This window comes from Rhinolophus sinicus, chromosome 3 (assembly GCF_057876585.1).
Source record: "Rhinolophus sinicus isolate RSI-liver-muscle chromosome 3, RSI-T2T, whole genome shotgun sequence".
Taxonomy (NCBI): domain Eukaryota; kingdom Metazoa; phylum Chordata; class Mammalia; order Chiroptera; family Rhinolophidae; genus Rhinolophus; species Rhinolophus sinicus.
In genome coordinates, this window is record NC_142503.1 from 127,936,997 (window position 1) to 128,043,463 (window position 106,467).

Sequence of the window (106,467 nt, forward strand, 5' to 3'; positions counted from 1 at the left end):
TCCCACCACGGTTATGCAGCACCCCTACACCCCATCTCCCCCTCCCTGTCTGCCTCCTCCTCTCCAACATGATTTGGCTGCTGTAGCTTAAGCTTTGAATTTAGGAACAAATGCAGAAAGCTCTGGTAGCCCAGTGGGCCCTGGAAAGGAGCTATCAGCCCTTCGTATTCTTATTGCTTCTTGTCACTTTTTGCCAGAGCTGCCCTAGGCCCCAACTCCATGTGCTGCTTGAAGAGTGATCCAGAAACTGGTGAAAAGGCAGGGGGGAGGGGGAAAACGGTTCAAAGGTAAACTCACAAAGACAAGAGCCCATAAATCAAATCTGAACCAAGGGCAAAGACCAGAGGGCCTGGTGCGTCACCAGTCAAGGTAAAAACTGTCAGTCTTTCCAAAGCCGTTCAGGGGTATCCTGAGTAGGGTTTGGGGCCCATCCCACTGCCACCAACCCTTACACCATCCTTCCTGTCCACAGCCTGTGGTCACCACTGTCACTGGTGTCTGAAGACCAGAAAGAGAAATGAGTCATTTGGCCTTCTCATGTGCTTCATCTAATGCTTGATTTATTAAAAACAAAGCAGTAGCCTTTTTGGTGGGGGCCTTACATGGCACTGGAGCTGCCGGATATGGTGTCTGGGTCCCAGCATTCATGTTGTCCCTGCACAGTGCTTTCTGCTATACAACAGCATCGCGCTACCCCTCACTCCTGCCCCAAGACTTTGCTCCAGTGGGGAGGGGGTGCTGGAATCACCAGCAAATATCTGTGCAGTACAAGTCCACTTCTCCTTTTCCTGTAGCTTATCAGCACAGGAACCTAGTGGCGGTTGAGGAGAAGGGAAGACCATCTCCAAGGATGGGATTCTGACCTTAGACGTCTACCCCAGGGGATGAATGTCAGTCACTCTGAACATATTCAGGGAAGCTCCTGCCCTAGCATAACATGGTGCTGGCCCAAGCAGTCGGGGACCTGCCAAGATTCCTGTTAGCAGGAAGTCAGCACAAGAGAGGTCTTGCCCAAGGGACCCCGGGGCAGGATCCTCAATCACTGTTTCATCTGGAGCATGAAGCCAAGGTCAGACATGGAAGCATGATGGAACCCTCCCTCCCCGAGAGCAACAGGATCACAACAAGGCCAGCAGCCACATGCCTTGAAGCCAAGCTAGCAAATGATTGCTCTTCCCATCCTCTGGGTACGACCAGGCAGCTCCCAGAATCGAGGGCAGAGGAGAGGGTGGAATGGAGTTGTTAAGGTGACAGAGCCCCGATGGAAAAGAGCTGGTAAGTTGGGAAAAGTCTTTCCAGGTGGTGGGGAAGCTAGGAATGTGGTTAAGGTGAATAGAGAGAGGCGGGCTGTCTACCTCACCTAGTTCATCACTTCCAAGGGCAGCGTTCAGAGGAATCTCCACGGAAACGTCTGAAATGAGGCAATAGGTGCAATGGTTAAAGAACACAGACTTAAGATTTAGAGACCAAAGGAACTACTCTAAAGACACAACTGTAGGCTTAGTAGCTGTATGGCCTCAGGCAATGGTTCTCAAAGTGTGGTCCTTGGTCTGGCAGGCTCAGCCTTACCTGGGAACTTATCAGAAATGCAAATTCTTGGGCCCCACCCCAGACTTCTGAATCACACTCTGATGGTGAGGTCCTGTGCACTATGTTGGCTCAAACTTTCCAGGTGATTCTGCTACAAGCTAAAGCGTGAGAACCATTAACTTAGGGCATAATTACCAACCATTCTAATGCAGTGTTCCCATCTATAAGATGCAAATAATAGCACCTACCTCATAGGGTTATTGTGAGGCTTAAACGAGATACTGCAAGTGCAGAACTTAGCACAGGGCTTGGTACATATAGTAAGCTTTCAGTGAATGTCAATTATTGTCACTATTCTCTCCCACCTAATCTGCAAAACAAAAGAATCCAGGGCCTAGTATTTCTTCTTCCTAGGCCATCTAGTGAGTGTCATTTGTGAAGCACCCCAATGCTGACAGGAAGATACCTGATGTACATCCCACCCCCTGGCGGGGGGGTTCACTGTGTAGCCAGGGAGGGAGAAGTGCTAGGAGGTGCCCTGGTTCAGGCCCCAACTGGGAGCTACCAGCTGTGTGAAGCTGTCAGGAGTGAAGCTTCCCTTTTTATCTCCCACACCACGATGAGCAGGGACATGCTGGCTGCTCAGTGCTCACTGAATGGGGTATCGACCTCAACTTCTCCAGGTCTCACCACCTTCCCCTAGTGCAGGGTTGCTGGAAAGCTATGAATCCAATCACAGACTGGACAGGTAAATGTGCTTGTGCAAACAGAGTCCATGAGGGGCTAACCTCGTGTGTGAAGACCCTAGTTCTCTCACCTAACACTGTGCAAGGGTACATTCTGGTCTCTATGGTTACCAAGAGCAGCCTTGCCCCGGAGGACCTGGCGTGTAAACAGCCAGAAGTGAGTCCGTGGTTGCCATGTCTGGAAGGCGGCATCGCACAAGAGCAAGGGAGGAGAAGATGGAGCAGCTGCCGGCTCCCTGGGGCCGAAGGAGCCTTTTTACCCGAAAATGAATCTCATAGGTATAGAAATCTCCCTGCGTTTATTCTTGGCACACAGAATGTTGAACAGTCGTTCTCATTTTTCTTCAAAGATATCACTTTTTAAATATTTTTTCAATTTTTCAATTTTTATTAGGCAAAAAGAGCCAACTTGATGTTAATCTGTCTTGAGCATGTGCTCATTTCCGATTTAATAAGGAAGTTCTGTGAAAATTAGCAGTTGTAGCTGCAAGAGGTGAAATACCTCCCTGGAAAATAAGATGGGTGAACGACTAAGTCCAGAATGAACATCAGAAATGAAGAGTTGAAAGCCAAATGTCCTGTATTCACATAAGTATGATAATTATAGCTTAACTACTAGGTCTCCACCGGGCCTCCCTCTCCCCATGCTGCCAAACGGGGACATGGGTAATGATCACAATTTGCTGTATCCTCAGGTTATCTTTCTGTACAAAGATAAACTATAACAGTGAGATAAAACAGAGCACTAGTGTGGGATTTAGAAATGATCAGGTTTGTTTCTTCATATCTAATGTTCTGGATCACTCTGGCTTCACGGCCCCAGCCCATAATACTCTGAGAATCTCCGGGGTCCTAACCCCACCTCCCACCCACACATGCACAGGGGCCGTGACTTAGAGCAAGTTGTAGTGAAATAGACCTAGAGCAGTGCTCTAGTAGAAAGTAACCTGGCTGGGGTCTCTACCTTTTGAGCATCTTACCCGTGCCACCACCCGTGGCTCAGAGGTACAGACTCCAAGACCCCTGGCCTGGGATCAGCTTTCCTTCCCCTGATCTCCTGACCTTCTGCTTCCCAAGCCAGTTATTTAAAGCAAACAAACATGCGCCCCTCAGTATGAGGCACGTTACCTCAGTGTGTACCCAAATCTAGTACAGCACCGATGACTGCCCAGGTGGTTAGAGTACTGCCCACCTCCCCTTCCCCATCCCAGGGAAAACTCAGGCTTTCCCTCAGCTCCAGTGGATGATGCAGAGGCCCCACCCCTTAGCCTTACCTCCAAGACCACCCCTGGTTCCAATACCAAACTGCTCCCTTCACAGTCACCATAAGAAGCAAATGGACTCCCTCCCTTAAGGAGGGAGGGAGGGGTATCAGAAGATACTGGACTTTGGGGGGCATGGCTCCCCCTTTCAGAATCTCACAAAAGCTATTGTCCTCTCCCCAGCAGAAATAATGGACATCCATGCCCCATTTTCAGAGGGTTCACAGTCCCTAAGGCCCATCCTTGGGCCCTCAGTCCATGGACCCTGAGTTAAAAATCCATGCTGCACAGTGAAATCAGTCCCAGAGTACAGAGAAAGAAGCAGAACCAAGTTCTCAAACACCCTTTCCCTTTTCAGCAAGCCAAACCTGGGAGCAGCAAGGGGCGGGGTGGTCAGGCAGGGGAGGACAGCCATCCAGAACATTCTGGAATCATGATCTGAAGAGCAGAGAGAGGCTGTGTGACCAGCCGACAGTGGCCAGACAGAGGAAATTCAGTGTCTGGCTGCTGGCCATTCTTACCCTGTCTGTCACCATCTAGATCACTGGCCCCATCCTGACCCCTGGTGGCTACCCATAGGATGAGGCCAGACAACTTCCCAAGCTCCTCCCTGCCCTGGGGGCAAAGGGAAGCTAGCTGGTCCTAGCACAACCGGAAGATGAACTCACATCTTCCCCAGCTGGAGTCCCCAGGAGGTATCAGCAAGTTTCCTTCAGGAGGGTTCACTCCACTGCAGCCACTATGCCTTCTCAATATAAGTCCAGCAATCAATCAAACACATGTACATAAAGAAAGCATTTATTTACCTGTCAAGTTGACAAAAGAGTGTGCGAGTGTGTGTGTGTGTGTTACAACTAAAAGTCAATGCAGATCAGTGTGATAAGTCACAGGGATGTAAAGTACAGCATAGGGAATATAGTCAATAATATTGCAATAACTATGTGTGGTGTCAAATGGGTACTAGATTTATTGGGGTGATCACTTAGTAAGTTATATAAATGTCTAACCACTACGTTATACATCTGAAACTAACACAATAATGTATGTCAACTGTAATTAAAAGGTTAGTTTTTGTAATAAAAATAAAAAATGCAGGTCAGGGAGCAATAACACCAGCATTCTCCTGCACAATTGGTGAGAGTATAAATTTGTACAACCTTTCTGCAAGTGATTCTAGCAAAATACATCCAAAACCTTACAAAGTATTTCTATCCTCTGACCCAGTAATTCTGTTAAGAATGCAACTTCAAGAAATCAATAGACTGAAAGAACACACTACCGAAATTTGAAATAAACGGCAGAAGAGAAAACAAGATTAGTCAAAAGTGATCATTGCTGAAGATGGGGGATAGGTACATGGAAGTCTTTATTCTGTTTTTTTTGTCTACTTGGGTATATGTTTGAAATTTCCATGACAAAACATTTTTAAAGGAAATCATCAGAGATGCAAAGGTTTGTATAAAAGATACAAATTTTTAATAGCAGAAGCTGTGCAAACAGCATAAAAGTGCTATGCTAGAATGGTTAAACAAATTATGCTGTATCCAAACAGTGGAATATTATGCAGTCATTAAAAATTCAAGGGTATTTTAATGACATGGAAAAATGCTCGCAGTGTAATGCAAAGTGAGTAAGTAGGACACAAAATTGCATATGCAATATTTAACTAATTATGTTAAATAAAAAGTACATAGAAGAGAAGACTATCTGAAAATAGTGTCTGCTACACAGTGAGACTATGGATGATTTTTATTCTTGATACTGTGCTTTATTTTCCTAATTCTACAATGAGCACATTTTACTTTTATAAATAGGCCCAATATATGGTACTTGTTAAACTGATACTAACTTGGGAGTCTGATATATATTCAAAGCCAAGGGCTGCCATATATTAGCTGTACAACACTAAGCAAATTAACTAACTTCTCAGTCCCAGATTTCTCATTTATAAAACTGGCATAACGCCACTGTATTTTTCAAGCCATATTTACTGGGCATGTAACATGCACTAAACAGACACTGTACTGAGTGCTTTTCCCCCATATATTATCACATGTATTTTCATACATTATCATTTCAATCCAATAAGCTCTAGAGTAGGTTATGGTATCCTCATCTTAGCAATACACAAACTGACGCTCAGAAAAGTTAGGGAATACGCTCAGGCTGACCCAGCCAGTCAGCGGTAGAATCAGGATTCAGACATAGATCTGTCCATCTTTGAAAGCCCAGCTCTTAGGCTCCAGCCTGGGCTGCTCAAAGTTTTGTTGCCAGGATGGAATGAAGGGATGCAGGTGGAGTGCCATACATGGTACCTCGCTCCAAGCACAGAGCTACTCCTTTTAATGTTGCTTCCCGTTTCTATGACCCCGGGACATTGGTAAATTGTGGCAAAACAAACCGGTGCACCGTCCGAAAAAAACAACAAGTGTTTCTTCCCTAAGAGGAGAGATTATAGGACCTGTAGGAACAGACCAGAGGGACTGGAAGGCTGCCTCGCTCAGGGCCATATGGGGGACTAGGACTCTGTGTCCCACAAGTTCCAGGGTAGTTCTGCCAGTGACTTCTTCATGGCTTCATCAGACCCCACACCTTGGTTTGCAGCTGAGAATTCAGTATAGAGTCGCCCGACCAAAAAGGCATCTCTCCCCACCTTCCACTTACCCTGCACTCTTCCTCCCTAAAGAACAGGGCACAGGTCTCAACCAGGTCCAAACACTGGTTTTTCTTTTCTTGTTTTCTTTTTTCTTAGAGAAAAGGAGAATCTCAGGGGCTGAGTAGGACAAGGCACTGTGTGAAGAAGGCAGGCCTGAATATCGAGGGGTGAGTAATGTGATGCAGCTGGGCCTACCCCAGAATTCCCTTCTGGATTCATTTCAAATGCCTCTTGCCCCGGAAGACAGCCTAAGTGAGGTTCCATCCCTGTTCCCTCTTTCCACCCCTCAAACCTATCATAGCATTAATTGCACTAGAACTGCTTACTCGTTGTCTTCTCTACTAGATGGTAAGCTCCATGAAGGCAGGCACGACCGTGCTCACCACTGTATCTCTAGCCCCTGAAAGGTACCTAGTACATGTAAGCTATGTCAGTGTGGGAGGGAGGGAGGAAGGAAGGATAGATAGGTCTCCACCACCAGTTTGTTCCAAGTGGACCCCTAGCTGCTCTGTTCTGTGCTAAGCGCTTACAAGATGTGATCCCTGCACTAGAGGCTTAAAATGTACGTGTTTCTTCAACCTCCTATCCACCTTTAGGAAAACAAAGTGCAAGGAAATTTCCTGTTTATTCCAAACCTCATGCTCTTCACTTTTACTCAAGTATTCAAAATGGAGCTCCTGAATCAAAGGGAAGTTCCCAAGTACATGGAATCCTGGGAGGAATTATATCTCAAAAGGACTGCTGTCTAGTGTTCTAATCCTAGCACTGCCACCTCTGCTGTGTGACCTCCACTGTGTGACTTCCTCCTCTGGGCGTCAGTTCTCTTCTCTGTAAAATGATGGAGTGGACGAGACCTAGTATGAAAATAAAAGCAATTGAGTGCATTTGACTATTTTCATCGTTGTATGTCATTGGACAGTGTCCTCCTTACTAGACGCTTAAGGGCAGCATAGATGCACCATCTAAGTAAGTTGAGGAGGCAGGAAAGACAGTATGTGCCCATTTCCAGCTGTAAACAGTAAGCGGTCAGGAAGGGGTGGTAGGCTGCAGGGGGACTTGCCTCAATACGGGCGCTCTCAAACATGTCTGTGTCTTTGCCTTTAGGTTTGCAAAAGAGAAGCCTCTGAAGCCCCAGGACCTTCATGGTACCACCAAGGGTGACCCCGGCTCCCCATTCAAAAACAATACACCCTCATGTCAGCCCTCCCCCTTCAGAGGGGCAAACCAGGGGCACTAGTTGTGGGGGTTGAGGATGGCAAAGCCTGGAAAAGCATTGGTAGGGCCAGGCTTCCAGTCAGGGCCCCATTTCAAGCTTCCTCGGAGAGTGCAGGTGGGGAGCCTCCCGGAACCCCTGCAGTGGTTACTTGGCGGACACAGGCGTCAAAGACTTCCTGGCTTCAGTCCAAGCAGCGGGCAGGTTCATCCTTCTTCCCAGAACCCCCCAAACACCACTTCCAGCCCTCCAGCCTCTGCTTGGGCTCTTTCTGCATGGATTTCTATGCTCAAGCCGGCCCTTCCCTGTGCAGCGCTTTCTCCCTTCACAACCCTTATTTCAACTTTCTCGGTCTCCATATCTATTTCTCTCTCCTTCCTTCTCCTCCTCCCCAGCTGCTCTCCTCCTTGCCATCCCTCACCAGCCCCAGAATGGGTCTCCCTCCCTTCGTCTCTCTGCCAGAAGCTCCCTCCTCCGTAGCTCTCACTCCTGCACCTCTTTCTTTGTATTCCTCTCGCCCTCTCCCGGCCACGCCAGCGTCTCTCCTCCCCCGCCCGCCTTCGGCCTCCCCCAGCCTCCCGGTCCTCAGCTCCGTCTCCTCCCCCTCCATCGCCTCCCCTCCTCTCGGCCTCACCCCACTCCCTGCCCACCTCCCAGGGTTTCTTGCCATCCTGGGGGTCTCTGTGCCTCTCAGTCTCCTGTCTACCTGCCTCCTCCCTCTCGGCAGGTTTGTCCGGCATCCCACCTTTTCTGCCTGGGCATCCCCCCACCGCCGCTATCACCGCCACTGTCTCTTCTACTGTCTCCTCTTCCCACCCTCTCTTCTCCTCTCTTCTCCCTGCCCCTTTAAATCTGCCTGGCCCAGCCTCCCCCGTGATGCTGGGATGGAGCAAACATTGATTTGTGCTGGGATGGAATCGGAATTTTGATATTTTTTCCTCTCCCAACCATAAGAAGAAAAAAATAATAAAAACACCCTCTCTTGGTTGCCCCCTCTCCCTTCCCATCCAGTTCCCAGCTCCTCTTCCCCATCTCCATCCAAAGCAGATTTTTTTCTCTACACTATTCTCATCTCCCCCCCACACCCCTGCCACTAACTCGCCCCCACCCCCACCCCACCGCGGCTCCTCCAGCTGGGGAGAGAGGGGACTCTCTCCTTGGGCTCCCCCACCTTCGCTCTCTGGGTTGGAGCAGTCTCTCCGGAAGGGGAGGGGGCTTGGCTTGTGCGGGTGAAGTGGGAGTGGAGGTATCCTGCCATGGACGCCGAGCCTGGGAGGCAGCCTGAACCCCAGCCCACATGGTGAGTAACCTACCCACTCCCTCCCGCCTGTCTGCCCATCTCCACCTGCGCCTTTTCCTGCAGAGCCTCCCCCGTCCCTATCCTTTCCTCCACCAAACCCTCTGCCCACCTTGCACCGATCTCCCCCCTACATTTTCAAACCCCCCCCCCTTTGCCTAGGAAGCCAAAGAACCGCGACAGAGGGGTCCTGACAGCAACCAAGGAAGGGGATAGCCTAAGACCCTGCCCAGCCCCCTCTCAAAACTCCCCCAATTGCCATCCACACAAGACATTTTGGGGTTCTAGGTTGGAGAAGTGGGACTCCCTCTTGAAATTGGGACCCCAAGTCCTGAGAGGGGCTCTCTACGAGAATGGAGGGGTGGGGGAGGCCCCGTGCCTCCAAAGCTTAGGAGCTCCTGGAAGATGCTGCCGAAGGGTGGGGGGTTGGAGGGCGGTGCTGATGGCGGGGAACCACTGGGCCAGGGAGCGGCGGGCAAAGAGGAGGGACCTCGCTCGCCACTTCCCCCCTCTTTCTCTGCAGCCACTCAGGATGAGGGTCCGGCCCTGTCAGCCCGCGCTGGGGCCCCCCCGCCCGGCCCCGCTCTAACTGCCCCCGCCCCCAGGCCTCGCCCGGCTCGCAGGCCCCCAGCCGGCTCTCCAGCCCCAGGATGCGCTGAGCCGCCGGGGGGCTGAGGCCGCGCCAACTACATGCATGTCCCCCGGGGGCAAGTTCGACTTTGACGACGGGGGCTGCTACGTGGGGGGCTGGGAGGCGGGGCGGGCACATGGCTACGGCGTGTGCACCGGGCCCGGCGCCCAGGGCGAGTACAGCGGCTGCTGGGCGCACGGCTTCGAGTCTCTGGGCGTCTTCACGGGGCCCGGCGGACACAGCTACCAAGGCCACTGGCAACAGGGCAAGCGCGAAGGGCTGGGCGTGGAGCGCAAGAGCCGCTGGACGTACCGCGGCGAGTGGCTGGGCGGGCTAAAGGGGCGCAGCGGCGTGTGGGAGAGCGTGTCCGGCCTGCGCTACGCCGGGCTCTGGAAGGACGGCTTCCAGGACGGCTACGGCACCGAGACCTACTCCGACGGAGGTGCGGGGCCCGGCCCACTACTGTCTGTCTCCTCGTCCGCGTGCCCCTCCCGCTCCGCCTGGCCCGCGTATGCCTTCCCCCGCCACAGGCACCCCATGCCCCGCTGTTTTCCCATCCACATGCACCCCTGCGCCCGTCTTTCTGTACTCTCGTCCCACCATCGCACATACCTTCTTCATTTGTCTGCCCCCTGCCTGCTTTTCCCTTTCCCGAATCTGCCTGCCCTCCCCCCTCCCCCTTTTGCCTGTCCCTCACCGCCCCGTATCTACCTGACTCTCACACAGCCGTCTGCCTGTCCCTTACACCCCTCCTCTCTGCTGGTCCCACACACCTCCCCTCCACCTGCCTGCCCCTAACACCTCTGCCCTGCCCATCCCCTCACATTTCTCCTGTCGGCATGTCCCTCCTAGTCCTGTTCGCTAGTCACAGGCTCTCCTGTACACCCGTCAGCCTGTCCCTCACACCCTCTGGACTGTCTGTCCTCCACACCCCACCCCACCCCCCCACCCCCCGCCTGCCTGTCCCTCCCTCTTTCCCATGTCTGCCTGCACTGCCAAATCCACGGGTCTCTTGCTACTTGTCTGTCTTCACTCTTCCACACCTTCCCATCCAAGCTGGCCTGTCCCCAGCTCCAAGTGCCCTTCCCCAATTTCCACACCAAGGCTTCCAGGGGCGCTTGGGGCCTGTGGTGCAAGGAGAGGCAGGTCCTGACTCTTTTTCTCCCTCCTACCCCCCCCCCCCACAGGCACCTACCAGGGTCAGTGGCAGGCGGGTAAGCGCCACGGCTACGGGGTGCGCCAGAGCGTACCCTACCATCAGGCGGCACTGCTGCGCTCGCCCCGCCGGACCTCTCTGGACTCTGGCCACAGCGACCCCCCGACGCCGCCCCCGCCCTTGCCCCTGCCAGGCGACGAGGGAGGCAGCCCGGCCTCGGGCTCACGGGGCGGATTCGTGCTGGCCGGGCCCGGGGACACTGACGGCGCGTCCTCCCGCAAGCGCACCCCGGCGGCCAGTGGCTTCTTCCGCCGCTCGCTGCTGCTCAGCGGGCTCCGGGCTGGCGGGCGCCGCAGCTCCTTGGGCAGCAAGCGGGGCTCCCTGCGCAGCGAGGTGAGCAGCGAGGTGGGCAGCACAGGACCCCTGGGCTCGGAGGCCAGCGGGCCCCCGGCCCCAGCGCCGCCCGCCCTCATCGAGGGCTCGGCCACTGAGGTGTATGCGGGCGAATGGCGCGCCGACCGGCGCAGCGGCTACGGCGTGAGCCAGCGCTCAAACGGGCTGCGCTACGAGGGCGAGTGGCTGGGCAACCGGCGGCACGGCTACGGGCGCACCACCCGCCCCGACGGCTCCCGCGAGGAGGGCAAGTACAAGCGCAACCGGCTGGTGCACGGAGGGCGCGTGCGCAGCCTCCTGCCTCTGGCCCTTCGGCGGGGCAAAGTCAAGGAGAAAGTGGACAGGGCTGTCGAGGGCGCCCGTCGAGCAGTGAGTGCTGCCCGCCAGCGCCAGGAGATCGCTGCTGCCAGGTGGGCATCAGGTGCAGAGGCTAAAGCTGGGCTAATAGGAAAAGGTACCCTAGGAACAGGGAAGGGGGTTGGTGGCTAAAGGAGGACCAAGACCCAAGGCCTAGGGCCTGGTGGGGAAGAGCAGTCCTAGGGCCAGGCAGTTGTAGCCCTGAATATTTGGGGTGTTTATATCTGAGGCTACAGGTGGATGTAGGTGTAACTGTGGGTGGCTGGGTATTTGAGGGAAGCCGTGTTAGGCTGTAAGTGTGTCTCAGTGTCTTTTGTGGGGACATGTCTTCATCGCGTGTGGGAGTAGCAATGAGTGCTGCCTTATACAGGCCCAGAAGCCTCTTTGAACTCAGACATGTCTCTAGTTTTCGTCTTCTTGCAGCCGATCCAGCCTCAGGCCAGGAGCAACAGCACTGGGCAGGGAGACAGGGAGTATGCATTCCTAACCACATCCCCGCCTGCCCATAGTCTGATATCATTTCATCCTGGTGCCTTGAGGAGGTCTAGTTTGTGCAGCTGACCTATCCACCTAAAAAGATAGTCCCTCTCAGCTTTGCCTCCCTTTATCCACTGATAAAGAATTGAGGGGAGGAGGCTTGCCTGTAAATGAAATATTTTTTCTGTAAATCAGATTACATTTCTATGCATCAGGAATCTTGTTACCTAAAGCAGTGCGCGCCAGTAGGAATAAAATGTAAACCAAATACATAATTTTAAATTTTCTAGTAGCCATATGAAAAAAATAAAAACAGATGAAATGAATTTAAATATTTTATTTAAACCAATATATCCAAAATATTATCATTTCAATCTCTACTCAATAGAAAATTGTAAATGAGATATTTTATATTCCTTTCTTTTTAACCAAGTCTTTGAAATCTAGTATGCATTTTACACTTACAACACATCATTTCAATTCAGACTAGCCACATTTTAAGTGCTGAATAGTTACACATGGCTTGTGACTATTGGGATAGCCCATATCTAAAGAAAACCAAAAACCCATTTGTAATCAGTTTCACAGGCCCCCCTAATTTTTGCCACTCACACATATGAATTTTTACATGTTGGATTTTCTTTAAAAGGGAGGACACAGTTGAAGGATTTTGTTTAATTTGGGGACTGTTTCAGAAGATCAGAGGTCAAGATATGTTCAAATATGCTTCAGTGAGCGTGTGTGTGTGTGTGTGTGTGAACATGTCACATCCAGAATAGATGCCTGAGCCAAAAAAATGTCTATCTATAGTCATATCTGAGCATCTGAATGGTTAGAGTCCAGGGCCTTAGGCCAGGGAAGGGGGAGGGCAGAGCATCAAGGAGCACTTTAGGCTAGATGGGGAGTGGACATGTGTAGGAAAAACTTGATCTCAGTAGCTGGATGATCAGGCAGTGGGAAGAGGCTGGTTGGCTCCCCAGCAACAGGCCTGGCAAACCTGATTGGCTGCCAGCTGCCATGGAAACAAGCAGAGCCTCAGCAGCAGGTGTCTCTGCCAGGTGGCCTGAGCCTGGCCTGATGCCTTTGCACAGACTGGGTCTACTGCCTAGGATTTGATCATCCATACCCTCCCAACTCAAAACCACAGGCCCTTAGCAATATTGCAGTTCCTTGGCCACCAATAGAACTCTGTGTAACCCAAGACTGTGATCCCCATCCCCTGCCTTAAACCCTGAGACCAGCTCAGTTTCAGGACAGGGCTAGTCATATAGAGTCTGAAAGCCCTAAAATGGAAGAATAGCATTATCTGAGGTTCTCTCCAAGCAGGCTGTAAATATCCTTGACCCACCAGGTTTGAGGCGAGGAGGCTGACCATATCTCCCAAGGTGCATATAGAGAAGGTGGACCTAAGTCTGCAGTGGCCATCACCACTCCTCTCCCCACCCCCACACTCAGACTGCCTTCCTAGGCCAGATTAAATAAGTCTAGTAGGTCCAGAGGGTGTCATGGGTCTTGATCCATTCAAGCCCATGGCAAGTATATCAGTCACGACTACAGACCTAATTTAATGATTACAAAGCATCTACCATTAACAGCAGAGGGTGAAAGGGAAGGGAAAATTGAGAAAGTGTGACATCAGAGGGACAACTGGGAACCAACAGTAGGGAAAGGATTGATGATGCTTCAAAGTTACCTGTACCTAAGGAGCAGGGCAGGATGGGAGGTGGGTTGTGGAAGGGAGACTAAGAGCTTACCCAGAAGGTAAGCTCCTTCTCACAGTGGTGAGAAAGCATTCATGTTGCCGGGGAGATGGAATAGGTAGTAGCAGAAAGGGGGACCAACCTTTACTCCAGTTCCAGAGCTCAGAAAGGATGAGGTAGAGCGGGGAGCAGTGGCAGTCAGGAAAAGGGGAGAACAATGTGATAACAAAAGAGGCTACGGAAAAGCAAGATGTGAAATTCTCACGTCAGGAAATCTGCAGGGAAAGGCAGGATTCAATAATAAGGGCTAGCAGCAGTGAGGGGAAGGGAGAGGATGGCTCAGAGCAAGGAGGTGGGGGTGGAGTGAAGGAGGGCAGAATTGAGGTTACAGGCAACCACCGTGGATCCCACAGAGAGCTATGTGACCCCAGAAGTATGAGAGGAGATGGTAATAACATGAAGTACCGGCAGCAAAGAGGGTGGGAAGGCATAGCTGATAAGCACCAAGCAGGTGCAACTGCAGAGTGATGTGCTAAGAGGTCTCAGTTATCACTGGAAAGGGGGCAGGACAGGAATGAAATAACAGAGCTGAGGGCAGGGAGGAAAGGCTTGGTCCTGCAGCTTGAAGAAGAGACATGTTACTACAGGACCTAATGGTGGAAGGGTGTGAGAGGAGCAGGAGGGTGTGATGACAGCCGGCACAGCTCAGGTCTAGGAAGGGAAACCAAAGGCCAGCTGCCCTGCCTGACAGGGAAGGGGGAACTGGCAGAGTGTGAGCAAGGGTGAGGCTCAGCAAAGGCTGGGCTCAGATCCAGAGGCTGTGATGTAGTGGGGACATGGGCCAGGGGGCTGGAGCATCTGAGCGGGTCTGGTAAATCCTTGTCCCCGGTACCCAACAGGGCAGCAGACGCCCTTTTAAAGGCAGTGGCAGCCAGCAGCGTTGCTGAGAAGGCTGTGGAGGCTGCTCGAATGGCCAAACTGATAGCCCAGGACCTGCAACCCATGTTAGAGGCCCCAGGTGAGGCATGGGCAGCCAGGGGTGACTGGTGGGCCCCCCGGGGAGCTGGAGGGGAAAGGGGAAGGGAATTCCCACAGGGGACTGGGGATGGGAAAGCCAGGGTGCCAGGGTCCAAGGGATGGAGGGTGGGAGCATAGGGAGCAGAACTGGGAATTGATGAAATAGAACAAGGGGTTAAGGTCTTTCAATGAGAGGCTGTAAACCTGGAGATACCAGTCCCGGGAGCCACCCAGTCAGGAGGATAAAGCTGTAGCTTTTGCAGCACAAGGCCAATTAGGCCCCTCTGATTCTTAGCTATCCCTGTCCCAGGCCGCAGACCCAGGCAGGACTCCGAAGGTTCCGACACAGAGCCCTTGGATGAGGACAGCCCTGGGGTGTATGAGAATGGACTGACTCCCTCAGAGGGCTCCCCTGAACTGCCCAGCAGTCCTGCCTCTTCCCGCCGACCCTGGCGACCCCCTACCTGCCGGAGCCCACTGCCTCCTGGAGGGGACCAGGGCCCCTTCTCCAGCCCCAAAGCTTGGCCTGAGGAATGGGGGGGCCCCGGTGAGCAGGCAGAGGAACTAGCTGGCTATGAGGCGGAGGATGAGGCTGGGATGCAGGGCCCAGGGCCCAGAGACGGTTCCCCACTCCCTGGAGGCTGCAGTGACAGTTCTGGAAGTCTTCGAGAGGAGGAGGGGGAAGATGAAGAGCCCTTGCCCCGGCTGAGGACCCCAGCGGCCTTGGAGCCTGAGCCCATGGCCACACCAGTCCTGAGGGGCCTGTCCTCACGGGGTCCTGAAGCCGGGTGCCTGATGGAAGAGCTTGATGAGCCAGCTGCCACTGAGAGGCCTGCCCAGCCGGTGAGACAGACATACTCCATCTCGCTTTGTGCCCTCTAAGTATCAGCTCCTTTCTGGCCCCTCTTCTCCTCGAAGCCTTGCCTCTCATCCTTTCCAGACCTCTCTCTGATCCCCTGAAGGACTTGCTTTGGATTCAGCTTTCTCTCTGTCTGCCCAGTCTTAGACTATAACCCACCTCAAACATTTTTTAAAACTTGAGAGCTGGAAGAAACCTTAGAGACCTTCATGTCCAACTCCCTCATTTGACAGAAGGGGTAACTGAGGCCCAGAGCACTTAAAGTAACTTTCCCAAGGTTACACACAAATAATTAATGGTAGAGCCAGAACATCTTTGCCTGTTCTCCTTCCATCTCATTTCCAGCTCTGGTTTCCTTCTCCACCCCTGTCCCCACCTCCACACTTTCTCTCTTTGGTGCTCAGAAATAAAAAAGGAAAAGCTTGTTGCCTCCCTACCCTGACTCTCCCTCCCTCTCCTGGGAAGAAGGGAAATAGGAAAGAAAGCAGAAAACCAGGAAGGGTGGAGTTTCCCCAGAACTCTCTACTCTGATTGGACTCCAGGCCTTCCCCTGTTTCCTAGCAACCACATCCTCACCCCTTCATCCCTCTCTGCTGTACTGCAGTACCGGCTGCTGTTGCCAATGTATGCTAAGGCCAGGCATCTGCCTGGGCCATGTGACATGGTGGTAGGAAGGGAGTAGAGGGAGGAGGGGGAAGGGCTGTTTCTGACTTGAGGGAGCCAGAGGGAAGGTGGGGCCCTGACTGGGAGAAGAGGTGTTTTGCAATCCAAAACAAAGGTTGGAGATGCCTCTGCTCTGGCCTCTGAGGAGAGGTGCCTGGGACCCTTCAGCTTTGCCACCTCAGCCAGGGCAGAAAGGTGGTCCTCGGCCTGGTCGTCAGGGACTGAGACTGCATTTTCCCCTGTCTCTCTAGGGAGCTGCCAATCCCTTGGTGGTGGGAGCCGTGGCCCTCCTGGACCTCAGCCTGGCGTTCCTGTTCTCCCAGCTCCTCACCTGAGGCTCCTGCCTGACCTAGTTCTGGCTTCGGGTGCTGCCTCTTCACTCCTTTTACCTGCCTTTTTCTCTTTTTCTCCTCCTGATTGTTTTTTCTCCAATCTTTCTCTTCTCCCTTTCTTTTCTGTCTCCCTTTGTTTTTGTCTGTTGCTTTTTCTTTCCCGCTCTTCCTTTCAGATTCTCTCATTTATTCTGGATCTGTCTCTGTCTTCCTTTCCCCACCCCACCCCTTCTCCTTCTCTAGATTGTTTACATATGAAGGGCTTTTCTTGCTCAGAGTTGCTCTCTTCTCTGAGACACACAAATCTAAGTCAGACCATTGCCCCATGCCCTCCCCGCCTTTTCTTTACACCTAAACTTGGATGAGGGTGGAGGATTGGTATCCTGAGGAGTCTCCTGGAAGCTGAGTGGAAAGGAGGAAGAAAATGGAGAAGGAATGACTATGTACTAGGCAAGACACTGGCCGAGCTTCTGTGGCTCCCTAACCCAGGGACCTGGTGTCTCTGAGGCCAGGTGAAAAAGCTGGAGGAGGTACAACCACCATCTCTGACCCTGAAGGATCCTATGTCACCTCCAAGCACTGCGCTAGGTTCTTGCCTAATTCCAACCTTTGCTGAAGGAGATATGAAGGGAAATGAAACATAGGACTCCCTAGCATCTCCCACTTTCTTTCCTCAACAGCCAGCCCCTCGTCTAACCCAACCCCCTAGGGTGGCATGCCGTGTCTAGAGCAATGTATAAAGGAAAGAGCCCAATGCAGTCAAGCCTACCCACTAACCTCTCCCACCCTCTTTCTTCCTCTAAAAATTGGGTTGGTCTGGACTCACTTGTGGCCTTTGATTAAATTTCTAAGGGCCTGAAGAAGACATTCATTCCTACTGCAGAGGATTAGAGGCACTTGAGCAAGGACCCCACTCCCCAACTCTGGCAGTTGTATGGGTGGAGGCAATTCTGGGGAACAGAACCAGACCAGGTACCAGGAGCTCACAGGGCAGCACGAGTTGTGACAAGCTTAGTAGTCTCCACGTGGGTTATATCTCTTCCCACATCACTTCAGAATCTTGTGAAATGGGAAAGCAACAGAAGGAGGGGATCACAGGAAGCCAATCTATCACACACTTTCCAGGCAGGGCAGAGGTGGGAGTCAAACCGGGGTGAGAGGTGGGTGGAGATGCCCTGTTTGAGACTGTGGCTGATCTCTGGTACTAGCTTTTCCCCTGAGGGCAGGGAACCCTAAGGAGGGGACTGTAAGGTCCCCAGAGGATCTTTCCTCCCTCCCCTGCATGAGGCAGAGGCAAGCTGCCTGCCAAACCCCTCCCCCTCCTCAAGGAATGGCCTTGCCTGGGAATGCCCACCACACACACCCTCTTCTTTTTTTCTAGTCAAACTGTTTACTCCTTGGCCTGCCTCCCTCCTTCCTCCCCTCTCAACCTTTACTTCTGATTTCTGATTTCTATTTCTGGAATTTGGGATTGAAGTTAAACTACAACAGTGCCGCCAACACCCAGTCTTGCAGGAAAAAAAAAAATACAAAGAAATTTAACAAAAAAAATATATTAATAAAAAAGTTCAAAAAAGGGGGGGGATTGTCATCTCCTTTGGGGTGCGATGGCTTCAAACCCAAGCTCTCTCTGAGGCTCCCTGGGTGGTGAGAATGCACGAGGAGCTCTCTTGGGGACCCCCAGACCTGTTACACAGCCTCACGGCCCCTACGTAAGAGTCCTTCCTCTGAACTCCAAAGCCTGAGGCCTGAGGTCAGAGGACTCAAGACGGCTCAGCAGGGCGGCCCACGAGGGGCGGGGTCCCGTGATGGGGGCGGGGAGAGGGAAGGACCAGACCAAGCACCAACCCCGGCCGGGCCCTGTACCAGGAAACGCCGGGGGGACAGGAACGGAGCTGAAACAAGCCAGGTGAGGCTGGCGCCCTGGTGTGCGGAAGCTGGGGCCGCCTGAGAAGTCAATGTGGGGAGGAATCCCGCGAAAGAACTAGTGCCGGGCCTTAGAGGGAAAGGAATGGCTGAGCCAGGGATGGGGAACCAGGTAGGGGCGGAGGGGGGCAAATAGGCGGGGCTCCCGCGCGTGCTCAATAGGAAAGGGCGTGGGGTGGGGTGGGAACGCATGCGTAGTGGGACCTTCTGGGGCGGGGAGGAAGGGGCGGAATTTGGAGACCCACGTGGGGAAAGGTGAATGTGGTCTCAGTGTTAGGGTAACTGTGGCACCAGGGCCTTCAGGATCTTGGCACAGGGCAAGCCTGGGCAGAAAGGCCAGGCACTCTGAGCCAGAGAGGGTTAAAGCCCTCTCCATTCCCGGGCTCTGCCCCCTAGGATGGTGATCCCTTCGCTGAAGCTTCAAGATCTAATCGAGGAGATTCGTGGGGCCAAGACGCAGGCCCAGGAGAGGGAAGTGATCCAGAAGGAGTGTGCCCACATCCGTGCCTCCTTCCGCGATGGGGACCCTCTGCATAGGCACCGCCAGCTGGCCAAACTGCTCTATGTCCACATGCTGGGCTACCCTGCCCACTTTGGACAGGTACTGGGCAGGGACGCCTCCCATCTGGAGTTTGACGAGAAAGACTAGTGCAGCAGGGTCTTGGACCTGCTCACCTATTTGTGCCCCGATTTTTTAAATTCTCCAAAGTTCAGAGCCCTCACGATATGCACCACAGACATCCTTCCCATTCATTACCACTCTGTTGGTCATCAGCTGGACCGAACCCTTTGTTCTCTGGCCAGGCCCATTCAGGGCACCCCCTCTCCTCTCTCCCATCCTCCTCAACTCCTGTTTCCTTGAAACTACCCGCTAACTCAGAATCTTCTAAGTCTCTCCTGTGGTTGAAGGGAGGGTGATGGAACTTGAGGGGGCCCCCACAGGTTAATCTGGTGTTAAGGAGGAAGATAGAAAAGGGATGTCAAGTCCTCTAGTTTCACCACTGCCCCTTCCTGGTCTGCCCCCTTCCCTGTAGATGGAGTGCCTGAAACTCATCGCCTCCCCCCGGTTCACAGACAAGAGGGTGGGCTACCTGGGGGCCATGCTTCTGCTGGATGAGAGGCAGGATGCCCACCTGCTCATTACCAACAGCATCAAGAAGTGAGAGGGTTCTGGGAAGCACTTGGAATCAGGGAGATGGGAGAGTGGGGAACTGGGAAGTCCCAGGGGGGCTGCCTACTGTAGGTACTGGAAGGACTGGATTTCTCTGAGGCGTGACTGACCGTCCTCCCAAAACTCTGCAGTGACCTGAGCCAGGGGATGCAGGCAGTACAAGGCCTGGCCCTGTGCACACTAAGCACCATGGGCTCTGCTGAGATGTGCCGGGACCTGGCCACTGAGGTAGAGAAACTGCTCCTGCAGCCCAGCTCCTACATCCGCAAGAAGGTGAGATAGCAGGACTCGAGGCACTTGGCCCTACAGAAACTGACCCTAGGTGGCAGAGGTGGGGGCTGGTCCATCCTGGAAGACCCCTGCCCTCTCTGAGCCCCCTGACCCCTGCAGGCTGTTCTGACTGCAGTGCACATGATCCGGAAAGTCCCTGAGCTCTCCGACATCTTCCTTCCTCCCTGTGCCAAACTGCTTCATGAACGCCACCACGGTAAGGTTCCCCATCCCCTTCCTCAGCTCTGGCTATGGCCAGAGGTGGAACATGGGACAGGAACCCCAGCTCACTGGAGAAGGGTAGTATGTGCACATACACAGTAGACTCTCCTGTGCCCCGGGCCCAGCACTCACCTCCCCTGCCCTGACCCCAGGCATCCTGCTGGGTACCATCACGCTGATCATGGAACTCTGCGAACGAAGCCCGGCAGCCCTCAAGCACTTTCGAAAGGTGGGCTGGTGAAGTGGCAGGCCCTGGGCCAGGAAAAGAGGGGCAGTGGGGTTGGAATGGGGCTGCAGGTTGAGAAGATCAGGAAGAAAGCCCAGATAAGGCTGTGCCCTCCCTCCAGGTGGTACCCCAGCTGGTGAAGATCCTCCGGACCCTGGTGACGACGGGATACTCCACAGAACACAGCATATCTGGAGTCAGCGACCCCTTCCTACAGGTGGGCTGACCCTTCCCTGCCATATCCCTAGAACAAAGAGCTTGGCAGTAAGCCCATGGCCAGTGGTCACCTCCCAGAGAACACTTTGGCTCAGTCAGTGTCTTGGGCACGGTGGCAGGTACAGGACTACCCAGGTCATCCCAGGACCGGTGCGGGGAAGGGATGCCTGAAGGTCAGAAAATCCAGTTTGGTCACAGTAAAAAAGCACCTGTCCCCAAGTCCCCTAGCCTCACATACCTCTGATCCCCTCCCAGCGCCTAAGGGGCCTGTAGAGAGGAGACAGAGAGGTAAGGAGGCTCTAGAGCACCAGCCAGACCTCTTCCAATGCTCTCCTCAATGTCAGATTTTTCTCCTCAACCTGACTCCTTACCCTAAGAACCCCTCTATTTCTCAACCTTTAATCCAACCTCAGGTCCAGATACTTCGTCTGCTTCGGATTCTGGGCCGTAACCACGAGGAGAGCAGTGACAGCATGAATGACTTGCTGGCCCAGGTTTGGGGGCTGGGAGGAGTGCTGGTTAGGTGTGTTGCTCTGATCTCACAAGCGCTCGGCATCCCCTCATATGAGCCCTCACCATGGAGTGGCCATAAAATTGTCTCTTTCTTCATTTCCTTCCAGACTGGGATCTCCATGAGGACAGGGACACATAGAGATGTAGTAGTCCCTGTGTGGGGATGTGTGGTAGTCCCTGGCGTCTGGTGGGGGCTCAGGGAACATTGTTAGACGGTTGAGGATTAAATGGCATGGTGGAGACCTTCCAGAGACCTGAGGACAGAGCCCCTTATACATGCATCTTCTCTCCCATCCACTTAGGTAGCCACTAACACAGACACCAGCCGCAATGCGGGCAGTGCGGTCCTGTTTGAGACGGTGCTCACCATCATGGACATCCGCTCTGCAGCTGGCCTGCGGGTATCATCCCATATGCCTCTCCCACTGTGGCTCCACCCACCACCCCAGCCAGAAAACAGGTCCTGTGGCTGGCAGGCCCCACTCCTGAATGAGCAGATTGCTCCTTCCCTGACTGTCCCCCACTTCTGCCTCCCATAGGTTCTAGCTGTCAACATTCTTGGCCGCTTCCTGCTCAACAGTGACAAGAATATTAGGTAAATTCCCAGGTGTCTGGCTGGGTTGTGCCACGGAGCCCCCCTTGCCCCCTGCCCTCTTCGCAGTCTCCCAATTCACTCTTATCCTTGTACCCAGAGCAGAATGGTGCAGAAAGGGGGCTGATGGCCATGGTGTGATAGGTCCTCTCCCAATCTGTCCAGGTACGTAGCCCTGACGTCATTGCTGCGGCTGGTACAGTCTGATCACAGTGCTGTGCAGCGGCACCGGCCCACCGTGGTGGAATGTCTGCGGGAACCTGATGCCTCCCTCAGCCGGTGAGCAGGACAGAAGGCCCAGCACTTGGTGGCCAAGACCTGAACCAGCTCAGGGCAGCTGGAGTAAGGGGACTAGGAGACAGGTGCCCGGGGAAGGGGACAGCCTGGACCACCTCGTACAGAGACATTTTTTCTCCTGCCAGGCGGGCCCTGGAACTGAGCCTGGCTCTAGTGAACAGCTCCAATGTGCGAGCCATGACGCAAGAGCTTCAAGGGTTTCTGGAGTACTGCCCCCCTGACCTACGGGCTGACTGTGCCTCAGGAATCCTGCTGGCAGCAGAGAGGTGAGGTGACAGGTGCCCAGGAGACAGAAAGGGTAGAATCTGGGGAAGGTCAGTGCCAGGACTGAAGAGCCATATGTCCCCTAGGTTTGCCCCAACCAAGCGGTGGCACATAGATACCATCCTGCGTGTGCTGACAACGGTGAGGCGGGGACTGGTCTGAGAGCTGGGCCGGAGTGGGCAGGGCTCGCTGCACTGACTCGGCCACGTTCACTACTGCAGGCGGGCTCCCACGTGAGGGATGACGCCGTGGCCAACCTGACCCAGCTGATTGGTGGAGCCCAGGAGCTACATGCTTACTCTGTGCGCTGCCTCTACAGGGCCCTGGCACAGGACATCTCCCAGGTAGCTTCCCACCATCCAAGCTCAGGACTGCCCAACCCTTCCAGCCCTTCCTGGGCCACCTACTCCTTATACCTGGTTCCCAACTGTTTTTCCCTTAAGGTTATAGCTAGCTACTTGGTGGAGGAGACACTCAAGGACAGAGCCCTATTTTTAGTGAGAACACCTCAACTTCTGTCCTGGCTCTGGTACCTACTGGCTGTGTAAACACAGATGACTAATTTGACTTTCTTTATGCCCAGCTCACTCAGCTTTCTACACTGCCCACCTCCTGCAGCTGTCTTGAGGATCAAATGAGATCAATAAAAGCTCTCTGCATGTATTAGGTTTTATTATTACCTGAATGCTGAGTGAATTAACTGATGCCAACCAGCACTAATAACCCCCTTATCATATCACTTAAGTAGGGTGGGCAGAAACCATCTACTCCTTCTCAAGGGAGGGACCCTCTCCTCTGTCCTCACTGCCCCCCTTGTGGTTAGGCCATGTAGTTCTGACGCTTGGCCACCAGAGGGCAGAGGAAGCCCGGGATCCCAGACAGAGCCAGAGGAACAAACTAACATAATTGCTCCCTGTGCCAAGGCCCTTCCCTTTCCCCAACCTTCCAAACCCAGCATCTGCGCTGCCTAAAAGGATGTCACAGGGTGTAGAAGTGAGGAGGGGACCCATACACTGGCCCAGCATGTTTCTCATCCCACACAGCAACCGCTGGTACAAGTGGCAGCCTGGTGCATCGGGGAATATGGGGACCTTCTGCTAGAGGGGAGCTGTGAGGAAACTGAGCCCCTTCAGGTGAGACCTGCATGGAGGGTACACTGAGGAGGGACTTGTCAGGAGAGGCAGAGCTGATCCCAGGACCCTTACCTGTTCCCCTCTCCCCCAAAGGTGGAGGAAGAAGAGGTGCTGGCACTATTGGAAAGGGTGCTGCAGTCCCACATGTCCCTGCCGGCCACCCGAGGATATGCCCTCACAGCCCTCATGAAGCTCAGCACCCGGCTCCGTGGGGACAACAAGTAAAAAGTGGTCCCAGCCCCTCCCAGAGACCTTCTTGGTGCCTTTAGTGAGAGATGTCCCTTCATTGTGCCCACCAGTGTCTGAGTCCCTCCAGGCACACACCCCACTCCCTCCCAATCCTTAGGTTCTTCCTTCTCAGTCCAGTGTCCTATCTCCCTGCTGTGTGGGACCTCTCCCTTCCCTGCCACAACCTGGAGTTGAAGGGCAGGGCAGATTGCCCTCTCCACTCACACCCCACCCACCCTGTGGCCCAGCCGCATCCGCCAGGTGGTGTCCATCTACGGGAGCTGCCTGGACGTGGAGCTGCAGCAGCGGGCTGTGGAGTACAACACACTCTTCCGGAAGTACGACCACATGAGGTGTGATTAGCATTGTGCCGCCGCACAGACCCAAACTCCTGCTCTCTGCCCCGATGTCTTCTCCCAATGTCCCTTTCTGGGTACAAGGGTCTCAGCCTCACTTGTGTCCTCCCCATCTATAGTCAGAGCCTTCCACCCACAGTTCTTTGAAGCTAACATGGCTTCCAACCCTCCTTACTCATCTGAAAACCAGCAACAGTGTGCCATTTTAGGAAATCAGAGGGGCACTTCCAACCCATTATATGCCTAGGGCTCTCTGGGTTCTTACCCCTCCTCCCATAGGCCTCTTGTAAAAAGCCCCAGGTCCATCCAGAGGGACACACCTGTATTCCATCCTCTCAGGGCTGCCGTCCTGGAAAAGATGCCTCTTGTGGAGCGAGGTAGGTCTCAGGTTGATGAGGAAGCAGAGGAAAGCAAAGAAGTAGCCCAGCTTTTGGAAGCAGACCCTGTCCCCACAGAGCCCCAGGTGAGGACGCTGGAAGCCCCAGGGGGAAGGGGACTTGATCAGGCTTCTATACCCAGCCTTGCCTTTCTGCCCTCTCCCCCAGGCCTCAAAGCTCTTGGACCTGTTAGATCTCCTGGGTGGCACTTCTGGGGATGTCCAGCAGCGTCCCCCTCTGGATCCCTCCCCAGAGGGCACTTTAATACACCTGCTTGACCTCCCCTGTGCTCCCCCAGCCCCAGGTAAGCCTCAGCACGGGGGAGAGGTCTTACAAGAGGGAGGGTGGATATGTGTTCCTTCTCCTTCTTAGCCAAGGACTGAGCTCCAGGTCCCCTCTTCTCTGCTGTGTGCCCCCAATCACATCCCCATATTAGTAGGTAAGACGGTTCATGAGATCATGAATTCTCCATCCAGATACCCTTCAATGTTTCCTTTGTTCCAGATGTCTTACCCTGGCCTGCGGGCCCTGCTTCCTCCCTAGTCCATCGCATATACTTTCCTACTACCCACTCCACTGGCCCCCTCAGCTCCTCAGACTCTCAACTCAAGCCCTTGGCAACTCATGGTCTTTTTACGTGGAATATTCTTTCCCCAGCACATCAAATGACTGGCTTATTCTCACTCTTCAGGCCTTAGCTAAAATGTCAGACACTCCCCTACCACTCCTATTGTAGTTAGTTCCTCCGGTTATCCTGGCTTAGTTTATTTCCTTCTAGCACCAATTACAGTCTGGGATTATCTTGCTTGTCCTGTTTATTGATTCATTCCCCCCACTAGACTGACTGTAAGCTCCAACAGAGACCTCATCTTCCTGTCCACTTTGTCACTAGCATCTCAAGCAGTGCTCTGCACCGAATGGGGACTCACTTAATTTCTGTTGAATGAACTCATTATCTTCTGCCCGTACAACGAGCTGCTTCTCTCCCTACCCTAGCTCCCATCCCAAATCTCAAAGTGTTTGAGCGTGAAGGACTACAGCTGATTCTGTCTTTTGTTCGACCCCCGGGGACCCCTGCTTTGCTCTTAATCACTGTCACTGCCACCAACATCTCAGAGGGTGATGTCACCCACTTCATCTGCCAGGCTGCTGTGCCCAAGGTTTGTAGAAGACCAGGATTCAGAGGTGGCCTAGGCACTCTGGGAGAAAAGGCCACTAAATAGAGAAGGTGGGTGGGAGAGGGAATGAGATGAGAAGGGAGGGACGTGCAGAGAAAAGCACTTGGGGAATTAGGGGGAAGAGAGTTTGAAACTATTGGGTGTGCAGGGGTTGCCTGAACCTAGCTAGTTGCCTTACATACTGTGTTCTGCCCAACTGCGTATGTTCAGAGTTTCCAGCTGCAGCTACAGGCTCCCAGTGGAGACACAGTTCCAGCTCAGGGTGGCCTTCCAGTGACCCAACTCCTCAGAATCCTCAATCCTAACAAGGTGAGCTCCAGGAGCCCCCTGTGGGTAACACCCAGGGAAGGGAGCAGTCATTGGTGCTAACCCTGGTCTCCACTCTCCTATTCCTAGGCCCCCTTGCGGCTAAAGCTGCGCCTCACCTACAATCACTTTGGCCACTCGGTGCAGGAGATCTTTGAGGTGAACAACTTGCCTGAGGAGACATGGCAGTAACTCAGCCTCCACTCATAGCGTACAGTGTCCCAAACTCCTGGGGCCCCAGCTACTCGGAGCCTACATCTGAGGACTACCAGCAGGTGGCGCTCTGGTCCTGTGGTTGCCACTACAAAAAAAACGGGGGGCCTGTCCCCCTCCCCCACAAATAATGAAAGTCCAATAAAGCCTGAGGGGGGAAGCCATTTTTGTGTATATTTGAGGTAGAAAACATACATGAATAACAGCAAGGGAAAAGTCTTCACAGGAAGTATGTATCTTCCCCCTGAGGTTTCGGAACCTGTTTCAACAAAGGAGGGTTTTCTGTCTACCCCTCTCTAGGCTGGGGAGCAGATTTGCCCCCCAACTTCCACAGAAGGTAGTCCACCCTCTGGGCCAGAGCAGGGCACAATGGCAAAATCAAACCAGAATTTCTAGATTTCCCACAGGGATTCCCACCCATTTCCCCAAACTGCCACTTCTCCCCACTCCCCAAGGTGGGGAAATCCCTGCTGCCTCCCCTCATCTCTAACTCAGCTGTAAGGCAGTTTAGGAGCTGCTGGCAGAATCAATGGCATCGACCAAGGGAGGGGGGGTGGCAAGGGATTTTCCTGTGCTTAACTACTGATCACGGCTAAGTGGAAATCCTATAAACACGAGCGGAAATCAATGGAGACTGCTTAGCGGCCAGGGGAGAGGGGCGGCCCACAGATTGCATCTGACTGATGAGGGAGAGGAGGCAGCCTGGGAGGGCTCGACGAAGGATAGCAGAGGGTAGGGTGAAGGAACAGGCAATGCTGGTGAGAGAGGAGTCACTGTGGGAAGGGAGGCCAGGGGAAGAGGCACAGTGAGCGAAGGAATGAACCCCATTAGTCCCAGAGCTCTCTTCCCAGTTATCCAGGAAGTACCCTAGCCCAGGCTACTGTCAGCATCCTTAGTCCCCTGTGGCTTCTCTCTGGAGCTGTGCACTTCTAGTAGGCGCTGATAGTACTGAGGCTGAAAGCGCTGTAGATACACGATCAGCTTGGCAGGTGCCCTCTCCTGTGCTGGCACACCTATAAGCAAAAGGAGAGAGAGGAGAGAACCAGACAGCTGTAAATGCTTCTACTCTACTCCCTGCCCACGCAGCTGGACCCCTAAAGTTGTTTCCAAGGCAGCACTGGGATTCTGAACACCATTCAATGAGCTTGTGTAACCCACCAGGCCACTTCCTGATTGGCTTGTGGAAGTGGGGCCTAAAAGGGCCACTTCAGGCAGGAGAGGGGCTGGGAAGCCAAGCATGAGCCTCTCCTCCAACAAGGAGACATGGTGAAGAGGCACTCAGGCGCCATGAAGACAGAGGGTGCCTAAATATCAACTCATTTCAGTTATTACTCCTGTCCCCCAATCAAGATTAAAGCCCATCTAGGCAGGCCAAAGCTCATTAGCTTGGTAATGAAGCACATGCAGGGATGCACAGAGGGAAACAGGGATGTAGAAAGAAGAGAGATGCAGCTACAGCCATGGGGTGGGATTCACATAGAATTCTAGCCCCTGTGTGGTATGGCGCCACGATAAGCCAGTGTCTTAATGTTAGTGCCTGGCAGCATGCTGGGCGTATAGTAGGGAACCCAGTGTATATTTGCTGAGGAGGTGAGAACAGCATTCCAGGGCTGTAAGGCCACATGGGATGTACAACCCCATACTTGCATGGATGAACTGTCTACAAGGGAGCTAAGCCTGGAAACGAGAAAAAAAAAAAAAAAAACCTACCAATGCTTCTTGCCTCACTGTCTGTACCATAAATAAGACATTCTTGCCTTTTACTCAAAGCTAACAGGACAAATTAAATGAGGCTCTAGGTAGTTGTAAAAACGAGGGGATAGGAGTTGGGGGAAGGATGAATTGAAGGACTGAAGCAAAGAATTGACATGGAACTGAAGGACACTTGGAGGAGTGTCTAGAGGTATGAGAACTAAATGAGACAATGACGGATAGGTTAGGACACCTGCAAGAATTAAATCCTGGTTAGAGAGCTATGACAAAGAGGAAACAGGATTTGATAGAGCCCTGAGCAAACTGGGTCCTCTAGAAAATTGCTAAAGCAATTCTCATTGCAGAAAAAACCCCAGGACCCTCCCCGCTAACTGGCCCAGTGGGTACATCCAGAAGAGAAATGGGGGAAGCACAGAAGGGCCTGTCTCCCTCACCAAGCATGCTGCTGAGCTTGTGGATCTTCTCTAGGGCAGCTGGGACTTCAGCCTCTTCGTGCACCATGGCCTCTACCTCCCCGACAGCGTAGCCAAAATCAGTTGTATCCAGGTCCACTCTGAGCAGTGGCTCTTCTTCATTAGCTCTGGATAGCGCCAGTTTCCAGGCACTACGCTTAGTCACAAAACTAGCTACTTCCTGCAGCTTCAGTGGGCCCAACACAGCTGCCACACCTCCAGCCTCCAGGACCCCAGTCCCCAGCATCTCACAGAGCTGGGCCACAATTGCAGGCTCAGCTGTGAGTTCTATGTACTTAGTGTGGGGTCCTGAGTCACCTGCTGCTCCAGGACATTTGAGCTCCCATCCACTACTCTGTCGCTGTCGCAGCCAGTGGTCAGCCCGCATGAGACTCAGCTCAGGGGTGTCATAGTAGATGTCTTGGAAGGTGACCCGATGCTCCAGGATACCCCCCAACTCTTGCAGCCGCTCCTCTGTGCCAGGCCCAGGAGTGAACTTTCGCTCTACCTCAATCAAGCCCTGGGCCATACTACCTGTAATCAATCAACGAACATTTGATGAGCCCCCAAGGATGCTCAGCTTTGCAGGGTGACAGCTAAGCAAAAAACACCCACCAGAACTTATGAGCACACGCACTCTGTAGAGCTCTGTTGCTGCTACAGCCCTTTCTCCCTGCGTCTGTGATGGATGGCCCCCTCTGTCTCTGATGTTTCAAGGAATCTGCAACAATGACAGGTCTCCAGTTAGAGCTCTTCCACTGCTGATGATGTCCTCAATCCAAAGGGCTCTTTCTAAAGCAGGCCAAGTGGCGGGTGTCCTTTCAACACTCCTTCTTACACCTTGCTACCCCGGGAGGCCGGTGGCTCACCGCTGGGGATAACCCCACTCAACCCAGCCCTTCCCGGCCACAGCACGGGCCTGCGGAGCCTCAGGTCTCACCTCAAAGCCCAAGGGTCTCCCTCTCGCGGGATCTGGAGATGGGGAAAGGGAGCCCACGCCACGCCCGCAAGGAATGCCGGGAACGGTCCCTAGCCTGGTACCTCGGCACCGCTCTCTGCTCAGCCCGCGGGTCCCAGCGCGAGCGGCCATGTTAGGCCCGATGTGGCGGTGCCACGGGCAGGCCAGGGCCCGAAAGGCGCGCTAGGTTTTAGGGGCCGCGACCACCACAGCGGGCCGGGCGCGAGGTCATCCCCCTATGTTCGGCTCATCCCGACCTTTCCCGGCTCCCGGGGGTCGGCCCGGGTCTCAGGCCTCAGGCTGAGCCTGGCACCCTGGGGTCCGGGTGCATGATGGGAGATGTAGTTCCAAAAGGAGACTTTGCTTTCTTCATGTCACACCCCCAACCCCGCGCCCCACGTCGCTATGGTGACAGGAAAGCTGCGATTAGTGCCAGAGAGACTATATCTAAAGTTGAGCTGGGGCTGTCGGGCGAATAGGGTGGAAGGATCTGAGGCTCCAACCTCGTCTCAAAATCCCTCACTCTATAAGTAGATGGGCCACTCATTGAGATACTGTCCAGTAGATATTTTATTGACTATTTATTATGACGGCCCAGTAAATGCAGGCCACCGGCAATGGGCTGAAAAAAAGCATAACTAAGACAACTTTAGCTACTTTAGAGTATTAGAGGGGTTTTAATACATCCTGGCATGAATGTTCAGGGTAAGAGTGGGTGGGAAACTTTCTGTTGGAAGAGGAAGTGATATTTTGGATGGGAACTAAAGACAAGATGGCATTTCAACAGTTGGAGACTCAAATGGAGACAGGAACAGCATAAGCAAAGATCCAGAAGCTGAAGAGCACCTGACCAGTGTGGAAGGAGGAGATGATGATGCTAGAAATACAGTTGAGGAGCAGGTTGGACAAGGCCTTGAGTGCCAAAGTGAGGAATTTGTCACTGAGTTTCTAATGGCCCCTGAGCAGGCTTTGTCAGAAGTAGGAGAAATACTCATGGTCATTTAAAATACAGGAAGACATGGGGTGGCCCTTTGACTGCTTTAGGAGACAAAATGGAGAAGTCTCCTTCTCCTTACTCCCTCTGAGGACTATAGTTACTTGGAGGAGTCAACTGTATGTATGACCCTCTGGGTATGGTAGCTTGCTGAGGAATAGTCGCTCTTCCCAAGTCCTGTGATGCCTTCTATGATTGGTGAGAAGTGCCAGGTTCTCAACACTTGTCCTCTCCCCAGTATGTTTCTGAAAACACATGACCCATAGTAAGTACTGTGGGGAGGACCCTAGTTTACAGACATGGCATCTTGAACTTGGGATTTCTTGGATGCATCCTCCGCTTCATGCCATGAAAAGCACCAATAGGCAGGAAGGAGAGGGACCCCCCGCCGTAACTCCTCTCACTGGACTGCTTTCATGTCATGTACTTTTCAGTTTTCTTGTCCAGAGGAAGAAGATATAATCTCTTCCCTGAATTATAAAATCCAATCCCAGTGGGGCAGAGGGAGGAGCTGAACAGAAAGGAAAGACCAGACTTCAGAGACAGACAGATCTGGGATTGACTCCCACCTTCTTTTTCTGGGTGTTTGGCTTTGGGCAAGCTACTCCTTCTCCCTAAACCTGTTTTCTCTGGGGCCGGCCCGGTGGCTCAGGTGGTTAGAGCTCCGTACTCCTAACTCTGAAGGCTGCCGGTTCGATTCCCACATGGGCCTGTGGGCTCTCAACCACAAGGTTGCCAGTTCAATTCCTCGAGTCCCGCAAGGGATGGTGGGCTCTGCCCCCTGCAACTAAGATTGAACACGGCACCTTGAGCTGAGCTGCCTCCCGGATGGCTCAGTTGTTGGTTGGAGCGCGGGCTCTCAACCACAAGGTTGCCAGTTCAATTCCTCGAGTCCTGCAAGGGATGGTGGGCAGCGCCCCCTGCAACTAAAATTGAAGGCACCTTGAGCTGAGCTGCCGCTGAGCTCCCGGATGGCTCAGTTGGTTGGAGTGCGTCCTCTCAACCACAAGGTTGCCGGTTCGACTCCCGCAAGGGATGGTGGGCTGCGCCCCCTGCAACTAGCAACGGCAACTGGACCTGGAGCTGAGCTGCGCCCTCCACAACTAAGACTGAAAGAACAACAACTTGAAGCTGAACATAACCCCCCACAACTAAGATTGAAAGGACAACAATTTGACCATTGTTCCCCAATAAAGTCCTGTTCCCCTTCCCCAATAAAATCTTTAAAAAAAAAAACAAAAAAACCTGTTTTCTCATTGGCAAAATATGGACTGCCTCACAGTTATGTGTGAGGACTCAATGACAAACTGTCACATAATAGATTTAGAATGTTAGTTTCTCCTTCCTTTTTTCCTGTGAACCCCAGGGTTTTTTGTTTTTTCCTTTTTCTTTTTTTTAAAAGAAGTAGGCTATAGTAGCTAATGTGGGCCCTGGAGCAGGATCATGGAGGTTTGAACCCTGACTTTGTCACTTGTTGGCCATGTGACCTTGGGCCAGTTAACTTGTTTATGCCCTGATTTCCTCAACGGTAAAATGGGACTAGTTGTATAAGTTAATACATGTAAAAGTGCTTGGAAATGTAAAAGTGCTTGGAACTGTTCCTGTGCATTCCATAAATCTTAGCAATTGTTGTTATTAGAATGTAGGAGAGCTTATGAGCTGATAAATTGAGGATGAGCCCAAGGAGCCCGAACCTCTCCTCCCTCCCATCCAACTCTGGGGACTCTGTGATCACGTAGGGGAGCAAGAGCTCTCAGACTTCAAGGTAATTGCTGTGGAATAGGAAGTTTCCAGTGCCAGTTGGAAGGGAGGGTGAATTAATAAGTCAGTAAGAAGGGAAGGGGAAAAGAAAGGCCTCAGGTGGCTCTGGGAAGCTGGTAGAAGCCAGGGCTTGCTCTAGAGCCAATTTAAAACAAAACAACAAGACAAATATATGGTTTCTGCAGGCTGAAGGAAGAGAAGACAAGAAAGAGTTTAAAGTAGCCTGTCCTCTTTATAGGCACCGGCTTGAACCTGGCGCTAGAACCAAGCAGGTGATCTAGCCCACTGGCTGGCCTTACCCTGGGGCCTGGGGCCGCCCCCACCGACCAGCGAGGCAGGCGGATTCCGTTCTGGTGGGCAGGCAAGCGGGCTGGGGTGGACGGACTACAACTCCCGGCATTCGCCGCGGCGGTCGGGCCGCTGCACCTGCTCAGTGGGGCCGCCCCGGGCGCCTGGGTATTGATTATTCCATTGTGTGGGACGCCTCGGCTCCAGCCAGTGAATGAGGCGGAGGAGTGAGGGTGAGGAGGAGGAGGAGGAGGGCGAGGAGGAGGAGGAGGAGGAGGAGGCAGGGAGCGAGCGAGTGCCCTGGGTGAATCAATGGAAACCCCCTCACGAAGCCGGGAAAACACTTCAGCCGCAGCCAAATAGCATTGATTATTTTCCTTCACTTCCCTCACCGCCGTGAATTTATTTATTTATTTTTTCCATCTCCGTCCCCGACGCCCCGGAGTGAGCGCTGGAGGGAGGGAGGAGGAGGGGAAAAAAAAGGAATCAACACATCGGAGAAGTCTTTTCCAAGAGCCGCCCCCTCCCCTCCCCGCCTCGCGCTGCTCGGCGGCCGCGGTTCGACTCCCGTCCCTGCTTCCAGCTGAGGTGTAAGTGCATCGATTTCCGATGCTGCTGGGTTGGTGTTTTTTTTTTCTCCTCTCCCTCTCTCTCTTCTTCCCTTCCTTGCTCTTTGGAAGCTTGAGACGGAGGGGAGAGGAGGCGCTCGGAGACTGCCGCTGGAGGGCACGGAGAGGGACGGGAAGGGGCTGGGGGAGGGGACACGGATGGACGGACAGACAGACCGAGAACCTGAGGAGAAGGAGGAGCAGGAGTGTGGGAGGGAGAGGGCGTGCGAGCGGGGATGGGGGAAGTGAGAGATGCAGGGGTGGAGGAGAAACGGGGAAGGGAAAGGCATCGAAGCTGGACCGGGAGCCAGCCGGGCAAACGGAGGGTAACGAAAGCCTAGACGGACCGCGCCGAGCTGTGCGGGGCACGGGGGTCCCAGGGGGAAGGGGAGGCCGGGTGAGTGCGAAGGCTCGGAGCTGTCAGTCCGGAGGGGCCTGGGTCCGCAGGGTAGGGGCGAAACCGCGGCAGGCAGGCGGGCTGATGGATGGGCTGGCGCGCTGGTGGTGAGGGTGGGTGAGCGGGGACGTGGGTACCCTTAACCTTCGATCTCCGGTTTTTGCCTGAAGTTGAGTTTTTTGTTTGTTTGTGTTTTGGAAAAGTGCGAGGTGAGGGGAGGCCACTGCTCCATTCAAGGTGAAGCGTGTCTTTCCTGGTCCCCCAAGTCCCCATCCACTCTGTCTGCCCCTCTGAGGAGCCCTATCATTTTCTGAGCACTTGTCCGCTCTCGTCTAGCTGTGTCTGTAGCCCCACTGATCTGGCCATGTGTCCCTGCCTCCTGATTTCACCATTCTTCACCTCATGCGTTCTCCCCACCCATCCATCTCTGGGTCTCTATGTCACTGTCTCCCTATATGCTTCTTCCCATCCAAGTGATCCTCTCTCTGTCACTATGTGTCATGCCTTGGCTGCCTGACTGTTCTGCCCGTCTAGGACTCCATGCCCTCTCCTTGTGGATTTCTCTGGCCTTTTCAGGCTACTTTGGAGTTTGCTTATCAGTCATGATAGTGGTACTCACGGGTCAGGGGCCTGGAAGAGTCGAGGGATGGAGCAGACATGTCCCCAAGGACTCCCGTGCCCTTTCAGCATGGCCAGGATAGCCTCCACTTCCACCATCGTCCAGGAAGCTTTGGAACTTCCTAGCATTGTTGACTGTCCCCTTTGCCATGTGCCTGTCTCCCTCCTCCCCAGAGGACCTCACCTCTGGTCTCCTCTGAGTCATCTGCCTTTCCAGGAGCTTCCCACCATAAACCTCTTCCTTGCTGACTTGATTTTCCTCCCTTCCCTCACTACCATTGTGTATTTTTTCTGTTTCCCCATTTTATGTCATCCCTTTCTCTCCATCCCCATCTCCCTTGCCTATTTTCCACCTTTGTTCCCGTAATCTGCCATCTTCCTACTCTTTCTCCTTGGTCATCCTAAATTCCTTTTATCCCTTATCCTCTCACCCAGCATTTTAACCCCAGCCGCAGAAGGTACCAGAGAGCAAAGGGCTGAGAAAGGTTGGGAGTATGGTGTGTGAAGGCACATAAATAGCCCAAGAAATCAATTTAATGGGCTTCCAGAGGCATATAACCCCTTCATCAGTCAGGGCCATCATGTCCATGAACTGTCAACTATGATTTTGGAAGGGGACGTTCTCTAGGACTGTGAGCTTGGTTGCGCCCTATCCTTCAGTTCATTCTAGTGGCTTCTTCTTCACTTTCCAGTTTGTCTTCACCCTGTGCTCCTGCTAGTATCACATTTGGATTCAGCATGATTTATTTCTGAGGCAGTTTTCATTAGTATGACAGGGCTATCTTATGCGAGGGGCCAGATTCATTCAGCCTAAAGAATGAGAAAGGTGGATAAAGAGTCTGGAGAGTTTCCCTTGTTTTAAGCCCATCATTGTTTTTCCAGACCTCAGGAGCTTGGAAGGGTAAAAAGAGGAGGTAGATATGGACAGAAGATGGAAGATTTCAGCAGTGAACAGAGTTCTAGAAAGGAAGGAGGAGAGGCTGGATGCAATAAATGCGTGGGGTAGAAAAAATGCATGCTGTGAGGAATGTGCAAAGGAAGGGAAGAAAATTCATGCGGAATGAAGGGCAGGGGAGGAACCAAGGGTGATTAATGAAAAACGATCTAATAGTGATACAGAAGGAAAGAGGGAGAGAAATGATAGAATATTCCTAAAGAGGAGGCCAACAGAAAAAGCAATATGCAATGAATACAATGGTAAAGTGGGTGAAGGGAGGAATTGAAGACTATGACGTGGAAAAGAGTGTGGTACAAAGAAGGTAAATGGAAGGCAGACAGAGGAGTGCTGGAGCAGAGCAGAGCTGCACAGAGCTTGGTGGGGGGGAAGAGGAGAGGGTGAGGTATCAAAGGAAACAAATGCCTCTGGTGTGAGAAGGACACAGCATGACGGATGCAAAGAGCACTGCAGGAGGGGTGATTTGGAAAAGAGGCAGAGCAGAAAATACCTCTGGGCGAAGCCCCAAAAGAGAGATGCCAAAGGAGAGGGGGGGAGCACACCAAGCTGTCTGGTGAAGAGAAAGGGAGAGCCTTACATTCATTCCTTTGGCCAAATCACTGATTACCCCTCCAAAGGCCTTTGCATTTCATTCCCAAGCCACGGGAACACAAGCAGAGAAATGAAAAAGTAGAATTTCAATTTACTTTAGCTGATGAACTTGAATCTTTCTGGCCCCCTGAGAACCAAAGACCTCGAGCCTCTGATGTCATAAATTGCTGGGGTTGCCTTGGCAACCTGACAGGGTTCCTCCCTCCATGATGTCAGAGCAGCTGGTGTTACCTTGAGACCCATAGAGGAACAACTTTCTGCTTGGCTGGGGAGCTGTACGCTTCCAGGGCTCAGGCCTGAGTCAAATCTGTAGGATTCCTGGGTCTTGACCTTGCTTCCCTGGAGCTGTCCTAGCTCAGAATGAGGTCTTGTTTGTGAGAGCATGAGGTTTGCTAGGGCCTGCAGGAGCAGGAGGAAGGGACCTGGGGAGACGGGGCATGGAGAATGGATTGGTAGGACTGAAAGGCAAGCAAAGAAGGAAGAGAACTGGAAATGGCAGTTACACAGTGTGAAAGGAGAAGGGCTTTGGAGCAGGGAGGAGACATCAAAAATGTAAAATGAACTCTCTGGGTTTAGGAATGGAGACTGAAGCTGGAAATGAAGAAGAGTGGGGATCAGAGCTGTGTGAGAGTGTAAACTGCAGAGGGATAGAGAAAGGGGAAGGGTGCTGAATGACAGGGCGCTGTAGAATTTGACTGTAGAGAAAGGGGGAAAAAAGGGACCCTGAGTCGGCCAGACGAAGCTGTCGGGTGAGAGGTTCCCGGGTTAGTCCTCATGGCTATTTGAGCCGGGCCGCCTCTGTCTAGTTTCTTACTGGTTTTCAGCACCTAGCACAATCTGTTACACAGAAGATGCTTAGTAAATGTCTGCTGGTCAAATGTTGAGTTAATAGGGAGAGGCTAAGGGAAAGAGTTGCTTACCTTCCTCTCACCCCCGCCCCCCTCAGGCCTAAGCACATAAATGGGCAAGTTGGGGAATCAGAAACTGGAGGGAAAAGCTAAGGAGAGTTAACCGAGCAACAGCGAGATCTGAGAGCGCAGACTGGGTTGGGGCACTTGGAGGCAGCCAGGGTGGACTCAAGGGGCTTGTCTGGGGAGTCTTTACAGAGATAATGGAAGGAAAACATGAATGAACAGTCTTAGGAGCCCAAGAGGAAGACGCGGAGGAGGGTGAAGAAAGGAGGTGGTTTCCAGAAAAGGTTGAGTTATTTCCAAAGACAGTCGGCAGATTTGAATGGGGAGTAACATTCCCTGCTCCACCCCACTGCCAATCATGAAACTACAGTTGAATTGGTCATACCCATATTTATACGCTGGTCACAAATCAATAACAGGCCCATCCTAAACACCCTGTCCTAACCCAGCCAATTACAAGGAAGTCAGCGTCGGCCGAGTGGGCCACAAGGCAGGAGGCAGCAGACGTGGATGTAAGGACCCTGTGACACATGCCTTGACGCTGATGCCCATTGTTGAGTCCAGAGCTATCTAGGAGAAGAGGGGGAGGAAAGAGATGCAGGACGCACCACAACTCTGAGCAAAATCTCCAGGGAGAGAGAGGAGTCGAAATACACAGAAGCCATCGAGGAGAGAGATGTGCCCACTGAGGGATGATAACCTGTCCTGTTCCTCTGGTGACAGGCTCTGAATGGGTGGAGGACTCTAGTTAGAGCCGGAAGGGAATGAGCAAGCTGGGAGCCCTATGGGAGAGTCTGGCTATAATAAGAAAGGCCAGGGCCGCTGGAGAAGGGGCTGGTAGGCGGGGGCCTGAAGGGAGGACCGTGGCGCTGGATGCACTGTCAGCCGCCACCATGGACTTGGGCAGCTCATATTTTGCAGCAGGCGACAGGCTGTCGACACGGCGGTCCTTTACCTCACCGTTAGAAACTCATTTCATTGATTTTTCCATCTTTCTTCTCTGGCTTCTCAGTCATCCCACCACTCTTTCTCATAGCCCCCTTACCTCTCTGGTGAGAGCCCCAGGGGACTGCCTGCCCACCCCTCCTCCACCCCAGGCTGATGAGACAGGGGTGAAAGATTTAGAGGTAATCTCATTGGCTCTCAGTGTCCCCCCTCATGTAGGAACTAGTCCAGAGACCAGGGCCTCCGTCTATGGTTGCTTAGGGTGCCCAGTGAAAGGGCGACAGCTGAGATCCACCTGTTCTCTTGTCACCAAGCTGTACCACTGGCATGCAGGGTGCATACACCTGGAAAAAGACATCTTTTTCTAATTCTTCCCAAGACAGCTCAGCACCCCTCAGAATATATTTTTCAAAGTCAAAAGCGAGACTAGGAGCTCGCCTGTATTTGGGCAGGAACATGGGATTGCACTGAAGCGAAGGTTCCAGCACAGGAATCACTGCAGGGCCACCCACTGGAATTGTGCTTGCACTGGGGTCTGTGCAATTAGCAGAACATTAGTAGCAAGAGCTCTCTAAGGAGAGAAGAGGGTGTAGGTATGTAATGTCGGGTTCTGTGTAATGTGTTGACATGCAGTTGGTGGGGCAGGGTGGGTGTGGGGCGGAAATTGTTACTTCATGTGTGGACATTTCCCTTGTGCCTCTTCCAGTCACAACGGCCAACTACCTTCAGCTTCACCCTTTGGGGCTGGGATTGAGCTAAAGGTCAAGAGTCAATTGCCCGTCATTTGGCTTCTCAGTGAAGGAGTGCAGAGGGTGGGACAGGAGTGTTCGATTGTTTCCCTGAGGAACTGAAATGCCATTTCCAGCCTCCAGTTTTTCATTCCTTGTTTTGTTGGTGACCTCCCCCCACCCTAGTCTCAAGCCCATTGCCCTCTAGCTCTGTCCTCCTTTGCCTCTGGTCTTGGGGAAGCTGTTTCTCTGGAGCCCCCTGTGTCTCCGGTTTTGGCTATCTGAGCCTGGATTCTGCTGCTTCCCCACACCCCCGTCTTCCTTTCTATCCAGCCACTTCAATGTTCTTTATCACTGGACTGCTCGGGCCACAAATGCCTTCCTCCCCTCTCCAGCTTTTTTAGGCTATGTGGTTTCCGAAACTTAGAGGTAAATCCTGGTGCTTTAGGGAAAAGAGTGCACTTGGGGTTAGGACAAGAGAAGCCCAGGGAAGGCCAAGAAGGAGGGTCAGCGTGGATGGGGCAGGGAGGAGTGGGAAAGCCCAGGCAGGCGAGGCTGGCAAGGAGACGGAGCCAAAGGTGGAAACCATGTACTTCCAGTGGGAAGAGAGCAGGAGAGAAGGCCACGATTTAAATGAAAAAGGAGGAGGGCAGGAGGCTGTGAGGATTGAGAACAAACTGGAAGAGAGAAACCCGGAGCCTGGGTCCCTGCAGTGGAATGAAGGTCGGGAGGAGGAGGAGGACCTGTGTTTATGGGAGAGGCCTGACGGGGCACAGGCAGGCGGCCAAAGGCAGGCCGCGTCTCAGCCTCCCTGTCAGTCCTGAGTTCAAGCCGTGCCGGCTTTGACCCTTGTGGGAGGAACTGAAGTGGCAAATTAATGACGATAATGAAGTCACTGCTCCTTGTTTGTCTTTGCTGGTTTCCCCTTGAGATTTGTCCTTTGGCCAGACGGGGCAATGTGGGGGAGGGGAGGGACAGCCGCAGAGAAAGGCGGGGGAGGGGCACGGAGCAGAGGATAGGGAAATGGAGAAGGGGAGGACAAACAGACCCGAGGTAGGACGAGGGGGTTGCTGAGCAAAGGGAATAAGCAAAGGGAATAGGGACCAGGGAGACGCAGAAAGAGGAGGGAAGGGAAAAGAACAATGGGGAGCAGGAAAGGGAAGTCTGGAAGGAGGAGCAGAACGGGGGTCGGGGGGGGGGAGAAGAGGTGGACGGGGAAATGGCGAGCCAGAGGGACAGAACGTGGCCAGGGCTGAAAGAGCTGCAGCTGGCGGGGCCCAGGGGCGGGGCCTCATCTCCTTCACTAATGGCTGTGAAATGAGGTTAGCTCCATTAGAGGCGGTGAGAGTATAACGAGATCACACTCATTAGGGCTGGGCCATCCCAGTAATTACCACCACCCCAAACATGCCCGTGCCAGCCAGCCACCTCGCACAAACAGGCACGCAGCAGCACACCCGCACAGGACACCCTGGCGGCTGAACTGAAGCCCAGGGCCCTCACGGGTATAACGGAGGACTGGGGGGGCCCAGCCAGGAAGCCTGCAAGCCAGCACCTTCCTAAACCCAAAGAGGTGCAGGGACAGGGCTACACCCAGGCGCTCAGCCATACACACAATCAAAAAGCAATAAACATACACGTACAACCCAACTCGGGAAATAAGGCATATAGTTGAATAATTATCATTTTTATTTATCAGTCACATACAAAGTGCCAATCTCAACAATGACCATCTCAATGGACAGTTCCATGAGGAACTAGTCCCCATTCTAGATATGAGGAAACAGGCTTTCAGCAACCCACCCAAGCTCATTTACGTAATAAGGAATAGAACTAGAGTTTGATTCCAGGTCTTCTGGCCCTAAAGGCTGTATTTTTACATAATACCATAGCCCTTGTCTGATGAAGTTCGTATGCTGTTATGGACACATATGTGTAGACTTTCAGCGTTAAGAGACATTATCACAAATGAGTACACATATCATCAGTTAAGTAACTCAACCTTTGACGTCCATCGCCACTCACACTCACCCCCAACTTCCAAACACACAAAATGGCTGGGGCCCCTTCATAGACTGCAGCGTGGATGGCGCCCCCTGGGGTTGCACAAAGCGGTGGTCCTGTTCTGGCCCCCATCTTACACTAAGAAACAAACTGGGAAATAACCATCTAACACCTTCAATCTCAAAGATGATCATGGCAGCACACATACTCAAGGTGGCGCGCATAAGGGCAGAGGAACAAATTCAAAGGCTTCATTCAAATGCAGGCCAGCCAGAGTTCAGAGCTTACAAATTAACCCAAGAGCAGAGTGCTAAAGCAGGCCACCCAAGTCCAATCTTGACTCTACTTCTTTTCAAGGGTGAGACCTTAAAAATTCCTTAACCCATCAAAGTCTGTTTCCATGTTTGTCAAATGGGAATGAATAGCTGTATTTCATCAGATTGTGGTGGAGGATTAGGTGATGCGATGCCCGCAGAAGGTTCCCACAGTGCCTGTAAGCATTTAAAGATGTTATTACTATTATTAGTATTGTGATAGTATTTAAGTGGAGTCATTACCATCACAAGGGGTCACGTAGAATTAAAGAACCAGGAGGATTTATTTATATACACAGTCACTTACAATGGTCCCCTTCCAAATAATTCTAGAAGAATGCATGTAATTCCTTTCAAGCTCAGGGAGATCCAAGGTCTTCTACAGAGGTCCCCCAGCCAGGATCAGATAGGATCCTGATTCTGAATCCAAGGGTACAACCGTCTGCCCCTCACTCCTGAGTGCCCATGTGGAAGGTTCAGAGCTGGCTTCGCTGGTTATGGAAGCCAGAGCTCTTCAGTGCTCCACGCTGCTGTCCTAACATCTGTGGCATCACTAAAGGAGACGCCTGGGCAAGAGGCTCCACTCCTCCCTGCAGCACATCTCAGCAAAGCCATGCAAATGCGGATGGATGCTCAACCCGACCCGCTGATTGTGGACTCAGTCCATACCAGGAGCTTCCCTGTTACCTGTCTGCTCCCCTGTCTGCTCTCTACCCACCTCCATCTTCTTTCTCTTGGCCTCTCCTTCCTCCTCACACCTCACCCAGTTCCCTCATACCTACCTTAAGCATCTTGCAATATGTAAGACACAACCTCCTTGCTCCATCCCTTTCACTGGGGACAGACCACTTGCCCAGTCCGATGCCAAAGCTGGGCTGCTTCCACGAGTCAACATTGACATATGCAGGTCGGAATCCAGCACCCCCACTTCCCCACCTCTCCCTCTCCCTCCCTTCTTCCGCCCACTTCTCTGCCTAGCTGTCTCTTTCTTTACCCTCTGTGACACTCCTTTTCCTGCCTGTCTTATCTCATTTCCTGCCATTCTCATTTTCTCTCTTTTGGACAAAATTTATCTTGCACAAAGTAAGCACTCCCCGAATATTTGAGGGGGGGGAAGTCTAAGAGAGATAGGTAGAATTAAAATGGAGGACTAGGAGTACCTTCCTTTGTTTTCTTTTTAAATATAGAAAGTAAGATTTGGAGACAGAGAAAATGATAGTTTTAAGCGCAGGTAGAGGCCATAATAGTTTTGATCCAGGTATTAGCTGCTTCTGCACCCAGGCCAAGTGCGACCCTGGGCAGAGCTTCCAATCTCTGCTCGGGACAAGGGGCTGTCTGCAGGCCTAGCAGTCAGGACGGCCAAATGAGAAATGAACTCTGCTGCTGGGCAGACTAAATTTAAATCCTGCCCACCAAAGAATTTGCCCTCAATGGAAAAGGGCAGAGATTAGAGGATGGATCCTGGTCAAGAAAGGGCGAGGCAGAAGGAAAGTTGTCAGCCTACTTGCAAACACCTTGCTCTACTCTCTGAGAGGAGACAGCCAAAGAGAAGGAAAAGAACTAACCTGACTGAACACCCAGTACATGCGCTTTCACAGGTTACCTACCGTAGTCTTCCCCACAGCCAGGTAAGGAGGGTATCATTTCCATTTTCTCAGATAAGGAACTGAGACCCGGGAAGTTACCCAGCTGGTGAGTAGGGGGCCCAGGACCAACCCCGGGGCCTGTATGAATCCACAAAGCATAGGTTCTTTTGCTGCCTTAAAAAAAAAAAAAAATACAGCAAATCTAGTTAGAGTTTGTTTGCTGTTTACACCAAACACTCTCCCTCATGCCGGGTGCACAATACTCCATCTTTCCTATTCCTCTTCCCCTCTCTTCTCCATGGCTGCCTCCTCTTAGAAGCAACAGGTTTAGTCGGAAAGGGGAAAAAGGCAAGGGCAAAGTGAGTATGGAAAAGAGCAGTGCCTGAGGCAAGAATTTCAGAGAGAGGAAAGAGAAAAGATCCTCAAAATTGGCTTTAGGGGAAGGGAAAGAGGATGGATTGAACAATTGAAGTGAAAGGCAAAAATGTTTGGAAGGCTCTGATGTGGAAATCATTGTATGCAAATTTTAAGCAAACGTGTTGGTGCCCTCTGGCAGACTTTGCCAGGAAAGCCTTTGCTTCGTCGGGTTTGGAGAAAAAAAGTGAGAGGATATTTCATTTTTTGTTTTAAGGAGGGGAGCCCAGAGGAGAAAAAGTCAATCTGTCCCCGGCAGGCCTGTCCTCTCCTGGGTGTCCCCTCGGTGACCACTAGGGAGCAGTAGTGGTTCTTTTCCTCCCCGTGGTGGGCCGGACGAGGACGGGGGCTCTGCCCAGGGGGAGGCCTTGTCTTGTTAGGGGTTCCAGAAAGAGCGCTCCTCCCCAGTTTTGCCTCCAGGTCTACTGGCCAACCTGAACCCACACCCTGGCGCCTGGGTGAGGGGCGGTCTCTCCTTCCTCAGACCTCATGTTTTTGGTCCTTTCTTTGCCCTTGCTCCTTGGGCCCCTGTAATTCTCTGGTTCTGAAGTCTTGCTGTACTCTCCCTGGCTTGCGTGGTCTGAGCCTGCCTGTTCAGCTTCCCACAGCGGCACCTTTCTGCCCATCTCATAACATCTTTCTCAGCAGCTTTCTGGGTCCTACTGTCCATCTTGGAGCCTTCGGGCTCCCTGGCTTCTTTCTGTTCTAAGTGCTGTGTATCTGCCCTCTGAACAGTAGGAATTCTTCACCAGCTATTTACGGGGTGCTTTTCTGCTCAGCTCCCACGGAAGAATATTTGCAGTTCAGTGATTAGGCAACAACTCCCTAGCTGAGCTTCGAAAAGTAGTCCTTCCATCCTTCCCTTCCCATCCTGAGGAATAACCAGAGACCCGGGTCTGGAAGGAGGAGGAGAGCCAGACCAAAACCAAAAGCATCTACTTCTCCACAGCTTGCTCCTCTCCTCACCCCGTGAGGGTGGGAAGCATTAGGGAAGGGGATGGAATGAAAGGGCAGCCCTGGCGCTCTGGAGACAGGGAGGGCCTTTTAGGAGCTGGAAGATTCATCTCAGGGGATGACTACACCCTCGGAAGTCCCCCCCCCCAGGCTCCAGGCCTGCCTCCTCCCATCCCCCTCAGTGGCAGCAGCCTTGTAATTTAAAGCTCTCTCTGTCGCCTCTAATGTGATCCTCTCGTTTTATTGACTCTCTCTGCCGTCTGTGGCGCCCCTTCACATCAATCTCCGTTCTAATCACACCGCCGCCACTGCCTGCTCTGTCTCCCCTAACCCTCGCCTCGTTGGGCCCCAGTCCTTGCCTCTACCCTGCTCTTTCCTTTTGACTGTCCCCCCACCCCCTCCACCTGATCTGCCCTCTTCCTCCTTCCCTCCTCCAGAGGCAGGCATGCCAGCCAGAGCTTCTGAGGGGTCGCCTTCTCCCTTTCCCCACTGCTAAGATGTGCCCTGAAGGAAAGCCCAAAACTAAGGGAGAACAGGATTCGAGGTGGGGGGTGACTTTTAGGCCTGTCATCTGGTTCTGCATTATCTCTAGAGAGATGAAAACTGAGTTCAAGGAAGGAAGGGCAAAGAAAGGGACACAGATTCAGAGAGGGAAGAAAGAACAGACTGAGGAGGAGGGAAATGGAGGAAAAAAAGTGAAAAAATAATTGCTGCAGTTAAAGGTTTGTAATAAATAGTGGGTGATGGGAGAAGCAGTGAGAAAAAGGAGGGGGGAAGGGGAGTTGGGGGTGCACTGAGGCAGAGATAAATTTGCAATTGAAATTCTTTCCTGAAGAGGAGGAGGGGTAGGTTGGGAGGTGGGGAAAGATTTGCAATTTTAAACAGCTGCCGACCTACCCTCAGCCGTCTGCATCTCACCCACAGGCTAGCCCAAAGCTAAGCTCCTTTGGTTTCTAGCAATGAATCAGCTGTGGTGTTTGTTTTTTTTTCCAATCCTGGGAAGTAACAGCTTTGGAGAGAGGATTTGGGGCTTAGGTCTTCCTAGCCCTCCTCTGAAGTTTGATCTAGAGTTGTGAGGAGCCAGGGAGAAGGAGCTGGTCGGTGTGATGTCGGAGGGTGAGCCCGTGGGGAGACAGCACCTACCCAGTTCAGCCCTCAGCCACAGGGCCCGGAGAGGCCCCTCTTGCCTGGTCCATTCAAGTGGGCCCCACTGTGGGGGTGACAGTGGAAGGTCAGACCCTCACAAACCAGCATATTTAATTATCCCCACCCCCCATCACCACCAAGGATTCCATAGAAATCCTTTCTCCTACAACTTCAGGGCTGCTGCTTTCTGCTCATCTAGGATAGACTCCCCTCCATCTAATTCCTTTACTTCCCTTTTCGTTCTCCACCCCCCGACCCCACCAATCCCCTTCACCCCGGCCCAGGTGCTGATTTGCATTTCATTAGCATGCTGATCCAGCCCCTTCCCGAGCTCCTCAGTGGTTTGACTTCACGCCTGGCTAGCCCCCCAGGAGGAGGAGGGAAGTGGGAATGGGGCGTGCAGGCTGGATGGGGGCAGACCAAGGACCCATGCCCAGTCAAGGAATCTGGAGGTGACGGTGAGAAGTAACCGAAAGAAGGCGAGGCCATACCCCTCATCCTTTCCCTGAAGCACTCTGGCCTGAGCGCTGAAAGTTTAATTATTAGAGATCTGCTGGTATCTCTAATAATTGGAGAGGTTATAGGCGACTTGGGACATTGGGAGAAGTATGGGATGGTGAGGCACGGGGAATTGGGGGGTTTGAAGGAGGGCGATCAAGATAAAAATGTTGGGAGCAGTGTGGAAGGCTTGGTACTTCTAATCAGCTAGAGGGAGCCCAGGAATCCTGATTTCTCGACCTGTGGAGGCCCATTTTGCCTGTACTGTGTCTAAAGGACAGTCTGACCGGATGGAGGAGCCCAGGCCACACTTTAGGGTATAGCTCTGCCCCACCAACCCTTTTCTAGTTTCACCACCTTGGAGCTGTGTGACCATCAGCAGCTCACTCAACCTCTCTGATTCTTGGCTGCCTAATCTATAAAATAAGGTTGTTGTAAGATTAAATGAGAAAATTAATGTAAAGCATTTATCACAGTGCCAGGACCAACCATGGTATATATACCTTAATAGCTATTAGTAATATTATTACTATTATTTACCTTTTCTCTCTCTGAAATCACATGATTTCAGAGACATCACATGAAAGCTGTTGTCTTTCAATTGGCCAGGGAAGCTCCCACCAATTCCACATGCTTGTGACCAGAGATGGGTCTGGAAAGCATCTGTGAGCAGCATGGTGCCTACAGACCAGTGGCAATTTCACTGTCGCCTCTCTGTCAAGAGGACCTTGACTTAGGGACGTTTCCTCTTCAGGGCTTTGCAAATCTGCAGGTCTTGCCCAGAGCTCCTTCATTCAACAGACATCACTGACGCTGCAGCAGGCATCGCTGTCAGTGCTGATGACAGAGCCATAAACAAAGCAGAGAGTGCCTGCTCTCATGGAACTTACCTTCTTGTTAGGAGGGAGAAATGAGTAAACCAGGAAATATCAGGCAGGATTAAATCTCCGCGAAAGTCACCTGTGGGGCTGTTTAGCTTCTGTGGAGAGGGAAAGCTTGTGGAAAGAGGCGGGAGACCGGAATGAGGAGCCACAGGCAGAGGTCTGGGGGGAGAGCATTCCAGGCAGTGAACAGCCTGGGCGAGGCTGTAAGGTAGGAATGGTCTTGGTGTGTTTGAGGAACGGAAAGAAGGCCAGTGCGCTGCAGCCAGCCAGCCAGCCGGGCGGAGGGCGGAGACGGTGCAGGCGGGCCGGGCTGGCGGCAGGTCAGATAGGCCCTTTTGCAGATGGGGAAAGGAGTTTGGGTTTTATTCACAGCACAGTGAGAAATCATTGATGGGTTTAAAGCAGAACATAGGATGATTTACATTTTAAAAGACAATTCTTTATGAGGCCTGAAGTTTGCTTTAAAACAATACAGGAAAAGGGGGGAGTGGGTGAGGATACAGATGAAACAAGATTGGCCGTGAGCTGGAGACTGTTGAGGGTTGTGCCTTATATTAATAGGTCTACTTTGACATGTTTTCCAGTTTTCATAATCGAGAGTTAAAGAGGTGACAGTGGCTTGGGCCCAGATGGTGCTGGTGGAGCTGAAGATAAATGAAGGGCTGCGACACATGTTTGAGAGGTTGCTGTTGAATTGCATGTGGGTGGGTGCAAGAGAAAACGTTTAGGTTTTTAGCCTAAGCAACCAGATAAATAGTGGTACCAAATTCTGAGACAGGAAAGATGGGGAAGAATAAATTCAGGGGAGAAATGAAGAGTTCTTATTTTGGACGTGTTAAATTTGAAGCCTGTTAGACACCAAGTGAAGCTTCACGTTAGCAAATGGATACCTGAGTCTGGTGCTCAGGGTGGAGGGTGGAGCTGGAGGATCAGGAGACTCAACTGCCTGGCTGACGTCTGCCCCGCGGCCCGACAGCGCCACTCTCTCTGTTTCCCCTGCAGGTACGGGCTGTCACGCTGAAATGAACCCCCAGCATTCCTTCGTCTGCCATGGCCACCCTTAATTCATCCTGTACCGCTGGCACCACCCCCTCCCCTGGGCACAATGCCCCGTCCCCGCCTCCGGACACCTCCTCCCCTGGCACCCCCTCTGATCCTGTCACCAAAGATCCCCCTGCTGCCCCCTCCACCTCTGAGAGCATGAGGCCCTCAGAACCGGGGGGACAGCCCCTGGAGTCGGGCTGTGGCCTCGTCCCACCAAAGGAGATTGGGGAGCCCCAAGGAGAGGACGGCTGTGGTGGCTTCCCACCAAAGGACCTGGGGGTGGAAGAGGACCAGGAGCAGGAGGAAGGAGAGCTCCCTCCTGTGGACCTAAGCAACCATTTAGTCACAGCTGGCAGTGAGGCCTGCCTAGTAGCCAAGCTGCCAGGTGGCAGTGAACTCCTGTTACCAAAGGGCTTCCCCTGGGGCAAGGCGGGCATCAAGGAAGAGCCCAGCCTACCCCACCCGCCCCCCGCACACCTCACTGCCCTTCACATCCAACATGGCTTTGACCCAATCCAAGGCTTTAGCTCTTCTGACCAAATTCTGTCCCATGATACCTCAGCGCCATCTCCGGCCGCCTGTGAGGAAAGGGATGGAGCCTTCTGGAGCTACCAGCTGGCTCCAAACCCACCCGGAGATCCCAAAGATGGCCCCACGGGGAGCAGGGGGGGCGACCACAGGGCACTGTTCTGGCTCTGCCTCCTGTGCCGCCTGGGTTTCAGCCGGCCCCAGGCCTTTATGGGTCACACACAGTTTCATGGGGTGAAGCTAACCCCTGTTCAACACCAGGGCCTGCTGGGCAACCCAGCCGTGCTCCAGGAGGGGGACGAGGGCTGCATGGCCCTCCTAAGCTTCCTGGAACCAAAACAGCCTGCTCACCCCCCTTTAGAAATCCCCGTTGACAGCAGCACAGTGAACCTTGAGGCGAATGTAGCCCTGACTGAGGACGGCCCCCCTGAGGCAGAAGCCCAGGCCCTTGTCCTGCCCACAGAAGAAATCATGGCCCTCAGTCCGCCCTCCCCACCCACAACCCCAGCCGCCTGGGACCCGAGCCCAACCCAAGCCAAAGAATTGCCAACGGCAGCAGGCGAGGCAGGGCCGGATTGGTTCCCTGAGGGGCAAGAAGAGGATGGAGGGCTCTGCCCCCCACTCAACCAAAGCTCACCCACCTCCAAGGAGGGGGGCACTCTCCCCGCCCCAGTGGGCTCCCCCGAAGACCCCAGTGACCCACCTCAGCCCTACCGCCTAGCCGACGACTACACCCCAGCCCCTGCAGCCTTCCAGGGCCTCAGCCTGTCCAGCCACATGTCTCTGCTCCACTCGCGCAACTCCTGCAAGACACTCAAATGTCCCAAGTGCAACTGGCACTACAAGTACCAGCAGACCCTGGACGTGCACATGCGGGAGAAGCACCCCGAGAGCAACAGTCACTGCAGCTACTGCAGCGCCGGGGGGGCCCACCCCCGCCTCGCCCGCGGAGAGAGCTACAACTGTGGCTACAAGCCCTACCGCTGCGAGGTCTGCAACTACTCCACCACCACCAAGGGCAATCTCAGCATCCACATGCAGTCTGACAAACACCTGGCCAACCTTCAGGGCTTCCAGGCGGGGCCCGGGGGGCAGGGAAGCTCCCCAGAGGCGTTGCTCCCACCCCCCGCAGGGGACAAGGAGCCCAAGACCAAATCTTCCTGGCAGTGCAAGGTGTGCAGCTACGAGACCAACATCTCGCGTAACCTGCGCATCCACATGACCTCTGAGAAGCACATGCAGAATGTCCTCATGCTCCACCAGGGGCTGCCGCTGGGCCTGCCACCTGGGCTGGTGGGGCCAGGCGCCCCGCCCCCAGCAGGGGCAGCCCCCGCCACCCCCCCTGAGCTCTTCCAGTACTTCGGGCCCCAGGCCCTAGGGCAGCCCCAGGCTCCCTTGCCTGGTCCCGGGCTGAGGCCAGACAAGCCCCTGGAAGCCCAGCTGCTTCTCAATGGCTTCCACCACCTCGGAGCACCTGCCCGCAAGTTCCCCGCACCTGGTAAGCTCTCTCTGCCTCCTCTCAGGGCCAAAGTCTCTTCCCTGCTCACTCCCCAGGCCCAGCTGCCCAATTAGGTAATCCCAGCGCCCTCAGCACTATCCTCATTTACCTGCCACCTACATTCCTACAGACCGGACAGACCCTGCCCCACTCTTTCCTCAGGCCTCTAATCTGTCTTTGTCCCCTAGCCCCTGGCAGCCTCTCCCCGGACGCCCACCTGCCTCAAAGTCAGCTCCTGGGCTCCTTGTCCGATGGCCTGCCCACCTCGCCGCCCCCGGAAGACAGCCCATCCCTGAAGGTTTTCCGTTGCCTCGTGTGCCAGGCCTTCAGCACAGACAACCTGGAGCTGCTGCTGTACCACTGCAGCGTGGGCCGCAGCCTCCCCGAGGCCGAGTGGAAGGAGGTGGCCGGTGACACCCACCGCTGCAAGCTCTGCTGCTATGGCACCCAGCTCAAGGCCAACTTCCAACTCCACCTCAAGACTGACAAACATGCTCAGAAATACCAGCTGGCAGCCCACCTGAGGGAGGGGGGTGGGGCCACAGGCACCCTCTCCCCTGTGCCCCTGGGAGATGGGACTCCTTATGGGTCTGTCCCCACCCTGCACCTGCGCTGCAATATCTGTGACTTTGAGTCCAACAGCAAGGAGAAGATGCAGCTGCATGCCCGGGGCGCGGCCCATGAAGAAAACAGCCAGGTCTATAAGGTGAGAGGGGCAGGAGGGCCGCGCAGAGAGCCTCTGCATAGAGGGAAGTGGAGACAGGACGGCGATGCAGAGCAGGACAGTGATGGGGAACCCAGGGTGGCAGAACTGGAGAAAAAGGCCCACATGCCCCAGGGTAATAAACAGTTTAGAGACAGACATGGAGGAAGAGACCAAAGGATGGTGGACTCTGATAAAGTGAATCCAAGACTTTATTCAGCTTTTCTGGTGTTTGCAGCTGGAGGGAGCAGCCTGCCTCTGCTCAGTCCATTTTGTCACCAGAAGTTTGAGAATGGAACCAGATTTCATTCACGAACTAGGAGGGAATCTAGGATTGTTAGGAGGAAGAGGACATTGGGGAGGAAGAGCAGCAATACTCAGATGGCCTTAGGGAAGGGGAACGAGGCTGGAGGGTGGAAGGGCTGGATGGGGAGGGGGTGCCGCTGGTCAGGTTCCCATGGGGGAGAAGCAAAAGACTCCCCGAGATCTGGAGATATCCGTTCCTTCTGGGCCTGAGCAGCCTCTTTCCTTCTTTCCAGTTTCTGCTGGAGATGGAGGGGGCAACAGCAGCGGCAGAGCTGGGGCTGTTCCGCTGCCTGCTGTGTGCCTGGGAGACACCCTCCCGCCTGGCCGTGCTACAGCACCTGCGAGCACCGGCCCACCGAGATGCCCAGGCCCAGAGGCGCCTGCAGCTGCTACAGAGTGGCCCTGCAGCCGATGAAGGGCTCTCAGCTCTTCACAGCATCCTGAGCTTCAGCCATGGGCAGCTCCGGACTCCTGGTGAGGGAGGAGACGGAGGGAAGGGGCTGGGCAGGGAGGGCAGCTGGCTGGGGAGCTGGGGGCTGATGAGAAAGTGCTACAAGGAAGGAGGAATGATCTGTGGGCACTCACCAGCAGGTGGGAAGGAGCTGTAAGGGGTGACAGAACGGGATTTCTGGAACAGCGGGGCTGCGCAGTGAAGAGGCTTGGAGGGAGGAGGGACAGAGAAGGGCAGGGACTTTGCTGGTGGAGAACAGAACAGGAAGAGGTGAAGAGGAATCACCCAGTGATTCCGAATAGTGACAGTGTCCTAGTATTGTCAAGGGGTGGGGGACAGGAGCTGGTCAGGAAGGAGAGGCAGCAAGATAGAAAAGGATGGGCCAGGAATGTGGGACGCTGATGGGAGCTCTGGGCAGGGCCTGAGGCAGAAGGGAAGCGAAGGCCCTGGCAGCTCCCGGCCCCTTCCTGTCTCCGAGGAGGCCTTCATGAGGGTCCTCCTCAGGCAGCTCAGGTTGTACCAGCAGAAACTGGGAAGAACCCACCAGGTGCCATTGATCCAGAGGGTGCAGAAGGTCCCTGAAAGGGCTGTGAGGGGTGGGCAGGGGCGTCTGGGCTACACAGAGGCCAGTGGTGGGCGAGGGTGGGCACGGGCAGCAGGAGCCAGGAACAAGCAGCCCTGACTGGCGCTAATTGAATTGCCAATATGCTGGCTGGAGTTAAGTGCCGGAGGGGCCCGGATCAATAGCTAACGATCCTGGCGCAGGGCTGAATGGAGTTAAGGAACTTTAACACTTTAATTAGGCCGCCACCGAAAATAAATTCCTACACATCTGTCAATTCTTACTTGAGCGGTAATCTCCTCTCCCAGTTAGACCTGCCGCGTCCCGCTCACCTGCTCACGGAAGCTGCTTCCATTCAACCTCACCTCCCTTCTTTAGCACCCCTCCCTCCCTGGGCTCCTCGCTTCCAGGATCAGTCAAGACAGGGAGCCCAGTGTGGTCCTGTATCTGTCACCTACTGTTGGGCTTATTTGCTCATCTTTAAGTAACAGGGGCTGGACTCACAGAGATGATTTCTAAGGCCCGACATCCTCTGTATTTCCTTTTGTCCTCCCTTGCCTGTTGATTCATCCATCCATTTTCTCCTTCATTGTGTGGCTGCTTGTCCTGCTTTCCATGACCTTTGTTTTCCGTTTCCTGACACTTCATCCCTGTAAGCTGACTCACCCCTCGTTCTACACAGGAAAGGCTCCCGTCACCCCTTTAGCTGAGCATCCCGCCCCTGAGAAAGATGCCCAGACCAAGACGGAACAACTGGGTGAGTTGTTCATCTGGTCCGTTTCCTTGCATCCCTTGCCCTCCCCACTCGCCAGTCCTCATATGTTCCGAGACCTTGCATTGATCCAGACGCCCAGCAAGGCCTCCTGCGAGAGAGGAGCCAAAGTGCTTCAAAGAAAGGGCTCATCAGAGGGAAAGGAGGCGAGAGCCACAGAAGGCTAGGAGCTTCTGTTCTCTGAGAACCCAGACCTGGCCATCCCGCTGCCCTGGGGTCAGCTCTGCCAAGCCTTCCCTCCCTGTACTCAGTATTGCTCTGTACTTTCCCGAGATTTCTCCCTTTCCCCAGAGCCCAGCCCTGGGGAAGCTCGGCTACAAATCAGGTCATCTTAAGGGCTGGCCCGTCTGTGAAAGGAAGAAGGAGGGCTGTCAGCAGCGTCTCTTAATCTCCTCTCCTTTCATCTTCAGCTTCTGAAGAGGCAGAGAGCAAGACTGGGCCTCCCAGAGACAGTGCCAACCAGACCACGGTCAGAACTGGGGTAACTGGGAAGAGCTGAGGGGGGGGGGGTCTAGTTTTACTGAGATCTGCTCATATGCTAAAGGCTGACATTCTAATCAGCAGAGCTTTACAGACAGATTTCAGACCAAAAGTACACCTCATTTTGTCACGCTTGCGACTTACTTCACTCAGAACACATTTAAGAAATTCTACCTAGGCCCACTTACATATGTTCAGCACCAACACGGGGCAGAGCTGGCCCGCAGGGGCGATGACAGGCACTTGAGGGAAAGGTGATGAGAGAAACTGTACTGAGGACAGGAAAGATTTGGAGGTAGGTAGAGGGAAGAGGGGAGGAAAGATAAAAGAAAAGTAGAGAAAGGCAAAAACAACAAACTAGCGGCCGCCCAGGTCTTTATTCCTGTTAGGAGCAGAAAGACAGCTCGACATGGATGTTCGTCTCCTACAGAAAGCCCTGAGCCTGGATGGAACCGTCCTGGCACCTCCTTCCTGGGGGCAGAGGCACCAACCCAGATGATTCACACCGACGGCAAGCCCTGAAAATCTCCGTCTCCAGGACTCAGGCCTCTGCCTGACCTAGGCAGGCCCCAGGAGTAGTTCAGCTCTGTGGCCTGAACCTGTTGATTCTGAAAGGACTCCCAGCCTTTGGTGCCATCCTGCGCCTCACAGCTCTCCAAACTGACTGCAATATGCAGTATTTATTACGATTGCCTTCCTGCAAACTGCTGCAGTCAGCTTGTGTCCTCAGCTTCCTTTTTCCCTAACTCCTGTCCCAACAGACCTGCTGCAGATGTCCGCTCCTATGCCCAGGTGCATTCAGATGAGCATCTGGATACCTTTCCTTTATGGCCATCCCCTCCCTGGCATGTGGGCCTGGACCCATGGTGCAGGGAGCGGGAGAGGAAGTGAGCCAGGCAGACAAATGCAGGCTGGAGGTCAGGCAGTCAGGTGACTAAGGCGGAAACAGAGGGGCCTCCTCGACCCCACCCCAGGCTCCACAGCCCCACCCTCCAGAGGTGTGGGCGGGAATGCACCAACAGAGCCAGGCCAGAATTTTCCAGAGCCACTGGGGGAGCTATGGCATTTGTTTAAAAGAAAAGTGGGAGCTGCTGAGCCTCTGAGGGAGAATGAGCTGGCTTCTGAGCAAACAGGTAGGGAGGGCACCTACTTGAGACACTTAGTTCAGGGACCTTGGGGAGCCAGAGTGGGCAGGGACGAGGGGGCCTCTGGGCCCAGGAAATGTGAGGGCAGGGGAGCAGTTTCAGGGAGAAGATACAGGCATTGTGGGGGTGGGTAAGAAAAGAGAACTAAATCCAGGGGAGGTAGGTGCAGGGCCACGCTGTCAGCTGGAGAACTGAGCAGGGTAGCAGAGACCAGGAAAGACAGACCAAGGGAAGCAAGACGGGCCAGGATGGCAGGAGAGGGACGACAAAGGCAGGACAGCAGCCTGGCGTAGGCCTTTGTTCCAGCCCCTGGGGACAAGCAAGGAGCCAGCTTTCAGGACGGTGGCTGGGTGCATGGGGACACCTCGCTATTGGGCTCCCTCTTCCTAAATGGGGAGTGGGGCATTGTGCTGTGCCCAGGAGCCCACAGGCTGAGGGACGGTGGGTCCCACCCTTCTCTGATACCCCCTCCACCCCCCATGTGCCCGTAGGTATACTGCTGTCCATACTGCAGCTTCCTGAGCCCCGAGTCTGACCAGGTGAGGGCTCACGCACTCTCCCAGCATGCAGTGCAGCCCAAGTACAGGTGCCCGCTGTGCCAGGAGCAGCTGGTGGGCCGGCCTGCCCTGCACTTCCACCTTAGCCACCTTCACAACGTGGTGCCCGAGTGTGTGGAGAAGCTGTTGCTTGTGGTGAGTACAGGCTGTGGAAGGACCCATCCCGAGGCCCTGGCAGGGCCGGGCAGGAGGGGAGCCAGACGCAGGGGTATGTGCAAGTGCGTGCACTAGGGAAGGAAACAGCATCTCACAAATGTAAAGGTGGATTTTAGAGTTGGAGGGAACCTCAGAGTGGAGCTTATCTTGCTGCCTTGCTTGCCTGCGAGGAAGCTAAGCATTTCTTTAACTTCTATTAGGTCCTGAGAAGAGCTGTTCAACAGCTGGTCCAGGCTGCGAGGCAGGAGAGCTGCAGCCCAGGCCCTCAGCTCCGTGGGCAAAACAGACATTAGGTGGGAGGTTTGTCCAGAGACGGGGCTAGAGTCATGGAAAGAGGCCGTGCACAGGCAGAAGAGTAACCAGAGGACAGGGGCGGGTGGGTGGGTTGGGGGGAAGTCACTGGGATTTCTTCCATTACAGGCCACAACTGTAGAGATGACACTGACGACCAAAGTGCTGCCCGGGCCCACTCTGAGCCCCCTGGGGGATGGCCCAGAGCCCCTGGCTCCCGGGTCAGAGCCTGTACCCAGCAGAGACCAGGCAGCAGGTAGGGAAGGGGATGGCAAACCTCCCAAGGTGGCAGGAAAGGGGCCCTGGGCTCCACAGACCAAGACGGTCTGAAGGCACCCGAGGCAAGGACCTCTTGCCCTAGGTAACGAGTGGGTGGTGTCGACCTAAACGTTCCCTTCTCATTGCAAACCCTTCTCTCCCCTAGAAGGCCCTCACCTGACCCCAGAAGCCAGTCCCGATCCTCTTCCTGAGCCTCCCCCGCCCTCAGCTGAGGCCCCAGACAAGCCCACAGGAAGCCCTGACCAACCCCCCTCTCCAGCCCCATCTCCAGCCCCTCGGCCTGATGCCCAAGCTGAAGAAATGGCTCCTCCACCCCCCATGGCTGAGGAGGAAGAGGGGCCTGTTGGGGAGCCCCGCCCTGCAGAGCCAGCTCCGGCTGACTCTCGCCACCCTCTGACCTATCGGAAGACCACCAACTTTGCCCTGGACAAGTTTCTGGACCCTGCCCGGCCCTATAAGTGCACTGTGTGCAAGGAGTCCTTCACGCAGAAGAATATCCTCCTGGTCCATTATAACTCCGTCTCCCACCTGCACAAGATGAAGAAGGCTGCCATTGACCCCTCGGGCCCTGCCCGGGGAGAGGCTGGCACGGCGCCTGCCAGCGCTGCTGCCACAGACAAGCCCTTTAAGTGCACCGTCTGCCGAGTCTCCTACAACCAGAGCTCCACCCTGGAGATCCACATGCGCTCGGTTCTGCACCAGACTCGCTCTCGGGGGGCCAAGACTGACACCAAGGCTGAGGGAGCAGAGCGCAGCCAAGAGGAGCCCAAAGAAGGCGAGACGGAGGGGGAGCTGGGCACTGAGAAGAAGGGTCCCGACCCCAGCGGCTTCATATCTGGGTTGCCCTTCCTGACCCCTCCTCCCCCTCCCCTGGACCTGCACCGATTCCCAGCCCCTCTCTTCACCCCACCCGTCCTGCCCCCCTTCCCTCTTGTGCCCGAATCCCTGCTTAAGCTCCAGCAGCAGCAGCTGCTCCTGCCCTTCTACCTCCATGACCTCAAGGTGGGGCCCAAACTGGCACTGGCTGGGCCTGCGCCCTTGCTGTCCCTGCCAGCGGCCACCCCTCCTCCCCCACCCCCACCCCCAAAGGCTGAGCTGGCTGAGCGGGAGTGGGAGCAGCCGGCCATGGCTGAGGAAGGAACAGAGGCAGGGTCAGCCTCACCCCCGCAACCAACGCCCAACGAGGCAGCGCGTACCGCAGCCAAAGCCCTTCTAGAAAACTTCGGCTTTGAGCTGGTGATCCAATACAATGAAGGGAAGCAGGCTGTGCCCCCTCCTCTGACCCCACCCCCACCGGAGGCCCTGGGGGGTGGGGACAAGTTGGCCTGTGGGGCCTGCGGGAAACTCTTCTCCAATATGCTCATCCTCAAGACACACGAGGAGCATGTCCACCGCCGCTTTCTGCCCTTTGAGGCCCTAAGTCGTTATGCTGCTCAGTTTCGGAAGAGCTATGATAGCCTTTACCCAGCCCCCGCAGAGCCCCCCAAACCTCCTGATGCGTCTCTGGATTCACCTGCTCCCCAACTGGGTCCACCCTTCCTGGTGCCAGAGCCCGAGGCAGGGGGAGCCTGTCCCCCCGAGGAGCGAGGCCGGGCAGGAGGACGCTGGGCGCCTGAGGAGGAAGAAAGCTCCAGAGGGAATCTTCCTCCCCTAGTACCTGCGGGCCGCCGCTTCTCCAGAACCAAGTTCACAGAGTTCCAGACCCAAGCCCTGCAGTCTTTCTTTGAAACGAGTGCCTACCCCAAGGATGGAGAGGTGGAGCGGCTCGCAAGTCTCTTGGGCCTGGCTAGCCGTGTGGTGGTGGTGTGGTTCCAGAATGCCCGCCAGAAAGCACGCAAAAATGCCAGCGAGGGGGGGTCTGTGCCAACCACAGGAGGCACTGGGGGAGTCTCCAGCTGCAGGCGCTGCCATGCCACCTTCTCCTGTGTTTTTGAGTTGGTGCGACACCTCAAGAAATGCTATGACGACCAGCCCCCTGAGGAGGAGGAAGAGGCAGAGCGAGGGGAAGAGGAAGAAGAGGTAGAGGAAGAAGATGCAGAGGAGGAGCAGGGCCTGGAAGCCCCAGCAGGGCCTGAGGGCCCATCACCAGGGCCTGCGGACAGGGGAGAACTGGACCCGGCAGAGGCGTCCAAGGCAGGAGGCAAAGAGCCTGAAGGGAGGGCTCCTGTCTCGCCGTCGCCAGTCCACACGTGTGACCAGTGCGCCACGTCTTTCCCCAGCCAGGACCTGCTGACCAGTCACCGCCGACTACACTTCCTGCCATCTGTGCAGCCCAGCGCTGCCCCCCACCTCCTAGATCTGCCCTTGCTGATGTATGGGGAGCGCAACCCCCTGGTGGCAGGTACTCCGCCAGTGCCAGGGCCACCGCTCAAACGGAAGCACGAGGACGGCAGCCTGTCCCCCACAGGCAGTGAAGCAGGGGGTGGAGGGGAGGGCGAGCCCCCCAGGGACAAGCGCCTGCGCACCACCATCCTGCCCGAGCAGCTGGAGATCCTGTACCGCTGGTACATGCAGGACTCCAACCCCACGCGCAAGATGCTGGACTGTATCTCCGAGGAGGTGGGGCTCAAAAAGCGCGTGGTGCAGGTCTGGTTCCAGAACACCAGAGCCCGGGAGAGGAAAGGCCAGTTTCGAAGCACCCCTGGGGGAGTGCCCACTCCTGCAGTCAAGCCCCCTGTCACACCCACCCCTGCACCCTTTCCCAAGTTCAACCTGTTGTTGGGCAAGGTGGATGATGGGACTGGGAGGGAGGCCCCAAAGAGAGAAGCACCTGCTTTTCCTTACCCGACAGTCACCCCTGCTGCTGGGACCCTGCCTTTCCTGCCATCTGGGAAAGAGGCTACCACCCCAACACCAGAGCCACCTCTCCCTCTCCCCCCACCCCCTCCCCCCAGTGAGGACGAGGGCCCAGAGGAACCCGCGAAAGCTTCTCCAGAGAGTGAGGCTTGCAGTCCATCTGCAGGGGATCTAAGTGATTCATCTGCTTCCAGCTTGGCTGAACCAGAGTCCCCTGGAGCTGGAGGGACTAGTGGGGGACCAGGAGGTGGGGCCGGGGTTCCCGATGGAATGGGGCAGCGACGCTACAGGACCCAGATGAGCAGCCTCCAGCTGAAGATCATGAAAGCCTGCTACGAAGCCTACCGCACCCCCACCATGCAGGAGTGTGAGGTGCTGGGGGAGGAGATTGGGCTGCCCAAGAGAGTCATCCAGGTCTGGTTCCAGAATGCTCGTGCCAAGGAAAAGAAGGCCAGACTGCAGGGCGCAGCAGTTGGCGGGGCTGGGGGCAGCAGTGAGGGCCCCTTGGGAGCCCAGCGCACAGATTGCCCCTACTGTGATGTCAAGTATGATTTCTATGTCTCCTGCCGAGGCCATCTCTTCTCCCGCCAGCACCTGGCCAAGCTCAAGGACGCGGTCCGAGCCCAGCTGAAGAGTGAAAGCAAGTGCTATGACTTGGCCCCTGCACCAGAGGCACCCCCGACTCCCAAGGCCCCACCTGCCACCACACCTGCCTCTATGCCCCTTGGGGCTGCCCCAGCCCTGCCTCGCCTGGCCCCGGTCCTTCTGTCCGGCCCAGCTCTGACCCAGCCCCCGTTGAGCAGCTTAGCTCCTTTCAATTCAGGTGAGTGGGAGGTTGGGAGGAGCTGGACTTTAGAGCATTTCCCTCTGACGTGCCCTTTTCCTTCTTGCCTCTTTCCATCTTCAGTCTCCCCCTGTGGCCTTCCTTTGTCTGAGGCTCTTGGGGGAAAGACAGAGGAAGAAAGGGAGTATGGAGGCAGGGTGGTGGGAGTGGGTGAGTGTGAGGCCGGATGAGGGCCAGGAGGGCTAATCCATCACCCTTCGTTTTCCCAGGCCCTGCAGCCTCCGCAGGCCTCCGTGGCCTCACCACTTCGGTCCTGCCTGCTACCACTGTGGTCCAGACTGTTGGCCCAGGCTGTCCCTTACCTCAGAGACCTGTGCCTGACCAAACCAACACCTCCACAGCAGGCATCACTGACCCCACCCCGGGCCCACCTGCTGAGCCCTCTGGGGACAAGGTCTCTGGGGAGAGGAAACCAATTGCAGCTCCCAACAACTCCTCCACGGACGCCCTCAAGAATCTCAAAGCATTGAAGGCCACTGTCCCAGCCCTGTTGGGGGGCCAATTCCTGCCCTTCCCGTTACCCCCTGCAGGGGGGGCCACACCGCCAGCTGTCTTTGGTCCCCAGTTACAGGGGGCCTACTTTCAACAGCTTTATGGCATGAAGAAGGGGCTATTTCCCATGAACCCCATGATACCTCAGACCCTCATTGGACTGCTCCCCAATGCCCTCCTCCAGCCACTGCCCCAGCCCCCTGAGCCCACCGCCACAGCGCCTCCGAAGCCTCCAGAACTGCCTGCTCCAGGGGAGGGGGAGGCCGGGGAGGCCGATGAGCTGCTGACAGGCAGCACCGGCATCTCCACCGTGGATGTGACCTACCGCTACCTGTGCCGCCAGTGCAAGATGGCCTTTGACGGGGAGGCCCCTGCCACTGCTCATCAGAGATCCTTCTGCTTCTTTGGGCGGGGCTCCGGGGGTTCTGTGCCCCCGCCACTGCGGGTGCCCGTCTGCACCTACCACTGCCTGGCATGTGAGGTGCTGCTGAGTGGGCGTGAAGCCCTGGCCTCCCACCTGCGCTCCTCGGCCCACAGGCGCAAGGCGGCCCCGCCCCCAGGGGGCCCACCCATTACTGTCACCAAGGCCGCCACTGCCACCACGGCAGGTGCCGTGGCTTTTGCCAAAGAGGAAGCAAGATTACCTCACACGGACTCCAACCCTAAAACTACTACTACCTCTACACTTCTAGCTTTATAAACAGATAAACCAAGATCGGTGGGAGGGGAGGGCCTCAGGGCTCCCTCTCTTACTCCAAGGGGTGTTTGGTGGGAGCTCAAATCCCTCCACCCCAACCCTAGGCTCTGCCCACCTCATGGGAATCTTTCAATTCCCACCCAAGTGGGCTTCACACACGCCACCTCCAGCAGAGTCCTGCCTCCTCCCCACCCCTGCCCCAGACACAATGTCCTCTGCAACTCCTTGCCACGTCTTCATAGACACACACCCCTCCTTGGTCCTGATTATTCATTCACGTCTGCCCTGCCCACCACACACAGACTCTGTCCTCGGTTCATCTTCCTACAACCTGTTCCCCCACTGAATTCTCAGTCACCCCCCAACTCTTATAAACACACACGCAAATACATGTTCTCCCATGCTGTTCCACTGACTGAGAAAACACCAAAAAAAAAAAAAAAAAAAAAGAAGAAGAAGAAAGGAAAAAGAAAACCCAGACAAAGAAAGGGGAAGGAAAATAAACTGCTACTCCCCCATCTCCTTCCAGCCCCCTTGTCTAGAGCGCCATACCGCTCACAAACTTTCCAAATACCGAGTTGGCTCCCAAGCCCACAAAACTAACCAAACTTTCGGTTGGGTGGGGGGAGTGCTCCCAGCTCATTCTCAAACCCTTCCCTCCCTCCCTGCCTGACAGGGGACCCCCTGTGGCCTGGACTCTGGGGATGCTGCCGCCAGGAACCCCTCTGTCAACCCCACCCTGCACCCCGGGAACTGCAGTAACTTATTCTCAAAGGCTTTAAACACAGAGATCCTCTCAGCAGCCGTGGGCCTGGCCCTTGTCCCAGCCCTGCCATGAGGGGGTCCAGCCTCTGGGACCGGCGCTGCCCACCAACGGCAAATCCAAAGTTCTTTAAAAAAACAAACAAACTGAGACACACACAACCAAATAAAAAGAGCACGCGCACACATGTGCACAGGAGAGAGATGGAGAGACCAGAGGAATGAACTAAAGAGAAACATAAACTTGGAAAATACAGGAAAAAAAAAAAATCCTGAAAACTCTCCCATCAAACAAGTGGTTTTTTTCCTGTTTGTGTCACCCCTCTGCCCCTGTCCCATTTTAGAGGTTTCTTTAAACCACTTCATCTTAGGAAGATCAAATGGCTTTAAGTCTTTGCCAGGGGAACAGTGATCATGGAGACAAAGCCCTGCAGCCATGCCCTGGCTGTGACCAGCCTGGGTGGGAGCTGGTAATGGGGAGAAGAGCCTGGAGACTGGGGAGACACATCCTTGCCCCCTGAATTGAGTATCAGGACAGGTAACCCCCTTGTTCCCAGCTGTGAGTTAAGTGTCACCAAAAGTGTCTTGGCAATGCCAGGAGGAAGGGGAGATGGGGCAGTTTGGTTTCTGACTCTTGGGTATACTTCCCTTTCTCATAGCTAACCACCATTTCTTCTCACATCTTTCGCAAACCCCCAATCCTATTTCCCTTCCTAGCGGTCCCTTCACATTTTTGGTCACTTCTTAAAGTCTTTGGGGACCGTTGTTCCTCATCTGTGTTCTTCCCCCTTGTTCTCTGCCCTGGCCTCTGCTCCCCCAGCCCAGCCCCTCCAGTAAGCAGCAGCTGCTGGGGGCACCCACAAAGGAGTCAGGACCTGTCATGAGGCCCATGGGGGCCTGGGACTGACTGATGATTGTTGGGGGATGGGTGGGCAGGGGAGATGATGGAAACACAAGGTGCCTCTTGGATAGGGTGATATCACCAAGGGAACCAACAGAAGAGGAATGATCTGGGAGAGGGTTCCCCACCTCTATCCTAATAGTCTTTGTAAGCATCAGGTGGAAAGTGTGGCAACCCCAAAGCCCAGCTAAAGGGGCACAGGGTGGAAAAGCAGTTGTTTTATTTTAGCAAAGAAAAGCCTGCAAAACTTTCCCAGTCCTGCAGACAGTTTCTCCCACTGCCCTTGCCCCTAAGACCCCCGTTACAAGGAAGTCGGCTTCCAGACTTTCTCCCTTCAGGCATCTTCCACTCCCATTCTCCATCTCATATGCACACACAAATTCAGCCAACCCTGGATTTACATTTCCCGGTCTCTCCGTCATTCTACTCTGTGAACATGTTAATACAGAAGCAGTGGCTTATGTGCAGAAAAGATTGGAGGGGAGAGGGAAAGTGGCTGTCCCTAGTCCCCACACGTTCTGTGAATCTCACTTCTGTTCGCGTTCATCTCTAAAATTAAAAGCTCCAACTCTAGCAAATTGGGGTGGGGTAATTCTGATGATGCCAAAAATGCCAGTTACAAATGCAGGCAGGAGGAGAGAAACTGCCCTACTGTGGTCTTGCTCTTGCTGTCATCTTCTGCCAGCTCTCAGCATCACTCTTGGACCCCTCCCTCCCTATCCTCCTCTCTCCTGTTGAAATTCTGTGTATAAAACTATTTTCTTAGCAGCATGTGTATGAAGAAAGAAGCTTTTTCATTCTGTGCTTTCTGGGAATGTGACTTATGTATAAAAGTTGAAAAAAATAGAAAAAGAGGAAACGTTTTAAAGAAAACCTTGACGAACATCTGACGTGGGATGATTAGAGGTGTGGTGTCATGCAGTTCAGGGATTTACAGCCAGGATAGGTTGGCTTTCTTTTGAACCATGAATATTTTCACCAGGAGTTACCACAGCCAACAATCCCTCCTCCTCTGGCCCTCCAACACATTCTCTTCCACCGGGATAAGACACCCTGGCCTGGAGACGCCAGGGACATTCACAGCAGTAGGCAGGAGCAACTGACCTTACCAGGAACCCTGTGATTTGGGGGGATGAAACGCCAAGCTGACTCTGCGGACAGGTCAACCAACATGCTTCTGAAGGGTGTGCCATTCCCTGTTCTCCGTGGCTGGCAACGCCCCCTACCCCCACCCCTTCCTCAGACTGTCCTCAGCAGCCGGACTCCTGCTGTGGAGACACACAGTGGGCCGTCCCGGCTGGCAGAGGCTGTCAGCACAGCCCCGTGCGGAATGCTGGAGGTGAACGCACAGCCACCCAGGCTGCTTCTGTGGAGGACTAACCCCAACTCAAGTGCTGACACAGCAACCTCTGCCTCACAGAGCGCTCCACAGCCTTCAAGTGAGCCTGAGTCAGTGGTTCCTAAGATTGGTCTTCCCCGGCTTGTGGCAAAGGCCTAGGGTTTCTGACATTCTTGGGCCCTAAAACATCCACATTCTGGGCCACCCTACTGGCCGTCAGAAGGCAGGAGATGGAAATAATCTTGGCTATCTTTGCTCTAAATCAGAGTCTGGGTGGGGATGGCTTAAGATACCCAATTCTCAAGTAGGAACAAAAATCAAAGTCTGTAAAATATGAGAAAATCTGAAGCCTTAGTGGCCACATGGGGCCGAGTCTGCAATAAGGCCACAAAATGAAACCTGTTCTGAACCTCTAGCCCCTGGAGTGTACTTACAGAAACATATGCAAAAGAACCAAAAAGGCCAATTATTCCAGGTACGGTAGCACCTACCTGCTTAATTCCTTCTATTTGTTCCTTAACCACTTGTAGGGCTTATAGAACAGTTCACTGATTCCCCGAAGCTTTATCTATTTTAGGGCACATTCACTGGTGCACTCATGCACCCCGTGTAGACACTCACACCTGAAGCACAGAGCTCTGTACATGACTGCGCCAATGGGACGCAAGAAGACGGCAGCAGAACTGTGCATAGAGAGCGGCAGGGACACACACAAATCCCAGCAGGGACAGGCCCATGCGCACCGGAACAAGGCACACGCCCCAGACCCATCACCTACACTCCCCTCAGCAGAAATACCCTCCAATACATACCAATTTTCTTCATACAACAGTAGGTAGGGAAAGTTATAAACAAGGAAGTGTAACTAGTATCAGGAAAGGTGGCCAAATGTTGGACATTCATCCATGGGGAAAGGACCTTAAATTCCTCTGGAGTGTGACACTAGGGACGTAGAAGAGAAATCAGGAGGAAACTTATATGCAACACAGGGGTAAGGCCAGGTACTGGGGAGCATTTCCCTTTGGGCTGCGGTGGGAAGCTCAAACCACCAGTGGGGAGCAACAGTGAGACACTCGTAAGCCAAGAGGAGACATTTCTAGAGGACTGAGTAAGGAACAAATGCCTCAATACCAAGGAAGCTCTTGCTACAAGAAAAGGTGTAGACCCAGCCTTATGGTCTACAGGATTACAGCCTGGATACATTGTGGAAAGGTCAGATGAAAGAAAAGTGAGGGAGGCGACGTGTAGAAGACCTAGGCCATGGTTCAAGTTTGAGAAAAGATGGCCAGTGATTCCCAGGGACAGACTACACTTTATGGGAAGAACATGATTGGGTGACAACCCATCCCGTCATTCTCCATCCTACAGAGGACCGGGACAGCTGTCCCCACAAAGGATAGGCAAGGGGTAAATGGCATTATTCCCTGTCAGTAGTCTGAGCCTGGGTTTCTTGCCGCTCCCCAGCCATGGAGAGGTACGTGGCTAGAAGGTAGTGGGGAAGCAGGCTGATTATCAGTGCACCAGAAAGCAGGTGAGGGGGGAAGGTGACCCAGGATCTGACTCATACATAATCTGACCCAACCATACACACACTCTTACACAAACGATGGCTAATGCACTGAAATGAGTAACCAGCAGGAGCCCAGCACTGCCTCACACCTAGTCGCTCCGATACCCAAGCCTACATCACGTCTTCTCAACTGAAGGACCTGCACTGGGCTCACTACTGCGTAGCCCACCAGCGCTTACGGGCCAGCACCATCAGCAACCTGCTCGGCCCTGCACGCTGCTCACCCCGCTTCCACTCCTGGGACCCTGACCTGCCTCCAGAGAGAAGTGTCACTAGCACCCGTTCTGTATCGAGCCACAGAATCCACACCAATATGGACCACAGAGCGACTTCCTGACAGTGCTCGGAACCCGGTGGTTCTTAGTGGTAAGGTTTCAAACACTGGGCAGCCAACCCGCAGAATCTGGAGTGAAAGAAGAATGAATTTTGAAAGTGTTCCCTGAGGGCGTCTTCTGTGATAATTATTGTCAATGGAAAGCATAGTTCTCACATGTTAAATGCGCCTGATTTGACCCCGCGATCGCCCTGTTTTCCTCCTGCCCCCACCTAAAACACACATACACATCCCACAACACATATATCACACACGTGACAGCATGAGGACGTGACTATGGCTGGGGAGGAAGAAGGATGCAAAGGGCGTGAGAAGTGCCGACGAGATCACTGTGCTACACGGTGACTGCCATCTCTCAGAACAGCGTTTCTCAAGTTTTGTCTACCTGCATCAGGGTCACCGAGCGCTTGTTTAAGGTGCCCGTTCCTGGGCCACACCGCAGACTCACTGAATCAGAAACTCCTGTGGTGAATCTGTGCTCTGAAGCACTATTTAGGTTACTCAGCCCCATCTGCATCTGTGACCTGCCCCCACCTCTCCAGCGTCCAGGGCCCCGCCCGGCTGCCCCAGCGCGACCACACAGTGGCCTGGCATCGCCTCAGAGGGTCTTCGTCATTACCCTCACATCACCCCCACCTCCCACATTTTGGAAATCTGACTGTCTTCCGTTTACGTTGGTTGTTCTTGAACAGGAGAAAAGTTATAAACATTGTCCACTCACCCCCTTGGCTGATGGCCTCACGGCTTTCCCCTCTGCTGTGGAAACCACCTCGCCTCTTCAGAAACTTCATTCCATTTCGAGATGCTGAAATCAGAACGCCCCCAGCTCCAAGCAGTTCCACCCAGAACAGGCAGTAGCTTTACTCGCCTCGGCAGGTCCTATCCCACATCAGAGCCTCCCAGCCTCCTTCGGCCTCACTCAGAGCCAATTCTTCTGCCCAAAGACCTTCCTAGTCACTGAGAGGCTACCCAGGAAGGAAGGAGAGCCCAATCTGCTGGAAGTTCTCCAGACGGAAGCCCAAGGTCCAGTTCCGTGGGACGACCGATGGCACTGCCCCGGCACAGGACTGGTGTCACCGCAGACCTGGGCATGCTGCTCCTGGGGACCTTCCTCTCTCCCAGGGCTTGCTGCTGATCTGGGGTCTCCCTTCCAAGGGTGGATTTCAAAGACATGGAAATGTATGCAACTCTAAGTGCGGGGCCATTGAGAAATCCCCAAACACAAAATCTCCTTCAGCAGTCTTTCTGGAAGGACAAGTCTGGGTGCTTTTGTCTTCCTAACACCTGCCTACCTCTAGACCTAGAGCACCGCTCCATCTTTCTAGGACTGTTATTGAATACGGGCCTCTTAACGGGGGAGAAAGAACTGGTTCATCTCAACCACAGCTCAGCCAATCGCAAGGCACAAGGCAGAATGAAATACATACAGGCACAAACCACCCCACCACCCACCAGCAAGGCCTGAGGGTCTCTCTTTCTTCCTACTTCTTCCCTTCCAATCTCTTCTGGCACCACCTCTGTGACAACATAGCTGGCTGGCCTCTCTCCAGGATCTCATGTCACCCGCCTAGGATTTTTTCTCCTTGCTGACCAGAGGTGTATAGTCCACTGGCCTGGAGCCTTGGCTGTGGCTCTCGCCTGAGCCCTGTCCCCCGTGCGCCAGCTTCCCTTGGCATAGCTGCTCAAACGCTGAATGTGGCACCATCTAAATCTCTTTCTTGGGGGCTGTGAGGGTAGGCGGGTGGCCGTCTAGGTGGGAGGAAGGAGGAGCTGGGGCGGGTTGGAGGGTACTGACTCAGCCCCACTGAGGGGACACCCTCTGATGCTACGCCCTCCCCAGCGCAGAGCTCTGCCTGAAGCCCGGATGCCAATGTGTGCCGCCCCCTCTCTCACAGCCGCCAAGTGGCGGTCGTGAGCATGTGTGGCGGCGTTGGGTTTGCCGCAGTGCCAGGATCTGAAACAATGTTCACGTGCCAGTGCAGCATTGCCAAGTGTGGCGGCATCTCGTTGGTTGGGTGCCAAGCAGTAGGACCCAGGTGGTGACAGAGAGATGAAAGAGGGGTGGAGTGGAGGGAAGGGAAGGAGGGAGGCCCCAGGGAGAAAATCAGACACCTCACTTGTTAGAGTGGAGTCCAAATGGGATCGCAGAAAGGTGCCCTTCCCATTCTAGATCCCAGAACAGTAAGCAAGCCTCTCCCTCCCCGACTATGCCCGCGGAGTAGCATATACAGACCAGGCAAGAGGAGTTGGCCATCTTTAGCAGGAAACTGGCTGGGGGCCAGGCAGGACTGCCAGCCTCTCCATCCTTCTTCCTTGGGGTCTTGGCAATGGCGTCCTTCCTCCTTTGTGTCCTCACGCCTCTCTCGGTCTGGTGCGCCACTTCTCATGCCTAAGAGGGAACGGTAAGGAGGTCCTGGCAGAAAAAAAGTCTGTTTTCCTAAATAACTCAAACACACACACACACACACACACACACACCCCTCGCCTCCTCCCTTTTCACTCCTGGCACCACCTTCTCAAACAGATTGGCAAGAGCCACTGCCATCCTCCCCATTCCTCACAATGCCAGAGCCTGTGCCAGGCTCCTTGGGCAGTGCCAGCACCCACCCGCCTCACCCGGGTCCCCTTGCCTCTCCTTCAGTGCTCTGACAAAGGGCCAGACTGCCAGCCCCAACGAGCTCTCCCTGGGGAGCAGTGGCACGATCCTCCTCCTGACCCTTCCCTGCTTTCTTGGCACTTCCCTGGCTACTCTCTCCACCACTCTACATTCTCAGACTGGAAGAGGACTAACTACCTCATAGTCCCACCGCCTCTCAGCTGAGCTCTAGAGGGACCACAGCATCAGCAACACATCCCCGCCCCTCCCCTCTGCCTCCTGGGGCCCCTGTTTCCACTGCCCAGCTTAGAGCACCAGCCTGACGGATGTGATGCCAATGATTGCTGGGTACCGAGCCTTCCTCCCAGAGCACCAGGACTCCTGCCGCTGCTCCCCTCCCCATTCACCTCCTTCCATCTCCGCGGGTACAAGGGTGGCAGCTGCAGTGCCAACGCCTGTAAGCTGGCAGCATGAAGCAGCTCATGCACCCTCTTCTGCCCTCCCAGGCCACAAACTCTCCCCTCCTTCTTCCACTCCATCCCTGTCCTTCTGGTTGGACACTAGACTGGCAACCGCAGTGCCAACCCCCACCCATGCCCAGGAGGCTCACACACAGCAAGCGCTTATGCGTACATGTACATGCGCACACACACACACATGCACACACATGGCCCCATGAGTGCCAGGCAGCGGTGGCAGACACACAGCAATGCATAGTGACGGGTATACCCAAGGAGGCAGCCAGATTCGGCACCTGATCCAGCACCCATTTGGGATTGGGTGGGTAGGCGGGCGGGCAGGCGGGCGGAGGGGTGATGGAGGCAAACGATGGCCCTAGGTTGGCAGCCGATGGAGCTGGGAGAATGGAGGGAACAGATGCTCTTTGCCCAGCCTCCCTCCCTCTCTCTCCGAGATCAGTGCCAAGCTGGGGGGGATGGGGAGAGGGGAGGATGGGGGAAGGGTGGCATTTGGAAAGCTGGCAGGCAGGGGGTGGGGGGGAGCTGGGTCCGCCCAGGCTGGGCAGTGCCGGCACTGGCTGCTGCCTCTCCACTCTGCCATCTGTCTCGCTTCTCTCCCCACCCCCTTTCTCTCTCTCTCTCTCCATCCACAACAAAATGAAAAGAGGAAAACAGGGTCTTCATTCTGCCCACCCCCAACCTCTACCAGACCCCCTCTCCTCCTTCCCACAACTCACCACACCACACCACCACCAAGCCATCTGTGCTCTCCTCCTGGTCACCTTCTTTCATTCGCCTTCGCCCTCACACCAAAACGGGTGCAATGTTTTAAAAGATATACACCTATATATTTTTAAAAGCAACTTAGAAGAAAAACTCTTTTCTTTGGGAATGTCCTGTCCTTCTGAATCTGGGTCCTCGGTGCCAATGTTTATGGCAGGCAGAGGGAGGGGACCCTGTCCTCAGCTGGTGCCCATGAATCCCATGCCAGGGAGGAGGGGTGGCTGGGGTGGGGTGGGGGTGGGGTGGGGTATCGGGAGAGCGCTCTTCTCTCTGCGCCTGTGGTGGCTTCTTTTTTTTCTCTTCTTCCACTTCCGGAGCAGATTCAAATAGATCTAGAGCCTTCCCCACCCCCAGTTCTCAGGGCCCCTGTGCACTTCTCTCCCTGCTTTTGATTTTATTCCTCGATCACCCTTTCCTTTTTGTGTGTGTGTGTGTGTGTACGTGTGCGTGCGTGTGTTTGCATCTATGGCGGTGGGCACGGTGCCAGCCACCGCACAGCCATCTGCGATGCCTTCTGCAGCCTCCGCTATTTCTCCCTGCCACCTCCAGCCCCCAACTCCCCTACACCCCAGCTCCCCACCCCCTAGTCCCCAATCATTAATTAGCTACTGAATTAATTAAATCGGGAATGCTAATTAACATTCCTAAAGGGCAGGCTGCCAGGCTGGGGGGCGGCAGTGCAGAGGGGATGTGAAGAGGAGATTGGGAAGGGGGAGGAGGAAGGAGAGCCTGTCTGCTTAGGAGAACAGGGGGGAGATGGAAAGAACCCAAAAGCATGAAGGAGAAGAGGGCAAGGTGATGAGACGGGGGCATGGAAAATGGGGTATAAAACTGTCTGAGTCCACGTGAGTGCAACCCAGCCTTTCCTGCCCAAATAAGACGCAGCCAATTCCTCACCCCAAGCTCACCTTCCATCCTGGCTCAGATTGGAAAAGTACATATTCCTAGGGTGGGGAACTCTGGCAGCTCTCTTCCTGTCTCTCACAGAAAACCAACCCCAAACTAGAGAGTCAACAGCTACTACTTGTTAATCCAGCCACAATGACCCTCAGACCAGGTCACAAGAAGAGGCTCTGGGCTCAGAGAAGCCCATGTTGACTTGCCCTTCCCTACCCCTTTGTCAAGGTCAAAGACGCATTCAGTAACCATTTGCTGCAGGGAGACATGGGGGATCAATATGGGGAACCATGATGGGTATCAATTCAACAAGAATTCAACAGCAATTAGCTGGCAATGCCTGCGAGGATGAGTTAAGAAGACCATGACAAAGGCCTCTCTGTCTTTGGGATTCCAGAGGAGGAAAAGTGGACACTCCTATCCATGGGGAAGGTCAAGAATTTGGGAAAAAGTAAGGACCACCTAACTTTGTTTTTCAAGAAAGAGAGATGACAGTAGAATGAAACTTCTCTCTGGGTGTGCTCTATGACGCACAAATCTGATGAGATGCTCCTCAGAAAAATGGATCCCATGATCAAATTAGTTTGGGAAATACCGCATATTCCCCCTCTTAAGAAATTCAAAATGTGTACTGGTGTGTTAAAGGCTTGAGAAGTCTTGCAAAAGAAGAAACAGTTGAATGTGCTTAACTCACTGATTAGGAAACTCAATGGGTAACAGAACCCTGATTTTTAAATTTTCTAATTTAATTAATTCTATTCCTATAGAAGCAGTGTCCCACTATGAGGAAAGCTCTGTCACATGACCGGGGTGGTTCTAGGCTGGAAGCTGGCAGGTGGATTAGCAGGCCCCAGGTCAGCTGAATCCTAACATTCCAGAAACAAAGGGACAGCATGCAGGCTCTGGTCTTCAAGGTAACGCAGGAAGGCACCAAACCAGCTCATGGTAGAGAAACCACATCACTCTTTAGAAACACAGGTCTATACTTTCAGAGACGGAAAGAGATCTTAGCAACCATGAAGCCTAATTGCTTAATTTCACAGTAGAAGCAACTGAGACTCCGAGAGGTGAAGTGATTTGTCCAATGTCACAGAATTTCTAGATGACAGTACTGACATTAGGACCAAGATTTCCTGACCTCTAGCCTAGCTGTTTCTCTCCTTTCTGTTGTTAAAACTCCAGGACAAGGCCAGCATGGGGTTTATCAGTTACGTATGCTTTTAAAGCACTTCACAGAGACCCCCTTTCCCTCTGCTAAGGCTTGGGCCTGGTCTTTTTCACCCCTGACCTTTGCCTCCACCCCCACCTTTGGAATCCTGCAGCATCTACCTGCCTCTGGAGAGTCTATTTTTCCTTTTTTTTTTTTAAGGAGGGCGCAGCTGACAGTGGCCCATGCAGGGATCAAACCGACAACCTTGGTATTACTAGCACCACGCTCTAACCAACTGAGCTAACCAGCCACCCCCAGGGCAGTCTATTCTGCATTCCTGTGGGAATGGGGGTGGGAGGCAGGGGTTTGTATTTTATGAAATCTCCCCAAGTGTTCTTGATATCCTGGGTTCAGAACTTTAGTTGTAAGCCATCTCTGCCCTCTCTCCTAGGAGGACCCTGCCTCCACTACCTATCATGGCTATCGACCCAAAGCTTCTACTCCCATCACAACCTCAACCCCATTCTATTCAGGAAACCCCAAATGTCTCCTGGGACTGTATTCCTAGAAACTTTCCCCTTTCCTATCCTCTCTTTGGCATCTGGAGCCCCTGAGGTCGCTTACACTTAACTGCTCCATCAGAGTCCTTAAGAGGATCGGCTTGCAGGGACAAGTGACTCACTAGAGTGAGGACATTGTGGAGCCCACCTGGGAGACCTGCCAGGGCCCACAGCCGGCCGGGCTGCTGTGCATCCGTCTTCCTGCCACAGCCCGAGGCCATTTTTTCTCACAGGGCCCTTTGGGAGAATGGAGAACAATGAAGACAGGTGGAGTTTAGTTCATTTCAAAGGTTGAAGAACATTATTAAATTGTTTTTGCTCTCTGGGTCACGTTGTGTGAGCCTGCCCTCCTTCACACGCACCCTCCCAGTATTCAAACCCCTCACAACTTCACAAGATAATGCACCACCCCATTTTTAAGAGCGAATAGCTTTGAATTACAATGTTGATTTGCCAAAGAGATCTATATCCAAATTTCCAGGAATGAGGAGGTCGCTTGGAGCTCTAAAAGTCTGTAAATGCGCCAGCTCACCCCATCTCCTCCTTCCCTCCCATGTTCCTGACGGGACAGCCCTTTGGCATTGGGATGACAGAGCCATTTCAGAGTGTGACCCACTGTCCACCTGCTGACCAGTCCTCTGGCTGAGGAACCATCTGATGAAGGGGGGACAAAGTGGAGTCAACTACCCAACTGGAGAGAGCAAGAGTAAAACCTGGATGTTCTCACAGGACACATAAATAGAAGCATTTTAGGGCTGCTTTTATCTTGGGTGGCATCTTTGTGAAACGATCCCCTCTCGGTGGTCAGTAAGAGAGGCCCAAGTCTCGCTTTCCAGGGTAATAGATTCCAACCCAGTTTACTTTCCCTTCTAGAGCCCATTTTCTGTCTCCAACACGCAGGCACCGAGCCATTGTCAGTAGCAGAGGCACTCCAGAGCTGCGATATAAATGATGATTATTCTATTATCAAATAACATTGCCAAGCCTGGCCGGCTCCCTACAACAGTGGCGGCAGAGGCAAGCTACAAAATCCAATATTGATAAACTGTATATTGTCTCCTAGAACCATCACTCTGCCTGACAGCCACTCTCTAAGCCTCCCACCATTAGCAGTAAAGAAGAGGGAGAGACTGGTTAGTGATGGCCCCTGGGAGGCGGGACTAGGCAGAGGAAAAGCCAAAGGCAGCCAGGAACCCTGGGGGAAGATGAAAAGTCCTCAGTGCCCACTACTTTCACACACCCCACATGAACCAGCCTACCCTCCAGGCTGTGCCTTCTGGAGGGTTAATCCTTCTAGAAGGTTCTCAAAGAAAACTACCCAGAAAAATCTAATACTAGTGAGCAAGAAGGGGCCTACAGTCTGGTCCCATCTCTGCCCCTTTGACGTGGCACTTAACGTCCCTGCATTTTCATTAAAAAGAAGGAATGTGCCTAGGGTTCCTTTCAGCGCCACCCTTCTCTGATTCTGCAGCTTAGCACATCTCTTCTAAGGCTGCCATCAGGATTCTTTCCCGTCCTGAGCACTGAAAGAAGTAGGGCCATAGTGTTACATTTTCTAAGAAAATGGTTTACGCCCTGAAGCCTCCAGACTGAAGGGTACACCAGATCCGCCCCCCACTCCAGGGCCTTTGCACTACCTGTTCTCTGTGCAGGTATGTACTTTCCCGGACAAGTGCAGAGCCAGCTCCCTGCCCTCCTCCTGCTCTTTGCTTAGGAGACCTAACCGACCACCCTATTTGATACTGACACTGCCCCCTACCCAGCCCCTTTATCCCGCTCCACTTTTTTTTTCCATGGTAGTTATTACCTTCTAACATACTATATAATTAACTTATTTATTATGTTTATTGTTTATTCCCTATTTCTCATCTCTGGCATGTAAGCTCCACAAGGGTAGGGATCTTGGCTTTGTTCATGAGTGCACCCCAAGTACTAATAATAGTGCCTGATACCTAAAAGGTACTCAATAAATATTTGCCGAATGAATGAAGCTAAGGTTAGAATGGTACATGTTTTGGTCAGACCCATCTAATTCCATCATTTGGGGCTGGGCACAGGGAGAAATGGGTCATCATTTCAGTGCTCTCTACCTTCCAGCAAGATGGACGCGAAGTCCCCACATCCTCCTCCATCTCCATCACAGCCTCAGGAGCATGCCATTCAGGAAAACCAGGTGTTTAAATGGGATGTTTTCAGCTGAACCCCAAGCACCTTCCTGACTTGCACTCAGTGAGGTTGCTTAGCCCTTCTCAGCCGACTTCAGTTCCCTGCTCCAGGCCATCCGAGACTGAAAAACCACCCTCTAAAGCCACGGTTCTCCAATTTGAGGAAGCATGAGAATACCTGATAGCTTGTTTACAACACTTATTCCCAGGCCACCTTCCAGAGACTCCGACTCAATAGGACAGGGGAAGGACCCAGAAATACGCATTTTAACAACTCTCTCCACTCCTCAAGGGGCCTGTAATAACAGGTATTGTTTAGGTCACACTTTGAGGAAGTGGGGTGCAGACACATAGCCAGGTGACTTACTAAGTGAGCCTTCCTACTGTCTCTTCTCGGAATCTACCTATCCAGTATGTGGCTCTGCCCAGGGTTAGGACCAGAAGAAATGGACCTGTCTGGTAAACTTGTCATTTTCTTTTCCACCAGAGGTGCAAAAAATCAAAACAGCATTTGGGAAAACATGGAAAGAAAGTGAGGAAGTAGAGCAGGGCAGGGGTGTGGAGCCAAGGTGAAGCCCGGCTCATGAGTAGGACATATCCCAGAATGTCTTGACTCTGTACCTTATATTTTTGACAGCCTCTGTCCCAATTAGGTGCTAAGTTTAAATATCTCATCTTGGAAAGTAAGCACATAAAAATGAACCTGTCTAGAATGATGGAAACATCTCCCTTTGTCCATCGTATACGGGGCAATCCAGCATATATCAGGGGAGTGACCTGCACCCGAGCCCAGCTGGAGTGCTTCCAAGTGCCAGGCCCAATACAGACTCTTGTCCTGACAGGCTCTGATGGACAGGACTGAAAGGGACTCAGCATTCAAATTACCTAAGAGTGGTGACTCTTTGGGGGCAACTACTAAGCAGATGTTCCCAAAGGAATGACGCAGTGACCATCCACTGGACCCCAGCACAGAAACTCCTGGATTCCATAAGGTAGAGGCCTAGGAGAATGGAAACAAGCCAGGAGCAAGGAGGGTTATCAAGGCTGTCCCAGGGTCCTGGAGTAGCATGAAGGCTCTGGGAGCCCAGGGCTAAAGGCATCTAGGAAGAGGATGCAAGGGGAACACCCATTAGGTCTCCCTTCACATTTGTTCTCTTTCTTCTTTGGCTCTTCCGCAATTCAGAAACTTGCTAGAGGCAGCATTATTCCTGCCTATTCCACAGACAAGAACCAGTGAGTCATTCAGATGTAATGACTAGGTCAGACCCCAGGACCAGGGACTGAAAAGGAGCCCTGGGTTCTCTCTACCTCTGTTAAGTTAAGCCCATAATTATCTGTCATCTGGAGGTCTCCCAAGGCCAACTCTTATTTCCTTAAAAAATAATAATAATAATAGAGACCAACATTTACTCAGTACTTTCTCTTTATCAGGCACTATATTAATTAATCTAACAACTATGTGAGATAGTGACTATTATTACACCCATTTTACAGAGAAACTGAGGCAAGGAGGCATTAAGTAGTGAGAGGAGCAGCTGGAGTTCCAACCAGGAAGCCTGGGCGCCAGAGCCCATTCTCTTAACTGCCTTGTTTACCCACTGATTCTGAGATGCCCCAAGTGACAGATCCAAAACCAAGTCTAAGTGTCCCGAATCCCAGAACAGTTCTGGGACTGGAGTCCCTCACAACAAAACCAACAGCCAAAAAAGCTGTATAAAGTCAGTAGGGCTCACAGACACTCGAGGGGAATTTTTAGGCTCTCTAAGTTGGCTCCCTAGTCTCCTTACTCTGGAAACTGAACCTGGAATACTTCTAGTCCAGTGGGTGTCACATTTGGGTATTTCACTATCATTCAACGAATGAGCACCTATTCTATGTCAGGAACTGTGCTACGCCTGCCAAAGAGCAGCAGTGAGCACAAGAAACCACGAGCAGACTGTTGTTGCGCAGGACAAAGTATACGGCGAAGAGATGCAGGCAACAGAGCAGGAAGGGCCTTCTGCGTAGACCACAGTAAGAAACGTAAATGTTACTCTGAAGGCGATCGGGAACAATGGAAGGATTTTAAGCAGGGGAATGATGGTAAGAGTCATGCTTCAGAATGCTACCGTGGAGGCTAGATTTGAATGCGAACGAAACCAGAGGCAGGGATAACAGTTGCGGGTGGTTGAGGTTTGAGATGATTAGGAACTGAACAAAATCGGGTGTTAGGAAAGGGAAGTAATATTAGCTTTCTTTAATGGATGGTATAGAGATGAGTGGAGAAAAAATCCGGAATGATGTTCAGCTCCTGCGCTTGGGAGATCAGGAAGATAATGGGACCACTTGCTGATAAAGCGAATAAAAGTAGGTGTGATGGGAAAGTGATGAAGCAACGGTATGCCCAAGTCCGTTAGATCATCCAGGTGAAGTCCCCCCCACCAAGCAGATGAGTATAGGAGTTGGAAGCTCAAGGGAGAAATCTGAGCTGAAGATAGAGATTCAGGAATTACTAGGAAACTGGTGGAGGTGGGACCTTGGGAATGAATGGCATCACCCAGGGAGAAAATGCCAAGTGAGAAATGAACATTAAAGGGGTGGGAGAAGGTGCTTGAGCCAAAGAGACTAAAAAGGAATGGAGAGATACAAAGACAAATGGGAGGATGTGGGTCACAGAAGCCAAGGGAGAAAAGATTCAAGAAGGAGGGAGATCAACAGGTCAAGTGCTGGGTCCACTGGGTTTGGGCAAAGCCCAAGACCTTGAGAACACCCTAATCTATTCCACTCAGGCCGCCGACAGAGAACACTGCCTAGGACCGCTGTTTTTCATTATCTCCATTTTAATGTCACTGAAGAACAGAAACTATTTATTCATCTTGACTCTGCAGAGAATCCTACCAGCACAAGCAGTAATACTCCAAGGGACACCAAGGAGAGTCATCTGAAGTCTCTTGAGGGCCAAGACCCACATCTGAGGAAGGGGCACATGCAATAGATCCAGAATCCTGAAAAAGTTCCCGACTCTGAGGACGATTCCCACTGAGCCTGTGTCCTCCAGCTATACAATGGTCTAAGATGGTGAAGATTAAAGGAGAGAATTTTCGTGATGAAAACATCTTTATACTGTGGCTGGCACTTAGGAATCACTCAATAAATACTAATAAATACTCATTTCCTTCCTTCTAAACCTATGGTTTCACAGCATTCTTACAATCTAGACAGAAACAGGGAAAGCCAGCGTTAGAGAAGTTAAGTGCCTTACCAATTGTCACCCAGAAAATTAGCTGCAAAGCCAAGATTGCCACCCAGGGCTGCTAAGTCTTAGTCCAGGCTTTGTCACATACAGCACATACATGCCCAGAATCCTTGCATAAGTGAATAATCCCTCTTTCATTAATCATTGTATCTTGCATAAACCTACAATTTTAATACAGTAGCCTCAGTCATAACTGGACAAACCTATCGCATTGGTTCCAGGGACCCTGAGCACTCAGCACCCCCCTTAGCCTCCCCAGCCTGACAGAGCCCACGACCAAGCACAAGAACAAAGGAACCCAAGAGTTCTGTTTCTGAGATCTCTTCTTCCCAACATTATCGACCACTAGCTTTATCCTTGGCCTAGAAGCTGCACCCAGTGAAGCAGACGTCTGAGATTCTTTTACTCGGCAGAATGCCCTCAGCCTGAAGGCCCAAGCCCCACAATGTGCAGGGCTGGCTCCAGTCACTATCCTCCATTTCTCTGCTTCTGAAGTGCCAGCCTGAAATGTACCATCAGGCCATGTGCAGTAGCTACGCCACCTCTAAGTATAAATAATATGCTAAACGGTGATAATGCTATGGAGAAAATTAAAGCAGGGAAGGGAGATAGGGGTGTATATAGAGGGAGGGGCAAGGAGTAATTTTAAATGGGGTATTCATACAGACAGTGGCATTTGAGTAAAGATATTCCTGAAACAAGAATAAGACCAGCTCAGCACATAATCTGCAAGTCATTTAGCCTTTCTAGACCTCAGTTACTTCACTATGTCCCTATGTTACGAGATGTGAACTACCTATGACGTCAGTCCAGGCCACAGGGGGTAGAGAAAAGTACCCTGGACGGTGACCTGGGTTCTATTCCCACTTCTGCCTATTAGAAGCTGGGTGAGTTTGGGAGAGTCAGCCCATCTTTCAGTTGTCTCATCTCATCTATAAAAAGGGAAAGATATCTACCCTACATTAATATATAAATATACGTATATATATAAAATGAGACAAGGGTTTGCCAATGGCATGGGCCACACTAGTGACAGCATTCTGCATTTATTTCGCCATCTCCCTCTAAGGATCCTAAAGCATTATATATTTATATACATTTAAGAGCTGAGGGAGTTTTCTTTTATTTCTTCAAGTGATGCAACCTCACTTCACCAAGGCCCTCAGAAACAGCTTTAAATCTTAGTCAAGTATTTATCAAGTAGATAGCGCCAAGGAAGGGGCTACATAGTACCTACTAAAAAAAAAAAAAAAGGATATAACTATTGGTAGCTGAATTCCTGCCATTAAGTTGTTTTTAATAGTAATTTCTAAATCGCTTACCCTTCCTCCTTTTTGGCCCTACAAGCTTTGCCCTGAACATTGGCCATGGGCTTTTGGGGTCAGGAAAGGAATCTACATGCCCGATTCCCATAATTTCCCTGCACATGGTTGGTGCTCAATAAAGTTATTAACTAACCAGTTCTAGGTAAGAGAACTGGATGAAAGCATGTGAAAATTGTCCCTACTCCTACGTGTGACTGAACAATGCTATCAAGACTTCTACTCCATCAGGAAAATTCCTCTTAGAGCAAGTCTGTGCTTGTTGCAGTAAAAACTCTCCTAAAGAGTTCTGCTGCCACCATAGTATCAGGTTTCCATAAGGTCCTGAGTCTTCAGGTGACTAAAGTGCAGTGTCCCCCCTCCCCCCCGCCACCACCCAGGCCAGGACTGAGGCCCTGAAATCTCCCTGACATGTCCAATGATCTTGCGTAGGACCTTACACAAATGGACTGCCCCAGAGCCCACCAGATAGCATAATGACTATTTAAACACGCCCAAATCCCTTGCAAACCGTGCACTCCTCCATAAGAGGCTTGTGTTTTATCCCAGCACCCAGCACAGTGCCTAATACACAAAGCGTACTCAGAAAGTCAGTGCATGCCTCGCAAATGCTACCTGTTGCAGACACCATGCTGCTTAAATCACCCTGCCTAGATGTGCTTCTCTTACTTAAGGCATTAGTCACCTAGAAGGATACCATGAGAAATCAAACTAATTAGCAGTGATTAGCTGATTTCATTTACTCACTGTCTCCTGACAGAAATAAGGCTTTTGGGAATGAGAGTAGAAAAAGATCAAATCTGATCAAGAAAGGCGGGTAAAGGTCCAGGGCACAGGGTACCACAGTGACGGGAGCTGGCAGCCTAGTCAGCACAGGATGTAACAACAGTCCCTGACAGAAAGCTCAGGAAGGAGTGGGTAGATGTGGCCCACTTCATTCATCCAGGGCGGTCTCTGCACGGAATCTAACAATAAGGGAGCCAAGGATTCCCAGACATTTGTTCTTTTTGATGAGGCTAGACTCTCAGCCTTAGACCTTCTAGTTTCACCTCCTCCTTCCTTCTTCCTGCTGCAGATTACAGAAAAATCCCAAAGGCCAATCATTTTCCTCTCTTAACAGCTCCTGGTTAGGAGGAAACAGAGTTGGCCAATAGGATACTGGCTCAAATCAGCCTCATCCATTTGGAAGTCCTGGTCAACCAGAGCCTGCAAGCACAGTAGGAAACAAGGGGCAGCGAGTGGAGGAGCTCCAAGCATAGTCCTCACTGCTTACAGCCAGAGCTGCACCCAGAATCACTGGTTCACTGCCAGCTTGGCAAGACCTTCTGATAAGCTGATCAGTTAAGTCTCTCCAACAGAATACCTCCTTCCATCCTGTATCTGTAGGGTTCCCGTCCCACTTATCTCCGTATACACAAAGAACAATGTGTATGGGGGGCAGCGGAGGGGGTGGAGGGCTGGTGGCGGCATGACTTTTTACTCTTTTCTGAATAAAGAATGAACGAAAAATAACTGCATTTGTGGGGGTGGTAGAAAGAAAACTGGGCTGCAAGCCAAGAAATCTAAATCCAGGGCCTGGCTCTGCAACTCTCGAGCTCATGAGCTTGGGCTGCCCACTTCACTTCCCTGAGCCAGTTTCCTCATGCAAAGGACGGTGCTGTCCCATGTGTTAACCACATGTAATAAGTATCTTCTATACGCTAGGCACTACGATAAATGCTTTCTAGTTATTTCTATTCCTCATAAAAATCCTATGAAGTAGTTATTATCTTCATTTTGCAAATGAAGTAACTGAGGCTCAGAGATGATAGGTGACTTGCCAAAAGCTACGCAGCTAGAAAGTGGTTGAATTTCAAGGTCAGTTTTTTTCTTCAGATTCCAAAACCCATTAAGCCATGTGTCATTGTTAAACGATTTCCGTACTCCCTTTCAGCTCAGATGCGCTGGAATTTCTTGAATGATCCCTCACTCTCACTCTTTTCTTCCTTCATCAGTTCATGGCATTAAGATCTGGAAGCTAAATTACTCAACTTGCACTTTATATGGCCACAGAGGCAAACACTCCAAATTATTCAAGGAACCTAGATCCCCGGGGCCGGAAGAGGCCTCTTCCCCCCTCCACATATTTACTCTTCCGTTACTCACACAGGAAAAAAAATCAATGAATAAAAAAGGCTTCCTGAATTCACCTAGCTCCTTTCTTTTTTCTCGAATAACCATTAAAGCAACTGAACCTGTTAATGTAGCAAACAATGTTTATTTCTTCTCATGAAATATTAGTGTTACTTTTCTTTGTTGTTTATTTACTCCTCTGTATGTGATCCAAAAGTCTGCAGGGCTTGAAGTTGCCTGCGCCCCTTCGTCATTAGGGCAGGCCCATTTTCTCTCTGGATGCAGCCAGCGCTGCCCCTACCATCAAGAGGCCTCTCGACGAACTGGTGATCACCCTACCTCAAGGTAGTCTGACACACATTCTAAACAGATCACAAAGAGGGGAAAACGATACCTACTAAACAAAGTGTTAAAACAGAAAATAAGCAAGTGGTTAAAACAAACTCTTCTATAATTCTTCAACTTGCCTCGCTCCCTGTGCCAGTAAGAAATTGAGAAAAGTCATTCTGGCTGTAAGCAGGGTTGTGCCCGAACCATCCCAGGCATATTGGCGACTGCAAAAGGAAGATGTAGACAGGCCTGAGGATGTTCCAGAAGAGACACAAGATTTAGACAATTAGACTCTAAAAAAAAAAAAAAGTCTATGTATCTCAGAGAACAGGCCCAGGACAGAGGTCAGAAATAATAGGGGAAAAGTTACCCTAGAGTTTAATCAAAAGAGATCTGTCAATATTTGGCTTGCTCTGTAAGAGACCATCCAGAAGAAGCAATTAACATAAAGCAAATTCAGGGGAAGAGCTGCAGTGTGTCTGTGCTGGCAAGGGAAATGGCACTCATACACGGCTGGGGGAAGAATAAACTGGGTTAGCCCTGTGGAGGGCAACTTCAGTCTCCATTAATATTCAAAACTTCTATCTAGCAATTCTACTTCTAGGCATTTATGAGAAAAATAATTCAACATTCTTTACAGTAGCACTGTTTATAATAATTCCTATCATTAGGGAAATAGTTACATTTAACTGCTACATAGACGTTATGTAGCAGTTAAAAAATTGAGGAAGATAGGCAGAGGCATGGCAAGATTTTTAAGATATATTAAGATAAAAGAGCGAGTTACAAATCTCTATGTATAGTGTCCTCCCATTATCGTAAAAATAAAACAACTACAAACACTCACAAAACCATCTATTTCTGTACATATCTAAATTTGCATGAAAACAGGTCCAGAAGGTACACATGAATTTGGAAATAGTGGTTATGAGAATTGGGGACGTGAGGATCAACGGGGTTTCCCTTATCTGTACTGTTTGAAATTTGTTTTAGAAATGTATTCATGCGCAGTGAATAATAACAAAAAAAACCCAAATCCTAAAAATGGACTAAAATATATAGGCCACCTTTCTATGTGAAATGACAGTTGTTTAAAATATGCTTTTAATGAAAAAAGCAAACACCAGGCATAGTATAATCTCATGACGGGGGTGGGGGGAGGAAGGGAACGAGTATCAGCCTGGAGTGAGAGGCCCGAGTTATAATCTTTATTCTGCCACTTAATGGCCCCTTGACCATGGGCTTGCCGCTTAATCTTTCCAAAGCCTTGGTTTAAGAATTACATAGTCCACAGGTGCTACTGGGTTTCAGTGAGAATGTATAATGTACTTTCCACAGAGCCTGGCACAGATAAACACTCAATAAATGGTAGCCATTATTTGTATTAATAACAATAAATTTAGTATCAAAAATTGGATCCCTGAGATCATTTCAAAGAGAATCTTTATGATCCCTGATTATGATTTAGTTGTAACACGAATCATTATTATTTTTTAAACTACTAATTCTGTAAGTTTCAGTCATTAAATTTTAGAGCTGGAAAGGATCCCAAGAGTTCATCTAACTTGGTGGTTCCCAATCTGGCTTCACAGGAGAATTAGCTAGAAAGCTTTGGGGGGGTAAAAAAGGCTTCCCAGGCTCCACCTCAGACTACGTTCGATTTTCTGGGAGGTGGGATCAGATGAGCTATATTTTTTACAAACCTTCTGCATCCACACCTGTGCTTATACATGCATAGCACACCTCTGGGGGGGGGGGCGGGGGGAAGAGGGACAAAGGTGGGAGGAAATTTCATTGTAGTCCCTTTGTAGCATTTACATTTTCTACCTATTCAAAAAATACATGCTTTTAAGAAATTAAATAATAGTACTAAGTTTCCCCAGGTGAATCGAATGCAGTCAACCCACAGATCAGAAATTCATCCTTTCCCCAGAAATTCTATTTCAGAAAATTATGAAGATGTACGTATAAAAATGTGGGTATCCATCATACAAGGGAAAAGCTATGGCAAAAAAACTTGGAAACACCTTAAATGTCTAACAAAAACAAAAAAATGGCTTTATAAATTATGGTATATCCATAATGAAATATTACATGTTTATTAAGCATCTTTTAATCTGATTTTTTTTTTTTTTTTTTTTTTAAAGATTTTTTTTATTGGGGAAGGGGAACAGGACTTTATTGGGGAACAATGGTCAAATTGTTGTCCTTTCAATCTTAGTTGTGGGGGGTTATGTTCAGCTTCAAGTTGTTGTTCTTTCAGTCTTAGTTGTAGAGGGCGCAGCTCAGCTCCAGGTCCAATTGCCGTTGCTAGTTGCAGGGGGCACAGCCCACCATCCCTTGCGGGAGTCGAACCGGCAACCTTGTGGTTGAGAGGACAGGCTCCAACCAACTGAGCCATCCAGGAGCTCAGCGGCAGCTCAGCTCAAGGTGCCATGTTCAATTTTAGTTGCAGGGGGCGCTGCCCACCATCCCTTGCGGGAGTCGAGGAATTGAACTGGCAACCTTGTGGTTGAGAGCCCACAGGCCCATGTGGGAATCGAACCGGCAGCCTTCGGAGTTAGGAGCACGGAGCTCTAACCGCCTGAGCCACCGGGCCGGCCTTAATCTGATTTTTAATGGCACAGAAAAGTATGACACAATATTAAATGAATAAAACAGGACGTAAATGTGTATAAATGGCCTAATCATAATCGTGGAGTGTGAAGACGGTGGAAAATGGCTCTAAAAAAATTAAAGGAAACACAGTACATATAAAAGCAAGCCTGTGCCTTTTTCTCTACATTCCACTCCCTCTCCTCAGCCCTGGCCCCTCTTTAGGAACTGGCTACAGGTCCCACTGGGGAGCCTAAGCACTCTTACCCTGTTTAGTGACCCACCTTACCCATCACATAATTACCTTACTTTGCATCATGCTTTTGTAACTTTCAAAAATAAGTGCTCCCTTCAGAGGACAAATATTTGGCATAGCGAAGAATGTCACAGACTCTAAAGCAACATTTACTCCCTGACATATGGCTGCATGGTAACCAACATATTTACTGAATACCTTTGAGTGTGTAAGGCTTTAGGCTAGTGCTCTGGGCACCTCACTCTAAAGAACTGGGTTTCTGCCCCCAAGGAGCTACCATCTCTGTGACAAACAGGACAGAGAGTTAAGAAAGAGTAAGTAACAATATAGGAGGACACAAAAGCAGCACAATAGGTGCTGTAGCTCACACACACTTGCACAGGTACACACAGAGTGAGTCACTGTACTTTACTGTATACAGCGTTCCCCCCAAGCCCCCTGAACTAAAACATAAACCCCTCAGGTGTGGTAGTTCTATTTCATTCCTCATTTTTATATCTAAACCTACTGCCTAGTGTCTGGCAGATAGTAGGTGCTTAATAAATGTTCTTAAATTAATGATAGTCTATGCTCTGCACGGTTAATATGCAACTATTTTTTGAGTGAATTAATTACTCCAATATGAATAACAGCAGGGAATGCCATCCAAGTGAACAGTGGTCAAGGGTGTAGACAAAATAGTACTTGCTCCTGGTTTATTTCAGACTGAAAAAGGTTGGGGAACACTCCGGGAGCTGCCATCAAGAGACTGCTCCCAGACATCAGTTCTTGGTGGGGGACTAGAGAGAGTTTAGATCTGTACCCAATCTAGTTTTCCTTACTTTTCAGAGGAGAAAAGCAATGACAAGCAAGGTGTTCCTCTTTTTTCAGGTTGGGCCACAGTCAGGACCTTAATGGAATCCAGCGTGCCAGCCGTACTCTTGGCAATCCACTCCCCAAGATCCATTCTTCTGCTCCACATAGAACCCTAGCCACCCTTCTGTCTCCTCACCCCTTAGGCGAGGACAGAAGCCCTGCTAGCCACCAGACAGTTACCTTTCTGAAGTCCTAGCTAGAAATCAGTGCTCTAAACCTCCCAGGGAAGCAATTATCTGATTGAACGAAAGGTTATTCCCTAAAAAGGTGACAGGACCACAAAGAGCAAACTCCAAGTTCACCGGGAATACAGTGAAGAATGGGAATTGCAAATGAATCCTGAATTTTTCCATCCTGGATTTTCTTGGTTCTCCAGGACACAGTACACACTTAAGGATTAATGTTTCTCTAGCTAGAAAAAAACCTTCAAAGTTCATCACCTCCCGTGATTTGGGGCAAACTTGAACCATTCTAGACAGATAAGAATTTATCTCCCGAAGAGTTCCTCCAGGAGAGATGCCACAGCCCTCTAGGAGTAAGTTCTCCTTCATTTCTAACCTAAAGCACTACTATTAAACTTGAGATTTCTTTCTTTAGAAGCCATTCAAGGCAGCAAATTAGCATCCTCTGTATCATTATTTCTCAGGTTATTCAAGCATGCTAATGTTGGAGACCCACAGCTCTACCTCTAACATTTAGAGGCTTCAAGACACTTTCATTTCTCCAATGTTAGTAAGTCTAATTATTTTCCTTTTTACCAGGTTCCACTCTCTAAGACTGTTCTTTCCTCATCAACCCCTTATTTCCCTCCCCCCACCTTCCCATCCCTAAATCTCCTATCCTAAATGGACAGAAGCCTTTCTTTACCACCCCCTACTTTTCTGACCTGGCATTCTTCCCTGTAGGAATGTTAATTAGCATGTGGGATTTAATTAATTCAGCAGCTAATTAAAAATGGGAGAGGAAGAGTGGGAGAGGAGGAGGGCGGGAGAGAGAGCCCGCCTCAGTGCAGAAGGCACCGCAGATGGTTCTGGGTTGGCTGGCACCATGCCACCGCCCTCCACGCCCCCAACAGCACGCACAGAGAGGTGGGAGGGGCAAAAGTGAGGGGCATAGACTGGCAGAGCCTTTAGACAGACTCACTCAGTCCTGCCGCTGCTTTGTACTGGGGAGAAACAGGAAGAGGGAGCAAATGAGATAAAGGGAGGGAGAAACACGGACAGACCCACAGTCAGGAAGAGTGAAAGAAGGGGGCATCGGAACCGAATAACTCCTCTCCTCTTCAACACTGGAAGAAGTGAAGAGGAGAGCTTTTTCATCCCAAAAGAAAGCCAGCATCTTGCGGTTCCCTGGCTCCTAAGGACCACTGAGGACAAGATGGGAAAAGATAACCACTGATCCTCTGGAGAAAAAGGGACAGCTTCCTCTGACACCAGGGACCCACTGTGCAGCCAGTCTTCCCGTACCACGCTGCTTCCTCAGCATGAGCAGGCGATGAGGGACACAGCTACTGCAAATGAAAGATGGGGGTGGCGGGAGTGGGCACAGATGGGTGACGGTGAGGAAAAGCACAAGGAGGAGATTCAAAGGAAGAAGAATGAAGGGTATATGTGAGAAGGGAAGGGAGAAATGGGAGAAGGCGAAGGAGAAGAAATAAACACTGGAGAAGAAAGAGGAGGAAGTCAGGAGCACAGCCACGCTTTGTTTGCCAAGACGGACAGAGGGCTGGAGAGTCTGTGCAGAGGACTTCCGCAGATTGCTCCCGCCTAGCCTAGGCCAGGCAGAGGGGGCATGGCAGCACTACGGGGAGGAGACAGGAGCAGATCCCTCTGAGGGTCAACTAAGGTGCCGGAGACAGGGAACTCATCCCGCAGGATCTTCCTTAAGACTGGATATTTCTGCCAAACGGGGAATTTATCAAAAGCAAAGGAAAGCAGCTTCCAAATGAACAGAAAAGGAGGCTAGGATGACAGGAGGCTGCAGAATCCGGTTCCAGGAGCTCCAGCAGGGAGATGGGTGAGGAACGGGATTTTTAGCAGCACCCAGACGGCTCTCAAAGGGTGTCAGCTGATAACGCTGAGGGAAATACATCCATTAGGAGACTGACTTGAGAATTTGAGGGATGAGAAAGAGAGAAAAGGCTGGGTTTCAGAAAGCACCCCTTTGGAGGGAGGCATCTAGGAAATTTTGGAGCTTAAGGCCTTGGGAAGGAATAAGGGAGGGCAAGTCTGCCATCACTGATTACATAAGACTTGACTGAAAGAAACTGAGAAGGAGGGTGTAAAGCCAGATGAAGCTTTTCTGGTGTGAACTGCCGTAGAGCTGAATGCAACGGCAGACAAGGGTCATTGTAGCTAAGAGACAGGGTTTTCCTGGCTAGGAATTCTGATTTGATCTCTTTACCACCTAGGGCTTCCTGTAAAAGCTAGCAGTGAGTGAATCAGAATTGGGAGAGAGGATGTAGAAACTCAGGGGCTTTTTATTCTCCAGAGCTAACCCGTGAGGCTAAACCCAAGGCTGGCAGGTGAGACAAAGCGGTTCTCAGGGTAAGTCGCTACAGGCTCAAAGTAGGAATACATGAATGCTTTTTGAGTTTATTTTCAAGCCTAGGTTTTAATTAACAATAAAAACTGCAGGAACATTTATTAATATAGCCACAATGATAAATTCTGTAAGATTTAGGGTTATCAGTGCTAGGAAGAGGAAGTAGGTCCATAGAGCCTTTGTTAATTTTCGTGGACCTGGGACTGAAGAGTTAGTTGCAAACGAGAAGAATCCAGAGTTTCCAGCATCCACAACCATGTGCTGTCCAGCCCCAAGATATTTTTGAGAGGAACAGGCTTAGGGGAAGGGGTATACTAGTTAGCAGTAAGGTCACACTAAATCTGGAATGGGAGATAGAAGCCAGGGCTCTGGAAATTCCCTACTGTGGCACTGTGGCGGTCCCTCCAATAGGCTGGACTGTGTAACACCTGAGGGGAGTGCCAGCACCTTCCTGGCAAGCCAGGTACCCTCACCGACATCCCTCCCCCACAGCTGATGCTTTCCCTCCGCAGGCCAAGCAAGGCCAGCTTAGACACAGAACCTGACTTGTAGCTGGCTGCAAGGCTGTCGGTGACCCTGAGGATGGAATGGGAACATTGGTTTCCAAGAAGCAGTCAACAAAAAGTCAGACTTAGATGTCCAAGATGGTATAGATTCTAATGCCTGTTCTGCTAATAAATTATTTCTACAGTTTTGGACAAATCACTCCCCCAATAGGGCCTGAGTGGAAGAAAACAAAAACCAACCAATTTCAGCTATAGCACCATAAGCACCCAGCAAAGAAATAGCTAAAATTTCATTTATAACTGCTGTAGAAAAATATGAATACTAAAGCTAAAAAGCCCCTACCGTTTACTGCAACAAATACTGAGCCTTGCTTTTAGAGAGGAACCTTAAAAGGGACCACAGTTTCTACTACAGGAGCCCACAACCGTAACTAGAGTCCCCTGAATAGGACAAGAGAGGTCTCTGAAAAGGGCAGTAGGAAAATCAGCTGAGGAAACAAAGAGGCCACTGGCCCATGTGACTCCACAATATATACACGTTAGGAAGGCAAGAGAGGTTTCCACAAGCACCTCCAAACCTCAGATAACAAAATACAGTGGAATGGTGTCCTAGGCCATTTTTCACTGTGGCTCTTTCCAGGGCTTGCTGGGCAGCCAACTCTGCCTCTCTCCACAGTCCAGAGTCAGCCTTGACCCACACATGCCAGGGACATGGAAGCCGGTCACTCTGGGGCTGCCACTTAAGCTAAAGAAAATCTCTGTCCACCAGGGAATGAAGGAAGAGACCACACTGCCCACCCTGTGGACAATTCCTAGGCCATACAAAAGGCTAAGACTCAGCATATTGTCCAGGGAGTTACGAGGATACTATTAATCCATACAAATAAGCAGAGAAAATTAGCCATCTAAGACATTAATAACTTTACAATCAACAACCCTGCTGAGTGAGCTGAGGGGTCATACTGGCCATACAACGAGCGGTCTCCAGGTAGACATCAGCAGCCAGGTGGGGCGAGAGCTAGGGTGACGGTCTGATGAGTTCAGGCTACATCCTGGAAAGACTATAACAATAAAGAGAGCCATGGCTGAGTGGGGCAACCATGTAAACTTGGCTGAGCAAAAGGAGAGACGAGGAGGACCAGAAGGAGGAAGCCTCAAGAGCAAACGGAACTGTGCTCGCAGTACCAGCCGGCCAGGGTGCCCATCCAATAGGCTTCACAGCTGCCCTGGCAAGGACCTTCTGAGGACTCAAAACTCAGGAGCAGGAATTTCCTGAGGGACCACAGAACAGATTTTAGAGCATGACTTTCCTCCAGAGTCTTCAAAACACAGGATAACAAAAGCACAGCTATCCTTAGCCATCGAAATCAGAAGTTTCTGGATGAAAGCCTTATTTGAATTCTTGTGACTCTCTCTCTCTCATTTCCCAGCACGCGAGACCAAATTCTATAAATTCAGATAAAAACACAGTGTTCCCTGCCAGCTGAACTCTCACTCTCCAAATCCAGGAACTAAATAGACGTGGACAGCGAAGGACACCTTTCCTTCCCCATCTCCATTCATTCTGCTCAGAGCCTCGTCATTCTCCCGACCTAGCCCCTAACACGGACCCCTGAGCTCCCCTCACCCTGTTCTCTTCTGACCCATCTCACCCACAGCCCCTTTCATTAGGAGAGCCATCTGTAAGATGCCAAAGGGAGAAGACATAAAGAGAAAGAAAGGCAGTGAGGAAGAGTGTATGTAGATCTTTAGACTGGGGAGTGAGATGGAAATCCTGCAGTGAAAGAGGGAGAAATACAAAATGCAAGAAAGCTGGAGCCGGGGGGAGGGAAAGAAGATGGCACTGCGGAAAAAAAGAGCGCCACAAAATTAATTTGAGGAAGGGAACAGTAGAGAAGACGTTGGTGGAATAACAATCAGGCAGTAGAGGGCTGGGGACAGGGGGAGGGTGCCAGGGAGTGGGAGGAATGGTGTTGGAGAGGAGGACCCTGCAAGCAGAGCGCCAGCAGCACCACCTATGGGCATGGCAAAGGGTGACAGGCGGCAACAAAAGAGGCCCCCGCCCGAGCATGGGCGTCTGGGGTGCAGGTGGGGAGGGAGAAGCCATGGCTTCTGCCCTTCAAACCTCTCAGTAACACAACACACAGGCTAGAAGAATAAATTCTATATGGCTCTCCCGGGAAGAAAGGGACTTAACAAGGTGAGGGAGGGAGGGCAGAGAACTCCCGGCGTTGCCCATGCTAAGGGGGTTTCCCCCTCACAAGTCAGGCGGTAGAAAGGAAAAGGGTACTAACGGGGAGGAATGCCAAGTACGAAACGGACTGTGCGCATCTCTTTCTTCTTTCGTTAGCTGGAGAAAGGATTTCATCTTTATTTCCAAGTGATTTCCTTTCCCCACTGGATGTTGGAGTACAGCTCCCTCCCTGGGGCAATGGATGCCCTCACTGGCTGCTACCTCCCAGCAGTGCCTTGTAACTCCCAACCATCATTAGAAACCCCCAGGGAGCCACCAAGCTCAGAGAAGGAAAGGGAAGAGTCCTGCCAACAGTCAAACAGACCTGGGGGTGGGCTGCGTGCGGTGGGAAGAAGGAGAGAATGCAAAAGCTCTGCAGAGGGAGGAGAGAGAGAAAAGCGATCAGTGGTATTTGTTGTGCTTCTAGGGAGGGAGGATCCTTCACATTTTTAATAATAATAAATACATGAAGACAGACTTGCCAGCATTGCTCTGGCTTCTTGGGAAGTGTGGGGGAGGGGAGCCAATGCAGCAGCACAGACCAGTATATCCCTCTCCCCTCCTCCACTAGATCGGCTCAGGATTGCAGCAGCCACCCCTCCCCCTCTAACCGCAGTCCTCCCCTCACAGCCCACCCTCTCCATGGTGCCTTCACACAGCTCTGCCCCTCCCTCCTCCACCTCCCTCGCTACTCCCCTCAACCTCAGACTCTCTCCTTTCAGGACTGGTCCTCCTCTCAGTCTGACTCTAGCCCTCGGAAGCCCCAGTACCCACAGAGCACTCCCCCAATCCTGAGGCCCGGCTCCTTCCTACCAGTGCCCCTCCCAGCTGACGGCAATCCATACCACAGCCCCAGAGGTAATCCAGTACATTTCAGCATTTCCTGGATTCCAAAAAAAAAGGATTGCTTTTCTCCCCATTTTTATTTCAATGTGACCTCCTTTCTCATAACCTCAAGTATAATGGCCATCAAATGTGCTGGTGTTCAGGGGGTGTCAGGGCCTCGGGACTAGGTGACTACTGCCACCTATTGACCCAAATTTGTTCCAGATAGACCTTTAATACACTTCTTACACAGCGACGCTCTGTTATTTCAAAAGCATCAATAGCTTAAACATGCAAAGGCATGGCTCTTGGGGTTTCTCGGAGACCCTCTGAACAATGAGATCAAAGAAACACAAAAGCAAGACTGGGCAGAGAGCCAGCGCAGTGATGCCTTTCTCCATGCAGACGCAGAAAAAGAGGCAGAGCCCAAGGAATGAAAAAGCAACTTTAAGTCTTCTCAAGGGTCTGTAAGCAAAGAGGGAGACAGACAGTTTTTCTCAAGGACTGTTAAAAAACTTTGGGCATCACAATATGAATGTTACCAAAAAGGCAGAAGACAGGACTCACTCATGTCTCTGTCAAGTTGGCCAAATCCCTGGATAAGTCTAAACATGAATCTGAGGGTTGCACACCTACTAGATCCCAGGGAGGAGAGGGCCACTCAGGACTGCGGCTGACTCCCACTCAATCTGGACCAATCAGAACTGGGGACTGGACAGATAAACGGAACTGCAAAAGGGGAGGTCTACACCATCCAGCTCTGGATTGATTTAGCTCCGTGCCTTCCACCAACCCCAAACCAGGAATGGGCTTGAACTCTCCGTGGTGCTGAAAATGTCTGCAATCAGGTTATTCATTCCTTATACACAAAACTTATTTTCTAGTAAGATATCCATGAAGACTGCTGTAAACTCCTCACAGACACTTCCCCAAGCCTTCATAAAATCGTAACAAAAGCCTGAGAGGCAAAAACAGACCTTGTTCAAACACTCTTCCCCACCCCCAGATGAAAATACTAAGGCAGAGATGCGAAATCACTTGTCCAGAACAAAGCCAACACTCTCTTTACCATCACTTGATAAAACTGAACAGATGCTCATGTGCATTAAATGACAGACGTCACTTAATGAGCCTGGGAATGAATGATCCGCTGTTAGCACCGCACTGAGGAAATCTGACATTCACGTGGTCTGAGTGATCAGAGAACTGAATCTCTGCGTAGGAATAAGAGAAAGAGGCAAACAGCAGCAATAAAGAAACCCTGACTACTGAGGTCTTAGTTCCCGTGTCCTACTACTGTAACAGTGCTTTTCAAACTATATTCTATGGAGTTCTACAGGTTCCTTGGCGTTCCTCAGAAACCTCGGGGAAAGCGGGCCATGAGAACGTGGAGCTCCAGGACCCCTCCTCACCCCCACTTTAACGAAAGTAACTTTACTTATACCTGTTTTATGCATTGAGAATCCATGTAAAACTTTGTACAACAATGAACTCAAAACATTGTTTGATGACTCTGGTGCAGCTATTCTTGGAAATTATTCAACTTTTTGTTGAAAACCTTTCAAATAATGCTTGTCATGTAGAAGGCCAGGGATGACAAGATGTTCTGAGATTAACGACTAGATTGAATTAATACAAGACCTACAAAGACAGGGGTTTTTGTCTGTTCAGTTCACTGCTGCACCAAGAGGCCAGAGAGTGTCTGGAACTCGTGGTTTCTTTGAAGGCGAGGCCTCGAATAGAAATGGGGCGGTATGGAGGGAAGAGCAGGGTACTTGAGGTCCTCCATCCTGTGTTCCCAGACCACTGGCTCTCTACCTTATCAGCCGTGTAACCTTGGGCAAATAACCTAAGTGTCTCAGTTTCCTCACTAGCAATCTAGAGATGACACGTATTTTCTAAGGATTAAGTGTAAAGTACTTGGGTCAGTATGTAACAAAGTAAGATCTTTAAAAATAAATAAATAAATAAATACATAAATACATAAATAAGCATCATGGGATAAGGGTTAGATCCCTGGACTCTGATCCAGGCAGCCTGGGTTTGAATTCCAGCTCTGCCATTTACTTGACAAAAGCACTGGGCCTGAAGCGGGCAGGGTCGGCCTGTGGTGCAGGGGGTTGGGTGGACCCGTATGAGCTGAGGTAGCCTCTGCCTAGAGACTGAGGTGTCTGCACCTCTTGCCTCAGTTTCCCTGTGCCCCAGGACTCTTGCATCTCCTGGCTTCTCATTGGTTTGGAATTATCCCTACGGTTAGAGCCTCTGTGTGAAGGGCCTAGGCCCAGGAGGAAGGGGACAGGTGGCTGACTGTGGGTCTGAGCAGTAGTCTGAGGTTTTGGGGAGACAGCCCTCACCGCAGTCCTGGTGCCAGTCATCTTCCAGTAAAATATGGGGGTGAGGGGGAGAGAAAAAAAGCACCTCCTATCCCTTGGCAGTTCCCATAATCCAAAAATCTTAATAAACTAGAAGCAAATGTAATAGTTAGTCCTAAGAAGCAAACGTAGTGGTCCTAACTAAAGCATTTTTTAACTGAACCTCTTATCCAGTTAGTTCAGCCAGAAAGAGGCACACCTTGGTGTCAACCATGAAAAACAGCTCTAGGCTCTCTGGTTTGGAGGGAATCTCAGAGATTTGGTCTAACATGTTTATTTTTCAGCTGAGGAAAATGAAAAGACCAGAGATATTAAGCGATTTGCCCAAGATCACTGAGTTAACAGAAAACAGTACGAGGCTGTCTCCTTACTACTTTCTACCAGGCTGCAGCTGACCAAAAACAGACCCTACCCTAATCAGACAGATCAGTATAAATCCAGATTCACAGGAATCAGAATCAACAAGGTTTTGGTGATGTAATGACCCAAATTATATCCTTCTCCATGGCACTGCCCAGGAATGCCAGACTCGAAAATTAGGTGTTCATGAGACTCTTAAACTCCAATGAATTAATTCTACAGACTCCTCAACTTCTACCTCTTTCTATTCCTCTTTTCCCTTTATTATTCAAGGCCTGAGGGATTTCTCACTAACAGAGGTCATTCTCTGAACAGAAAACAAGATCTCAGATATGTAACTCTCACCAGCCTCCTTACTTGGTTTGATATTTCATTCTTTTGGTCTTTAAGCTAGGAATTTTCTGTCTGCTGCTTGCTGGCACTTTTCTGCAAGCTCTTTGTAAAAGGGCTGGCCTTTACCGACAAGTAAACTGAGGCCTTAGTTGAAGGAGGGTCAAAGAGGCTGAAAAATATAAGACAATACTGATTCTTCACACTCTGGGCTTTTCCTTCACTGTACTATCTCTCCAGATACACTAACTTTCAATAACTGACCTAAGAGCAGCCCAATGTTCATGCTATTTTAAAAACAAAAGAAAAACATTCAGGGAAGTGGAGACAAGAGTAACTCGCTGATGAGGAAAGGTTCTATCTTGCTTTTGATGAGTCAAGCACCACAAGTTTTCTGAACTACTAATGCCACCTGGTGGCCAGCAAGATACATTAATAAAACTTAAAATCCACGTATTTCAGATTATCTATATTGTAACAAATGCAGGAACTTGGGGCAACTGAAGGTTGAACAGTTGATGATAGTCCTCTAATCTCCTGACTTTTTTTGTTGTTGTTGTTGCTAAATAACCAATTTCTAGTTTCTATTATCAAAGAAAACTATATAAAGCCAAACTTTTCCCACTCTCCCCAAAATCTCATCTTTCCCTATTATGGCCTTCTCCCCAAAAATACCCCACACCGAGCGACTGAGTCATACAATACATGTGTAAAAGGGGCTTCAATTCATAAGTAAAATCAATTTTATTAATAAAGATCTTTCCACGTGTCCAGAGGAAACATATTCCAAGGGGGGGAAAAAACTATAATACAGTGATATTAGAAGTATCCCAGGATAACCAAAAAAAAAGTTTTACATATATATATAAGTGTGTGTATATATATATCCATAATCACCGCCGCCTCCGAAAACCTGAAAGGAAGGGAAACCAAGAATGAGGCAAAGGACAGCTGGAAAAGCTGAAGGGACAGAACAAACAGACATTTAGAGAGAAGGGCTCAATAAGGGTGCGCCCCCAGGCAGTACTCTATATTCTCCCAGGACAAAAGACTAGAAGTAGATAGAAACTGAAATGGGATAACGGTTCCTTCAAGTGACATGTTTACAGTGTTTATAATTCTATTTAAGGAAGCCTGCACAGGAGCTGTGGGACCTTAGAGAAAGAATCCAAAAATCTCTTCTGTGAATGATGCTGATTTTCAGGTTGGGAAAGGAGAAAAATAACAGCCCTCCTCTAAAGAGATTAATGCCCACTATGGACGAAATACTAAGGGGGTTGGTAAGACCTACGATGGCATCCCAATTCGTCCTCCCCACCCTGCTCTTGATCACCTACGTCCCAGCCATTCACTGACCTTTTTTCTTCCGACCGTTCTTAGGTATCTTCTTCCGCTTCTTAACAGGATTCTGATCCTGGAGACAGATGGAGAAGTGAAGGAATGGCAGTGCATTTCCAAGTGTTAGTATTCCTTCCCAAGTTCCTCATGGTAACAAAAGCGCCATGTACATTTGGCTGCAAGCATGAAGGTCACCTCCCCGCAGTGTATCACAACCTTACCTCATCAAGATGAGGGGTCCCTCCTGTCAAGGCACTGATGTCACTGAAGTGTGTGAGGGAATGAAGTTGTGAGCTCATGACATTTGCTCGTTTTCGCCGTCCTTTTTCTCGCTTACTGACACTTAAACGCACCATCATGCTCTCCTCATAGTTAATCCTGCCAGAGAAACACAGACAGTTTCCAGCATGCTCAGTCCATAAGATAGAAAGCTGCAACCAAGAAGCTGGGCCCAGGTATTTACTCACTCCTTATTCAAACAGTTGTCAAAAAATTTCATAGCTGGTCAACATAATATTCACTAAGGACATACTGAATGCTCAATACTGAGCTTCCTCAAGGAAATGCTATTTGTGCTATAACTCCCCTCCTCCCTAGAACTCACAGCACATCCATAGACATATTTCAAGTATTTTATCAGAAAATTCTAATATTTCAGCTCTATAAATAGGATTCTCTACATGGGCCATTTCACTCAAATCTATCAACTGTAGAGATTGCCACATGGGCAAAGTTGATGATTCTGCATTCAAGTTACAATCACTTTTCTACTTCTCTTCCCTAAACTTATCTAGTCCTCTTGCTGCCATTAAAAACCAGTCTATACTGCCTTCTGCACAAAAGCAAGAGCTGTGATAGCGAAATATAGAATGTTAAAGCCCTACTAGGTAGAACTGGATGTATCCCTCTTCACATAGCATTTATTCTGCCTGAATAGCTGAGGGGAAAAACACTTTGATTTTTTCCTAGTTCTTATTCTGTACTTTCAAACCTCTAATTCTTAAACTGTTGTCCCACGTTTCCACTGTTTTCTATATAATGTGGCTTCTCTTGGCACCAGACTTGATCCTATTCACCCACAGCAGAAGGACACGTGTCTACAGCGCCGGAAACAACATCTAACTGCAGGGCCTCAGACCTGTGTTGATCCTCCTGACTCTGGCGAGTGACATGTGGGTGCCGAGCATCACGGATTTCTTCGGGAGCATCAGAGTACTGCTCCTTGAGTTCACGAATGACAGAGCTGCTCAATGCCCGCCTCTTGGCTCGGTCTAGCCGCTTCTTCTCCCGCTCAGCCTCTGTTTCATCTACGTGATAAAAATTAGCAAGAGTTATCCCAGAACAGAGAAAAAGAGAAGAGAAACACAACTGGTGCTGAGGAAGCAGTAGCCACAGTTCATACCGTAATGTACCGGAACCAAGCGTGGCGGAACATATTTCTTAACTGTTCCATTCGCAGATTTCTTCCCTGAAGCTCCAGACTGGCCTTCCTCTGCTTCAACTTCCTCCTCATCCTCAGAGCTCAACTACAAAAAGAATACAGTGTCTGCCAACTTAGGAAGTGTTAGTCAGACAAGCGACTGAAAACAAAACAAAACCTAGAAAGGCAGAAATACAAGCAAAAGGGAGAAGGGGGAATCTCATACTCAACATTCTAAAGCATGAGGTGGGAATCAAAAGTAATAAAAGAATCCCAGAAGATCCAGAATCACCATGAGGTTCATTTAGGCTTAGATTCCTCAGAAAAATCAGGATAAGAGCACCCCTACCTTGCTCATCATATTGCTGGGATGAGGCTTAAAACGGAGTGGGTCATTCTCACCTGAAACATTAAAAAAACCAAGAGATTGTATAAGATTTGGGACTTCATGATGGTTGCCGCATAGCCTTCCAGCTTCCCCCACTCACTGAGGCTGCCTGTCACTGCCGTCTTGACTAGTTTGTCAATTTGATACTTCAGTTTTTGGTCCAAGGGACGCAGTTTTTCCAAAACCTGTAACATGGTTAGAAAGGACACATCAGAATCCCTACATTAAATTGTCAGATAAAGCACCTAAAATATGCACCAAGCTGAGCAAATAAAGAGAAGATTACTTTTTTTTCCATTTGGTTTCTTCACTCAAACATGAAAAATCCACTTAAATGAGAGCTGGTGTGTTACAGTCCTGGAGTTCAGGATTTGGAAACCTAGAACTCTAAGATGCCAAATGTTTCATACCGTGCGGATTTCCACCAGTCTCAAAACTGCAGCATGTCCCTGAAGAGACCCTCCTGAGGCTTTTTCCAGGATGAGATGGCTCAAATCCATAAGGTACATGAGCAGCAGCTGGTCTTTTACTTCCAAGAGGCTGAGACCCTGAGTTGAACAAAACAGTAAGACATGCAAATTCAGTTTTAGCCAAAGATTCAGGAGGAGAGTCTGGAACAAACAGGATAATTTTTTCCAAGTTCAAGTTTTTCCCAATCAGTTCATATAAGGTATCTAGAGTAGTCTCAAGGCAGTGGCTGTACCTAAAATGGCCAGAGAAAATTATGCTAACATAACATAAGCAAAGCTCAGAGCAGTACTGGAATACAATAAGAGCAAGAAAATCAATAAAGTAGCCCCCAAAATGACTACAGCAGCGTCTCTCAACCTCAGAGCACTGCCCTTTGGGGACAACTAATTCTTCGCTGTGGAGCGCTGTCCCGGCACTGGAGGGTGCTCAGCAGCATTCTTGGCTTCTACCCACTGATGCCCCCTCAAGTCGTGACAATCAAAAATGGTCCCCACCACTTCATGGACCTGACCACTGCAGTGCACACCTGAAGCTGAATAATGAATGTCAATTAGAATTTAATATATATACATATATATATTATGTCACAGAACATGGAGTACAGCATAAGGAAGAGTCAGTGGAATTGTAATAGCTACATATGATGTCAGAGGGGTAGTAGATTGGGGGAGGTGTTATCACTTCGTGAGGGGTGTAAATGTCTAACTATTACAGTTTTGTACACCTGAAACTAAAAAAAAAAAAAAAAAAACAAAAAAACGTCTCGGGGGCCGGCCCCGTGGCTCAGGCGGTTAGAGCTCTGTGCTCCTAACTCCGAAGGCTGCCGGTTCGATTCCCACATGGGCCAGTGGGCTCTCAACCACAAGGTTGCCAGTTCAATTACTCAAGTCCCGCAAGGGATGGTGGGCAGCGCCCCCTGCAACTAAAATTGAACATGGCACCTTGAGCTGAGCTGCCGCTGAGCTCCCGGATGGCTCAGTTGGTTGGAGCACGTCCTCTCAACCACAAGGTTGCCGGTTCGACTCCCGCAAGGGATGGTGGGCTGCGCCCCCTGCAACTAGCAATGGCAACTGGACCTGGAGCTGAACTGTGCCCTCCACAACTAAGACTGAAAGAACAACAACTTGACTTGGAGAAAAGTCCTGAAAGTGCACACTGTTCCCCAATAAAGTCCTGTTCCCCTTCCCCAATAAAATCTAAAAAAAGAAAAAAAAAGTCTCCAGTGTTGAACTTTACACTAATTTAATCAAAATAATTACTGATTGTATTCCCATACAATGGAATTACAGGATACAGGTAAACACAATGATCTATACATAATTCCTGTGATACTAACTTAATTCCATGTCAACACACTTTCTACAGTATGTAAAGTATGTGTAATATGGTTCCAACCAACGGGGAGGTGGGTGTATGATGCATACATTTGATATGTAGAGAAAAATGTCTGGAGAATAATACACAATTAACAACTGCTAACCCTGGAGATCGAGATGAGGAAAAGGAAAAAATGGAGTGCTTGTGCTGTGAGACTGTTTTTCCATCAAGCATGTATTACTTTTATAACGAAATCTTCAAAACATGTACCCTAGTGGTTATCTCACAACCGTGATTATATTGGTTTTTAATTTTCTTGTGGTTTTATGTATGTTCCAAATTTCGTAAAATTAAAAGTTAACTATATTTATAGGCAGAAAAATCAAACATTATATTTATTCTTTTAAGTAAAAGAGAGTAATGTGCGAACAATGACTTAAGTTCTAGTTACTTTTTAAAAAAGGAGTTACTGTTGCATAACGAAACTGAAAAAGTCCACCATGCTGGGAAGACCTACTATGTCTGACAGGTTAAATTCTCTGCCTAAAATAACACTGTAATAGGAGTAAAGCTGGTATTCAAACTCGGTCTGACTCCAACACCTAAGCCCTGGGTATCTTTAAACCAACACGCTAAGCTCTTAAGACCAGCACTAGTGCAGTACAGGAGGACAAGCAAAGGATTAAAAGACAGACAAACTGAGTTTCAGTTTTGAATTAGGCTTTTAGTAGTCAAATATTGGGTAAGTCACTTAACCTTATAACATCAGTCTCCTCATCTGTAATATGTATAGTATTTCCTTCTTTATGAGGCTCAAATAAGGTAATATGAAAGCACTTTGTAACCTATAAATCACCTAGAAGAGTTTGGTCATCTAAGCTAGTAAAGATTTGTTCAAGAAATAAACAAATATATAGTGATCTAAGATACATGTTGGCAGCCCACCTCAAAAAGCCATTAAAATGGAGCAAAGCATAGTGCCCAAAATAAAGACAGCCAAGAATTTGAGAAGTAAGCTCTTCTGACAGGCCTGGGCACTGTCCAGTACAAACTGAGTTACAAACGCATGACAGAAACACAAAGGAAGAGAAAGCAAAGATAAAAAAATCAGAGAATATAAAAATAGATGAGAATAAAACTGAACGATGAGAAAGAAAAGGTAAAAAGAGAATATATTAAAAATGCTGTTAGCTATGTTTCTAAAGCACAAACCTGCTGTAAACCCCATGCTTAAAAATCCTTATTATCCTACTGCAATAATTTTCATTCTTTTGTTGACCTATGGAACATTCTGCTTTAACAACATCTTAGCACAAAAGCTCAATATATAAAACAGAAAACACCAAAGTTTTCCAGTTCAAGTATGAGTGCTCCATAGCCCTCTGTCTATACTGCCCCACACTCAGTGATCTGAGAAGGTTCTACAAGACCTTAATACCAAAACTACCATATTTCAATTTTAAGATGCACATCATTTTCGTATTTTGACATCTCTGAAATCAGGATGCATCTTTTTTTTTAACTTTCATTTATTTTAAGTGTGTTTTTCCAGGACCCATCAGCTCCAAGACAAGTAGTTGTTTCAGTCTAGTTGTGGAGGGCGCAGCTCACAGTGGCCCATGTGGGGATCAAACCGGCAACGTTGTTAAGAGCACTGCGCTCTAACCAACTGAGCTAACCGGCCACCCCAGAATGTATCTTTTAATCAATGGTGTCTTAGCATTATGTCATAGATTAATAGACAGCATTTTGTTTTCTTAGTAAAAATGAGTGGTACGTCCCCAATCAACAACATCTTAGATTAGATGAAATACAACAGTTAACTACTCAGCTGACAAGGCTTTTCACAGAATGACTCCTTTCCCAATCATATTTTCTATCCCTAACACATACAAACACACGAAATATACATCCAACCACACTAAATGACTTACCTCCTTCCCCAAAATATCACCATGCTTTCAGAGCTGTGTGCCTTTGTACATTCTTTTTTTTTTTCAATTTGAAAAGTCACTGTTTATTTTATTAACTGACCAAATTACAAAAATACCTATGGTAGATACCTTAGTTCATCCTCCTAATAAGCCTGCTGATCTGGTTTTCCCTGTTGCCAGCATCTCCCCCTTCCACAAAGTGGGTGGTCTTTTTCCACCTTGTGGAGAAGATAATTTGAAGGGCCACAAGAAGTTATTTGCTTGTTTGAAGCGTTTTCCAACAGTATAGATCTCATGAATCAGATCCTCCACGCAGATGTTGCCATATTTACCAAGAGATTGAGCAATCAATGTGTTACCTGTCAGGGCAATTCGCTGTTTGTTGATTTTGCCATAACCACGCTTGTAGATCAATTCATTTACTGATTTCATGTTTGGGTACCCCCATGCGATGTATGGTTCCACAATGCTCAGCATGTTAATGGAAGCCTTGTTGAGTTTGACAAAGGTGTCACTGAAGATCTGGCGAAGGCGAAGAAGCTGCAGCACCTTCCGGACCTTTGGGCTCACACCATGGATGCCTGATCCTGATGACAAATGCCAATTTGGGTTCCGCAGGTACATAGAAGTTGCCGGCTTTTCTTGCCATCCTCGCCATCCAAATCTCAGTCCTGTACATCTGCCTATATTCTTTGTGGTAGTGCTTCACTTTTTCATAGATAAGCTTCCTTCTCACCTTTCGAAGCATCTTTTGGGCAAACTTCTTCCTCAGGCACTTGATCTTCAGCTCTGCAAAATTCCTTCAGGTTTTAAGGGTTTCTGGCACAGCAGGAACCTTCTTCTCTTCTGCACCCTCCATGTTCCGGCCGGAAAAAATGCACATTCTGTTTATGTCCCTCTCCTATTTATTCATCACAATCCTGTTACCTCTTCTGAGAAGTCTTCCCTGACTTCCTCTGCTCCTCTGACAATTATTTCCCTCTCTTCTTGGCTACAACAGCACTCATTATGACTCTGCAACATGTCTGCTACTGCTTATACCTACTGCTTTAATCTGTCTTCTCCACTACATCTCAACACAGAAACTGGATTGTATCATCTTTGAAGGTCCAGCACTTAGGACATACAAGACACTCAATATATCTATGATGAAAGAACTGTTGAGAACATCAAGTCAGGGGATGCTTACTCTTCAAGTATGTCTTACCTTCTCTGTAAGATAGGCTCCAGCTCGAACTTTTTTGGTCAGAGCTTGAACTTGTGCAGTTACAGCCATCACCTGAAATTAGTCCAAATAAAACAGCTGACTGGAATACATCAAGCGATCTCTGTGGGCTGTGAAGGGTAAAAGCTAACCAATGCCACCTAAAAATTATCTGAAACACTGCCCAACGTACAATACTGTTTTCTTTTCAGTTCTGGGGAAGTATAGAAGGGATGATTTCTTATACTTCTTCAAAAGGTAGAAAAAACTTTTCACTTCTTATTAAAGCTAAAGAAACCATCTTACCAAACCATGAAAAGGTGATGGAGCCTGGGACAGATTGGAGGGACTGTAAGCTTATCTGTACTAGTTGAACTTGCAATGCATAGAACTATATAAATGTATATTAGCTGGGCACCCAAAAGGTAAATCACATCACCTTTCCCCGGCATCAATTTCCTTAATTATAAAAACAAAGGAAACTGATTCAGATTACTTCTTTTTTGAGCTTTCTGTGTTCCTTTGGATGCAAAGTCAATTACTTTCCCTACAATTACTACTTCTGTAGCCTGAAAGTTTTCATCAAATCATTTCGCTCTGATGGTATTTGGTAGCAGTCAAATCACCAAAGTTTGGGGGTGAGGCACACAAAGTCAAAGCCAATCGGTAATTAATTCATTCCAAAGGAGTGATATTACTCACCTGCTCCTGGAGGTTTTTCAAAAGTGCCACGGCACTTGGCAGGTCTGACTCCAGCACCTCCTATAGGAAAGAGTAAAGAAAAGCCACTGTTTCCTCAGGAATATGAGAAGACAGGACGTTTGAGATGGAGAAGCCCCCACTTTTCCTTCGGACACCCCAGACTTCCGACCTTCCTACTCCAGTGAACAAGCAGCCTCGCCTCATACCCCACCAGCCCCTCAGGTTACTGAAGGGTGGTAACTCCACCCCCGTCTCCCTACTGTTGCTTTTACCCCGCTGTGCCAGGAAGGTCCCTGAAGCTACTTTCATCACCACCCTTCCTTCGGCCAATAATTTCCCTCAAGCTACTTAAAGGAAAGGAAATGTTCACAATATCAAGCCAAGAAAGAAGACACACCGTACTCACCGGCGCCGCCATTTTCACAAAGCCCGCCCCTTCCGGGACCGTACTTCCTGTTGATAGGGTAATAGACAACCGCCGCTTGCAAATCTAAGCCAATAGGAATAGAGGCTCTCTCACTTCCTCCCAAACAGGATGTACGAGAGGAGGGGCCGGGTCCCGCCAATGGAATAGAAGAGCTGACTAAATTTATCAGGCTTAGAGGAGAGCTAATGACGTAAAGATGCTCTTGGAAAGAAGCATGTGATTGAGGTTTAATAGAATGATTGAAGCTAAACCAATAAAAACTTGGCAAATTATTGATTGACAACTGGAGAAGCCCAATGGAAAAAAGGAGCCGGAGGAGCAAACTGAGAGTGTATTGGCTCCATGTTGCCGCAGTCTTTCCTCGAGGTTTCCCTTGCGGGACCTCAAACGGCTGCTAGGTGGCAGGTCTTGACTTCGTTCAGAGGAGGGGACCACGTTGTGCAGCCGCCATGTCCGGCTGTTGCTCCAAGGCGAGCCGCGCCAGATTCTTCAAAGACCCCAAGGCTCTTGGATCTGTTTTCTGACAGTATTCCTGTGTGATCATGGAGCAGTCACACGGTCTCTGGACTCTCTTTATCTGTATGTAAGAGAGTTGGGCCAGAGAAGCCCAGAGCCAGGGCTTAGACGCGGACAACCAGGACACTCGTCGTGCGCACCTGGGGGCGCTACGGAAAGACCCCCAGATGCTGCCCCAACACTCCTCACTCCTACCGTGTTCCCCCCGAAAATGAGACCTAGCGGGACAATCAGCTCTAATACGCCTTTTGGAGCAAAAATTAATATAAGACCCGGTCTTATTTTGGAGCAAAAATTTATTTAAGACCCGGTCTTATGTTAATTTTTGCTCCAAAAGGCTCATTAGAGCTGATTGTCCTGCTAGGTCTCATTTTCGGGGGGAACACGGTGCCAGTTTGGGGACATGAAAGGGAGTACGTTTTACAAATTAAGGAAGTGGGTTCTGTTTTACCTGACTTGCCCCTGTCACACAGTCCACTGCAGAACTTGATTTAAACCCAGCCTATGCATATTTAATTACGCCATACCTCAAATTTTCTGAATACTCTCAAATATGTCAGCTCACTCCTGCTTCTCACTGGTAGAGTAAATTTGATGGGTATAATTGTTCCCATCATCTGCCTTAGGAAATAAGCACTGCAAGGGCAAAATGATGGTCTTGAGTTTGTCCCGCAACTGCAGAGCAGACCTAGGACTAGAAATCAGATCTGACTTGGAGCTGCCCTTTGGAATTAAGGAATAACCCCCATATTTCAGTAGCCAGGGTGGGGGAAATTCTGGTTTCTGAATCTTGCTAGACTCAGGAAGAAGGCAGGGGGTATCCAGTCTCCATGCCTCTGCTTCTAATATTTATTAGCTGTTTCAGGCCCAGCATGGAGGCTCAGTGTGCTTTAACAGCCTACTGAGTCATTTAACAAAAACTTTTTGTACTGTTTATCAGGATTTGTATTGTGAAATGTTTCCATTTCAACATAAATTCTCATACTTGTCTAGTGAGGTTACAGATAAGTTTTTCCTTTCCTTGGAACTTGAAATTTAGTCTGTTCATATGCATTATATCAATGACAAAACAAATTACACTGCCTTTTTTTTTTTTTTCCCCTGGCCTTTGTGAGTTTTTTGACCAACAGAATGTAGCAGAACGGATTGCTAAGATTAGGTCATAAAAATCCTTGATGCTTCCAGTAGACTTATTTTAAAACTCTTAGGGGGCTCTGAGTCTCCATGTAAGTAGTCTGACTACCCTGAGTCTGCCAGCTATAATGGTCACGTGTAGGACCTCTAGCCAACTGTCCCAGCTGAGTCCAGCTCTCTAGTCATCTTTGCCAATATGTCAGCCATGTGAGTGAAGCCATCTTGGACTCCTCAGATCAGCTCATTTGTCAGTTGAAAACCACAGCTTGACCTCAGTTGATGTTACGTGGAACAGAAGAATTGCCCAGCTGAGTCCTTGAATTTATGACCCAGGACTCATGAGCTCCTTGGTCATCTTGCCTCCTCCTCTTCCGTGTGTGTCAAACCTCCTATTTTGTTTGTGATTATTAAGTACTTGTCACCCATTTTGTTACAAGAAAATCTTGCCATTAACAGTACAGTAAATCTTTGCAAAACTCTTCCAGGACTCAACCAACAATTATTGGCAAAGAACACAAGTTTATTAACTTTATTGTTTTCTATTTTTTTCTACAGTTCCATAACATCATTCATAACATTTGCATGTATATACTGAGTAAATTTTTAAACAGTTTTATTAAGATTTATGTATTATATACACTACCATACCATATAAATCATACCATATAATTAATCCATTTAAAGCATACAATTCAGAGATTTTTAGTATATTCACGGAGTTGGGCAAATATCACCACAATCAACTTTAGAACAGTTTTATCACCTCCTAAAAGGATGTACCCATTAGCAGTTACTCTCATTTTTTCCCCAACGCCCACCCCCACATCCAGTTTTAGGCAACCATTAATCTTTGTGGTCCTATAGATTTGCCTATTCTGGGCATTTCATTAAAATGCAATCATATAATATGTGGTCTTTTGTGACTGGCACTTTCACTTACTATTGCTGAATAATATTTCATTACATGGATATATCACATTTTATTTTTCTATTCATCAGTTGATGGACATTTGAGTTGTTTTCACTTCTTGGCTATTGTGAATAGTGCTATAAACATTTGTATACAAGTTTTTATGGAGACTAATATTTTCGTTTGTCTTGGGTATATACCTAGGAGTGGAGTTGCTTGGCCATATGGTAACTCTGTTAAATCATTTGAGAAACTGCTAGACTGTTTTCCAAATAGGACCCAACATTCTACAATCCTATCAGCAATGAATGAGGGTTTCGATTTCTCCATAGCTTTGCCAACACTTGTTATAATCTGTCTTCTTAATTATAACCACCCCAGTGAGTATGAAGTTAGTGTCTCATTGTGATATTGATTTGCATTTCCCTAATGGCTAATGATGTTGAGCTTCTTTTCAGGTGCTCATGAGCAATTTGTATATCTTCTTTGAAGAAATGTCTATTCAGATCATTTGTTCATTTTTTAATTGGATTACTTGTGTTTTTGTTATTGGTTGTAAAAATTATTTGTGTATTCTAGATCCAAGTCCCTTATCAGTTATAAGATTTGCAAGTATTTTTTCCCCTTGTGTGGGTTGTCTTTTAACTTGCTTGATGTGTATCATTTATATCATTTAAAGCACAAAAGTTTCTAATTTTGATGAAGTCCAATTTATCTAATTTTTCTTTGGTTGTTTGTGGTTTTGGTGTCATATCTAAGAAACCATTGCTTTATACAAGCATATGAAGGGCCGGCCCGGTGGCTCAGGCGGTTGGAGCTCCATGTTCCTAACTCCGAAGGCTGCTGGTTCAATTCCCACATGGGCCACTGGGCTCTCAACCACAAGGTTGCCGGTTAGACTCTGGCAGGGGATGGTGGGCTGCGCCCCCTGCAACTGACAACAGCAACTGGACCTGGAGCTAAGCTGCGCCCTCCACAACTAAGATTGAAAGAACAACAATTTGACTTGGAAAAAGTCCTGGAAGTACACACTGTTCCCCAATAAAGTCCTGTTCCCCTTCCCCAATAAAATCTTTTAAAAAAAGATTATGAAGATTTATGCTTATGTTTTATACTAAGAATTTAGCTATGTCTTTGATCCATGTTGAGTTAATTTTTGTGTATGATGTGATATAGGGGTCCACCTTTATTCTTTTGCATTTTCATATCCAGTTGCCCCTGCACCATTTGTTAAAAAACTTTTCTTTACCCATTGGATTGTCTTGCACCCTTTTGGAAAATCAATTGACCATAAATGTATGGGTTTATTTCTGGACCGTCAATTCTATTTCATTGGTCTCTACGTTTGTCTTTATACCAGTACCATACTATCTTAGTTACTGTACCTTTATAATAAATTTTGAAATTAGGAAGTGTGAGTCCTCCAAGATTGGCTATTCTGGATCCCTTGCATTTCCATATGAATTGTATGATCAGTTTGTCAGTTTCTGCAAAAAAAAAAACAGCTGGAATTTTCATAGGGATTGTGTTGAATCTGTAGGTCAATTTGAAGAATACTGCCATGTTAACCATATTAAGGTTTTTAATCCATGAGCATGAGGTATCTATTTGTTTAGGTCTTTTAAATGTTTTTCAAGTTTTTTCTAGTTTTCAGACCATAAGTTTTGCACTTATTTTGTTAAATTCTTTCTTAAGATTTACATTCTTTTTGATGTTGTATTAGTTGCCAATGGCTGCTTTTACAAATTACCACAAACTTGGTGGCTTAAAACAACATAAATTTGTTCTCTCACTGTTCGGAAGACCAAAAGTTCAAAATCACTTTCACTGGTCTGAAATCATGGTGTTGGCAAGGCTATGCTCCCTTGGAGGTTCAAGGTGATAATTTTTATTCCTTGAATTTTCAAGCTGGTAGTTCCAATGTCTGCCTCCTTGGTCACACTGCTTCCTCTTTGTGTGTTCAATCTTCCTTTACCTCTGCATTATGAGGACACTTGTGATTGGGGCCTTGCATTGTGATTTTAAAGAAAAAATGGAAAAGAAGGGAGGAGGCAGAACATGTTGAAGGTGTAATCTACAGAATAATAGAAATGATATTGGGTGCCTTTCTCCTGAGCCCCTTTCCCTTTCTCATCTCTAATTCCCAGCACCTCTAGGAAGTTCTCTTTATTACCTACTTGTCACCACAAATCTAGAATCCCCTATACAAATTAATC

General features: G+C 50.6%; 5 protein-coding genes and 1 pseudogene across 31 annotated transcripts; 3 read left to right on the plus strand and 3 right to left on the minus strand.

The window, feature by feature from the left end:
- Positions 1–8,275: 8,275 nt before the first annotated feature.
- JPH4 (junctophilin 4) lies at positions 8,276–17,865 on the plus strand. 2 transcript variants are annotated; one of them, XM_088796977.1, is made up of 6 exons: positions 8,276–8,707; positions 9,228–9,777; positions 10,523–11,294; positions 14,318–14,436; positions 14,746–15,278; positions 16,209–17,865. In XM_088796977.1, exons 2-6 carry the CDS (start codon positions 9,399–9,401, stop codon positions 16,290–16,292), a joined length of 1,887 nt encoding a protein of 628 aa, XP_088653103.1. In that variant the 5' UTR covers positions 8,276–8,707; positions 9,228–9,398; the 3' UTR covers positions 16,293–17,865. The 2 variants fall into 2 exon arrangements, with proteins under 2 accessions (XP_088653103.1, XP_088653102.1); XM_088796976.1 differs by having other exon boundaries at positions 8,539–8,707; positions 14,731–15,278; positions 16,209–17,855.
- Positions 17,866–17,961: 96 nt separating this feature from the next.
- On the plus strand, positions 17,962–25,941 carry AP1G2 (adaptor related protein complex 1 subunit gamma 2). Its single transcript, XM_088796975.1, has 22 exons — positions 17,962–18,198; positions 18,612–18,816; positions 19,250–19,374; positions 19,518–19,659; positions 19,777–19,873; positions 20,031–20,107; positions 20,226–20,321; positions 20,734–20,814; positions 21,136–21,234; positions 21,373–21,428; positions 21,591–21,704; positions 21,848–21,988; positions 22,073–22,127; positions 22,208–22,330; positions 23,030–23,119; positions 23,213–23,340; positions 23,596–23,700; positions 24,043–24,166; positions 24,249–24,384; positions 25,077–25,240; positions 25,469–25,567; positions 25,655–25,941. Exons 1-22 carry the CDS (start codon positions 18,098–18,100, stop codon positions 25,754–25,756), a joined length of 2,460 nt encoding a protein of 819 aa, XP_088653101.1. The 5' UTR covers positions 17,962–18,097; the 3' UTR covers positions 25,757–25,941.
- THTPA (thiamine triphosphatase) lies at positions 25,927–29,219 on the minus strand. 7 transcript variants are annotated; one of them, XM_088796979.1, is made up of 4 exons: positions 28,984–29,180; positions 28,580–28,663; positions 27,925–28,476; positions 25,927–26,790 (listed from the first exon to the last, which is right to left on the minus strand). In XM_088796979.1, exons 1-4 carry the CDS (start codon positions 29,030–29,032, stop codon positions 26,645–26,647), a joined length of 831 nt encoding a protein of 276 aa, XP_088653105.1. In that variant the 5' UTR covers positions 29,033–29,180; the 3' UTR covers positions 25,927–26,644. The 7 variants fall into 7 exon arrangements, with proteins under 7 accessions (XP_088653105.1, XP_088653108.1, XP_088653107.1 ...); XM_088796982.1 differs by having other exon boundaries at positions 28,883–29,020; XM_088796981.1 differs by having other exon boundaries at positions 28,558–28,663; positions 28,883–29,020.
- Positions 29,220–32,181: 2,962 nt separating this feature from the next.
- ZFHX2 (zinc finger homeobox 2) lies at positions 32,182–61,646 on the plus strand. 2 transcript variants are annotated; one of them, XM_088796986.1, is made up of 10 exons: positions 32,182–32,533; positions 46,502–48,569; positions 48,758–49,275; positions 49,812–50,052; positions 51,274–51,348; positions 51,774–51,832; positions 53,480–53,680; positions 54,122–54,248; positions 54,417–57,890; positions 58,121–61,646. In XM_088796986.1, exons 2-10 carry the CDS (start codon positions 46,550–46,552, stop codon positions 59,101–59,103), a joined length of 7,698 nt encoding a protein of 2,565 aa, XP_088653112.1. In that variant the 5' UTR covers positions 32,182–32,533; positions 46,502–46,549; the 3' UTR covers positions 59,104–61,646. The 2 variants fall into 2 exon arrangements, with proteins under 2 accessions (XP_088653112.1, XP_088653113.1); XM_088796987.1 differs by lacking the exon at positions 32,182–32,533 and having other exon boundaries at positions 46,511–48,569; positions 54,420–57,890.
- On the minus strand, positions 39,366–101,750 carry NGDN (neuroguidin). Of its 19 annotated transcripts, none has more exons than XR_016020806.1 (16): positions 101,662–101,697; positions 101,265–101,324; positions 100,566–100,637; positions 96,047–96,184; positions 95,737–95,821; positions 95,598–95,650; positions 95,231–95,354; positions 94,967–95,135; positions 94,050–94,206; positions 93,847–93,904; positions 67,798–67,903; positions 66,240–66,419; positions 64,728–64,811; positions 45,506–46,516; positions 41,625–41,777; positions 39,366–40,194 (listed from the first exon to the last, which is right to left on the minus strand). XR_016020806.1 is itself a non-coding variant. In XM_088796989.1 (11 exons), the coding sequence occupies exons 1-11, from the start codon at positions 101,680–101,682 to the stop codon at positions 70,572–70,574; spliced, it is 1,044 nt and encodes a 347-aa protein (XP_088653115.1). In that variant the 5' UTR covers positions 101,683–101,750; the 3' UTR covers positions 70,551–70,571. The 19 variants fall into 19 exon arrangements, 5 of the variants coding, with proteins under 5 accessions (XP_088653118.1, XP_088653115.1, XP_088653114.1 ...); XR_016020805.1 differs by having other exon boundaries at positions 64,728–65,149; XR_016020804.1 differs by having other exon boundaries at positions 64,728–65,153.
- LOC148758585 (large ribosomal subunit protein uL30 pseudogene) lies at positions 96,194–100,559 on the minus strand (annotated as a pseudogene).
- Positions 101,751–106,467: the final 4,717 nt, after the last annotated feature.

Coding starts and splice junctions, on each gene's coding strand:
- JPH4 (XM_088796976.1), top strand. CDS start 9,399: ATGTCCCCCGGGGGCAAGTTCGACTTTGACGACGGGGGCTGCTACGTG. Junction 14,437..14,730: donor ACCCATGTTAGAGGCCCCAG/GTGAGGCATGGG, acceptor TCTGATTCTTAG/CTATCCCTGTCCCAGGCCGC. Junction 15,279..16,208: donor CTGAGAGGCCTGCCCAGCCG/GTGAGACAGACA, acceptor CTGTCTCTCTAG/GGAGCTGCCAATCCCTTGGT.
- AP1G2 (XM_088796975.1), top strand. CDS start 18,098: ATGGGGGCGGGGAGAGGGAAGGACCAGACCAAGCACCAACCCCGGCCG. Junction 19,660..19,776: donor GCTCCTACATCCGCAAGAAG/GTGAGATAGCAG, acceptor TGACCCCTGCAG/GCTGTTCTGACTGCAGTGCA. Junction 21,705..21,847: donor CCTGATGCCTCCCTCAGCCG/GTGAGCAGGACA, acceptor TTCTCCTGCCAG/GCGGGCCCTGGAACTGAGCC.
- THTPA (XM_088796979.1), bottom strand. CDS start 29,032: ATGGCCGCTCGCGCTGGGACCCGCGGGCTGAGCAGAGAGCGGTGCCGA. Junction 28,664..28,983: donor GAGCAGAGAGCGGTGCCGAG/GTACCAGGCTAG, acceptor TCATTGTTGCAG/ATTCCTTGAAACATCAGAGA. Junction 28,477..28,579: donor CAGCAACAGAGCTCTACAGA/GTGCGTGTGCTC, acceptor GATTGATTACAG/GTAGTATGGCCCAGGGCTTG.
- ZFHX2 (XM_088796986.1), top strand. CDS start 46,550: ATGGCCACCCTTAATTCATCCTGTACCGCTGGCACCACCCCCTCCCCT. Junction 49,276..49,811: donor AAAACAGCCAGGTCTATAAG/GTGAGAGGGGCA, acceptor CCTTCTTTCCAG/TTTCTGCTGGAGATGGAGGG. Junction 53,681..54,121: donor TGGAGAAGCTGTTGCTTGTG/GTGAGTACAGGC, acceptor CTTCCATTACAG/GCCACAACTGTAGAGATGAC.
- NGDN (XM_088796988.1), bottom strand. CDS start 101,682: ATGGCGGCGCCGGTGAGTACG. Junction 96,185..100,565: donor GAGCCTATCTTACAGAGAAG/GTAAGACATACT, acceptor TGTTCAACTCAG/GGTCTCAGCCTCTTGGAAGT. Junction 93,905..94,049: donor GGACCCCTCATCTTGATGAG/GTAAGGTTGTGA, acceptor ATCTGTCTCCAG/GATCAGAATCCTGTTAAGAA.